This window comes from Nelumbo lutea, chromosome 2, assembly GCF_056320005.1.
Source record: "Nelumbo lutea isolate HS-2025 chromosome 2, American lotus-T2T, whole genome shotgun sequence".
NCBI classification, from domain to species: domain Eukaryota; kingdom Viridiplantae; phylum Streptophyta; class Magnoliopsida; order Proteales; family Nelumbonaceae; genus Nelumbo; species Nelumbo lutea.
The window spans coordinates 54,549,527-54,693,705 of NC_142685.1; the positions used below are offsets into that span (position 1 = coordinate 54,549,527).

General features: G+C 40.0%; 6 protein-coding genes, 1 long non-coding RNA gene and 1 pseudogene across 11 annotated transcripts; 2 read left to right on the top strand and 6 right to left on the bottom strand.

Annotated features, from left to right (window-relative positions):
- Positions 1 to 15,909: 15,909 nt before the first annotated feature.
- On the top strand, positions 15,910 to 17,935 carry LOC148870786 (zinc finger (C2H2 type) family protein). Its single transcript, XM_088972520.1, has one exon. It carries the CDS (start codon positions 16,503 to 16,505, stop codon positions 17,637 to 17,639), a length of 1,137 nt encoding a protein of 378 aa, XP_088828646.1. The 5' UTR covers positions 15,910 to 16,502; the 3' UTR covers positions 17,640 to 17,935.
- Positions 17,936 to 33,996: 16,061 nt separating this feature from the next.
- LOC148870787 (glycerol-3-phosphate 2-O-acyltransferase 6-like) lies at positions 33,997 to 37,843 on the bottom strand. Its single transcript, XM_088968676.1, has 2 exons — positions 37,183 to 37,843; positions 33,997 to 34,957 (listed from the first exon to the last, which is right to left on the bottom strand). Exon 2 carries the CDS (start codon positions 34,946 to 34,948, stop codon positions 34,073 to 34,075), a length of 876 nt encoding a protein of 291 aa, XP_088824802.1. The 5' UTR covers positions 34,949 to 34,957; positions 37,183 to 37,843; the 3' UTR covers positions 33,997 to 34,072.
- A 16,393-nt stretch (positions 37,844 to 54,236) lies between these two features.
- On the bottom strand, positions 54,237 to 56,353 carry LOC148870788 (aquaporin PIP1-2). Its single transcript, XM_088972521.1, has 4 exons — positions 55,751 to 56,353; positions 55,379 to 55,674; positions 54,938 to 55,078; positions 54,237 to 54,810 (listed from the first exon to the last, which is right to left on the bottom strand). The coding sequence occupies exons 1-4, from the start codon at positions 56,079 to 56,081 to the stop codon at positions 54,718 to 54,720; spliced, it is 861 nt and encodes a 286-aa protein (XP_088828647.1). The 5' UTR covers positions 56,082 to 56,353; the 3' UTR covers positions 54,237 to 54,717.
- An 8,387-nt stretch (positions 56,354 to 64,740) lies between these two features.
- Positions 64,741 to 72,127, bottom strand: LOC148870789 (myosin heavy chain-like protein). 5 transcript variants are annotated; one of them, XM_088972526.1, is made up of 6 exons: positions 71,948 to 72,127; positions 71,614 to 71,788; positions 70,223 to 70,560; positions 69,020 to 69,338; positions 65,039 to 65,097; positions 64,741 to 64,945 (listed from the first exon to the last, which is right to left on the bottom strand). In XM_088972526.1, the coding sequence occupies exons 3-6, from the start codon at positions 70,449 to 70,451 to the stop codon at positions 64,914 to 64,916; spliced, it is 639 nt and encodes a 212-aa protein (XP_088828652.1). In that variant the 5' UTR covers positions 70,452 to 70,560; positions 71,614 to 71,788; positions 71,948 to 72,127; the 3' UTR covers positions 64,741 to 64,913. The 5 variants fall into 5 exon arrangements, with proteins under 5 accessions (XP_088828652.1, XP_088828650.1, XP_088828649.1 ...); XM_088972524.1 differs by having other exon boundaries at positions 70,223 to 70,674; positions 71,966 to 72,124; XM_088972523.1 differs by having other exon boundaries at positions 70,223 to 70,674; positions 71,948 to 72,087.
- A 4,366-nt stretch (positions 72,128 to 76,493) lies between these two features.
- On the bottom strand, positions 76,494 to 76,918 carry LOC148870790 (protein translation factor SUI1 homolog pseudogene; annotated as a pseudogene).
- Positions 76,919 to 79,042: 2,124 nt separating this feature from the next.
- Positions 79,043 to 81,746, bottom strand: LOC148870791 (transcription factor MYB64-like). Its single transcript, XM_088969991.1, has 3 exons — positions 81,334 to 81,746; positions 81,098 to 81,224; positions 79,043 to 80,021 (listed from the first exon to the last, which is right to left on the bottom strand). The coding sequence occupies exons 1-3, from the start codon at positions 81,744 to 81,746 to the stop codon at positions 79,188 to 79,190; spliced, it is 1,374 nt and encodes a 457-aa protein (XP_088826117.1). The 3' UTR covers positions 79,043 to 79,187.
- Positions 81,747 to 122,422: 40,676 nt separating this feature from the next.
- On the bottom strand, positions 122,423 to 125,969 carry LOC148870792 (uncharacterized). The gene is made up of 3 exons (XM_088970205.1): positions 125,538 to 125,969; positions 123,227 to 125,095; positions 122,423 to 122,927 (listed from the first exon to the last, which is right to left on the bottom strand). The coding sequence occupies exons 2-3, from the start codon at positions 124,822 to 124,824 to the stop codon at positions 122,663 to 122,665; spliced, it is 1,863 nt and encodes a 620-aa protein (XP_088826331.1). The 5' UTR covers positions 124,825 to 125,095; positions 125,538 to 125,969; the 3' UTR covers positions 122,423 to 122,662.
- A 2,421-nt stretch (positions 125,970 to 128,390) lies between these two features.
- On the top strand, positions 128,391 to 129,682 carry LOC148870793 (uncharacterized). The gene is made up of 2 exons (XR_016107632.1): positions 128,391 to 128,847; positions 129,325 to 129,682. It is a non-coding gene; the product is annotated as an uncharacterized LOC148870793 (long non-coding RNA).
- The last annotated feature ends 14,497 nt before the right edge of the window (positions 129,683 to 144,179 follow it).

Sequence of the window (144,179 nt, forward strand, 5' to 3'; positions counted from 1 at the left end):
TGCCTTGCTTGCAAAGCTTAGTGATGATGAGCATAGCGAGGAGGAGAAGGAATCAGGGGAGACAAGAATGGGGGCTCTACGAAGACTCAATGCAATGAAGAAGAAGATGAGCTCGCAAGGAGCATCGAAGTTCAAGCCGAAGGGATTGATGTATGTAGACATTCGCTTGAATGGCAAGCCCACAAGAGCCATGGTGGATACAGGTGCTACCCACAACTTTATCTCTATGGAGGAGGCATCCCAAGTAGAACTTGCACCTACCAAGGAAGTCAGATGGTTGAAAGCTGTGAACTCTAATGCCAAACCCATACAAGGTGTAGCTCATGGGGTGGTCTTGCAACTTGGTGATTGGGAAGGGACGATAGACCTCTCAGTCGTGCCCATGGATGATTTTTAGGTTGTTCTCGGCATGGACTTCTTAACTCAAGTAAACGCGATGCCCATGCCTTTCCTCAACAAAGTGTGCATATTCGAAGATGCTCTCATAGACCTCTCAGTCGTGCCCATGGATGATTTTTTCCTTGCATGGTTCCAGTTGTGCCAGAGACCACGTCCACCCCCAAGATGCTCTCAGCATTGCAACTCAAGGATGGAGTGCGGAAAGGACATGCCACTTACCTAGCCACATTGGTGGACTCCGACCTGCCTGACCCACCAACCGGGCATATCCCGCCAGCGATTGCTATGGCACTAGAAGAATTTCAGGATGTCATGCCTCCCACAATGCCGAAGAAGCTTCCCCCAAGGACAGAAGTTGATCACAAGATTGAGTTAGAGCCTGGAACCAAACCACCGGCCTGCCCGCCATACAGAATGTCTCCTCCTGAGCTGGCCAAGCTACGAAAGCAATTGAATGAGTTGTTGGATGTTGGATTGATTCGGCCTTCTAAGGCCCCTTTTGGAGCACCAGTCTTGTTTCAAAAGAAGCATGATGGATCTCTTCGGCTCTGTATTGACTACCGAGCTCTCAACAAGCTCACCATCAAGAAAAAATATCCCATACCTTTGGTGGCCGACCTCTTTGACCAGCTCAGCAGGGCCAAGTACTTCACTAAGCTAGACCTGAGGTCGGGGTACTATCAAGTGCGCATAGCTGAAGGAGATGAACACAAAACAGCTTGTGTTACACGATATGGGTCCTTCGAATTTCGGGTCATGCCCTTTGGGCTCACCAATGCTCCAGCCACCTTTTGTACATTGATGAACAGAATATTTCATCCCTACCTAGACCAATTTGTGGTTGTGTATATTGATGACATTGTAATTTACAGTAGAAACTTGGAGGAACATGTTGACCACCTCCGTACTGTTTTCCAGGTCTTACGGGACAACAATCTATTTGTTAAGAAGGAGAAATGTTCTTTTGCCACAGAAGAGGTGGCCTTCCTCGGACATATAATCCGAGCAGGCACAATCAACATGGATCCAACCAAAGTCAAGGCCATTCAAGATTGGGCACCGCCCACCAGGGTTACCGAACTTCGCTCCTTCCTTGGCCTCGTGAACTACTATCGAAGATTCATCTCTGGATTCTCAGCACGAGCCACTGCCCTCACCAACTTGCCTGATCCAAGCAAGCCGTATGAGCTACACACAAATGCTTCTGATTTTGCCATTGGTGGGGTCTTGATGCAAGAAGGACATCCCATCGCCTTTGAAAGCCGCCAATTGAATGATACAGAGAGGAGGTACACTGTGCAAGAGAAGGAGATGATAGCCATTGTCCACTGCCTCCGCACATGGCGACACTACCTGTTTGGCTCCAAGTTTGTGGTCAAGACTGACAACATAGCTACTTAGTTATTTTCAGTCACAGAAGAAGCTAAGTCCTAAGCAAACTCGATGACAAGATTTCTTAGCGGAGTTTGATATGACTCTAGAGTACAAGCCAGGGCCGATGAACAGGGTTGCTGATGCACTTAGCAGGAAGGCCGAGCTTGTAGCACTATCCACAGGTGAAGGTCCCTCGCAAAGCCAGATCAGACTAGACATCATTAAGAGCATCAAGGAAGGACTCCAGAAGGACCCCATCACTCAGAGCCTATTGACAGTGGTTCGTGAAGGGAAGACTAGGCGGTTTTGGGTTGAAGAAGGCCTTCTTTTGACAAAGGGAAGGCGGATATTTGTACCGAGAGTTGAAGACTTGAGGAAGACTCTTCTACGTGAATGTCATGACAGCTTATGGGCAGGACACCCTGGGTAGCAGCGTACCTTGGCACTTCTACAACATGTCTACTATTGGCCTCATATGGAGCAAGACATTCGAGAATATACAAGAACATGCCTGATTTGCCAGCAAGACAAGCCTGAGCGTGCCAAGCCTCTTAGACTCCTGCAACCTCTTCCAACTCCCTCACAACCTTGGGAGAGTGTTTCCATGGACTTCATCAGCGCTCTTCCTAAAGTGGGAGACTATGCATCCATCATTGTTGTCGTTGATAGATTTTCCAAGTATGCCACTTTCACCCCAGCACCAAGGCACCTTTCAGTTGAAGACACGACCTACCTTTTCTTCAAGCACGTGGTGAAATATTGGGGAGTCCCATAGAACATTGTTAGTGATCGAGATCCCACAGAACTTGGTTCGAACTTGAACGTCTCCAGCAGCAGCCACTCAGAGTCAGATGGGTAGATAGAGAGAATGAACTCCCTCCTTGAAGAGTACCTCCGCCATTTTGTATCAGCTACACAGAAGAATTGGGTTCGATTGTTGGACATTGCACAATTCTCCATCAACTCACAAAAGAGCTCCTCCACCAATCAAAGTCCTTTTGAAGTCATCACCGGCTAGCTACCAAGATGTCCGCACAACATCGCCAACGACCATCAAGGAAGAAGCCCTCGAGCCTTCACTTTCACCAGGGAATGGAAACAATGCCTTGACATCACTCGAGCCTCTCTAGAGAAAGCCTCCAGAAGAATGAAGAAATGGGCCGATTTGGGTAGACGACCCGAGAACTTCCAAATAGGTGACTTGGCCTTAGTAAAACTCCATACCCATTGCCTTAGGTTCTTTCGAAGAGTACACCCCGGGCTGGTGAGAAAATATGAGGGACCTTGCAAAATAATAGCCAAAGTAGGAGCTTTAGCCTATAGGCCAAATTACCCCTGGCTAAAAGTACACCCTGTCTTTCATGTAAGCCAACTTAAACCCTACCATACCGACAACCAAGATACTTCCCGAAACCAAAGTCAACGCCCACACCCATCCTACCAACCACCCAAGAACCGATCCCTCGACTCCATCATCGACCATAGGTTGTCCCAATCCTCCCAAACATCAGAATGGGAGTACCTGCTGAAGTGGAAGGGACCTGCAGAAGAAGACACCTGGGAGCTAGCAGAAGACCTCCTTCCGTTCGCGGAGAAGCTGGACGAGTACTTGAGGAAGAATCTTCGAGGACGAAGATTGAATTGAGTGCGGTAGACTGTGACGGTTCAGCCACCATCAGCGCCATCAGCACGCTATCCAAGTGTTTTGGGTTGGGTCCTTGTACTCTTTTTGTAAGGGGGGTATGCCAATGGCAATTATGTAAATAATAGTATGCATGTACAGTATTTTGATGTATTATTCTGTCACTCCCCCAAAAGCTTAACGTACTCTTTGAGGGGAGGTAGGTAGTCGAGTGAACTCATAAGCGTGTAAAGGTTAAGCACGAGATCCCTTCGACACTGTACTGTGTGCTTGTGCTTACCACTGATTAATACAATACAAGTGGCTTTTGTCTAATTTGTGTGCACTCCTGTTTCCTTTTGTGTGTTGTTGCTTGCTTTTGTAGATTTTCTCGACCCCAATCGAGCGCCGCACGGGCCCCGTCGACTAGCCCCGTGACAACATGGTCAAATAAATGAACACGTTAGCATTCACAAGCACAAGTGGGCTGGGCAGCATCACTTTACGTAACTTCTTAGTACTACTGAACTGATCACTTCACGAGAAAACTACGTTATCTTAATACTATGCACCACTCTCTCCAAAGCCACTGTACAAGACATCGATCCGAACGTAACCACAACAAAAGATTTAAGAAGCATCTTTTTAATTTGTTTTTGGCCGCCTGCGATATAACGAGAGGAAACCGAAGAACAATGGAAACAACTGCAAATCTGCAAAGCAAAGACCTTGTATAACATAGAACAGCAAGGATCACGAGACGAGACTGTCATCAACCTTTTCACTTCTTTCTAGCTGAGATAGCCAACACGCTAATGCATGCACAGAAAAGATTACAAGTTAGAACTACAGCAACATTCTGCGCCACTCGCTATATATCTTTTTATTTTTTATTTTTTTATTTTAAGAATGGGAATCAAGTGCTGCAGCAAAACATGCCTTTTTTCTGCAGGAAGGGTCATAGTCACACCGGCCCAAACCAAAAGACCTTACCGGTTTGAATGTGAAACTCTGAGAAACTTAAGACCTTTTCAATCAAATAGTACTACTGTCCTCATCAGCCTCAGGTACGACTGTGAGAGGGACATTGCATGATTAAGCTAGCAAGTCTGAGGAAGTTGCACCACTGCCAGTCTCTGCCACCATTCGATGGCACTGACGAACTGCATTGCAGCAGTCATCCTCGTCGAATATTCAAGCACAATTAATCATTTTGTTTTGCTGAGCCATGTACGACCATATATGTACACTGTAAGTTGCTTTCTTCTTCACTTCTGCGTTCTGCCCACAAGAAGACAATCCTCCCGGCCGGCCTTCTCTCGCTAGTGTCTAACAAAAGTGCCTCCGGCATCGTGCAATGACTGTGCAGCTTCCCTATAATCCTAGCGACTGTGGTGTTTTTTTATTATTTAGATAAAAGAAAAGAGAAAGTAGCTGCTTAAAGCCAACAGAAATTAAAGCAAAAGGGAACTGCCTACTGTACTATTTAACTATTTTTTTTCAGCTTATTAGTATGCGTTCAAGAGTAATGTATGACGAATAAAAAAAATAAAGGTAAGAAGAAATTGCATGATCTAAGCCACTAATATGCTAATTTCAAGATACCCACCAAGGATCAAGATATATTAAATTACTCAGTAAGAGAAACAGGGATAAAAGTTAAAGAGTACACCTTTGTTTTGATTCTTTTGAATTGGTTTCTGATTTAGTTCAGGAATTTTTCCAATCCAACCCCATTAATTAACTTGATCAGTTGTCACCTAATCACGCCTACCAATGTATATGATCCCAACTTTTGGTTAATTAAAACTAAAAATAATGGCCATTACGTCCCAGCTGCTATCTGGGGTCTTGGGAGAGGTCGACTGGATATGGTGGCCCTAATATCTTTCACGCAAAGTGACCGCCCTCAAACTCTAACCTGCATTCTCAAGCTTTCCAGCCTGAGATTTGCCATTGCACCAAGTAAAGTAATGACTAATGATCCTTAATTAAAACTAAGTTCTTAATTCTAGGCTGGGGTCTGTCTTTTATTTTCAACCTAAATAAAAGTAGAGCTTAAGGTACACTGTTTTTTTTTCCATAATCCATATCATGTAACCATAATTCCTGGTTATATCCACCTATCATAAGACAATAACCCATTCAGAATTAATGATGTGATGTGACTATGCCAACTTTTCTTTTTTAGCTTCAAATGTGACTATGTCAACTTAGTTAAATTATATAAACTATTAGTCATTTTTTTTCTTATCAGGACCATTGATTATTTTTTAGGGCAACCCTAGTAAAAACCACAAGCCTCATCCCTGTATTGTCAATCAGGCATACCTAACACACCAAGCCCTAAACTCAAGTAGTAGATGGTTAGCTTGTGATGATTTGATGGATACAGCCTTGAAAGACTTACGAACTATACCTGAGACATCCCACCAACTGCTTATAAAAAGGCACATGTGCTCTTCACACGTAGACATGTAAAGCAAAGGTTGATTGCATAGCAAACTATATAGCATTTCCTGTTTCTGTAAGCCAGACTCCATGCATGCTGGAAGGAAAAAGTTGAATGATCAATAATGAAAGCCAGTTCCCAATCCCTATCATATATTTATCGAATGACATTGCTAAAAGTATTTGTGGGAATTAACAAGGTCGTTTATGCAAGATTTCTCAGCCGTCTGATCTGCTTTACTGTTAGTAATCATGGAAATATGTATGGCATGGTCAAACCTGATACAGTATTTTATGTCCTTAAAGCTCATTATCTATATATGGTCAGCAGATTTGCATTTTCAACAAAACACATCCTTATTCTTTGGTGTAGTCTACACCAAAGAATTAATGGTGTAGCCTACATCGTGTATATACATCACAATTAAGTTGGAACCATTAATTCAATATAATAGTGTACTAGCAGTAGTAGTAGTAGAAGTGGTGATCTGAAAACAGAATGGCTCCGGACCAAGAACCACTCAGCCATGACTCATCTAATGAGCTTCAAGTCTTTCAGGATTTAATTGTGATGGTAGAAATTAAAGAAAGATGCCTACAACTTTGGTGAGAGAAAACGCCAAGGTTAGGTCCAATGATCCATGTCCAGCAAACCCCACCCAAGACCCAGATGGTCGGTTGGGACCAACATTGGATGATTGCCCTGAAAAAGCTCTTTTACCCACATTGAAACTCAAAGCTTAAAGAATATATTTGTTTGCAGTGAAAATCTGAACCAGATGCAAATTTTTCACCTTGCATTTTTTTTGTTTGTTTGTAACTCACAAACAAATTAGATAAAGTTAAACATGAAGCAAAAATGCACCAGCATTTCTCTCAGTGTCAGCACCTTATTTTTGCTTAGTCCTTTGTCTGAACCCCTATCTCACCCTCGAACATCGATTAAATCATTCCAACCTTACTGAAACTCAATAAATCCAAAGAACCTAAATCTCAACCCCCAAATCCCTAAAGTCCATTGTCGAACCCCACCTCATACCCTAACTTCCCAAAATACCCTTGACCAAATTACCAAAATTACCTTTCTTCCAAACTACCAAAATACCCCTTGACCAAATGCCTAAAATACCCTTGAACAAATTACTAAAATACCCTTCACCAAATTCCCAAAATAACCATTTAGACCAATTACCAAAATACCGCTCCTTCCAAATTCCCAAAATGCCCTTGAACCAATTATCCATTACCATTTGTGAATCCAAATTACCCAAATATGACCCTAAATGTGCCCTTTCAAACCCTAATTGCCGAGTTAACCTAAAAGAACCCCATGCACCTTGAAGATTTTTGAAAGTTCCCTCCCTCCTATTATAAACAGGAGGCACCCATCCCAAGGAGGAGGAGGTCGGATGAGAAAGGGGTCAGGTGAGAGAAGCTTGAAGGGGGGGGGGGCTTGTTGGTTCTTTTTGAAGGAAGAAAGAGAATTCGGTAGGGTTAGAGTAGATAGAGTTTGAGAAAGAGAGAGAGAGAGAGAGAGAGAGAGAGAGAGAGGCAAGAGAGAGTTTCAAGGGAGAGAGAGGAAGAGAGAGTTTCAAGGGAGAGAGAGGAAGAGAGAGACTTATCGAGAGAGGAAAAGTAGTGGGAGATGGTAGAAGCTTCTTCCAGGAGAAAATAGAAGAGATGAACTGAGGCGTGTGGAAGGAAGAAGAAGCATCGGTTGGTGTCCCACTGATGGAAAAGTTCGCTAAGAGGAAGAATCCTTTTCCTCTTTATTTCTATTATGAAATATATCTTGCTGTTGGGGGTTCTACCATCACTGGTCTTTTGTTTGAAGCTGTTGAAAACCCTCACGCCCTTGCTCTCAACCTACTCCCACTGCCACTTCTGCTTGGGGTTTTCATAACAACAATCTCAAAGATTCATTTCATCAAAATCGTCCAAACCAAAGCACTCGAGTTCGTTCATTCAACAAATCCCAATAGCAATATCGTTGATCCTTTCAAAGGCCACAAGAGGTGAAATCGGATTGCCTCATAGTTCCTATTTGGTTTAATGGCTTGATTATTGTTTTTGTGTTTTTCTTTTTTTTTTAGGTTGATAGTTCATTCATTCTTTTTTGTTGTGTGTTTAAATTCGTTAGCTACTATTAGTGTTCTTTGGCATTTGAGAGGCTTGGGCTTCTTCTCTATCATCAGACTAGCTAGTTGAGTCCGAAGGTGGGGGTTTTGATAGAAAAGGGGTGGCAACATTATCTCACCCTTTTGCTCAGTCCCCCTTGCGTCCAAAAGAGGCTAGGTTAAGAAGAGGAGAAAGAAGCATGGTTAGTGTCCTTCTCATTGCCAGAAAACATTGTCTTTCAATTTGAATATGAAAACCTTCATTGTAAAAGAAATAAATAAAATTAATTAGAAAAATGGATTTGGCATTCACATTGACCAAAGAGGGGTGCCTAACCCCTTCCCTCTCTCATGCAGTATGGAAACGAAACACATTGAAAAAAGCTTCAAAGAAAAGAGCAGAAGTTGAATTTTAGGAAGAAGAATTCTTCACTAAACAATTAAGAGAAAATTGATAACAAGAGAACTGCTTTAGCCTTCCCCTAGCTATTCTTTATATAGGCATACACCCTTATGTCTCATAATCATAATCTGAAAACACTCCATAATAGAATCATACTAAAACTCCTTAAAAAGTAAAATCCTAATATAAGAAAACACTCTAAAATAGAATGCTACTAAAATCCTTCAAAAGGAAAGTCCTAATTGAATATAAATTCGAAAATAATGCTATCTTAGTAAAAACGAACTAAGATGGAAACTTTGAGATGGCACCAACTTGGTAAAAACATACTAAGATAGAATTCTTGTGGTGATGCTATATCGGTAAATATTTACTAAGATGGGCCGGTGGCGTCATTTTTGCTTCTTATGTGTCTTGGAATGGTCCAACTTGCATAGAACTTATCGGCCTTCTCCTGTATTGCAACATCTTCCCTGGGTTGGGGAGAATCCATCATCGGATTCAAATTATCATCTAACCGATCGCCAACATAAGGTACCAAGTGTTTAACATTGAAAACAACATGGGTACATATATGGTTGGGTAGCTTTAGTTTATAAGTATTTTCTTTGATGACTTCGACTATGTCGCATGGTCCAACATTCCTTAGTGCCAATTTTTCATGTTACCCAACTAGTAGGTGTTCCTTTGTTAAAATGGCCCAAACATAGTCTCCCATATCAAATACTACTTTTCTCCTTTTTTCATCAGCATATTGTTTGTACTTAGCATTAGCTACCTCCAGCTTGTTGTGGACTTCTTCTTGGAGGTTCTTAAGCTTCTGTACCATAGCATAGAATTTCATATCATAAGTTGAGAAGTTGAGGCATGATCCATTCAATTTCTCACTATAGTAGGCTATGGGCCGGACACCTTGGTTGAGAACAACACCGATTCCAACCTTAGAGGCATCACAATCAACCTTAAAGGGTTGTTCGAAGTTGAGAAGGGCTAGCATGGGTGTAACTGTCAACTGTGCCTTAGTCTCAATGAAGGCTCTATTTTCTTCAGTGGTGAACACAAAATTGATTGCAACCTTCATACAACTTGTATATGGTGACATAACAGTGCTGAAGTTGCTAATGATTTGCTAGTAGAGGCTTGCAAGACCATGAAAACTTCGTGCTCCAGTAAGTGTTTTGGGGGTGGGCCACTCAACAATGGCAAGAACCTTCTTTGGGTCTACAGAAACTCCTTCCTTTGAGATGATATACCCAAGGAATAAGACCCGATCTGTGGCAATAATACACTTCTTCATGGTTGCATAAAGTTGCTCCCTACGTAAATTCATAAGTATATATTGAAGATGCAACAAATGGGAGTTCATATTAGTGCTATATATGAGAATATCATCAAAGTATACTACAACACACTGACCAATAAAAGGCTTGGACCAACCGAATGGCATCACTAGCCATTCATACAAATCATCCCGTGTCTTGAATGTTGTTTTCCACTCATCATCGGGATGAATTCTGTAATGGGCCTTGTTGGGGAGACTAGCAACCAAAATTAAATCTATGCACTATTGGGTATCCCTTAATGGTGGTATTCCTGCCGGTAAGTCCTGAGGAAACATAGCACTAAATTCATCAAGCAAAGGCCTCACCTCCTTTGGACCCTCCACACCTTTTAGGTCAAGCCCCTTGTTAATTGAAGCATACACAACACCGATTTCTTTTAGGGTACTGGTGAATTCAGTAATGGCAAAAGGGATAGAACCCTTCCCGGGTTTTAGTTTAGTCTCTTGTGATGTACATAAGGTCAGCCTTTTCCCTTTAAACTCAAGAGAATAGGTGTTCTTTTTTCCGTTATGGATTATATGGCGGTCAAATTGGCAAGGGTGCCAAAGTAGCAAATGACAGGCATCCATGCATACAACATCACACCACACACGATCACTATAATTGTTGCCAATAGAAAAGCTCACTAGACACCGTTGTGTGATTGAAACCTCATTCTTTTTTTTTTAGCCATGCAAGCTTGTAGGGTTGAGGGTCTTGTTGAGTTTTTAGGTTCAGCTTGCAGATGACTACTTCCGATATAACATTCTCACAACTCCCGCTATCAATTACAAGGCTTGCAACTTTCCCACCCATAGTACACGTGGTGTGGAAAATATTATTTCTTAGCCAATCTGATGATTTATTCCTAGGATTTAGGAATGGTTGCTGCATCACCAAGGCCTCTCCCACATCCCCATACACCACTTCTCCCTCTAAGGTTTCGTCATTATAAGAGTCAAACATAGGAGGGGCTGAACTATCAAATGCTTCTAATTGGGTTTCACTCTCATCTTCTACAAACATTGCCCCTTTTCTTTTATCACTCCTCACACATTCAACAGATTTATGGCTTGGTTCACCACATTTAAAACATTCCAGTCCAAGTGGACCCACCTAGCTTAGATTAGGTCCTTGTCCTTGGTTTTGATTCAGCCCACAGGGCTGCGGCTGATTTGAAGGCGGGTTAGGATTATTACATGGGGGTGGTCTGGCCACATTAATTTGGGTTCGACTGAATTGGTTAGGTCGACTGCTTTGTTTTTTTATGGTTAGAGCATGTTGATGTGCCATGAAAACATCATAACAGTCAAATAGGTCTAATATATCCTGAATATTTGTTTCAACCCACCAACCACCAATTGTTCTTCGGTTTCATCTAACTTATTCCGGGCCACTAATAGATGCAACTTCTTTGTATATTTATCTACTGTATCAGTTCCTTGCTTTAGATTTACAATTCTTGATAAAGTAAATGAATATAATTATGGGGTAGAAATTCTGACTAATCTTTTCCTTAAGTTTCTCCCATGTCTTAATCTTTTCCTTGCCTCTTCTTTGTCGCATAACCTTTAATTGATGTCACCATGCTGCTGCTCGTCCTCTAAACCGAGTGGTTATTAAGGACACGATCTTATTTTCTGAAACTTCATTGAATTCAAGGCTTTCTTATACCACGAAGAACCAATCCGTGAATTCTTCTAGAGTCATGCCTCATTGAAATTCTGGGATTTCAACCTTGAGACCTGCTTCCCACCGTCTTTGACCACCACCCGCAAGTATAGCCGATCTGTTTGCTTGCCTTGATGATGAAAGGGAACGTGTGGAGATATTTGCGTTGGAGTCAATGTCCCCTGTTTCTGACCGAGAACGTAGCGACTTCACCTCCTTAGAAAGTGCCTCAACTCGTCTTCTCAGCTTTGCAATTTCCTCTTGTGTTTTGTTGTTGAGTTCCTGCTCCATGATGTGTGCTACTAGTTTCTTCTTAGGAGCCATAATTCGAAGAATGATCAACTTGAGCTCTGATACCAATTGACGTAGTACAAAAATGAAACACGTTGAAAAAAGCTTCAAAGAAAAGAACAGAAGTCAAATTTTAGGAAGAAGAATTCTTCACTAAACAATTAAGAGAAAATTGATAACAACAGAACTGCCTTAGCCTTCCCCTAGCTATTCTTTATATAGGCATACACCCGTATGCCTCTTAATCCTATATGAAAATACTCCATAATAGAATCTTACTGAAACTCTTTAAAAGATAAAATCATAATCTAAAAAAATACTCCAAAATAGAATCCTACTAAAATCCTTCAAAAGGAAAATCCTAATTGAATATAAATTCGAAAACAATGCTATCTTGCTAAACACGAACTACAATGGAAACTTTGACATGACGCCAACTTGGTAAAAATGTACTAAGATAGAATTCCTGTGGTGATGCTATATCAGTAAGTATTTACTAAGATGGGCCGGTGGTATCATTTCTACTTCTTATGTGTTTTGGAATGATCCCAACTTGTATAGAACTTATTGGTCTTTTTCTACACTACATCTCTCTCTCTCTCTCTCTCAAATTATCGAGATTAGCCTTGTCCTGACTGAGTGGTATGGAATCGTTGTTAATTCCAAACTATTTGTAAAATTTAAATTCGGAAAACCCATCACTCCCATTATTAATTTCTGATGAATGGCGAATCCGTCTAATCAGCCATGAAGTGAACAGCCGGATTTCATACGACCTATTTGCACTTCCATGCATTTACACTAGTGCAAATAAAATCCAAATTGTAAACAATAAGTAAAAACCATTTACTAGGGATGGAGCTTCCTAAACTATATAAGTTTACAAAATGTGCAACGTAATCCAGAGAGCGAAGGAACAGGCCTTGCTGTAGTCCAAAAGCAAGACACGACCCATAAATTATAATGCACCAAAAGTAGTTGGGATTACAGACAGGGAGGAAACACCATGATTTCGATTGGGCCGAGATCAGATAGAGCAGGGCCCCCACATTTGCCACAAAGAAAAATTACTATCATGCCAGCCAGACGATATGCAGCTTCAGTTGTACATATATAGCGATACATTATAGACGGGGTGGGGGTGAAGACAAAAAGATAAATAAATGACGGAGACCGGAGAAATAGTAAATCGCCTTGAGCAGGTAAATGTAACATGTGATTGCTCTGTGACATCCTTAAAAAATGACAACTCTCACCGGAAGAAGCCTAGGGGAGGGGGAGGACTCTATCGCCTATGAAAAAGCTGTTAAGGTGTTGCCAAAGTTATTTTTTACTTATACTTTTCATGATATATTCAGTTAATTTAAATATTTTATTTATAATTAGTTTGTTAATGATTTATATAGCAGAAGTGCAGAACCCCACCCAAACCCATCTCAATTTCAAAGATAAAATTTGATTAATTTAAATCAGAAAATTAATAAGAGATCTAATTCTGATCTATCGATATATTATGCCAATTTCATACAAGGTTATTGAGCTTGGAAGTTTGAATGGCTGGCTCAAGGATATATAATGCTACTTGCAAGTATCAAATAGTTTCAATAAAAAAATAGAAAATATATTTTTGGAGGGTGTCTGATTTTGCTGATGTGGCAACTATTTTTGTTTCAAAAAATAAATTCGTACGTGTTGGTGAACAACCTTAGGTGTTGTTTGTAAAAGTGAAAAGAAAACATGTCGAACTTTTGGTTTAAAAAACATATTTTACTAATTTACTTTGGTGGTTTGTCATTGTGTTTAAAGAAGCATTGAAGATGGAATTTCCGATTTAATTGAATGATATTAGTTCACCCTTCTTATTTTCATTTGTATTTATCTCTCAAACCCAAGTCTATTTGTATGTGGGTTGATAAAATCCAAATAAGTTGCAAAATTGTGTTCTTTTAAAGAAAAAAAAAATTATCAATAATCATGAAAATATTCTAGGAGGTGGTCAGGAAACCTGACCCCTCAATATATAACTATACAAACAAAAAAAAAAAAAAAATTCTAACTTAGTTCCAGAGCCACAAAAAGACTCACGAAAAGAATAATGAGGGTGATTATCTTTGTTTGGGTTGGATCTGCATCATTTTAGATTGATTTCCGGGCATTGTTTTGTTGTTCCTCCTCGGGCTTGTATTTTTTTTTTCTTTTTCTCCATGGTTACTCATTCTTAATTAGGATTATCTTTTTCCCTGTCTGACCTCTTTCCATTGTGATTGGCTTGATCCTAATAGGAATGGTTCATATGTTTGGTTTATGTATCTTATCAGCCTCTTGTGAGTGAAAACAATGTTTTGATTTTACTTCTTTTTCTGGTTCAGAATGTTAGTTTCTGAACCAAACTAAAAATGTTTGTACTGTTGGGGGTGTTCATTTTTTTTTAGAGTTTGAAAAGGGAAATTTTATTGACCAAGAAATTGATGTTCTTTTTTTAGATTTCTACGAGAAATAGGAAAGATTTATTTTCTTGGGTGAACAACTTTTCCATCTGGGGGGAAGTTGCCAATACTTAAATGAGACAAAAATATCTGTTTTAATAATGGATTTTTATGGATAAAATGGTTATTGTCTTATTTACCTGTGAAATAAAAGAACATGGGTAAATGCACCTACCTGAATAAAAAACACTTACCCATATAATTAATTTACTGAAAAACGAACATAACCTTTGTTTAAAAAAAACACTCTCCAAGAATGTGTGTCGTTTATTAAGAAAAATGAAAGCATAAGGTCAATTTATAGAAAAATGTGTGAAAGAAAGGATGAAACGAAGAGGATATCAACGGAGACAACCAGGTAAACTTAAGAAATTAAGATGAGCAAAAGGGATTTTGATTCTCTAGTAAAGATTCCGACTATTGTGAGGGAAGAAAAATTAGAAGGATCTATTATTGCTACTTCTCTTTTTCGGTCGGGCCAGTCCTCTTTCATTGTCTTCAGATTAAAATAATCGTATGCATAAATATTACCTGGTCCGTTTTCTTCATGATGCCTGAACCCATGCTTAAAAACTTACCCAAAATAATCAATAGAGAAGGAAAGGGTTCAGTGGGTACTAAGAAAGTTGGAGAGTGGCAGTGGCCCCAGCAAAAGGAAAGAATGATAATAGCAACTCCAGAAATAACAAAAGAAAAATGATAAAAGAAAAATAAGAAAATACCCAGCTTTTCAATAAACAAATACATATACAAAATAAGAGTGGTCGACATATATTATTGTTTTTCGAGACAAAAGAATTGGTGTTGATTTGGAGACCATTCATTGTGGTGAAGGTACCCTTTTTAGGGTGGTAAATGAGACTAACCATTCAAGCTTGCACAAGACAAGCCTGATTATCAATTCGAGTTGGTTAGGGTAGATTATTTATATTAAGGCAAGGGGACCTTACCCAGTACATGAAATTTCATAAAAAACGCTATTAATTACATGTTTTAGCTACCATTACCATTCATGCAAGCGAATGTTAGTTGTTGGACATTAAATATTGCGACTTAGATTAGGCTCAATTAAGGGTCTAGTTGGGATCTTTCCTTTAAACTAAAGAAACGAGAGAGAGAGAGAGATTGGGCGTATCGTGATTGGCATAGTAACCTAACCTAAACCTATAGTTTCTGATAAGGGGAGTCGGAGTAATCGACCCAACCCAATCCTGGTTATGGTTTGTCTGCATCAATAAGCTGTAGGTTGGAATTTGGAAAACATCCAAGCATGGGTTTGGATTCAACCTTTGTGACAAAACACAACCCAAACTGAACCCAATGTTTTAAAACCGAACCATTGTGTGTTTGGACCAATAAATTTATCGGTTCAACTACCTGGATCAACATATGAGAACCGATCAATGATAGAATAAACCCAACCATCCCTACGCGGAACCTGCTTATACAAATGTTTTATGATATCCCTCTCACAAGGCAACAGGCCAAGCCATGCAGCCAACAGCTCAACCTCAAAAAACAGCCAAGCAACAATTTGGGTTATTTGGGTCTCGCAATCAAACACGGCCCTGCTGTGAATGATCGTGATCATGCAGATGAAGTCACGCCCAGTAAATTAAACTCGTCCTCATCACTTCATCATTCAATTTTTCAGCCAATGAATGATGAACACAGTGGGTCTCGCACGATTTACTCAGTGTGCCCACTCACCCAGTATCATTTCTCATTTCCCCACACAAGAATCTTACAGCCATATTATTCTCAAGTTAAGCCCCAAGAAGAAATGGATTTGTAGTATGGGAATCAAACAAAGAGCAAGACACATTCATATGGTTGAATCAGGCAAAGGGAACCGTTGAGTGCTTGGTATTTGGGTCCCATACATGTACGGGCCTAAATGTCAAAAATACCCCATTCTTGATACATACACAATACAGCTATGTCCATGGTAGTATTGCCTATTTCCATGATGTCAACAGAAATGTTCCGATCCAACGGTTTCAGGTTCAAGTGGAGCCATTAAGAATCGTCGATGCACCGTGCACGTGACGCTGTAACTTGGATGGTAGGTTGCCCTCGTCGAGATGAAATCTCGGTAGACGATAAAACCAGCAACAGCTAGCCTCAGCAGAAAGAGAGAGAGAGAGAGATGGGTGAACTGTTAAGTGTGAAGTTTGCGTTCCACCGACTCCTCAACTTTATTCTTCTTCCATGTCCCCACCAACGTCGGCTTTACATTCTTCCTTCGTTGGACTCCTTTTCTTCTTCCATCATTCAACCCTTCTTCTCCCAACTGAGCTTTTCTTCAACTACGACTCATTGATGGCCTTCTCGCAGCTCAAATTCAGGCTCACATAGTAATTATTAATGGCGACCACCACCGTTGGTTCCCTCTTCAACGGTTTCATCGCTCTGCTTCTCCTTCTTCTCCATCTGGGTTGCTTTGTCTTCAGTACTACCGCGGATGGTCCTTCCACGAAGAAACGAAAGGTATCTCCTCAAACTTCCACGTCTCCTTCTCCGCCGCCTCGCCTGAAGTTTAACTCACACAAGGCTCTTTCCTCCTCTTGGTCCTATATCAAACGGATCTTCTCCTTCAACCACCCAAACAAAGGTGTGGACACCCACCCCACAACACCAACTTTGTCATCCGCCAGATCCTCGCAGCAATTAACGCCTGAACCGATTGTGTCGGCTCCTCCGCGCAAGAAACCCACTCTGTCCCAGAAAGAGACCGATATTTCGGTCGATCATTCTTCCTTTCCTCTCCGGAACGATATATTCCCATGCCCAATATGCGGGGAGATTTTCCACAAGACCCAACTTCTCGAACAACACCAGTCACTCAAGCACGCCGTTTCAGAGCTCTTGGACGGCGACTCTGGAAAAAATATCGTTCAAATCATCTTCAAAACGGGTTGGGATGACAGACAGAAGAAGAACCCCACAATTCACCGGATCCTCAAAATCCACAACAGCCCCAAAATACTAGCGAGGTTCGAAGAGCACAGAGAGTACGTGAAACTGAAAGCTGCACGCAGCGGGGTCAGGAAACGGGACGAGAGGTGCATCGCAGATGGGAACGAGCTCTTGAGGTTCCACTGTTCGACCTTTGTATGTGATCTGGGGCAGAATGGAAACTCCAGCCTCTGTACCCAGCAGTACTGCAGCATCTGCGGGATCATCAGGTCGGGGTTCTCGACCAAGATGGATGGCACGTCGACATTGTCCAGCAGCTGGAGGGCACACATGGCGCTGCCTGATGAGATCGAGGAGGATTTCGCGTTCATGAACGTGAAGCGAGCCATGCTGGTGTGCCGAGTTGTGGCGGGTCGTGTCGGAATAATCGGACGTGATGAGGATATCGTTGACAAAGACGAGTTGGGGTTTGACTCAGTCGTCGGGAGTGGTGGCGGGGTCCACTCCAGGATGGATGAAGATGAGCTTTTCGTCTTCAATCCAAGGGCCGTGCTTCCTTGCTTTGTTATTGTATACAGCGTATGAGCGGTGAGTGTCAGAGTGATTTTCTGCAACCGACCCCGCTTTCTTCTTTGTAGAGTATTTTCCTTGTTTTCTCAAAAAAGAGAAAAAGGAAGGGGTGGGGGGAAAGGAATGCTTAGGTGGCGTTGTGGATGGCATGACTAAATGTACTATGAAAGTGTCGGCACTTCTTTTAGGGTTATGTGTCGTGTTTCTCAACTGACTTGAGGTTTGATCTGATGCAGCAGTGCTTATGTGTTTCATGCTTCTGGTAGGTTCCTTATGAAGAAAATAAATCTGCTCTTTACGTGATCTAAATTGTCTGATCATCGAATCATGTTCTTGGTTCAGACTTAAGCGGATGGATGGGCCAGTTAAGTTGGTAGATCCATTAGAGGTCTGGTATATGGGCCTTAAATCCATCTTGTGGAATTTATATTTATACCTGTATGAAACGTAAAAGCAAGTGCATAAGTGATAAGTATAATAGTGGATTGAAGTACACGTGCTACAGGGACAGAAGAGGATGTAATGTATGGATGTTGGGTGGGTCACATGGCCCATGGGTGGTCTTTAATCTTTATCACGTATGGTAGCCAATGACAATGGGCCATTTTTCTGTGTTGTGCTTCTTTTATGGGACCCATAATTAGGGTCCATGTCCAGCATGATTTGATGCTTTTTAATTTCAATTAGGCAAAAGTAATTGAGGGGGAGCCCACACAAAGGAGTTTCTGGCTGAGACCTAATTATGGTTGTTGAGTTGGATTTCACATGAGATTATGATATATGTGGCAGAATTAAAAGAGGAATTTGAGTGGGGGCAGTCACTAATGAAGAGTAGAGTAAAAATCCAGTTCACTGGTGGTAGATTTGGAGTTAATCCCCATTTACAGAGCAGCAGATCATATTAGTACCTGGAAGTGCGAAACTACCTTCACATAATTGAAAATTCTTCTCAGGTTACCCTATCTAAATTATATAATGGACCTTATAATGTCTAAAATACCCTTGTATGGATGCAAGTGATCAAGGATTAAAATTCCATAGCGTATGCAGCTGTTTTGAGATTTGATCTGTTTTAAGGGGTAGACAGGTCTTAAACCCATCTCCTGAACACACCAATACGCCCTATCCAACTATCGGTCTATATCAGTGATACTGTGATAAAAATCCTGAGTACTTGACCCTAGTGAGTGTGATGTTGAGACAAGGTGGGAAATTCACCAATTCAGAACTTTTAACATAGATGTGTACATTCGAAGAGCCATTAATGTGGTCGGTGTTGCAAGAAACGCCAAATCGTACCCATTACCATGCTGTACACACCCTTTCATCAATTTTGCAAGGCTACAGCCGATACTGCACTGACGCATTAGATAAAAAAATATCTCTCGCAGATTTACTTTTAACCTATATATCTATAATAAAATCCACCTGATTGATTACTACTTTTATCATGCTGGTTGATTAATTATAAGTTCTTCTGGTATTATATTTTTTGGCATCATAGTTCTATCCCCTTTTTTTCGGTTTCATATGTTTAAATATATTATTGGAGAAATTTTGGTTTATTTTATGTAGTTAAAAGTTGATCCTGACAAGCATGGTTTTAAAAATAGTATTAAAATAATAAAACCATTTTAGCCATCGGTTCCCTTTCAAACAGTCTTACTCTCTCGTGCAGCCCCAGGTGGAAAGTTTTGGGGTCTAAAATGGGATCCAGAGCCATGACCTGTTCTCCTAAGTCAACCAGTCCGATCATCCAATCCAATCCAATTTCTGAAATCATGGTGGCAAAATGATATAATCATATGTGTCTTGATGGAGGATGATTTGACCTGACCTACTGAGATGATGACACATGGACTTGACTCAGCATGAGAAATAGCTCAATAGCCTGGCTTGACCGTGACCAAGTAACGAGTCTGTAGAATAGCTCGCGACGTCATAGCTCTCCATAGGGGGAGCTCGCTATAACGCGAGCTCCAAATCCCCCGAGCTACTGAGAAGGGAATGCTCCAAGATTACTTCAGCTCGCGAGTTAGGGAAACCAGCTCGCTCCAGCACCTGGGTAGAAGAATTGCCCCAAAGACCAACCGTGAATAGGGTTGCCTCGAAGTACCCTTAAGAACTTGCTACAAAGTAGTTCGTGGCAAGGAAAGCCCGCTACAAAGTAACTCGCGATTGTGGTGCGACGCTCTCAGGAAGCTTCCATTTGACAATGTTGTACTCGTCAGACTGTGCCACGTCTCTCGATCGACGGTCTACACCACGTCACTCGATAGATGGTGACATGCCTGTGCCTTCCAATACGTATCACTTAGCCAAGCGGGTAGTACATTGTAACGATCACCTGCACAGCCCTAGCAAGTAACGGCTGTGATAGGAGCCCAGTGGTAGTTACGCCCGATTTGACAAGAATGCCCCTATAAAAGCCCTTTAAGCGGTGAGACAAGCTCTCCCCTGATTTAGATCTGAACTTGCACGCTTACTTGCTCTCGAGCAAATCTTGAGACATAGTGATCCAGCGCGATCTATACTCTTAGCCTTTTATACTCTCTCTTCTTCCTCCCCAGCGTTCTAACTTAAGCTTCGGAGTATTCCCACCGGGCAAATCCCTGAGAATCCTTCTTCTTCATCTTCTCAGGTGCCATTCGTTGCCAACAAGGAGGCAATCAACAGCCAGGTAGGAGTGACCAGATTGTGCTGCATCATTTTGGCGCCGTCTGTGGGAAACACTTCTAAAAGCCTTACTCCAAGCTTTTACAGCACCTTTTTCCGAAAACTTAGCATTCTTCATGGCTCCTTCTAGCAATGTTGGATGTGGCAACAGCCAGAACGCTTCTAGGGAGCAGCCCCAGCTTCCTACTGTCTACATCGGACAGTTTGCCGTCCCTGTCTCCGTGGACGGATTCCCTAGTTTGAATGTGCCTCTTACAGTGGCACCCGTAGTTGCTCCACTCCCTTCTACAATAGGAGCATCCTTTGCTGAACTGTCGGTTGTGCCCCCGACAGCCAACCCAAACCAATTGGAGGACTTGGTGCAATGCATGCGGGCCATGTAGGCTCAAATGCAGTAGTTTCAACAATTCCAACTCTACCAACAACAAGTGCTGCACCAGGATTCCCAGTACCAGTACCAGTAGCAGTTTCCCTCTCTGCCTTAGGCCCAACCGTCGCTTCCTCCTCGACACCCGGCCACGAAGCAGGCCAATCCAACCCGCCAGAGTGAGCGGCCTCGCCGGGGAAAAACTTCCCAGGTCCAGGATCCGGCCAAGAGCCACGCCTCTTCCTGTAGCAAGAAGGAGAGGTCGGCTACCCTCTTGACACCCGCCTCGTAGCCTGTGGGCGGGTCAAGGGCCTCTCAGCCAGTAAAGCCCGTGTCACCGCAACCTTCGCAATTTGAGCTCCCATTAGTGGACAACCCATTCGATGTCCTGGCAGCGGGCTATAGACAGGGCCCTTCGGTCCAGAGTCATCACCAGCAATTCGAGCCTATCGAGCTCGGCAACACCGAAGTGTTGAGCACCAACGCCGAACCAGCAAAGCAGCAGCAAAGACATCGGCGAGCTCGTCGAATTGCTTCTAGAGCCTCTCCCGAGCTCAAAGGAAAAGAGGAGGTATGCTTAGCTGAAGTGAAAACTACCCCCCTCCTCTCGGTTTCTTCCCCGCTATCTCCAGAAGTGCTTGCTGTCCCCATGCCAAAGGATTTCAAGCTCTCCCCTCTAGGCAAGTATGATAGGTCTTTTGATCCAAATGACCATGTGGACACCTTCCAGTCCCAGATGCACCTGGCATGAGCCAGTGAGTCTTGCATGTGTGTGGCCTTTTCCACTACCTTCAAAGGAGTGGCCCGCACCTGGTACCGAAACCTCATGCCCGGCTTGAAAAGAAGTTGGGCGCAATTCGTGCAAGTTTTCACCTCCCACTTCGTCACCAGCAAGAGATGCCCGCGAACTCAAGAGAGCCTCCTCGGCATAGTGCAAAAGGAAGGGGAGTCCATCTGGAGCTACATCAAGCGGTTCAATGACACTTGTTTGCAGATAGCTGACCTGGATCCCGCAGTTTGCCTCACAACAGCCAAGTGAGTTATCACTCATAAGGAGTTCAAGTGGCATATAGTTGTCAACCAACCCAAAACCGTAACCGAGTTTCTTAAGCTCGCGGATCGGTTTATTGGGACTGAGGAGGAGATCAACTAGAAAGGCGAGTAGGCCCCAAAAAATTGAAAGAGGGAGCCAGAATTCCCATCTCAAGGTGACAACAGGAAGAAGAAGGACATAGCTCGGGGAGCGAGACCAGTTCAGCCCTCCCGAGCTCCAGCAACAGAAAGGGACTACAGGCCCCCAACACAAAATGGGTTGAGATCCTCATGGCGATAAAGGACGCTCCATATGTGAAATGGCCACCTCGGCTGAAGGCCGACCCTAGCACCTGGAATAAAAATTTGTATTATAGTTTTCGTAAAAATCACGGTCATAGTACCGAGAGTTGTAAAAACCTCCACGATGAGATAGAAGAGTTCATCCGTTGCGGACATTTATGAAATTTTGTACAAATTAGTAATAATAATAAAGCAGGTCGACAAGGGGAGCAAAGTAGAGACGCTCCCGAGTTCAGTAGGCAAGCGGAACAACTGTAGAAGCAGCCCCTCGAGGAGAGACCAGTTCAGGGGATCATCCATGTTATAGTCGGAGGCTCGATCGTGGCGAGCTGCACCTCAGCAGCAACTCATGAAACCGGAAGGGAAGGGCAAGACCCTCCAAAGCGACCAAGGACAGAAGACCTCATCTTCTTTACAGAGGACGATGCACGCGGGGTCCACTACCCCCATGATGACACACTCGTCATAAAGGTGAAGATCAATGACTTTGAAGACAAGCGAGTCCTCGTCGATTCAGGCAACTCGGCAGACATCCTCTTCAAAGCGGCCTTCAATAAACTTCAGCTTCAAGAGAGTGACTTAAAGCCCGCGAACAATCCCCTGGTGGGCTTCAGCGGAGAGGAAGTTCGGCCCCTAGGAAGGGTGAAAGTATCTGTGGAAGTCGGCACCTGGCCTAGCATTGTGAGGTTCAACCATGACTTCTTGGTGGTCGCAACCCCCTCCCCGTACAATGCCATAGTAGGTCGGCCGATTACCCATGCTTTACGAGCTGTGGTGTCCACCTATTACTTGACCATGAAGTTCCCCACGGCTTTGGCATCGGGGTAGCGCGAGGTGACTAGCTTGAGTCTATCTCTATCCCAACCTCAAGGGAAAAGCCAAGGTGGCCGACAACCTTGAACTGGAGCAACCTACGGAGCAGAGTGAGGAGCAAGTCGCGCCTACAGAGGAGACTATCTCTATCCCAACCTTGGTAGAGGACCCTACCCGAACACTTCAGATCGGTGCTTCCATTGAGAAGCCCCTATGATCTGAACTGGTAGCTTTTTACTTAAGAATTTAGATGTTTTTGCTTGGTCCACGGTGGAAATGCCCGGCATAGACCCCAACATCATAACTCATAAGCTTAATATTGATCCTGTAGTTAGGCCCGTTAGACAAATAAAATGCAACCTAGTCCCAGAGCGGTGGAGGGCAATTGACGAGGAGGTCGGGAAGCTCCTTGCAACCAAGTCCATTACTCGAGCTAGGTGGCCAACCCTGTTCTAGTAAAAAAGACTAATGGTAAATGGTGCATATGCGTTGACTACACCGACTTGAACCGAGCTTGCCCAAAGGACTGCTTCTCACTCCCCAGGATTGATCGCCTAGTGGACGCAACCTCGGGGCATGAGTTACTGAGCTTTCTAGACGCCTACTCGGGCTACAATCAGATCAGAATGGACCCAACCGATGAAGAGAAAACTGCCTTCGTAACTGAGCTCAGCCTGTACTGTTACAAGGTCATGCCCTTCGGGTTAAAAAATGCTGGGGCAACCTTTGAAAGACTTGTTAAAACCCAACGCTCTTGCGACTTAGTACAAGATTTGAACTTAGTTTTTGAAATTCTGCGTAAATTCAATATGAAGTTAAACCCGAATAAGTGTGCCTTTGGGGTCACCTCAGGTGAATTCTTGGGATACATTGTGAACCGGTGCGGCATTAGGCCAACCCGGACAAAATAAAGGCCATCTTAGACATGCAACCACCCCAAAAAATGAAGGAGGTTCAGAGGTTGAATGGGCGAATAGCCGCCCTGAGCCGCTTCATGTCCAAGTTGGAAAATTGCTGCCTAACTTTCTTTAAAGCGATGAAAAGAAAAGGGTTTGAATGGACCCAAGACTGTCAGCTTGCATTTGATGAGCTCAAAAAATACCTCGCTAGTATAGCGGTCTTAATCCGGCCCGAAGAGGGCGATGTTTTAGAGTTATACCTCTCGGTCAGCGACGAAGTGATCAGCTCAGTACTAATAAAAGAAGTAGATCGGGTCCAATGACCTCTCTACTATGTTAGTAAAGTGCTGCAGGGAGCAGGGATAAGATACTTGGAGATAGAAAAACTGGCCTACGCACTAGTTATTGTAGCCCGAATGCTCCGCCTGTACTTCCATGCTCACATTGTTATCGTCCTCACCGACAAACCTCTGTGGCAAGTCTTACTCTAGCCCGAGCTCTCTGGTCAACTGACGAAGTGGCCCATTGAGCTCAGTGAGTACGATCTCTAATATAAGCCGTGGACTGCTATTAAAGCCCAAGCCTTAGCAGATTTCATTGTAGAATGCACTTTCAGCTCTGAAGTCCCTAGGCCGGTTGAGCACGAGGCCCCTAGTTTGGGCAAGCCTGAAGCTCCCAGGACGGTTGAGTCTGAGCACAGTGAGGTTGCAACCAGTGTGACATCTCTCCTAGTTACGCCAAGCACGAATTGGGATGAGGAGCCCTGGATCCTTCATGTAGATGGCTCCTCGAACCAGTAGGGCAACAAAGCCGAAATAGTCCTGCACGTTCCAAGTGGCACAAAACTGGAGTACGCACTATGCTTCAAGTTCGCGGCATCCAACAATGAAGCCGAGTATGAAGCGTTGATAGTCGGGCTAGCTCTAGCCAAAGAAATGAAAGCCAAACACATTATCATCGGCAACGACTCCCAGCTCGTGGTCAATCAAGTCACAGGAGAATATGAAGCTCGCGAACTGACTATGATTGCCTACTTAGACAAAGTACAGGAGGCCCTGCTCAACTTCCAGTCATACTTCATCAGGTAAATCCCAAGGTCGAAGAACACTGAGGCCGACGCCCTGTCCCGGTTAGCCAGCACCAGTGATAATACCATGAGAACCGTGTACATAGAGAACTTGCATCGGCCTAGCATTCTCGCGGGGGGGGGGGGTAGAGGAGGTCGCTCCTATTGTTCAAGTAGAGTCGATCTGGATCGACCCGCTCACGAGCTTCCTACTACACGGGACCTTCCTTGTGGACCGCAACGCCGACAGGAGGGTAGAGCGTTAGGCAACCAAATATGTCATGATAGATGAACAGTTGTACCGAAGATCCTACACGCTCCCCTACCTACGCTGCTTGTGACCTACTGAAGCCGAGCTCGTACTCCGCGACACTCATGAGGGTTTGTGCGGCGGACACTTGGGGGGTAGGGCCCTCACCCAAAAGGCACTATGACATGGATACTACTGTCCGACAATGAAAGCAGACGCCATTGAACTCGTCAGAAAATGTGACAAGTGCCAGAAGCACGCCAACATCCACCATCAGCCTGCCGCCGACCTCAAGTACCTCACCAGCCCATCGCCTTTCGCATAATGGGGTATCGACATACTTGGGCCATTTCCACCAGCGACATGCCAAAGGAAGTTCTTAGTGGTAGCAGTGGATTATTTCACCAAGTGGGTAGAAGCCGAACCTCTCGTAACAATCATAGCCCGAAACGTTTAGAACTTCTTTTGGAAAAACATCGTATGTCGCTTCGGGCTACCTCGGGTGTTAATTTCTGACAATGGCAAGTAGTTCGATGACATCAAATTCCAGAATTGGTGGCAAGACATGGGGATCCAACAGAACTTCACTTCGGTCGCACATCCTCAAGCAAACGATCAAGCAGAGGTCATGAACAGAGCTAAAGGACTGTGGGCAGACGAGCTACCTAGTGTTCTATGGGCTTTCCGAACCACAGAGAAGACCACCACAGGAGAAACTCCCTTCAACCTCACCTACGGCACCAAAGACGAGCTACGTACCAACCTCGATCTACTCGACGAAGTAAGGGACCTTGCATATATCAGGACTACAGCTTATCAACAAAGAGTAGCTCGGTACTATAATGCCAGGGTCAAAAAGCGGAACCTCCGCGTTGGTGACCTGGTCCTTCAAAAAATTATGGTACCTGAGCCCATCGTTGGTAAGCTCGGACCAAATTGGGAAGGATCTTACCGAGTGAAACGAGCTCTCGGGGAAGGAACATACGATCTTGAAACCCTTGAGGGCAAACAATTACCTCGGGCATGGAATATTGTCAACTTAAGGCAAAATTACCTATAACTACTGAGTGGACCATGAGTCACTCCCAGAGCCTAAGGGCCAAAATGCTGAGCTAACAGGACCTCGACGCAATAAGACCCAGTCGCCTCTATGGCATAGGCGAACTACTAAGTAGAACATGAGTCACTACCAGAGCCTAAGGGCCAAAATGCCGAGCTAACACGACCTCGGTGCAATAAGACCTAGTCGCCTCTATGGCATGGGCGAACTACTGGGTAGACCATGAGTCACTCTCGGAGCCTAAGGGCCAAAATGCCGAGCCAACACGATCTCGGAGAAACAAGACCCAGTTGCTTTCATGGCATGGGCAAACTTCAAGGGCAGACTATGTCACCCCCTCAGCCTAAGGGCTAAAACACTGAGCTAACAAAGACCTCGACATCAGGAAAGACTTAACTGCTTCAGTGGCGAAGGCAAAGTATGAAATATCAGAGGCGTAGGCAGCTCGGGTTTAAACCCCACGAAGCATGGCTCGTCTCGGCACATTGGGTGAACTAAGGTATAAGCAACAAACGTGTAGTTTGGGCATACATGGTAACCACTCCGCGGTATATTATAGGGATGCCTCAAATGTAACTGCCAAAAGGTCCTATTTCGGGTATGTAGCCCTAATAGCTCGAAGTGATGAGATCACTTTAGCAAAAATAAAAGAAGCACACCATAGTTAGAAGAAGAAAAGAAATTTCATTACTGTTTCAAAAAAAAAAACCGAGCAAAACAACTCAGGGAAGTTTAGTAGAAGGCAAAAAGGGCACAATTGCCCAACAATGATCTTTTCAAGACCGGGTTTATGGCACCCAAGAGCCACTAGAAATCAAAGCGGAAAATCGACGCTGCCAGGCTTAGGGGTCCACCTCCTCCACCTCGTCCTTGTCCTCCGGGGAGTTAGGCTCTTCTTCCTCCACCTGGTCCGCCGTCTCGGGAGACAGGCCATTCATAGTGATGTCATCAAGGTTGAGCCCATAAAGTTTCTTTCGGACCAACTAGTGGCAAAGCTTGAATCCGGAGCGGTACGATCTCGAGCCATACTCCACCTGGAGATCATGGAATTCCTGAGTCCTTGAAGTCCCAGACCGCTCTCTCCTGCTCGGCCTCCACCATGTTGTCGAAGTTCCGAGTTCGGTCTAGAAGAGTGGACTCCAAGTCCCAAACCTATTGGCGAAGGAGCTCCCTCTCCGCTGCCACCCTCGACGGCTCCTCCCTGTAGCACGCGCTCTCTTCAGAAAGCCTAGAAATCTGCACCTCCTGGTCTTGGATGAGCAGCTCCTGGGGCTCGCTCCCCTTGCGAGTGTGAAGGAGCTCACCCCGAGTCCAATCGAGCTCGCCTTGGAGCTTTTGAATGTTGACCTTCTGGTTATGAGCGTTGTAGGAGTGCATGTGCATCTGGAGGACCATGGCATGTATGGCGATGTTCACTTGCCAACAAGTGACTGGAGTCAAAGGACAGCAAAAGGAAGCGAAAGACGAAGGAGAAGAGAAGGACCACTTACCACCATACAGTGAGAGGCGGCGAGCGTGGCAAGATCCCTAGGCTCCATTGCCCCCCACATAGCGACCTCTTCGTTGCAGATCACTCTTCGGCTCCTCTGATGAGCCACAACGAAGTCATTCACACCCTCCCAGTTCCCCACTGGGAACCGCGGGTAGGGAAACGACTGAGAATGACCTGGAGGGACCACCCCTTGCTACGGGAGCTCACCCTCCTCGAGGCTGGCCCCACCAGCACCTCCTTTAGATGGAGGTGGCGAAACTTCGGGCGACGGAGAGGTGAAGTCTGGCTCAGCAGTCCCGAACTCAGTACCCCCACAGGGGGAGTTTGGTCGAGTCACAGCCTCTTCACTTTGTGCTTCTGGTTACTCGAAAGGAGGCAGCGCGAATCAACACCAGACATAATGGCTGCCAAAAAAGAAACCACAAAATATCAGTTTGGTAAAGAACAGAGCAAATGTATATACAAAATATTACTACAAGACACTACGCGACCTAAAAAGATGACCTACCCGGACTCAGGCCGGCCTGCACGAGTTTCTCCTCGGTCAAGTAGTTTGAACAGAGGAAGCCTACCGATGCCCAAGACAGCATCATTTTCTAAGTTTCGGGGTCCTGGATGGCACCCCTCCAAGAAGTTGGGAAGGGCCACCCCTCGGGGTTACAGACCACAAAATAATCCCACTTCCAGGTGGGAATCTTATTCGGTAGCTCGTACAAGAGCTTGTAGCCATGGTGGAGAGAGAGGTAGTAAAAGCGCCTCTCCAGTGGAACCCCAGGAGTGGCATTTTTTATACAAAGAATAGAGGCAAAGATGTTAAGGTTCAAAGGAAAGACAATACTCATAACACAGATATAGTCCCAACCATGTTCCGAATAGCGTTGGGATGAAGCTGATCGATGGTGACGTTAAAATAGTTAAGCATCTCCACTATTAAGGAGTGCAGAGGGAGACGCAGGCCAACCTCGAGCTGTTCCTAGAAGATAACTATTTTGTTGGGACCATGCTTCCAAGGGAAGTTGCCAGTGGGGAGGCTGTAGACCAGGTCCCTAGGGAGGTGAAAATAGTGGATTAGAGACTTGAGTCTCTCTGCCGTCATGGAGGAAGGGCCGAAAGTGTCAGGCTCCCTCCCCCGGGAAGTAGATGCTACATCGCCGGAGGTTTCTCGAGCCTCCGGGACCTGCTTCTAAGCTCCCCCCGTGCTTGAGGGAGCATCGTCGTCCTGGTTGTCGCCCCGATAGTAGGTATGGTATGGGTACCCAGACATGGTTGACAGTGATTGGGATTCACCAGAAAAGGCGAAACAAAATAAACTGAGGAACTCAGTTAGACTAGATGAATGCGCGACCTCAGAATCCGAAGGCAGCAAGATGGCGTGAAAGGAAAATGAGGCCCAAGGGGTCCTACTATTTATAGTCACCATACCCTTGAATCAACAGTCCAGATCGGAGCAGATCTAATGGTTCACTATCAAACTGACCGCACGCCTTCTAAACCGAAACATGATTGGTTGCACGTATCCCATGATTGGGGTAATGATGACTGCACGACAGCCGGAGTTAAGAGCCGCTTCAGCATGTTTTTGGTATTTAAAAAAAAAATCCCTTGATTCCCGTGCAGGCATTTAATATGCGCAGTCAATCAAGTTTGAATTTCGGTCAAATCAATCTATCACACTCCATGAACTCCTCACGCTAAGGAAACACTCTTAGCTCGAGGAGTGGGGGGCAATGGATGGAGGATGATTTGACCCGATCTACTGAGATGATGACGCATGAACCTGACTCAGCACGAGCAACAACTCAGCAACCTGGCTTGACCGCGATCAAGTAACGAGTCTGTAGAACAGCTCACTATGTCATAGCTCTCTATAGGGGGAGCTCGCTGTAACGCGAGCTCCAGATCCCCCGAGTTACTGAGAAGGAAATACTCCAAGATTACTTCAGCTCACGAGCTAGTTGGGTGGGGAGGGACTGATCAGGGAGCTGTGTAATAGGTTTCAGTTGCTCATGGACCTTGATAAGGGATTCATCACTTTTGACAGTTTGAAGAGAAAAATGAGCTACAAAACATGTTGAAGGAAAGGGATGTCGACGGCGATGGGACTCTTAATCAGATGGAGTTCTGTGTACTCTCGTTCATATTGAGTCATAATCTAACGAAAGTCCGCCGCCACTGCAACAGCTACCACCGCTGTTGTTCATGACGTTGGATAAGATGAACAGTAATTCTTCTAATTAATAGTTATTACAAGGGTAGTATGGGAATTAAAAAAAATTGCAACGGCAAATTTTAACAAAAAACTAACAGAAAGAGGTCTTTGTCTCACGGCCGTAGTACAGGGGGGTTTTGTTGCAAAACAAAATACGGGGAGGCCTTTGTAATTTACCCAAATAAAAAATAAAGAAAACAATTAACAGCGGTGGATAATAGTGTAGAAAGAATAATGGTGTTCGAAAGGGAAGATAGCTACTTGTGAATGGCAAGTGATGATAAACAATCACCATGATGTATGAGTAGAGGAGATGGTGTGGAGTCTAGGGCTTGAAACCACTATAAAAATGGGAAAAAGCAATGACCAGCCATGGATAACAGTATATGAAGAAAAATGGTGAAAAGTAGAAGAAACATACCTGTTTAATGGTTGGTGATCGACGATGAACAGTGGCATCGAGAGCAAGGGTGCATAAAACGGCCTTAGTTTAGGGTTCTATGTCACTGCACAAACCAACTAGGGTTGGGCTCCCACATGGGGCGAAGATGCAAGTCTTGCGTTGTCCATTACTTTCTCACTTTAAAATAGTCTTCTTACTTTAATCCGACAAATTGCATGTCCCCACAAATCATTCAAACAAATATAATCTAAAGCCCAAGAGAGATTACAAAAATTAAGGGAAACACAACCACTGGAAGAAGAGCGAACCTCACTTGCAAGCCAATCCGTCACTCGGTTAGCTTCTTGTAACATGTGCTTATATCCAATACCTTTTCCATGCTTCTCTTTCAGCTGCAAGTAATCCACTCCTTAGAGTCCATGGAGAGAAAGTTTGACCTTTGAGACGAGAAATGACGAGTTTTGAGTCCCCTTCTATAATGATAAAATTACAAAATTTGATGCCAAATTCTGAGCTTTTCCAAATTGCCCAAGCTTCTGCCACGTTGATAGATGATATTCTTAACGAGTAAAATTTGTAGTCTAGGATCTTACTTAGGTGGTTTCTCGCAATAGAAACTAGCCTTAGTACAATTTCCATTACTAGTGCGAGGCGTATTAAAGTTGATTTTGATAGTGCCCTGATTTGGAGGAGTCCAAGAAACAAATTTCCAATTTCGCACCTCCCTAGTAGCTCTCCAATTCTCTCTTAATTCACAATATTCTAAATAGCTATTTGATGCTTGTTCTAACACTAAAAGAGGGGGGGGGGTCAATATTATTAAATGATTTGTTATTTTTGTTTTTCTAGATGTACCATCAAATATACCCACGGGTTCATTTCAAAAGGATTGTTTCTTTTAAGTCAATCTTATGAATATCCGCCCACCAATCTAGAATATGGGTTTTTATAATTCAGTCCACCCTTAGGGTGAAGTTAGGATTTCTAGGGGCGGACTGAATTATGCTCGTGGATTGATGCCAAATTTACGGGTAGGATGTGGTTTATAGGGGGGGCTACTAATAAACTAAGAGGGGCCTGTAATCTCAGATTTCTGAGGTGGATTGTAGTCCACTTATCCCTCTAGAATATTATTACTATCACCATTGTTACTATCAAGATTCTAAATCATCACATTCCAAATTTGCCTAGTAGTGATGCAAATTTTAAAGATATGAACAATGCCTTCATTCTTTCCACATATACGGATATACTACAACTTCCACCAATATTCATCATTCTCTTTCTTAGGAGCTCTTTTGATGAAAGACTTCTGGAACAGGAAAACTTTTAACTTTGGAGGGCATTTAAGTTTCCACACAAGCGAGCTCCAATTGACATAACCTCCTCTACAATCAACAATGTCACAATTTAACTTATAAGCTGTTTTCAAAGAGAAAACACCACTTGTGTTTAATTTGGGTTTTGACTAGATGTTTTCGCAAACTTCATCAAAATATCCTTAACTCTCAAACACTTTTATTGTAGGTTAAAAAAAAAATAATAATACCATTATTTGTGAATTGAAGGATTGGGATAATTGGACTATCCCTTTTGTAACTCTACAACCAATCTAATTGCCTGAAATTAAGGCTTCTTTTTCAAGATCTTGTAAGAGCTTCAACACAACACAAAGATATAAGGGGATAGAGGGTCTTCTTGTCTTGCTCTTCTTGAGGAAGTGAATTCTTTAGAAGGGGTGCCATTAATCAAAATCTAGAAAGAGAAAGTTTTAGTGCATTCCATAACTCAGCCGATCCATTTTTTATGGAACCAAAATTTTCTCAAAACTTTTTCAATGAAATCCCATTCAAGTCTACTGTAGGCCTTTTCCATGTCAATTTTGCAAGTCATGATTCTTTTATTGTTTTCATTTTTTCTTTTTCATGGAGTGAATCATTTCATGGGAAATTAAAATATTATCATTTATTTACCTATTAGGGACAAAGGCACTTCGAAAAGAAAAGATTAAATTCTTTAAAAAAGGCTTGACTCTATTAATTAGAGTTTTAGTGATCACCTTGTAAATTACATTATAAGCTGATAGGTCTGTAATTGTTAACTGTTTCTGGATGCTCAACTTTTGGGATTATAGCAATAAAAGTCTTGTTCAGTATAGGGCATAGTTTATCAGTATGAAAAAAGGTTTTGATTGTCCTATAAAATTCATCTTTAACAGTACTCCAAAGGCATTTATCTCATTTGCTCATCTATGACACCTTTGTCAATATCCTGAATGAATATATCCACTCCACTTGTTCCTTCAGTTTTAAATGTCCTTTAGAATTCATCACAAAAATAATTCGAAATCTTCCTTGGGTCTTCAAGTCTAGTTCCCTCCTCATTTTTAATAAGGGCAATTTTGTTTTTAGCTTTTCTTATAGTTGTTGCTAAATGAAAAAAATCTATTATTCCTGTCACCAAGATTAATTCAATCCACCCTAGATTTATGGGCCCAATAAACTTCCTCTCTCATCAATAATTTAGTTACTTCTGTAAAGCAGTTCCCAAGTTGATTAAAGCCTTGTCATTCCCATGTTCTGCCAATTGATTTTGAACATTTTCTATTGAATTCGGGGAGAGTGTATGAAAGAGCTGTAAGGAAAAAAGATGGAGAAACATGATCTTTGGGAACTTTGTTAAGCAGGCTACCAAGTTTCCTAAGCATGACGATACCCACGGGTTCATTTCTAAATTCCAATTTGAATATGTTTCCAATTAGAATCGATGCTTAGCTTGACACTTCCCTCTCTTGCCACGTGGTCTATCGAGAGGCTTGGATAAAGGAAGGGAAGGAGAGAGGGGGAGAACTAGAAAGGGCTGAGGGAGAAAGAAGAGACGTTTAAAGAGAGAAGAAAAATGGGGAATGGGAAATTAAAGCGAGGTTTAAGGAGACCCTACAAAGCTATCAAAAATCAAAATCAAGCCATTTGACGTCAAAGAAAATGTTAAATTCATCACTCACACCATTACCAAGCTTCCATTATGCATATAATAACACGCAATTATATATCATCACATACAATATAAAACATTAAATTAAACTCTAATATATCTATCTAAATTTCAGCTTAAAGTAATTTCTTTTCAAACAAAACTGATGATGAAGGGTGATTTGGTACGACCTAGCAAGAAGGGGACATGTAGGCACGATCTGATCGAGGGGGCATAATTCAGCCAAGCGAACCTAATTTGCAACATTCAGAGCTCGGGTATTCAGTCACCTCGGCCCAAAAAACCACCTAGGTGTAGAGGCACTTCGACACCCAATCTAGTTCGGGGCTAAAGAATTAAAGTGGCAGTTCGGGGCTAGAGAGCTGAAACCTCACATGATCGACTTCAAATGCCTCATCAACGGGCCCTGAATTTCTTGGGATCACGATAAGACTCGTCCTAGCTCCGCCTAAATCAGAGGTAAAACAATAAACCTTATCAATATATTGCTCTCCTTAAAAAACGGAACAAACCTTATCTGCACGGCCCGAAGATCTCAGAGATCTTTCATAAGGCCCATGACTACTTTAGTATATAAAGACATGAAACCTCAAGGCAAAGGTACGCGTGATTATTCTACTCACTAGCACTCAAGTTCTCAATCATTCAGCTTGCATTCACAGCATAAGTACTGATTTAAGCATTGGAGTGACCTTCCCAGGTTAGCTACCCCGGATTCTTTGATCCACTGTTTTGTAGAACGGTCCAACTTGCCACCCAATTGAAATTCGGATCGCCTTCTAGCTACGAATAGTCAGATCACGCACCATAAAAAACCAACTTAATCTATTAAAAAAAAGGTTCCAATTAATATTAAATAATATAGATCTCCTGCATTTCTTAATTTAATCATGTAAGGCTTTGTGGTCTTTCTCTTTCTTGGACGGGACACGGCCATCATTTCCGGCCAGCATCTCGTACTTGTCCTTCCTTGTGAAGCCTGTGCACTCGAAACCTAAGGTCCCAGATAGCACCCTTTGGATATAGTTAGCAACTTCGATTGCAGACTTATTGCATGTAAGCTCTGTAGGCAGTTGGTTTAAGAAGGTTATCTCATAAGTTGGCCTGGGGTTCATGAACACGAAATAAGGGTCCATAAGCTTGAACCCCCGTGCCGTGGTTCCATAGAACATGCTTTGCTTGGTATTGATGGCCACTGGAACGATCCTGTCGGTAAGCTCTGCGAAAAGTGCACTGAACCTCAATAGGAATGGTTCTCTGCAAGTGGTTCCCTCCGGGCAGATCACCAAGTCCCCTTCTTCCAGCAATCGCTTGATGTTGGCTGCATCTTTCTCTCGTTCCCTTGACAAGGCCACAGCTTTAATTGGGGAGATGAGTTCCGTGAATTTGCTTATACTGTATGTGACACAGCTTATCTTTCTGCCCAAGGCCACAGCAGTGACAACGGGGTCAAGCACAGTCCTGTGATTGCAGACAAACAGGACCCCTCTCTGGCCTTTTGTGCGTGGTGGAGGAGGTTTACCCTTCACAATTAGCTTGATTCCCAGGATTGCGTACATATATCGAGCATACCTTTCCGGCAAGGGAAGATTCAGGTAGACCCTGAGGATGGAGTGTATAAAGCCAATTGGCATCCATAAGAAGGTCAGGAGGGCAACCAGAGGGGTCGGCCTCTGAACAAATCGCCCCTCGTGAAAAATGACTGGGCTTAGAAGTTTGTTTCTGGGCAATGGATTAATGCACTTGGTCCTTGGTACCATGTACCCTTCCTGCATGGCCTCACAAAAACATCCAGGGATGGATTAGCTAGGGTTCTGACTTCTGAGCATATATTTGAATGAAACTTTCATCTTTATTGCCTTACAAAATTTTATATAAGTTATTAATATTAAAGAAGTTTGCTCATGAAAAAAAATAGTTTAGAAAAAACTAAAGAACTCAACGGGATTTAGACAATTGATAAGGATCTGTTCTATCAAATCCAAGGGATAAAGATTGGGGGAGTTATATTGGCAGGGTATGGCTCTAATATTTTTAGGTAGGGGTGTCAATTGGACCGTTCCAATCCGATCCAGTCCAACATGAGTCCATTACAGATGGACCAGGTCCAATCCAATCCAATGAGTACTTCGGACTAATTTGGACTGGTCCAATTTAATGTTTGGACTGTTCAATCTGTCTAAATTGGTTTTAATTTAAATTGGTTTCAATTCAAACTTGATCTATTCATACTTGTATTTTTATCTTCTATCAATAGATCAGATATTAGTTCAATTCAATCCAATCTAACATAATTAACCCATTACAGAGACAGACCAGATCCAATCCAATATGGTTAAATACTTTGGGCTATCAAGTTTGGACTGGTCCAATTCAATATGTCTTATTAGTCCATCCAAAATGAGTTGATTATTATTTGAACGGATCCAATCCAAAAGTGATCCATTTTTGACACCCCTATTTTCATATAAACTGATCATATAAATTTGTTGTCAAGCATCATTATTAAAATGAAATTTTCAATTGGCAATATCAAAATATAAGAATTGATATGCATTGTGTCAATTGCTTTTGTATCGGTAAAAAGTGTAGCAATTAAGATGTAACCACATAACAAAACTCTACATGACTAGAGCTCTTAACAAGTGGAGCAAGTGAAACGCCTGCAACTAAAAAGGATGTCATCTTTTTTTTTTTTTTTTTTCTGGTGTGACATTTCTCTTATATCAGTGCCATTAAAAAAAAGGATGTTGAGAAGACAAGAAGTAGGAATAGAATGAAAAGGGACTCGAGATATAACGAGTTAAAAGAAGCAAGACAATCACAGGGTGGTCGCACTAACTCACATTTACCCCTTTTGAACCCAAAGTCATTTTCTCCATGCATGAAAGAAGTTCTGTGCTGATATATATGTCCAGACAATTAAAGAGAAAGAAATAGTAAAATTCAATTGGGAGGCTTTAGAAGGAATAGCTGGTGAGCCAGAGCCATGGCTAATTACCAACTCCGCCACATGAAGAGACATGGAGAGGGTGAGAGATGGAATTAAGACCATCCTCAAATAGACAATACCAATTTGGAGTCGGATCTCTTTCTCATACGGTGCTCCTCACACCAATTTCACAGTATGTCCTGATTGTACATGGTTGTACATGGAACATCTCCTGTACTTATATCTATTATTGATGGGGAGATGTTTTCATTAGATGGTGGGATGCTGTAAGGTCAATGTAAGGAGCGGATCCCAATTCATCAACTCCATTTGATTTAGACAGTTGTCCCCTTAAATGGTCATTATTTCTCCAGTCAATCCGAGACAAGTGTCAAATGTGCAGGTCTCCCTTCCTAATTTCCTGGTACTGGTAGGAATAGGATGCAATAAAGTATAAATTAAAACAAAGAAATTAGGGTCCCTTTGGTTCATAGCTAATCGAAATTGGAATCAAAATCAAAATCGCAATCCCTCCACATGAAAATGATCTATTCCCACAATCTGTTTGGATCAGGCAAGAATTAGAATTAACTAGAAGGGAATACATTCCAGGGGAGGGGAAGGGAATGTTCATTCCCAAAATGGAGGTGGAGTCGGAATAGTATTCTGATTCCACCCAACCAAAGAGTTGAATCAGAATGGCTCATTCCAATTCTGATTCAGGACTACCCCTATTCCCACAAACCAAATGTATCTTTAATCTTTAATTATAAAAGGTAGTCACTGAATCGGGGCTCACGAGAGAGAAGCCTGGACAAAAGAAAAGCAACTTCTACGGTAACAACCTCTACGTGATCAATAGGAATTAAAGTCATACAAAAACGGAGTGCATTCAATTCGGTTAGAGAGAGAGAGAGTAAACTATGCTCATGACATGAAAGAGAACAAATGATTAATCTACGAAAACTGTGAACAGATGATGAGCTGGGTATCGGAAGAATTGTTAGAACAATGGTTCAAATGCAGATGAGAAACGTACGTAATAGAGTAGTGAGATCAAACCTTGCATACGGACAAGAAATCGTGGTCGGATTCTCTGTCGCCCAAGCCGACATCCGGGAAATTCTTGCCGAATTCTTGTTCAACGGCAGCTCTCTTGTGTTGTGCAAGAAGAACACCTGGTTTCTTGACGAACCCAGTTGCCCTTCCAGACTTGGAGACCTGGAGCTCTGTCCCTAGAACCTTGTCAGCTCCTAGATAGGCCTTTGCAAATGGCTCTACCGTAATTCTTGGATTCGCAGTTACGATGTATCGTTTGCCAAAGGAACTAAACACTCTTCAACTCTCTGGATTGACATCCTCAGCGTAAAACTTTGGCAGCACAGACCTCGACACCAGTTCGATGTCTCATAACTTCAACCCCGCGAATGTGATGAAGAAAATGATCTGGGAGGCCAATGATTCAGATAAGAAAAGGTATTTCAAGCATAAAAATGGGGCTGAAGCCAAAAGAACAAGTCCCCTCAGAAGGCTGCCAGCTTCTAAGGTCACAAGCATGAAGTAAGGGAAAGAGTTTTGAGACACGAGAAGGGTGCCATCAAGATCTGCGGCCACCGTTTGGTCGGAGCGCCCCTCGGAGGTGCAACTGGAGATTGGTTTGAAATGATGAAGAGCACCCATGAGAAAGAGATTTTTGTTTGTGGTATGAAATGTGATTGAGCTGGGTTTTATTATGGGGAGAGGGGAGGATTTAAAGAGAGAGGATCAGAGAGGAAGGACAAACTAGATGGTCAAATTCCATTTGTTATTAGAATTTAGAAATAAACTAATAATATATAATTAATTGGAGCTGATTAGTAAATATATTAAGAGTTTAAGATGAGTGTGTTTGGTTTGGGAGAAAAAGTCAAGTAAACCCATATAATGTTTGTACAGATTTTCTTTCCTTTTATTCCTACGTTTTCTTTTAAACCAACCAAAGGGGGACTGGCGTTTAAATCAGCACGGGTACAAGGAGGGGACCAGATATAATAGTAGGCACAACAAAGTAAGTATATTTTGGTCATCTGCTAAGGCTCCGTTTGGGAAGACTACTTCTGCCTTTGGGTTGAGCTGTTACTGCGAAACTCTTTTGTTGAGGATCCATGTTTGGGAATTGGGATAAATTACTAAAAGCAGGTTCATGATTTAATTGCTCAACTTTGTAAGGGCTTTCTGAAGTTTCACCAAAGAAAACTTATGGGCTTTTCATATGGGGCCTGCCTTATAAAGCCAGAAGCCCCTGCCCAAAATCCCTAGTTCGCAAACTGACACTAAATTATAAAGAGTGCAGTTATAATTCACTGGCTTTTTTATTCTTACATTTGCTTTAATTTCGTTATACATTGGCGTGTTCACACTTTTTTGTAAATCGAACCAATGGTATTAGTTTTTCTAATTCTCCAAACCGAAACTGAACTGGTACCATCGGTTAATAGGCCTATCAGTTTCGGTTTTTGACCAATTCGTTTCTTCAGTTTTTCAGTTTTTTATATTTATGATATATATTATACAAATATATATAATATTATATTATAAATAATAAATGATATATAATATAATATAATATAAGTATTTGAAAAATATATAATATATCTATAAATAGATCATTATAAATATAATAAAAGTATATATTTTTATATATAATAAATATATATTTATATATAATACATAAAAAATATGTAACATATATTAAAAATATATATAACATATACATAAAAATATATATACCGGTTGATTTGATTAACCGTCGGTTTTTTTGTAGATTAACCGAAAATCAAACCAATCTTTTGATTTTTTAAAAATTTCAAACCAAAATCAAACCGATCAATTTAATTAACCGCATGGATTCGATTTTCTCAATTCAATTCGATTTTTCAAATTTTCATGGACACCCGAAACTATATTTAGATCGGCAAAGGACGGACGTTATGGGCTGACTTGCCGAGTAACGCAAGCTCATAGATAAATGCACCTAATTAAATTATTGTACAAACTTGTTAATTTGCTGTTTGCCTAATGATTGTTAATTTGATTCTCTCTATTCATAATGGGTGGCTGATGATTTGTAAGCACGTGCAAACGAGGAAGAGAGAGATATATTTAATTCAGATATGCTCCTCACAGCATATATCAGCCGTGGATTGGGAGCATCTCCAATAAAAGGTTATAATTATGGAGATGTTTGAGATGCACGGCTGAAACGTGCTGCGAAATTGGTGTGAGGCATTCTCTGCGAGGAATAAAATTTTTTGAAATTAATGGGGTGAGAGGAAAAAAAAATGTACATAATTTTTTTTTGGAATGGTCGTCTAGACGTGAAGCCAAGTTATTTAAGCGTTTGTTTGGCATAGATGTCGTTGCTCCAGAAATCAGCGACACATCAGCACTATATCGAAAAAAATGGTGCTCCAAGAAATTCATGTTTATTTGGAATTGTTTTTTCATAAAAAATAGTGTTATAAACATGTTTTTAAAATCGGACCGAATTGGATGGTTGGACCGGAAAAACTGGGAACTAATTAGGTGACCGGTTCCAATTTTCCCCAAAATCAGATTTTCCATAAAAATCGTTGATTTTGGTCAGCAAACCGCTGACCTAGGTAGTTAACCGTTCGAACAGTTTTCATTTTATTTTATTTTTGTCAGAACGGATCGACCATTCGGAACAAACAGTCAAATCGTTCCTCAATAATCGGACCCCTGACCAGTTCAGTCTCCGAATTGGTTTTAAAAACCATGGCTTCAAGCCACGCCTTAGAAATCGGGAAGGTGTGGCTTGGAGCTATAGCTCGTTGCTACCAATAGGGACATGAGGTGGCAATGATAGGGATATGACATGGCACTGGATAATAGGTACCAGTATTGAAAATGTTTCCTAGAGCATAGGCACCAAACAAAGAAGGTTGTTATTGCTCCAGAAAACGTCCTATCTGGCAGTAACATTTCCAAACAAAAAAAGACACCATTTTCCTTCCAACCCACACATCAACAATATATCTTAGCATTGATGCCAAACATATACTAAGTATCAGCACTATGTAGTAGATATAATGTAAATTGGAACTATTGAGTTTTCTAATTGATGAGGACAGATTTGACCCTCCGCTGACCTAGCAACACGTGGCATGACAGGAACGTTGCATGACACCTCAACGCCACATGAATAGCAGCGGATCCGACAAAGTCAAGGAGGTACACCTCAGAACCAATCCGAGCACCTCATACACAACTTGGGCACAACGATAGGGTGGCTAGCAGCACCTCATCCAAGGCTGACCTGTGGTACCTTGTCGTTACTGGTCCAATGGACCTCGGTGTGAGGAGTGACCTCCTTGAGGACTTGACGACCTGTGGTACCTCGTTAGTACCGGTCGAACAAACCTTGCCATGAAGAATGACCTCTCTCGAGGACTTATTGACCTGACTAAGGTCCAGGTGGCAACCTGCGAGACGTGCTCGCCGACCTCCTTTGTATGCATCCTGTCACTCACAGGTCTTTCAAAAGTTGGCTCCCGCATTGAATGTTCTAGAGGAAACCAAATAAGACACAAAGCCGGGTCTATGTGTGCGACTACCTCTGAGGACTTTGGATTGGTCTTTCTGGAGATCTCGGATGCGGTGCGTGATGCCCACACCAAACAACGGCTATATAAAGGCCTCATCTCCTCATTGACAGAAAAAGGTATGCATGATTTATCTCTCAAATACTATCAATTTTGCTTTCATCTCTCTCTAAAACCTCCAATTCGTTAACTTGAGCATTTGAGTGCCCACACCGGGTAAAGCACCCCGGACACTCTGACCTTTCTTCTTCCAGCTCAACCAGGTGACCTCACTAGCTTGACGTCCAAGTTGTCCTCCAGCAGGGAGCACCAAATTGCGCACCATCACTAACCAATCCATCTTACCCATAAAAGGGGAAGAACAATGGAGGTGATCTTAATTAAAAATAGGTGAACGCTTTCCATAAAAGCCTATGCCATATAAAACTGAGGGCCTGCTTGGTTTGTAGTTGGAATTAAAATTAGAACCGAAATCCTTTAGAATTTGAATGGTCCATTCCCATAGTCTGTTTGATTCCTACAGGAATGGGAATAGGATTTCATTCTCAAGAGAGAGATAAAGAATGGCCATTCCCTCAAATGGAAAAATGTCATTCCAACAAAAATGAGAATGGGACTCTAATTCTATCTAACCAAACAGTTGTATTCGAAATAGTGCATTCTGATTTCAATTCCATACCCCTATTCCCACGAAACAAACGGGGCTTGAGCTTTTCATGGACCACATAACTTAAGTGACATACTGGTGCAATGTGAAGGGTAGCCCATGTTAAACTCATCAACATACAAACACACATAATTGGTGATAGGGGGCCGTTAATTAATTAGCTAGAAGCTTCAAGGGTCCGGTCTTAAAGTCGATTAGGAAGTTGAAGTAGCAGCTTAATGAAAGCTTGCTAACTTTATTTATTTGTTTATTAATTCTAGATGTTTCAACCTCAATCTTGTAAGAAAAAACATAATCCTTTCTTTAATTACCTTTTATGCTGGGGTTGTATTAGTTTTATGTGGAAGACTTTGGCTAGCACTGTAGCGTTGTTCTTCTATCAAAATCAACTACTCTCCACACCTCCATTTCTTCGCTTTTCCTTTTCCTATTTCTGAAGAAAATTTTTTCTTAAAAGCAACAGAAACCACATGTCTTGACCAAGTTTAATTTTTGGATTTTAATTAGTAATCCAGGAGCACCGACTGTTGGAGAATAAAAATCTATTGAGGGACCTCACCTAACACTATACTTACAATAATTAAATTCGATCTGCTCTCTTTGATTCCCGGTATTTTCACAATCAATTGCTTATCATTTTAGGCACAACCCTATCAACCTTCCCCTTAATCCTCTTACCCACATCATCCAATCTATAGTATACTCCAAGCAGAGAGCCGGAGACCATGTAATTGAATTGCCTTGAACTGAAGCATCAAGAGCCAACTTTGATTCTCACCATGCATCGATCTTCAAACCAGAATAAAACCCTCACTTTCCAAGGTCGTCTCTCCAAGACCAAGACTATCTCACATTAATATCATGTTCAAAGAATGATTCAACCGTAAAATTAATATCCCAAACTTAATTTGGGAATTAAATACTGTTGTTGGATGGATAGAACATTAATTTACCAAAGATTTTGCCCAGCATACATGTCACCCACTTAGTACGATCAGTCCTTGTTGGATGGATAGAAATAGAACATTAATTCACCAAAGATTTAGCAAGCAAACATGTCTCCCCACTTAGTCCGATCAGTCTCTCTAATTCATCTCTTCCCAAAACTTTGAAATTTACCATCTGCCAATCCATCAGCATGACCCCCCACTAGTCTGTTGCCATATCACCCACCCCGGCCCACACCTCCTAATTAATTAATTAATTACTGTTTAAGCTTTAGATTGAATGGTTCTTTGAAATGGTACGAAAGTATATCTGACCAAGTAATAATCTAATGTACAATTCTTGTGGCGTTCGTTATAATTAATTAGCTTTCAGCATAAGGTCTGAGGGGGCTTCATCTTATTCACACTTCAAATCCGCCGGGTTTTCGCATAAAAGGATATATTAAAAAATAAAAATCTATTTAGGGACTTCACCTAACAATTTAAGCATTTAAATTGAACAGAAGAACTCATTAATTCTGTGGCATCTAGGGCATAATTGGTTTTTACTCCAATGAGAGAAAAAAATTGAATGGTCGATAATTCAATGCCAAGCCCCATCAGAACAAAATAGACTAATGAAGTATTTTTTAATCACTTGTCTAGGACAGGATTTTAGACAAGGGATTTAAATAAGCCCTGATTTAATGCATTATGTTACTAATATGCATGGTATGTATGTAATTTATCGTCAGTAGGACATTAAAAAAACAAAAGAAAAGAAAAACTATTATTCTATCTCTTCTCTTCAACTTTGAGAGCCATAAGGGACATAAAATTGTCAATGACTAGCTAACGAATTCATCGACCCTGCTAGGATTGGATGGGAAGAAATGAAACTCTAGGGGAAATGCTAGGTCTGTTATCAACTGTAGTTGATAATTGACAGTGCATGTACATGCACTGCCCCAACGGCCCAACCCTTTCATGTATCATTGTATCAGTACTTAACTACTTAAATTTCATTATCTACACTTGGAGATCATTTACATATACATTAAGCAATCTTTGATCTTATGGCTAGACAGAGAGAGATGAGTCATGAATATTAATTGTAGCTTGTAGGCCTACTATGGCCACTGAAGAGGTGGTCCAGGGGAGCCTAATTGATCTCTCACTGTCATAGCTAGCAGTCTTTCATTGCAAACCCTCCATATGTAGTAATGACCCATCACCCATTTAGTTTGATGTTTGAATTCTTAAAGCAAAAGATATAATGGTTGGACCGACCTTCTGAAAATCTTAATTCCTACCAAACGTGTCAAGTATCAACAGTCAAGGATTTTTAGTTGGTTGGACAAAGGTGGATCTGATTTCTGTCTAATTAATCACATCTACACAGCTAATATTGGATTATTTTCCTCACTTCCATGCAAAGGAAGAGAAGAGAAACTTTGAAATGACCAACATGGTTTTCTAGTTTCTAGAAATAAGAGATTCATCCACAGTGTCTTCTCTTATTCCTGCACTCAAACTAAGTTGGTAGTAAGGGCACCCTATATTCTAAAAGATATGGCTTTAATTAATCAACAAATGAATCAAAGACAAGAAGGGAAAAGGTAGAAGAAGATACAGCGTTGTAACTTATTGCAACGGCTTTCTCATTGCAGCCAATATTTGAGAGAAAAGCATCTCCATTAGCAACTTTACCTTGTATAATTTTTGGTATTAGTAATACACGTTATGACATTTGGTCTCACCAAACATTTTACTTATTTCTCCTACTACAAGTGCTGTTGGCGAGAAAAACAAGAATAAAATTAATACCCACTTTGTTGTACGTATCAATATATGATCCATAAGAGTCGTACCTAATTAGTCACAACAAAATAAACACGTTAAATAAGTATTTTATAAATATTTTGACAACTATCAAAAGTGGGTATTCATTTTTTTAAGGGTAGGTTCCGTGTATTTTAAGAGCTTGGCTTCGGTCCAGGTACCCTCAGTCAAACAACCCGTTCGTGCAATTGGAGGACGCACCACACATCCTCCAATTCGTATAAATGGTTGAAGGAGGGATGCTTCACGTCGTTAGTTAGAGTATATTCACACCTCCGTCCCACGTGCTGCCCCACAACACCCCACAGCACATCCCCACCGTGTATTGAGAACATCTCTCGGTGATAGTACCAGAACTGATGATGTCATCATTGGGAGATGTTCCCAATACAATATGGGCATGTGCTATGGGGAGTTGTGGGGCGGAGATGTGAATTCCATACACCCATTTTTCGAGTACTCATTGTCTTATCCTCTCTCTCCCGCCATCCACCCGAAGGCGACTTAACATCCATTACCGTCGGTGACAAACAACCATCACCAATGGATGGATCAACCTCATGGAGAGGTTGTTGCTTGAAGCCTTGTTCCTAGGGGTGGCAATGAGCCGAGCTTTTCACGAGCTGCTCTCGAGCTCGGTTCGGCTCAATTTCAACCGAGCTTCAAGCCGAGCTCGAGCCTGATTTATAGGTTCGATTAATAAATGAGCCAAACTTGAATATATATATATATATATATATATATATATATTATAATTCTTAATTTTTAAATATCAAATAAAAAAATTATATATAATTTTTTATTTTTATAAAATATTTTTCCTTAAATCGAGTTCGAGTTGAACCAAGCTTGAGCTTATGAGTTTTTGACTCAAACCGAACTCGAGCTCGAACTCAAGCCTTATACAACCTTGGTGAGCCGAGCTCGAGCTTCATACTTATACACCCTACTGGTTCCCTCAAAACAACTCTCGCCATGGTCGCCAGCTCTTTCTTACTAAATCTGGTCTCGTGCTCCTTTAGCACCATCTGAACAGCATTACTTCTTCAATTTTTAATTCCCTAAGTTTCACCTTTGACTCTGGCTAATCGTGGATGTTTTTACGTTGAGTTACGTCCATGACAGTCTTATTGGACTAGCCTTGCTATTTCAAGATCCGCATAACTTATGGTTCTTGCTGAAGTTGCTGATCCGCGACATTACTTTGCTATTATATTAGTATTATCCCCTTACAATCAATAAACCTTACATTCAAATGTATAACAAATATTAAGCAAAGGGTCTAGCCTACTAAATTGATAATATGGTCTAATTGGATGGTGGGAAATAATTTATTACAACTCAAACCATACTATACTGAATAGTGAATCTGATGAACAGCCAAGAGTAATGTTCAAAATTCTGAAAAATAATTCTATCATGTGCATTCAAGTTGATTGGGTAGCTATGTAACTACATGTCATTACTTGGAGCCCTTTGATAGCGAATGAAGTGATTGAACTTGAACTGAATGGCTTATTACTTTCTCTTTAAGTAGATAAAATTACTAAATAATACTTTTTCATTTCAAAAGAGATTTTCATGACCGGGAAGTGGCAGATGTTGTAAATCTACTGAACTGCCTTAATGTTTTTTTCCTTCAGCCCCTTAAAGCTGACAAGTGGATCTGGATTTGGACTGTTGATGGAAAGTTCACGGAGAGATCTTTTGCTGAGAGTATAACTGTTAGAAGGGCAATTGATTTCCCATATAAATAAATCTCGAATCCTCAACCTCCGTCCAAAATCAACTTTTTGCTGTGGCTTGTGCACTAGAAAAATGTCAAATAAAAAACAATAGTCTGGCAAAAAGAGGTCTTAGTTTAGATGATCTTAGCTATGGAATCTGTGGTCTTGAAGAGGAATCCATTGACCACCTCTATATGCATTGCATGATTGCTCCGAGAATCTAGTCTCACTTCCTTAATGCTGATAGTATTGCATAAGTGTTGGTACTTTGCGGGCTTATCAAAGAAAGGAAAATACATTTGGAGTGCCACTCTAACTGCAGTTATCAACACTATATGGTTTGAGAGAAATGTGAAGGGATGGTGGATGGCTGAATCATACAATGTGGTTATGCGAAATTTCAAAAAATTTCTTTCTCTCATATGGGAATTATATTTCCTAATTTTAAAAACTACATTTTCAAGGTTCATTCTTAAAACAAAACCGAACCAAATCTGAAACCAAAAGAGGGAGTGGGATATATTTGATATAGAATAACAGTAACTCCCAATATAAGTGTTCACGCCCAAAGAGATCACCAAAACCTGCCTCCACTAAAGATGACAACTTATAGTGAGGCAGGATCAACAAGATGGTTCTTCAGCAAGAACCCTAATTCTTCAGCAAGAATCAAGCAAGGGGTTGGTGAGCACGACTTTAGATTGTTTCTTCTAGAAAGAAACGATATCAAGAATTATTCTTGATCAGAACAAAAAGAGGAGGTAGAACTAGGTAGGGGCGACAAGAACTGGAGGAGAATTCTGTAGATTATTGAGTGTCTGAAACTAGTGAATTCACCCCCTATTTATAGCCTTCTTTGTATCAGCCTCCTAATCCAATTAGGAAAGAGTTTCTTGATCCAAATCTGATTTTGGATCTGAACTCTTAAATGGATAAAACTTATCTTATCCTTCAGCTAATCCTAATCAGCTTATAAACCAGAATTCTCCCCCTTTTAATTAACTTACTTAAGCCCAGTTCGAAATGGGCTTTATGCCCATTTAGTCACATGGCTCACTTTTCCTTTAAATGCTGGCTAGCTTGACTCTCTTTGTATGGCGTGGAACCCTAGCATTGATCTACACATCAACCACATGAGTTCAGCCCAGCCTTTGTTATAAGGCCTGGCCGAATTCATTGCTGAATATAGTAAATCCATGAGTCCATCAGTATGGGCTCTTAATGGGCCCAACATTTACACTAAATGATCATTGAGTCCAGCCACCTTATGAAGGTCCAAGGACTATGGGTAGATACAAGATTAGCCCATTAAGTATAACCCTCAATGGTCTTACACTTAACCTCTCAACCCATAATGATCAAACACTGTCCGACAAGAGACGACATCTCCCTCGGCTGTAAGGTATAGTGTTGCACTTTCTACTCACATGGATCCTGGAAATTAAAACATTTTGCAAACATTTTGTGCAACCATAATACATATGTATATCTCTTTATAAATATGGTTTGCAAAACAAATCTCAACAATTTGAAATCAACTGCCGGCAGTTTATGTTTCCATTAGAGAGAGTGCAATCCCCGATCATTCACTTTGTCTGACAAGGGGCTGATCCTATCACTATGATCACCCACTCAGGTGAATTCTCAAATTTCCCCAACATACCCAGGTTTTGACCCGATCAAGGATCTCACTAATTGGCATATCAAAGACAGCTCAATCTGACACCTAGTGCAGTACCATAATTGAGCCTAGGGGTTTGGTGTAACATTCCAATTTTGCCCATCTATCTCAAATGTCCAAGGCTATACTAGAATTTGGTCCGGTTCAGGGTTTCAAGAAAACTCACACTGCATATGCTTTGGGTCTTACTCTAGCAATTGAGACAAGCCACCTCAATCTTTTTGGCATCACATTAGTGTTAGCCTTGACAGGATAAATCTCCCCAGATCTATCCAACGGCTATGAAGATTATAAACTAACACAAGTCTCATTAGTGTCCAATTTAAGGGTATTACACAGAAACACCAAAATAGCATGAATCAATTATGCACTTTATTCATTTACAATAAATGTTTAATAAGTATATCAATCTGATTGAAGCTAAGGGCATAACTGTCTAACAAAATGACAGAATTTTTAGAAAAGAAAAGAAAGAACTAGAGGTGTTGATCTAGTGTATTATATTCAGATTTTCCTCGGGGCTTTCTACCATCCCTATGTGTTTGTAATCAGAACTTGTTTGTGATGCTTAATTTTGTCAATCTGTGAGATCTATGATCAGATCCTTAAGGGGTGAATGATTCTTGGTTTTCTCCACCTTTTTATATGATTATCTTTATCATGAATAAAATTTACATTACCTTTTTTCAAAAAAAAAACTAAATAATACCGTAACCAATATTCCTACTTGGGCTTCGATCTAAGATATTAAGGAGCTCAAAAGAGGGTTGTCCATTCAAATTTTAACAAGCTACCTTGTGAGAAGACAAAAACGGTGTTACAACATATATATATATATATATATATATGCCACCGGTTTCGGGTTGACGATTTGATCATTTTGTTTGAATGAATAGTTCGTTCTGACAACAAAAATTATAAACAAAAAGTTATGGAACTGTTCTAGCCATCGATTTTTAGGTCAACGGCTCGATCATTCGGTTAGAACAAACGACCCGTTTTGATAACAAAAATTACAGGAAAAAAATTGAGTGTGAGGTCCATTAAGCAGTATCATACGTGTTATGTCATTCGAGTGCATGACTCATACGACCCGAAAATGAAACCATTCAGACCACCGGTTTTTGAGTCGACGGTCCGATCATTCAGTTTGAACGAATGACCCATTCTTACAACAAAAATTAAAATAAAAAATAAAAAAAAATGGCCCAAACCATTAAACGGGTCAACAAGTTGACCACTAGGGTCAATGGGTCATTGACCGATTCAACGGTTTTTGGCGAGGGACTGGGATTGGTGTAAACCGTAACCAGTTGCCTAGATGGTTCCCAATTAAAAAAAAAACTAAAAAAAAGGACAGTTCGAATGGACAGCCCATTCTAACAACAAAAATTATAGAAAAAAAAATTGAGTGTGTGAGGTCCATTAAGCAGTATCATACGTGTTATGTCATTCGAGCGTGTGACTCATATGACCCAAAAATGGAACCGTTCTGGCCACCGGTTTTCGGGTTGACAGTTCGATCGTTTGGTTTGAACAGATGGCCCATTCTGACAACAAAAATTTTAAAAATAAAAAAATAGCCAAAAACCATTGAATGGGTCAACAAGTTGATGGTTTGACCGCCATGTCAATAGGTTATTGACCGATTCAACAGTTTTTGGCCAGGGACCGGGACTGGGATAAAACGAAACCAGTTTCCTGGATGGTTCCTAATTAAAAATAAATAAAAAGTAGACAAAACCATTGAATGGGTCAGCGGGTCGATAGTTTGACCACCCGGGTCAATGGGTCATTGATCTATTCAACGGTTTTTGGCCAGGAACCGAGATTGGGATAAAACAGAACCAGTTGCCTGGATAGTTCCCAATTAAAAAAAAATAAAAAAATCTGTCAAAACCATTGAATGGGTCAACGGGTTGATTGTTCAACCGCCCGAGTTAATGGGTTGTTGATCAATTCAACGGTTTTTGGCCAGGGACCGGGATTGTGGTAAAATGGAACTAGTTGCCTAGACGGTTCCTGGGTCGAAATGTCCATCTGTCCGAGTCAATAGCGGTTTGAAAACCATGGTTTTTTATACTTTTAGATTTTTAGTATTCAAATATTTTTTCTATTGTTGGCTTTATTTGAATGTATGCAGTATGTTCATTTTTTTCATTTTCTGATTTTGTTTTGCTTTTTTTTTGTGTTTGTTTGGTCTTCTTCTTCAACAAAAATTATAGGCAAAAAATTAAGTGTGCGAAGTCCATTAAGCGACATCATACGTGTTATGTCATTTAAGTGTATGACCCATATGACTTGTAAACAGAATCATTCTAGCCACCGGTTTTTAGGTCAATGGTTCCACCATCCGGTTTGAACGGATGACCCATTCTAACAACAAAAATAAAAAAAAAAACGGCCAAAAACCATTGAACGGGTCAACGGGTCGAGGTTCGATCACATGGGTCAATGGGTCATTGATTGATTCAATGGTTTTTGGCCAGGGATCGGGATTGGGATAAAATGGAACCGGTTGCCTAGACGGTTCCCAATTAAAAAAATAAAAAAAAATGGTAAAAAACCATTGAATGAGTCAACGGGTTGATAGTTCGACCACCCGGATCAATGGGTCGTTGACCAATTCAACGGTTTTTGGCTAGGAAACAGGATTGGGGTAAAACGAAACCGGTTGCTTAGACGGTTCCTGGGCCAAAATGTCCGTCCGCCCGGGTCAATGGTGGTTCGAAAACCATAGTTTTTTATGTTTTTGGATTTTCACTATTCAGAGGTTTCTTCTACTGTTGGCTTTATTCGAGCGTGTACAATCTAGGGTTTACCACCATTTTATTTCTTCCCTTTTTGTTATTTCTTTGGGTTTTCTTATGCAATGTTGTTTTTTTATTCTTATAAGACGATATGCTTTGTCTCTTTCTTTGGTTGCATGTATGTTTAGCTCCGACTCAAAGAGGAACTTTGAACTCGATTTTCTAATTTTTTTCCTTGGCTTTTTCATTTTGGTGGATTTATCGCCAATTTTTTTATATGTATGTCACTTTAGATTTATCTTTCAAGGTTTTGGAACCTCTTGAAATGCCCACCCTTCTCATGATTATGATTACAAAGTTATTTCGTCTAATTATTGACATCTAGAAAAAACGACTCTGAAACGAAACAGTTCTGCACTGGTTTCCAGGTCGATGGTTCGATTGTACGGTTTGAACGGATGGCCCATTCCGACAACAAAAATTAAAAATAATAAAAATAATAAAAAAATGGACAAAAACCATTGAACGGGTCAACGGGTCGATGATTTGACCGCTCGGGTCAACGGGTCGTTGATTGATTCAACAATTTTTTACTAGGGACCAGGTTTGGAGTAAAACAAAACCGGTTGCTTGGAGCAATTGGGAGTTCTCGATGTAAAACAAAGGACAACTATAAAGTAGAACTCAGAACTATCACTATATCATCATATTCTTTTACATGAGATGCTTTATTGAAGCAATATTTAAAAAATGAGCACATGATGATCTCTTTTAAATCTTTATATGAGTTTCAAGAATTGACTATTTATAATTACAAGTTTCTTATTAAAAAACCATTGTCCTTTTTAATATAGAAAATAACAATGTTACAATTCCATTCCAGCCCTTACTAAGCAGGACCCTATGCTAATTCTTAAAAAAATTGACACCGCATTTGGCCCGAGCTTTTAGGCTGGGCCCATTCAAAGTTTAACAAATTCCCAACCTGGACTGCCCAAGTTGCATCCCTTTAATTGGGATGTCCTATCAACAAAGTACGTTTCACCCCAATCAACATAATTTATACATCTCATCATAAGACTTAGACCCACCATAAAAGTTGAACCCTGTCATACATGAGATGCGCGGTGTCAAATTATCTTGATAGGGTTTTAGAACGTATTCTATTGGCAGGTGATCCGAAAACGATCAGATATCGCTATTCCTTATGCAGGCAAACTAGAGTTTATATCCTCTACAGTTGTACTAATAATACTAGGTTAACTGTGATGCATTGTATCACACCAGCTCTACATACATGGGACCTACCCATCAGGATAATCAGGATAACGTGGCTGATAAAGATTGGAGAAGTATCCCCCGGTTCTGATAAAGGATTTCTGCGTGATATACTTAGAGGTGCGGCCCATGTTGGGTCCTCACTCCTCAGGTCCATATCCATACATTTGAAATATCCTGCTTATTAATCAAAATTCCACATTAGATTACACAGCTAATCTAATGAAGTATTTATTATAGAGGGTAAAGTCCAGAAACTATCAATTAATGTAGCCCAAGAATAATGATAACAATTCTTCATCAAACACAGCCGACACATTAGCTAAGGGGTGATGGATTAGTTTATGGATTTCCGGCATCAAGCCTGTAAACTTGGCCAGATTTTTACACTCAAGATTTCACAGATAGTATTAATGTCATCGTCATCATCCAAATAAGGTTTTCCGACATCGAGTCTGTAAAGTCTTTTCTCTACTTTATTATTCAACTTGGCCTGTTGGCCATTCATCTGTAAGGTTTTCCGGCATCAAGACTGTAAAGTTTTTTTCTGGCGTCAAGCTTGTAAAGCTTTTTCTGGCATCAAGCCTGTAAATTTCTTTAGAGGGCAGCATCTACAACTTTAGTAGTGCTATGCAGAATCCAAGTGAAGTTGTCGTCGTCTCCAAGTCTTCAGCCAAGAGGAAAGGCTCGGTAGTGAATCCGAGTCCGACTCGGAATGCATCTGGCATAGCAAATTTTGCATGTTAAACAGGTCACTAACATGCACTTGCCTATCTCAACAAGTGGTTCTTGAGTTCAACACGTGTTGCATTGCTACCTTGCTCCAATTTCCTTTTACACGTCTACTTGAAGAAGGAAAGAAATTACAATTCTTGCCACTTTAACTTCAAACTCATTTAGCAATTTCACTCTCTAATACAACCTACTCTCGACCTTTTTTTTTTTTTTTTCTTTATATTATCCTTGAATCTATATCATGAAATTTCTTGTGTGGAATTGTCGATGATGTAATAATCCTCAAACACAAAGCCAGTGGAGAAGGCTGTGCAACTCTGAAAATCCAGAATTAATATTCATTTCGTAAACAAAATTAACTTTTGATAAAAGCCAAAGACTAGCTAGAAAGTTAAGGTATCGTCACTTTGAATCAGTGTAAGCAATTGGCCAATCACATTATCCGTGTCCGTGTTCTAAATGCACCTTCACACTCTTCATGCGACCTACTTCTTGTTTATGGTTGCCCAAAAACAGTTCTGACACTCCATGGATATTAATGGGCGATCTGAATGACATAGTCTCTATTCAAGATTACAATAGTCAAGTTGCTCAGCGATGCCGACCATCAAAAGCGCTGCAAGCTTTCATCTCTACTTTTACTTTTGGGCTTAATAACTTTCCCCTTGACCCCTTTTGGATTCGATTGATTCCGTGTCAACCCTGAAACAAACCAACGAGCCAGTCCTCGGTTGGTATTTATTTGTGAAAAAAATAAAATTGACTGCAAATATTTTTTTACCCCCACACCAACACTAATGATAATGTATCCATGTGCAGAAAGCTCCTAACCAGCATGGGCTGTTATTTTTGTTATTATTTTGTTTTTTCAAACAACTAAAGGGAGAGAATACCAGTGGTAACAATCATGAATGTCTCCAACTATTTGACTAAACTAAACTAAATCAGACTACTTCCATTTCTAGTATTCGTATTCGATTTTTGTTTGTTTTCAAGAATCTCTGTTTCATGCTTTCAACGCTGCCAATATTGTGCAGAATATAGTTTGTAGTCAATCAAACATTAAAGCATAAATATGAATGTTAGAAATGGAAGTAGGCTTTTACTATCCGGAAGATTGGTCCAAACCAGCACCTTGATTTACGGTCCATCACACGTATACATTCTGAGTCCTGATCAAAATTGGTTTGGAAGGGATTGTCTAGCTTGTGATTCATTGGGAAGGGATGAATTCTGAAATGGGATTTGTTCTTAACAGCGCGTATAGCTCACACCAACCCCCCATCACAATACGTTGTAGCTATTGCAGCCATATATTAAGAATATTTCCCCATAAATAAAAATGTGAAAGATATTCCGCGACGTACAATTGCAAATAAAGCACACTCTGAGGAGCCAATCCGGATTCAGGTTTTTATGCGTTTAATATCACTGAAGCCTGGGCTAGGCCCTAGGCTATTGCAAAATCTGTCAGAAACAAAAACATCATAGTCGAGACTCGAGAGTGACTCAAAGTTGTAATTTGGTAATTGATCTTTTTTAATTGAAATACCATTTATATCATTAATGGATGCACTCCCCTGAGATTTGTATCAAATGGGGTTTGAATGTCCAATATTCCCATCTTGACTTGTTCACAGTGGAGCGCTATTACTTAAAAGGGGCTGATCGGTGGTTTGATTATTATGTTTGTATGTGTGATCTGTGCTGTGATGCTTGGGTTGGGGGATCCCGTATCCTATATTCCTATGTTATGTAGTGTGTAGCCCGCCTTTTTTGTTTTTTCTGATCCGGGCTGTAACTGTGTAAAGGTAAAGAAAGCTGTTGCGCCTCAACTCAAAAATCAAAATTATTTGGCCCAAGCCTGGGCATTCTTAACTGTTGTATCTGACTGAAAGAAAGCCCATGATCCAGAACAACAATAATAAATAACTTATTAGAAGAAGATAAAAGACAGTTTGGACCGCTGGACTTTCTAAAAGTCTTACACTGTACAATTTCTTCATAATCGCCATTCGCCAACAACTGACCACTCCCCCATCCCTCCACTTAAAACCTACTACACAAAACAAAAGGCACACTGGACGTCTGGACCGGACAAAGAGTGCGCAATCAACAACACACTTTGGGCCCCCCAACCCACTCCACTAGTCCACTTTCCATTGTACTCGATCGCTACTCCTACCACCATCTGTGTTCAACCCTTCAATCAAGGAAGAAGAAGACCCTGCGATTACTGACACTCGCTACTACTCTTTAATTCTTTATACATACACATCCAAACAACAAAAAAGAAACCTTCATACGTGCAAATGAAACCCCATTAACAAACAAAAACAGATAACAGACCACTCCATTTCAATCCTCTCTGAAGAATTAAAGCATCGTCACTTGGTCCTGAATGGAATTGCCCTGATCACGATCTGATGGTATAAGGCTGCAAGTGCCGCTCCAATGAAAGGTCCCACCCAGAAGATCCACTGCATCATTTATAACCCAAATTTTAATCAAACTAACGAAGAAAGAATCATGATTCACATGGCCACCATTACAGAAACAGAAACAACAAGATTTTTCAATTAATAAAGCAAGTAAGCAGCTTCTTACGTGGTCATGCCAAGCGTGGGCCTTGTCGTAGATGATAGCAGCACCCAGACTCCTAGCCGGGTTGATACCGGTTCCCGTGATTGGGATGGTCGCCAAGTGCACCAGGAACACTGCAAATCCAATCGGTAGCGGTGCCAATATCTGTTCCATTTCATACAATTCCACTTTCATTATTAACATCTATTCAATAGTCCCAACCATTCATCACAAATACTGATTAAATCGAATCCAATGGCTCCAGATAGCCGGCTCCTAGAAAAAACCGCATATGAACCGCTTAAATCCTGGCTCGTCGCTCTCTTATCGCGACTGAGGAGCTGAGGACTGAGGCTAATTCATTAGTCCGGTTATTTAAACCGTTAAAAAGCTCAGGAAACCGAGTCCACTCAACCCATCAGAACGATTTTTTTCTAGAGAGAGAGAGAGAGAGAGTAGGCTTACGGGGACATGGGAGTCTCTGGCGTTACGCTTGGCATCGGTGGCGGAGAAGACAGTATAGACAAGGACGAATGTACCAACGATCTCGGCTCCAAGGCCGTCGCCCTTAGTGTAGCCATGAGCCACGACGTTGGCACCACCACCTAGCATCTCGTACTGGGTCTTCTGGAATCCCTTGACGACACCGGCACCGCAGATGGCACCAAGGCACTGCATCACCATGTAGAACAGAGCCCTGGTCAACGACAGCTTCCTTGCCAGCAGTAGCCCAAACGTTACCGCCGGGTTTATGTGACCCCCTGCCAAATCATCGGTTAGATATGTATGCCGAGTTTAACGACCAGGCCAAATTGAACTTGGAGACACAAGTAGTACCTGAGATGCCAGCAGTGCAGTAGACGAGAGCGAAGATCATGCCACCAAAAGCCCAAGCGATGCCCTGAATTCCGACTGTAGCACACTTGTTAGACGACCTCGACACACCCATCACGGTCAAGATGGTGATGTACAAGAAGAGGAAAGTGGCCATGAACTCGGCGATGCCGGCCCTGTAAAACGACCATGATGAGAGCTCGCCGGGCTCGAACAAGGGTGCCGGTGGTGGCTCCTTGTAGTCCCTGTCGTCACTCTGAGCAGCCGTTCCGATAGGTTGCTTTTCAGAGTATTTATTGGCTCCAACTCGGACATCCTCTTCTTTGCCCTCCATCCCTCTTGTTTTCTTGGTTTCTCTGATCAGAATTCAGATACAGCTCCTCCTTTCTTCTACAAGCTTCCAGTGAGCGACAATTGAAAAGTAGGAGATGGTCTGGGTGAAGGAGAAGACCAGGTTGATTTATAGCAGAAAGCTGGGATAGACGAAACAGAGATCGGACCGGGCGGAAGGTGGGGACCAACAATCCTGCACTTATCCATCATGTTTTATTTAGCACATTTCCACGACCGACCATTTATTCAGCTCCTTTGGTTCTTCTCTGTTTTACTAATAATTAAATTGTTTATTAATGTTTTATTAATTATATATCGCATTTCAAACGAAACTTTGTCTCCTTCTTAAGTTAAGAGGAGATGCTCCTTTTAATGGTGGATACTAAGGCCATGTGTTGCCCAGAAATTTTGACTGGACGTGGCTATTTTGTCATGTCGCCGGTCATGATTTAAACGGATAGTAAGTGAGTTCACCGAAATGTCCCCATTTTTCCATTTTTTTTTATTGTAAACACAAAAAAGTCAAAAAATAGAAGGGTTGGATCTATATATATGTGGTTTAGAGGTGTTTAGTTGCCAAAAAATGACACATACAAATAGGGATAGGAGTGGGATACAAGTTCCGGGCAATAACAAGGGTGCGCCATGTGTTACGCTGATCACCACACAACATTCAAAATGTAAATGTTGGGTTAGGGCCCGCAATGGACGAATCAATCATGCCCATGGATGACCTTGTCGTATCTTTTATCTATCTATAACCTAACCTTCTTCCTTTTAGGTTAATAAAAGGGTAAAAGACTTAAACCTGAAACATCCTTTTTAAGTCAATTTTGTAGTCCCACCGCACAGGGGATGAATCCTACCGTGAATTGATGCCAAATTTATGTGTAGAGTGCGGTTTATAGGGGCTACTAGTAAAATATGGGAACTGTCATTCAGAATTTTGTATTGGGTTGGGAGAAGATTTGAGTGGGATGGGAAAATGTAAAAAATTTACCATTTCATTTTTTTTTTTTTTTTTTGTATATGGGAAAATAATAGGAAAAATATTGTAACGGGCTGGTTCTTTGCTGGAGTTTAAAAAGCAAATCTCCATGAGTTGCAGCAACGAGAGTTGAGAAAGCAGATCTGGTGATGACAGGAAGAATAGGAGTAGTGAGAAAGCAGATTGCCATTGCCGAGATTTGCAACAACGACCAAAGAAAGTGAGGAAAACGGGAAGAATAGGAAGAAGAAGATGATGAGGGAGAAGAGAGAAGATGAAGATTGAGGGAGAGACAATATCTAGCGAAGATCACCGTTGCCCCTCACAGAAAAGAGAAGAGAAAGGGATGAAGACGGGAAGAATAGGAAGAAGAAGAGGGTGAGGGAGAAGAGAGAAGAGGAAAATGGAGGGAGATTGCCGCATATCCCTCACAGATTGCCACTGCCCCTCACATTGGTTCCTTGCTAGCATCTGGTGAAGAAGGCCTGTAATAGTGGTTCTTTGCCGGTTCGATGGTAACAAAAATTTTTTAAGTTTTACCACTGGAGTCCTACAGTTTTGATGCGATTCCGATTCCATGATTTTGGGGCCTGACATCCCACATTTTTCTCATCCCATCCCTCTATTTCCCTCAAAACAAATGAGAGAAAAATGAATATTTTTGAAATATTCCCTTTTTCTTATCCCCATCCCACAAACCAAATGGAGCTTTAAGTTTTAAATCAGACTAAAACCTCCCTTATTGAGTGAAGTCACTGGATAAATACCTCTCCTCCATTAATACTCCATCCAGATTCGTTTGTACATCACATTATGTATTGATTAATTTTTTCAAAACTCAAGTTTACCCATCTCTAAACTTTATTCTGGCATAAAAAAAACCTTAAAAAATCAAAATAAATAAATACTTGAATTAGAATTATAGTTGGAGAATATGATAGTAGTAAATATGTAAAAACAAGCAAAGAAAATAATATGATGTTATTTCATCAAATTCGCCATGATTAAATCAGAAGGGCGAATAATGGACTAACATGCCTGGTTTTGAAGTAATAGAGGCCATGACATAGTTTATAATTCAAAAACGTTTATTTGATTTTAATCTCTCAAAACATATGGAAGCGTTGGTCGAGATAGATGATATTCTCATTGGATTTGTAAGCCTTATCCTTCTTTCTTATGTTCTGTATTTTTCCTTAGTTACAGTTGGTGGTTTTCTTTAAAACTTAAAGGGCAAAAATGTTATTTTATTGAATATGTTAAATATAACAGCATATCTTGTTGACAGAGGAGGTCTAGGTCCATTCTGAAACCATAAGGGGGTGGTATAAGTATTTATTTTAAACCTTAAGGGGGTTTAAGTCTTTTACTCTTATTAAGAGAGCTTTGGACCCTACACAAATAAAATACAAACAAAATGCTAGCCCTTCGGTAAAGGCATATGGCCATTTTTTGCTGAATTTTTTTAGGGTAGATTACAAATAGGTGGTATACATGGGATCGTAGTCATGGTTTTCAAAATCGGATTGGACCGGAAAAACCAGGAATCAATCAGGTGATTGGTTCCGGTTATCCCTAAAACCCGATTTTCCTTTAAAACCGTTGATTTTGGTCAGCAAACCGTTGATTCGGGCAGTTAATCGTTCAAACAGTTTAAATGGTTTTGACTGGGTTTTCATTTTTTAAATTTTTTAATTTTTTTTTATTTTTTATCAGAACGGGTTGATCATTTGGGTCGAACAATTGAACTATTTGGCCTGATAATCAGACTCATGACCAATTTGGTCTTCGGGTCGATTTTAAAAACCATGATCATGATAAATAAATACCTAAATTTTTATATGCAACATTTGAATACCCCAAACTACCAAAAATAAACATCTCGGTCCGTCATTAATATTCCACCAATTATCTGTAACATGTGAAGCTATGTACAATTTTAAACATTCCTAAACCCCAAAACTATCCTTGTTTATAAGTATTTGTGATAAACTTGTTGATTGATGATAATAAAATAGAGGCATTAATAATAAATCAAAGTTATAGCCAACTAATAGTGGCTCAATTGGTAGGATCTATGACTCCTTGGGATGGAGACCTGTGAGCTAATCCCACTACCACTAGGTTGTGGGATTAAAGGGAGGGTGATGTACTAATTGCAATGAGAAAGAGCTTAGACATGTGTTCAAAATTTGTATATGTATATTTTGGTAATTTTATCACACATTATAATGTGAGTGAATGACCCTCACATTATCAATTATTACCCTCAAAGTATAAGGTACCTATTTTTAATTTACCACTTTTTATAATTAAGTATTTCTTTTTTTTTGATATTTTTAATAATTAAGTGTTTCTTTGGCTCAGTTTGGAAGGAGTACAAATGCAAATAGGTAGAGTGCAAAACCTTGTATTTTGTATTAGTTTGTATGTATTTACATTCTACGTATTTGCATTATACTCCTTCCAAACTGAGCTTTTAGGACTACGAATTTTTAGGGGGTGCTCTTAAAAATCCGAAACAAAAAAAAAAAAAATCTGATTGATAATATATTATAAAATTCAAAAAAAAAAAACAAAAAACCAAAGAACCAAACGGTTCAACTGCTGATTGGTTTCGATTTTAGGTTATCCAAAAATCAAAAGACTAGTTTGGTTTATAAAAATGGCCTATGGTTTTGTTAGCCGAACCATATGAGCACCCTTATAAGCCTAATGGCTAGGGGTGGATACCAATCAAGCCAGTTTGAATTTGGACTCCAGTTAGCTTCGAGAATACGAGTCAAGCAAAATTCAATTAGGATTTGAGTTCGATTTGAATGAGAGATACTAATTCGAATTCGATTCCACTCAAAAAATTCACATATTAAAGCTTCATTTGGTTTGATCTTAATAGTAAGCCAAATTTTATATAAAAGCTAAATATTATATATATAGTTAAATATATGATATAAAAAATTTCGACTTACGAACTTACAAGTTGAGCATCATTTTATTTGAGATGTATTCAATTAGCAATTCACCTCATATATTGATCTCAAATAACATGATTGTGTCCACCCCTACTCATAACTAACACAAACAGAAGTGAGTTAATATTCTTTACCGAGAACAAAAAAAAAGGAAAAAAATAATAAATAAAATTGAATTCTTCCGAAAGCGGACCGGAATGGGCAGGCCTTTGGTGATTTGGATGTTGTGCCAATACCAAGTACAAATGAACAAGACGTTAACGGGGTATCGATCTCAATCATTCGGGAATATGTCAGCTGCTGCTGGTAGACAACTAACGTGTTCACGCTTCATTGGTTGTCGTAGCCGTCCATTGTCTTATTTGTGATATCCGGAGTCTGTTGGACCAAAAGTCCTCCTTTCCCGACAAACATATATGGGGCGGTGCTGAATAATACATCTCTCTCTCTCTCCATTTTTTTTTTTATTTTTTTTTTTTTACGTATGAATTTGTCTCTGGTCTTTTTTTTTTATAAATTTCCGCCATTATTACCATCTCAACAAACAAAAGAAAAAAAAATTAATAAGGCTGTTTGTCTGTGCTGCATGGCCTCCTCCAGGTCAGCTGAGCTATGGTGATAAGATAAATTCCATATTCTATTCTATTAAATAAACAAATTTGATTCAACAAATCTATTAAGTAGATAATCTAATTTAATAATTTTCCAAAACAAGAAAATATAGTTTATTAGTATAAAAAAACTGCTCCTACCCGAACTATAGTGGCCACACATAAATATTATGGAGAGAGCTTACAAAATTTTCTAATAGGTCGGTTCATCCATAACCATGAGATAAGAATATTTGACCAGGTATCCCTCTGAATTTGCCATTTTCATGCAACTCAATTTCTCATACTCAATGTTTAAAATATGGACAACCGGAACAATAATGATAATGTAATTTATTAATCATATTGCAATATATTTTGGATAGTAATGAATATGATGGGAGAATTTAGGATACACATAAATATATTAGGGAAATTCATAGAAGTTCCAAAAATTCATCAAGAACATTAAACCTTATGGAAGAATTAAAATGTTGTATATATTTAAAGAAATAATTATACATTTTATTAATATTTATAAAATACTGGTTTGATGAATGATTATTAATATAATTAGAGTTACCATTGTGGCTATCCACAAACTTGATCTCCGTTCTCATGTTTGTCGGTCCCAGATTTTACCATTACATCCAGGGTGTTAGACTGCTTTTGGGTTGGAGTTGGACCAATTTAGATGGATTGGACAGACCAATAAGACATTGTATTAGACCAATCCAGACTTCAGGGTCCAGAGTATTTATTTGATTGAATTGGACCTGGTTCATCTGCAATAGATTTATATTGAACTGGGTCGGATGATCCACTTATAGAAAATAAGAATACAGGTATCAATGGACCATGTAGATTTGGATTGGAACCATTCTAAACTAAAACCATCTTGAACAGATTGATTGGATGGTCCAGAAACCATCTTGAATAGATTGATTGGATGGTCCAGGCATTGAATTGGACAGATCCAAAATGGTTCTGAGTATTGATTGGATTGGATTTGACTTGTTCCATCTGTAATAGATTCATTGAACCCAATTAGACTGGATCAAATCTGGTCCAATGGATACCCTTAATTACACCAAGTAATGGCCCATAAAATCAATATCATGCCTGTAATTGCACAGAATGTCACAGAATGTTTTAAGTAAATGTTTATAATATCCTTGATGAACAAATGATTTAAAAATTAATTAATCAGGTTGGTACACTGTGTAGGAAATAATAATTGAGCATTGGCGTATTTATTTCAAGGCCGAGCTCAACACAACCAAATCCATTAAAATTTATATGAATAAATAATTTAGTCATGGTAAGACTGAAGAAGGAAGCATGTAATGATGTGTACTAATCTGTGGTAAGTGAAGGAATATATTATACTATTACTATTTATTATGTAGTGGAAAGGGCTTTGATTTGTCTTCTATGTCAACCAAATACCTCTCTCTCTCTGTGCTGGGAGTCTTCACTCTCCAGCAATCAGCAATGGGTGGACGACTTCAAGTTGATGACATGTACAGTTAGTTGTACACTGAATCGAAGCATTTATGGACCGACTTTCACCGTCCAAACCAAATTCTATTCACCTAGTGATGTATATGCTGATGAATACCCTTTTAAACTTCATCTCAAAATTCAAATTGATTTATTATTGGGTTGATGACGCAAGTTGAAGTTGATAATGGGTGGGCCATCAAACAGTGACCATACAACTCGTGGTAAGATGGGCGGCTGTTATGACTGTTGATATTGACTTTCCAGAAAACGGGAACTTTGGACTATGATCAACATATCTAAGGATGCAGCCCAAGGTGATCTAAGCCCATTGATCCATCGATCCTCTTTTTTAGTTAAAAAGAAAAAAAAAAAAAGAAGATAATGCTTAGAACCATTTGTAATATGCCCATACCTCGGATTTGCAAATTTGATCAGTTTATTTATTTTATTTTTATTTTAACTAACTAATAACCCTTCTTCAATGAGGCAATTATTCATATTTTATACACGTATATTTCATGTGATATCCAACTCTGAGCTTGCTGGGTTTTTTATTTTATATGGGCGACTAAATTAGGTCTGATTTGTGATTAAAAAAGAATCATCAATACTGCTGGTATACTTTTTATCTGAGAGTGGGGAAACTTAGTCATGTGTGATGTGTCTGCAACAGCCCACACTCAACTTTTATATAAATATATAAGCCAAGACACATTTTGTCATCCATCTTCAAAGTTCAAACTACTGCGTTTACTTTGCGGCATTTAGATTATCTTGAGTGGGACAAGTGGTGTGAAATAATGTGTTAGGTCTCGAATTTGGAATCCCCATCCTTGGTACGCCAAACCAGTCATGTTGATGGTTGAAGACTTGAAGGGCCTTTGCTTGATGAGTTTCTCATAACACCGGTGCAGACTGCAGAGACCATAGTCCATAGGTTTCTCCTCTCATCTAAGCCACACACAGCAAGGTTTAGCCCTTCTTGTGAAGGTAAGGGAACCCACCGGCCCAGATCCAGGGGTGTTCTGGGGAGGTAATCTCAGCTGCGGGAACCAAGCAAAGGTTCACAGTTCCACATGCTCATTTTCGAGATTCTTCAGCAAATACCAGGTACCCAACATGTAGTGTGTAAAACCTTTATTTTGTATGTATTTGTACTTCCCAGCCTTTTGGAAATGCCGTCTCTTGGTTTTTTCTTTTATATTTTATAAAACGCATGAGAGAGGAATGGGTTTTATTCCCAAACTTTAAGTAAAAATTATATTGCACTCGCAAAAATCTGAAATTACAACCCCCAGTCTCTCTGCCCGTAGATTTCGCATCAATTCACTATCAAGATTCATCCAACTTAACGGTCGATGGTATTAAGAATTCTGGAGTGGGCTGAACAGTCATTCTCCCAATTTTAATGTGTATCTATACCATCCATTTCGGAGTCCACCAATACACAGATACAATACGCCAATCAATATTTTAATCCTTGCTCACTAATGTGTGATACTCCATCAAATCGTCAACCACTCAACCCCCTATATTTATATTTTTATCAAATGTTTCCCATGCACGGCCATTCATCAGAACACTTTAAAAGGGAACAATCTTTAAACATTATTATCTTCTCAAAGGCTTATACAGTATTAGGATAGCATCCAGACAAGCCATGATTTTCTTTCCCTGTTTTTTGCTATGTCAGAAGAATGTTAATTTGATTCGTCTCAAAAATATTTGCAAAACGAACTATGCAAGTGAAAAAAACAAAAAAAGAAAACAACAAAGATGGGAAATGCCACCATATTTTGCTTGAAATTGAAAGATCAAAAGCAAAATAAATACTGAACTTGAAATAAATGAAAGTGTTCTCTCAAAAACAGAAAAAAAAAAAAAACAAAAAGAAAAAGAAGAAGAAAAAGTGGGAGCACAATACTACCAAAATTCCAAATGGGCATCCCTGGTGAATTTCTCTGCTTTTTTTTCTTTACGCAATAATAAGAGAACCTCCGTTCGCTGCAGATTTGTGTTTCTCTATCGATGAGAAACTGCTGTTCATAGCAAACCCAACAAACTCCAGCCCATTTTCGTGACTCTAAAGACCAAAACCATCTAATACAGTATGTGATTAGATACACATGCACTATGTTCCCCCTCCCATCATCCTCTAAGTATCATCCATCCAGCACCATCTCACTTATCTGAATTTAGCACATGTAAAAAGGTTTGTACTGGGATAAATAACTGAACTGACTATACATATAAACTGAGAAAACTCAGTTACCATGTCACCACTAGGTGATTATATTTAGATCATAACTCTCAGGTTCAGAATTTGACTCAATTCTGCATGATAAAGTCAGGCAGTCATCAGCACCCATTGGATTTGCCAGACTGATCAAATATTATTGCATCATGATCTATAGCTGCAGAGCATGGGGTATTTTGGAAAATCAACCACTTGTCTAGCAATTCTCATGGTCATAGGAGAATCGGATAGTTTTAAGGCTTTGAAACACTAAATTTTGAAGGTGGCTTTTAATAGTCACTTTGTTATTTCCACTTTAACATATAAAATTGATCTGAAACTGAAACTTAAGTTGCAAAACTTGCAAATACATGATAAGAAAAATATATTTGAGAGAGAATAAAATACATTATTCAATGATGATGACAATAGAAGCCGTGCACAATACACAGAGAATCAATTACCTTTACAAGGAACAAAACCAATCCATCCTACAATTCCATTCAATCTCAGTATGTAATGTTACAAGGAAAATAGCCATTTACTTCCGCACAATCCTCGTTTTCACACCTTCTGAAATTTAAAAATATCAAAAGCCTTAGGAACTAGGAAAAATAAACACTCAAAATCTATCTTCATGAATAAAGCATATCACGTAATACAAACCTTCAACTTCCTCAAATTGAACTTCCTTGACCAGTACAGAAGAAGTATTGTATTCAAATCTACAAATTAACATGAAAAATTAGGTAGCTAAACAAAATCATTTAGCAAAATGTCAAGGGAAAATAGGATAATAAGGAAATAGTAATGAAATCATTCTTTATCTTATCAAAAACAAAAAACAAAAAAAAAGATGCACAAAATAATGGAATTAATGAGCCAATTGACTTGGTTTATTTAATTCATTCATTTTTTACGAAAAGTAGGGAAATTTATTGATAGAAGAAAACATAGTACAAGTCTTACTCTACTAATGGCCTCATATTGAAAGTATGCACAAATAACTTGATTTATTACTGCTGAAAAGTATCATTTGATTGTCATTCAACAAATCCAAGATCATGCCAATTAAGAAATATGTAGCCAAATTATGGATACGTTACAAATTGATGAACCATATTTTTCTAAGTTATTTCATTTTTTAAATTGATACTTATCTAAATAAGGAGTTATTTAAATTGTTTCTATTTTCTAATTGAGACACCATTTTTTAAAGTGGTCTTGAAGAATCTAAGTTAGCTTCTGAAATTATGACACCCTTGTTTTTATTGACAGATCCCCTCTCGTCTTTAAACAATGGTATTACGTATGTAATTGACATATGTAAGAAGCTTTTAGTTGATGAACATGGTATTATGTACCAATTTCTATGTATAATTCTTGATGCTGAATATTAATGAAAAAGACAACATTCTTGTAGCTATTTCTTATCCAACATTAGAGGGCAGATAATGGGAGAGAAGAATTGAAGAAAAACAATAAACCCGGTGTTCCAACAAATGGGTAGTATAATTTTTTAGCTTTTCATTGACTAACATAGAGCACTATTTTACTCACCAATTAAATGTAGGCCACTTCAAAAACCAGAGTGGGATTTCATTTCTCCTGAAACAAATGGTTTCTACAGAGAAGAACATAGTGTATATTCCTAAGAGGTTGTGATTATTTAACCATGTCACTCGTGAAGTGTCTACATCTTTTGATTTGTTTGGAAGGTTACCCAGGGCTATAGTGGAGGAAGATAAATGGCCTTGGAGTAAGATGCTACTGCTGCTTTAAGTTGTTGGATAGCAGACCAATCCCCTGGGACCTAATAAAATGGTATTCTTGATGTGGTGTGCTTCCTCGAACAAAAATACATAGGTTCAGTACCAACAACCAATAAGATGATCATCAATAGCTGCATCTTATGTTTTGAAAGGGCAGAAACCACAGATCATCTATTATATATGACCTTTAGATTATATCATCTGAAACCAGTATTTTCATAATTCAAGAAACCATTCAATGATACCAAGAAGTTATACGAGCTGACCTTGATTTGATAGAGCTGAAGGTTAGCCTTGAAAGAAAAATTATATGGTGCCTATTACCATTGTCAATTAATGTGATATTTTGCATTTTCTATAAAATACAAATATACATGTTTAGAGATCACATGTAAGTTGGATGTCCCCCTTCATGGTAATACAACATTTTACTAAAAGAACAAATGAACATGGCACTAGCAATTGATATTAACTCTTGAACATCATTATGTTTAGATATGCTAGAAAGTATCTATAATTAAGTTTTGTAAGATTAATTAAAAATTTGACAAGCATCCCTGAGATGATTGCCATTTCACTTTTTATGCAGGGAGAGATGGTGTTCTGACTGGCCACTGTGTGAAGATTTCCCATCACTTTATGGCATTGCTACTAACAAGGGAGGCACCAGTTAAGGACTATATTGACTTATGTAACTCTAAGCTGGTGTGGTGTCATAATTTTAGAATACATTTGAATGATTGGGAATTGGAGATGCTTGAGGAACTCTTGAAAAGACTGAATGGAGTTCATATGAATGTCCATTTTTCCGAGGCTATTGAAAACAGGTCTCATCTTCACTAAATCTTGTTACAGAGCTCTAAGTGGTTTCTCCCCTACAATCCCTTGGGCTTGGATTTGGAAGGTTCAAGTCCCTTTGAAGACAATCTTTTTTGTGTGGTCTGCTGGGTGGTATGTGGGAAAAGATTTAGACTGTTAACACTTGGCAGAAAAGGGGCATGGAACTGGAGAATGTTTGCTGCTTGTCCGTAGAGGTGCCAGAATCATCCAACCATCTGCTCATACATTGTCCTGTATCTCATATGATTTGGTGCCAGTTTCTTCGGTTGTTCCACAGACAGTGGGTCTTTCCTTTTTCTATGGCTGATCTGCTGTCTTGTTGGAGGGTGGACAATTTTACCTTCCATCATTTGTTGGACCATTTGGAAAGAGAGAAACAGCAGAATGTTTAAAGCTAAGGCCTCTACCACAGAAGCTATTATCTGTAGAATTGAATGAATCTAGATGAGATGAGCCAAAGCACTGAATCAGTTCTCAGGAGTTACTCCTGTTTGCTTCTGGAATGAATGGAGTTCCATCATTTTTTGAACATACTGTATATGTCATGCAGATATCATAGTCACACTTTTTGTAAATTCTGAGGGTTTCACCCTTTTTACAGTAATACAATATTTTTTTGCTGCTTATAAAAAAAAAATCACTATCTTCTTACATTTTTTGATAGGCCACTATCTTTTTACGTTTTTTGATAGGCCCAAAGTTTTAAAATTGCAAGGCGCAAAAAAGGTGTAGGGGTCAATTTGCGCTTGAGGCACAAGGCACAAGGTGAGGCACATGCCTTTTAAGCAAGGCACAAAAAAATAAAAAATAAATAAAAAGCTAAAAAAATCAAAAAAAATAAAAAATATTAAACATAATATTGATAAAAATATAAACTTAAAATTTAAAATAAATGTTTTAAAAAACCTATTATCTAAAATTAAAATACATAAATATAGCATACAAAGCATATTCAAATGAGAATTTAAAAATAAAATCAAACATATAAAACCCACAATCTCTTTTTTCTCAATTGCATTACTTCAAGTAGTTAATGTGATGTAAAACATATTACATTCCTTATTCTACGAGCCTCCTTTGTGCCATGCCCCTCAAGGCAAGCCCAAACAAGTCCACGTTAGGTCTTAAATTCTTAATTCTCACATAAAAAAATAATGATTTTATAGTTTTAATTAGGATGAATCAATGAACAATATTACCAAATAAAGCAAAAAAGTGTCAATTTTTCAAAAGGCGCACGCCTGGGCTGAGGCACAAGGTGCACTAGGCCAGGCGTGTGCCTTTTGAAAGGGCTGCGCCTAGGACCTGGGCGAGGCGCCTACCCTAAAATGCGCCTTTTAAATCAATGGCCACTATTTTTTTTTAATCACAGTTTTCCCTGCCCCAAAATAAAATCTCTGTCCACTCCTTGCCGAAGCATCTATCAATCTGTTAACTGATCTATAAACCCAAGTTGCATATACAATTCTGTTTCTTTTGATCTCATTATCTCCCTCATAATGTTGCTATACTGCTAAGGTGTTCTTTCCTCATCCTGCATCCAGCCCATCACCAATTGGGTTCTCCCTTAATTTACAATTTTGTATAGTTTAAGTCATTTTCCAGCCTAAACCTTTGTAGCACTGCTAAAATCTCTGTCCCTGTTGAATCCCATGGCCTGCTGGTTCAGAATGAGGATCTATTCTACTTTGTATATGGATAAAGCATGTATGGACCCACAGTATAATCAATCAATTAGGCATATCTATGGAAGTTGTCCTGGTCAGATATTCTTTTACACGAGCCTGAACCATCTTCACAATTTTGCTTATTACCTAAAGAAATACAAAAGATGGGAGACTACATGGTGTAGGTATTTCCAAATCCACAATTAACAACTCACCTTTGGACAATTCAAAGGGGTTCCATGAAATAAATGGTAAAGGATCCAGTTAGCATGGCCATGCCACATATAGAAGGACAATTTTAGCCTAAAAATAAGGAACATTTTTATGGAAATATTAGGACGTGAAAAAACAACATGAGTATCAATTACCTATTGGAGAAAGCCACCTCCAGTTCATACTCTGATGTGCTCTTGGTAACTTCAACTAACATTGTTACAATCTCTGTTTTCCTTGTACTGGCCATGAGACAATCATACTCGCTTGGGATGATAATGGCAAAGAAGTTATCGTTTAATTCACTCAAACAAAGCTTTTCAACAGCTGCAAGTGCTATACGCCGCTTAAGTGAGCCAGTTTCTGGGTCAACAATGTAAATGGCAAAGTCGGTAATCAACAAAATACGCCGTCTCATCTTCCCTGATCCAGTGAACTTCAAAACCCTATCAGCAAAGACCACTTGGTTATCACCTGCAGAAATTGAAGATATCCCATTAGCATATACAAATATAGAGCGTGCATCTAATTTTGTTGTCCAGATACTACAGAATTGGTTTCATACCCATCAGAAAACTTCAATATTCAGTACAAGTTCTAATCCAAAACTCAATCCATGACATGACCACTCTGTGTATATAAGATAACCTAGAAGACTAGTAGCGGAAACTGATGTCGAGCAATCTGGCAAATTACCCCTCATCAGAAACTGTCCTGCTAGAACATATAAACTATCTGATTCGAGCTTCTCTGCAATGGTTAGTAAGAAACTACACTGAACCTACAAAAAAAAAAAGTTTCTTATCGAATGATTAGGGTGTTCTTGATAGGGTTTCTCCTCTTTTCTGTGTATAGGGTGCCAACATAATGCCAATAGTTATATACTTATATGCCAAAAAAAAAAAAAAGGAAAAAGAAAGAGGAAAACGATTTCTAACTAAGCAGTAAGCATGCATCCTACAAGTTGCATTGATGGGAGATGAGTACCACAATCAAATTATCATATTCCGATAGTCAAAAAGATACGAATCTAGAAGAGAAATCGCATCTTTTTACTGAAATGTAATATTCTAAGGCTTTTAGGGAAAAAAAAAAAAAAAAAAACATCAAATTGTAGATTTTGGAGCATGGAATCGTTATTAAAGTAGTGGAAACTCGAAATTTTCTAGAAATGGCACAACTTATATGGAAAAGCATAAACTTCGCAAATTTGAGCTAACGATTGGAACTTAGAAAAAAGATGGATAATACAACAGAAAAACGTTAGAATATCAAATCTCTAGCAAGGAATCGAATTTTCAGATATACTAAGAAAGAACTAAAGCAAATTTCAATGAAATATGCGCACAAGCATATACCTTGTTTCTCCAAGATCTTCATGAGGTAAGGTTGCGAAGGAACGTCTAGATAATCCCCTTTGTAGTCTCTGCGAAACGAAGCTCTTCTTCGGACTTTGACACCCATAAAAGGTTCTTGCTCTTCCGTAACGTTCTCTGAAGGCTTCAATCGAAGTCTTTCGTCTTGGGGAGCTAGGGTTTCTGAGGCATCAAACTGGATATGGATTCTTCGCGATCTCAATCGCTCCATGCTTCCTGCTTTCGGAAGCTTGATGAAATGGATCGTGTACCAGAGAGCTCCTAATAGAAGAATTGCAATTTGACGACGCGTCTCCTCGGAAAGGAAAGAAGCCTTTTAACTGTGGAATTGGTGTCAAAGGAATAATGTGAATGGATTCCAATCGAACGGTAGAATAAAAAAATATGACAAGATTGACTGGTGGGGCCCATGCCAAAAATCAATCCTATCCTACCTGCAAGGAAGAAAGAAATTTATTTGCAAAAAAACGGAAACGAGTCGAATAATAAATAAAAAAATTATATATAAAAATATTGTTTATTTGATATTTAAAAAATTAAAAATTATAATATTTTTATTATACATATATTATTTTTTATAATTTTATTATATATATTAAATATCAAATATATATATTTGAAGCAGTGAACCTCACGAGCTGAGTTTTAGTAGGTTTGAACTCGAGTTCCATTGAAATAAAGCCGAACTGAGTTTTTTACGAGCCAAACTCGAGCAGTTCATGAAAAATTCCGCTCTTTACCGCCCCTACCTACTCTAGAACCAATTCGTAGCATTGGTTTCAATTTTAATAAGTGTTCTTAAAAGAAATGCTGGGATCACACATTCACACACTTTATGCATCCATGCACTTCAATGACCAATTATGATATTTTTCAAAATACCTATTTTACCCCTGTATGAATTATCGTATACCTATTTTTACTAAAATACCCTTTACCCTCTCTTATTATCTTGGTTCCTCTTTTATTACACTAGTTTCATCCAGGTGGGACTCGAGGTGATTGGGTAGAAAACTCTGGTTCAAGCCACATAAGAGAATGAGAACTAGAGCTCAATCTACCTCTCCAACCTACTACTTTTGATGCAAATTTAAACTTTTTGCAATTACTTTCATGATGAATCGACAAGCTATGTAACATCAACATCCTGCAGCATGTAAAACAGAATGCTTGTGGCTGAATGGCTCTCTTCTACTTCCATTGATGATGGCGAAGAGAGAGAGAGAGACAGGGCAGAAAAACAATGGAGATCCCATCCTATCTTTGTGAAGTTGGAACGGATCTTCTTGTTTTTAAAGAGAAAAACTCAAATAGAGAAGCAAAAAAAAAAATTGAAAACATAAAAAGGCAATAGGGAGAAGGGGAGAGCTCACCGTGGTCGGAGATGAACACTGGAATGGAGGCGGGAAGCTCAGACCAGTTGTTGCTCAAAGAGATTGGGGCACGTTTCCGTCGAGAGCCCTCACAATTTTTGTTTCTTCTCTCTACGGTGACGATTTGTCTGTTGCAGATTGTGACGAGATGCTTCTTCAGATGCTTCTTCAAACCCTACAACCATTCAACTAGAACTTTTTAGTTGGAAAGATTGATCGAACAAATCGTTGAACAGTCAGGACTATTATAATTCCGATGAAGAATATTTCGAACACTACAACATCTACAAACTAAACGAAAGGGAAGTGAAATATTCCGGTGAAAAAAATGAACTTTAATGAAGAAACTGGCCAACAAAATGAAGTACGGTCGTCGTCCAGCGAAGAATCACCGCCAGAAGATGTACGAAATATTCCGGGAAGTGGAATATTCCAAGTATGGTTGCTTGCAACAGTTAGGGTTAGGGTTCGAGTGTTTTCTCAAGAGTACAGGGAGTGTAGTGAGTTGCTCAATAAGGGCAAAAATGATATTTTGCAAATAGTTCAGATGATGTCTAAGGATAAAAGTGTAATTTTATACGTTTTTCGTCTTGGTTATTGACGGGAGGTTTTTGTCGATTTTTATAAAAATAAAAAGGAGATTTTTGCTAAAATTAAACTATAGGAGAGGTTTTTCCAGGAGAAATTTTTATATTTTACCCTTTAAAAAAGCACTTAACAAAAAACAGGTTTAAGGTGGTTTTTTTTAAGTACTTATTGTCAAAAATTCTGGGGCGGTTCATCCCTAAAATGTTTTCTAATACCCAAACTACCCCGCGAATGGAAGAAACCCTTGTCTTCTCCATTCGCCCAGTTCGAACAGGGTAGTGGCAGCAAGAGTTTGGAGGGCGACTGGTGACGAATTTAGTGGCATGAAATCGACCGGTGGGTGGGTCGTTTTGCATTTCCAAACGTTCATCTTCGTTCAAAGCTTGTTTTTTCTTTGTTTTTTTGAAGTGTATTAACATTTGAGTTGTTGCTTGCGTGATTTCTCTCAGATCTGAAATTTTGGACAAAAACCCCACCTGAAACTCGCATGCGACCATAGTTAATGCTTCCTAATACTACTACTTTGGTCGTTTCAATGTTTTTACCTTTTTTTTTGTATATTTTAGTGAAAACCATTTTTTTTTTCAATTTTTCAGTAACATATGAACTCAAAAATGATGCAATGTTGTATATGTATTTGGTTTTATAATATTTTGTATGAACAACTACAATTTTTTTCTCGTGTTTGTTGAATATTACATTTATTTTTTATTATTAATATGAATAATATGATTAATAATTTATTTTTTGCATGAATACTAATAATAATTTATTATTTATTATTAATGTTTTCTTCTGTTTTTGCATGAACAGTAATAATTTATTAATATTAAACCAAAATTCCATTTTATTTTTTATTATTAATTATATGAACAACATTACGTGATTGTAACAAGTGTAGACATAGGTTGCCATGTGTTTACCATGAGCCTCTGAATTTTGAGTAGACATAGGTCGACGTGGACGTTTGAAGTAAACATATGGCAGATCAAGTGTATTGGTAGATGGCATGTGGCAAAAATAACAAGGTAATGCTAATGATGCCTCACTTATCATAAGTTTTTTTATTGGTTACTCGCCTTTACCCCTGGCCGTAATTGAATTCTCCTTGGATAGTACAATACTTTTTTTACCAACATTAACAATGCTTCACAAAGGTGGTGAGAGCTGCTATACACTTGGACTCAACGAATACTTTGTTAAAGAGACCAGACTAAATTCGATTTAATATCCTATGGATGTGTAAAATATGGATTCAAATTCAATTTGTTTAATATTCAAATATCTGCAAATTTCTATAAAATCGACATAAGTTTATTAGGCTTCAAAAAATGCATAAATAAAATATATATTAAAAATAAAGAAATCTAATCTACTATATGTATCAAAGTTGGATGGGCCTTCGTTAAGGCGGCATGGCCTTCTCTTCCCGCAAGAAAATATATTCATCATACTAAAATTGTTTTTTTTTTTCATCCAAAAATAGCAGGATGGGCCTTCCATATGAAAAAACCGAATAATCTGATATAATAAGACAAATCGGATAATCTGATATAATAAGACAAAAAACCTATTTTGGAATACCACCGATGAAACCAGAGCCCACAAAAGAAGTGTAAATGACTCTCAAAAGACTATGAGAGGAACAGAAAATGGAAACCATTGACCATTGATCGCAAGTAGTATTGGCGTCACATTGCTTAGAAGATTTTGCTTCACCCATTTATTCTTAACATCAACTGTTCACTTGGAAGAGAGAAGGGTTAAAGAGGACAAAAATAGAATCATGGATGTTGTAAAACCCATACTTCAAAGAGAGAAGACAGAAAAATGAAAAGCAGAACAGGACAAGTGGATATTGTGAAAAGCTACCAAAATTCTGTTATTACCAAATGATTTTCTTTTGCATGTTTAAGCTGGTTGGATTATATGTTATTTTTATTTCATTTATACAAGGTTTATTTTACAGATGTCCTAATAATCTCAATAAGGTTTTAAAAATCTACCACATGCATGCTATAGATAATGAATATTAGTGTAGAGATACTTTCTTATAAAAATGTAAGGAGAGGTTTCTCGTTTGTGTGTTCAGGTATGTTGGTTTTTCTTTACAAACTAATTTTGTTTATTACTTTATTTGTTCATGTTGTTTTTAATTTCTTGATATTAAATTTAGGTTGATGTCTTTGTTTTGAAAAATTCAATGTTATTCATGTAGGACATAAATCAAACCCGAATTCCTATTACCCATTGTGAATTCATTGGATTTTTTTGCTACTTTGGAGGGCAGAGATGGTAACGAAGATGGCGGGAAGAGGGAAGGAGCATGGGAAAAGTGTTCTAGTAGTGTTTTTGGAGGGGGTGGCTCTGTCGGAGGAGGTTGGTCGAGTAGTGGTGCTAGCGCTATAGGGAGAGTGCAGCGCAAGGGCGAGGAGAAAGGGGGCCCATATTCTAAAGGTGCTTTCAAATACATGTAATTGAATTCTATGGTTTTAAGTAGGGGTGATCATGGGCTAGGCCGGTCTTTGCACTTATGATAAGGGTTATAGCTTAGGTCCAAGTCCGACTTGGTCTAGGGTTCTGGGCCTAAAACATAAGCCCTAGCTCAGATCTATACGGGCTCGGGCTGGGTCGGGCCTGATTCCAGGCCAATGTCACTCATATATATAAACATTACATATCTATATATTAAATGACAACTTAAATATAAACATTACATATCTATATATTAAATGATTCCAGGCCGAGCTGAAATGATCACCCCTATTTTTAAGTACAACCAATACTCAGTTCAAGAAATTTTTTTGTTTGGAAAAACAGTCAAACAGGTCTTCTACGTTCTAATATGAACTATTTCTCATATGTGTTCTTTCCACTTGCTTCTTTCTAAGCTTGCACCATAGATTGTTTTTTTTTTTTTTTTTGATAGATATAACAGATTCGAACTCTAAAAGAAGTTTGGGTTTTAAAAACATGGGTTTGTCACTTCCTTTATTTTGGGCTCTTGGAGGATAGTGAGTGGGGAGCCTTTTAATTTGGGCTCTTGGGTTTTCATCATGAAATGATGGTCCGAATTGTTGAGAGCTTGGGCTCTATTTCATTTTCTTGAGAAAGAAGATGATGAACAACATGTCTTATTTCCAAGGGTAATTTTGATATTTTTCAAAAGTCTTAATCGCACATGAGGTCATGTGATATACATAACTAGCAGTCCATTAAGTGTAGGTACTAGATTGTTACATTTTGGAAGTTCGAGTACTGGATTGTTGCATTTTAAAGTTTGATTACTAAATTGGCACTTGGCCTAAAGTAAAGGGTACATATCTGGAATTTTTCCTTATTATTATTATCATTATTATTATTATTATTAAGGGTAAAATACAAAAACCTCCCTTGAAGTTTCTAACAATCATAAAAATCTTCCTTATAGTTTCACTTTAGTAAAAACATCCCCTAGATTTTTAAAGAATTTGGTAAAACCTTCCCTTCCATCAATGTCTAGGATAGAAAACACTAAACGGAAGAATCAGTTTTTCTAAATACCTAATTTACCCTTTTGCAAATTAGTTGCATCTATTTTTAGTTTTTTACTGAAATAATACCCTTGCTGACATATTATACTCTTTCCTCTCCCGCCGACCTCTTTACCCCTGAACTCCACCATTTGAAGAATAGGAAGACGACATTCATTTCACCAATCCAAACCCATTATTCAGCTCTCTTTTCTTCTCCTCCCTCCTCATTGTCCCTACATAACACACCGAATTGTCATCGGAAGCTCTCTGTGGGGGTGGTTCGGTGTTGTATTCCAACGCATGAAATTAATCCAACTCTCTCTTTTAAACCATGAGAACATGAAATTAATCCAGCGGTATTCCAAGTGAATAGAACATGGAATCTGATGAATCTTTGATTGCGATTTGAGGGACCATACACTACTATACTAGAAAAGCGGAGGTTGCAGGTTAGCCAGCATCTGTCCTGCAAACTGCAATGAAGATTGAAGAATGATCATAACTCATAACATAACATGACCTCTCTCTTTCTCTCTCTTCGTTTGACGTTTGAATCTGACCAATGATCATCACCATCGATCTGAGTGTAAACTTGATGGCCTGTCTTCTTCTTTAGATGACACTTGGTTGGGAATGGCGACCACCGTGCCTCCAACAGTGGTGTTATATTCGCCATGGAGATTCAGGCTGTGTGGAGGCGGTTCAAGGCTGTGTAGGGACAATGATGAGGGAGGAGAAGAAAAGAGAGAGATAAATAATGGGTTTGGATTGGTGAAATCAATGTTGTGTCCCTCCTCTTCGGACAGTGGAGTTCTTTGCTGACATGCATAAAGTATGGTAATGCAGGAACTGGTCTGTTGCTGCTAAAAAACTATGAATCTTGATATGTTCCTTCTTTACAATTCCGGCCTGAATGAGGAATGTCAAACATTTTTCTATTGATCACCTTGAACTTGAATAACTTGGCCTAGCTTTGGGTCCTGGACAATAGTACCATTGCAACAAAATTCCTTCTTCATATCCTTGAGTATTTTGAAATAATTGAATTCCTCCCTCAAACCTTGCACTGTTAGGATGTTCCAACCATTTCTCTGCTATATACGCACATGCACATACTCCTTTGCCCTAGCACCTGAATCCTCAGCATTTGCCTCTGTAAAGGGATCGAAGGCTGTAGGAATCTGGATGTCGTATTCAGACATGAACCTTGGACGTTGAAAGTGGAGGACTACAAATGGAGTTTCAAATATATGGCCAGTTGAAGAAGAAAGAGATCGACGGGAGAGGAAAAGGGGATAACATGCTGATAGGGGTAAAATAGGTATTTAGAAAAAAAGATTAACTGATTTAACGTTTTTTGTCTTGGTCATTGACAGAAGGGAGGTTTTCATCAAATTCTTTAAAAATCCAAGGGAGGTTTTTTCTAAAGTGAAACTATAAGGGAGATTTTTATGGTTGTCAGAAACTTTAGGGGAGGTTTTTTATTTTACCCTTATTATTATTATTATTATTATTATTATTATTATTATTATCCATGTGGAACTCCATGTGTGGGCTTACATGAGCTCTCATGTGTTATGATGTGGTGATATGGCGATTTTTCATTGAAATGTATATTATAATTATATAGAAAGCATTGTTTATATGTATGAGTGAAGTGGGGGCTAAAAGTGTCATTCAACATAATCACTTGTGGGAAAAGTAGTTCACCAAACATCCCCACTTAATAAGTGCTTAAAAAACACAATAAATGATAACACAAGTGAATTGCCAAACACCCTTAACTGGTTATTAAAAGAAACATTTCTAAGAAGTACTTGTGCTTTTAATAACCTCTTATTCACCAAATATAGCCTAAGTCATGCCAAGTGTATAATCTTAGCTATTCTGATTAAAAAACAGGAAGAAAGAAACAAAAAAGTATATGTTTAACCATTCAAAGAGGATGGAAGCGGACAGCCCTTCAAATCATCAAATGACTCATTGACACCCAAATTTCGGCTCTCTGGATTTTTCACTAAAAATATATTATAAGTGGTCTATGTGGCAGAAGATAATTGGCTCCTATCCCAATTGGAGAACATGCATCCTATCAAAGGCATTTTATACAATAAATTTAAAGTTTAGGGTTACGGTTTAGGAGCGACTTAGAGATTTAAACTTTAGATTATAAGGTTTAAGGTTTAGGGTTTAATAGTTTAGGGCTAAGGTTTTTGGGTTTAATGTCAGGATTTAAATCTGAAAAATAAAGAGGCGGTAGCACTGTTGTTCAGCCCTCCCAAACGGGCACTCTAGTGGTTTCTCCAGAGCAGATCAATCAAAGCTTCACCCATTACTGAAGCATGAGAAGCAGTGATGATTCGACTTCATTCATGTCTATTTACGCTCTAGCATAGTTAATGAGTGGCCCATTAATTCCTGTCTGGAAGGTTAATTTGGTGCACCCACAGAGTTTCATGGGTTACCCACTCATTTACTTCTTGTAAGTTAATTCTTTTGATACCCCTTTTTTTGTTAAAAAAAAAAGAAGAAAATAAAAAAGAAATTGGTTAGAGAGGGAAGTTTTTCCGTTGTCTAATTAAGTTTAAAAAGAGATCAAAGATTGTCGTTGTGGACTCGTCATTTAATGGCAACCTATTAATAACAGAAACATGGGCTGTAAAAGATCAATTATGGATTTCCTGGGATGGAAGTATGGAACTACTACCAGTCTTTCTGAATTTCAGCTAATTCACGATGTGGACTCTGGTTTTGCTGTAATCGAGGCCTTCCATTAGCCATGTCTTAATGGGATAGACTGTTTAATTAAGTCGAGCCTTCTCACACTCAATTAAAGAAGCTTTTCATTGATACAGTACATACTGGTTGTTAGTCATTATTGATTTCTTGGGAGAAAGGTAGATACATGTAGCCATGTAGGGCTGTCAATGCATGGACCGGATCAGATATTGGTCCAATCCGATTCTACCATATATGGAACAACCTGCTCGACTTGCACCTCCTAGTTAAAATTGATTTTAATTTTTAATTTAGATTGGGTCGATTCTAAACCCGATTCATCGACATCGATCCGTACTTATAGTCTTATCTTATGTTAATAGACTGGATATTGGTTCAACCTGACCTATTCTAATATAAATCCATTACAAAGGGACCAGTTCCAATCCAAATTGATTTTGATTTGGACAGGGTCAAACCCAAAATCGGTCCATTTACACCCCTAACTCTAATTGACACCCCTAACTCTAGTGTAATCTGAACTCAGATGTTGCCACGTTGGACTCGGTAAAAATGTAAAATCAAGAAATGCACAGTAGAGTACACCAATTTTCTCTGTCAACCCTACCAAAAGAAACTTCTTTCCATTTCTTCAAATACCTGCCTAATTCAATCTATAAAACATTCTCAATAATTAACAAAATGTGGTAAGAAATCCTTATTTAGAAACACTGATACTGAGTGATCTAAACATCAAAAGCTACTGCTACTGCTCTGAGAGAACTGAGAAGATACCATCTCTATCAAATCCATCTCTTTCTTGCCATCTGAAGAAGATTGATTCCTCAGCAGGTCTATGTCTGGGTTTTCGAAATAGTAGTTCTGACTCATGGAGGATGAAGAAGTAGCTCCATTCAGGAGATAGGAGAGGTAAAGATCTGAGTACAGATGTAATGTCTTGGTGTCTTCTCCAGAGATGTTATCAACGTACGCGTTTGTGATCGGGGTCGTGGAAGAGTAGCCACTACGTTCATCCGCCTCGATAGATGTCTGAGAGTCAAAAGGGAGAGGATTTTGGAAAACCCAACCATGACCTGTATCTTCATTTGTAGACTCCACAATCGTACCATCGGATGACTGTTCATAGATGTTCTCAAAGAATTTTGTGATGAAATGCAATTCCTCGTCGTATGTCTGGACAATCAATGTCAGAAAATCCTCTGTGAGGGTGGATTCAGATGTTTCTGGGAGTGTAACACTGAACTGTTTTGATGGGGTCGTGGGGAGTGTGGAATCAGTGGCCTTCGTGTTAGTGGGAGTAGTCGGGGTTTTATTGGTGGAGTTATCCTTCAAAATCTTCTTCTCTATGTACTCTTGTAGTAGAGATGGCTTGGATTTTCCTCCTTGAATTGCTGCTTTTTTGAGCCTTCTCTTTGAATTTTGCCTTCTTTTCGTAGCATTCCAGTGGTTCTTTATCGCATTTTCAGTCCTTCCAGGGATTCGCTTTGCGATTTCTGCCCATTTGTTTCCAATCTTCTCATGGGCTTCAATCAACAATCTCTCTTCTTCTTCACTCCATGCATCCTTCTACAAAAGGTAACGAAAAGAAGATGAAAGAACAAACATAAATCATGAATGGCGTTTTCTAGGAAAGCCCTTCAATATCACATGAAAATGAAGACTAAACTGAAAATAAAAAAGGAATGTGAGTGAGAGATGCTAAACAAGAAATGAAGGCTGACCAGAGAATTGTCGGGTTTACTATGGAAAGTTTTAAAATGAGCACACAAATTTAGAGGGGTATGCTATGATTAATATTTTATAAATAAATAATATCTAATAAGAAAAAAAAAACTTGGTTACACAGTTTATAACGGTACTATTCTATCATATGAATCCTAGTAATGATTTTTTTTTAATCTGCATATATATTATTAGAAATTAGAATGTATTTTCTACATAAAGTTCTGCATATAACATATATGATGCATATGTATAAGAATTATAGGAAAAAAAAGAAAAGTTTCTAAACAATCCAATTATGTTGTGTTTGTTTTGTCTCCCGTTTTAAACTTGCTATTACTATAGTGCTTTGGAACTTGAAAGAGGTTATATTAGTGAATATAGTTCTATAAAGGAGAACAAAACTAACTTATCTTTCGTATTTGCCTTATAAAAGCTGTAAATGGAAATGTAATGTTTGCACAGAAAAAAAAAAACAATATTTTTACTACAGTTATTACAACTAGCTAATAGCCTCTACTAACTAATAAAATCTCTTTCAACCATAACTGTAGGGCCTATTCGTGGAAACATTTCAATATAACTGGATGACATCTCTTACAAAGTAATAGGGTTTTCTTTTATAATTGTATAACCTGTAAAAAATAATTATAACAAACTAACCAAAATGCATAACTTCTTGTACATAAGTATGTCAGTTGTTGCAGAAAATAAAAAACCCACATGTGAAAAGGAACCAGGATTTCATGAAGAACTTCAGAAACAAAGCCCAGATGAAAAAAAAAAAAGTTGTGATGGAAACCTTATTCAGATCTCATGATCAGTGCATACAGGAAAGAAAATACAAGGAAATAAAACGAACATGTATAGAAAAGAAACTAAATATGCCCACGAAAATAATGAAGACAAGCAGAAGAAACCTTGATATCAGGGCGGAGATGATTATGCCATCGTTCTCGACACTGCTTCCCAGCCCGACTAACCAACTTCTGAGCAATATGAGCCCATTTCTTCACACCATATTGCTTCACCAATCTAATCAATAATCTTCAGAACAAGAAAAAAAAAAACGTACAAATTAATATTAATCTTCAATTCAAAACAAACTTTTTAAGTTAAATGTGTATCAAATCTATATAACAGTTTTGAGCATCACCTGTCTTCTTCATCCGTCCACTGTCCTTTTATCAAATTAGCAGAAGATCCACCCTTGGTTCTCTTACCTAAACTCACTGCTTCCTTCTCTCCCAATGTCACCTTCTCTATTACACCCAACTTTTCGTGATTCCTGTTCTCACTCGTCCAGTTAAATGAATCTCCATCTACAAACAACCCATCTACGAAGCTCATATTTTGAAGATTAGGCAACGAAGCTCCAGTAGAGTAACCATCGGTTGCACCACTAGTAGTTGAAAGATCAACGAACCCATCTGAAGAAACGAGCATCTCTCCCTCAGTTACATTTAACTCGGTCGGTTTCTGTGATAAATCGCTTGGACTCCAAAGAAACCTCTCAATGGCTGTTAATGGAGTAGTACTAAGCCGAAACAAATGAGGGCCCTGTTTCATGACGGCAGCTTGAAGAAGATTAAAATTAGAAAAGAAAATTGCTTCTCAAATTACCTGCATCAGAACTGCATTCGATTTGGGCTGGCTTTTCCTTCTCTTCCAATCCATGTAAGAGAACACGGTTATACAAGACAGAACTCTTTATTCGCCATTTGATAAGCCACACTTGGGCTGGTTTTTAACAACCATCGATCTTGGGTGCATCCAACGGCTGAGGTTTGGCAGCGTCTGTAACGCCTCAGCTTCCTTTGGGACAAAAGCTGAAATTAGAGGTAGGGGGGTTAGTCATTAGTGGGTTCATTTTTCATTATATTAAGCACGTATTTGATTAATCTATTTTGAAATTACAAAAGATGAGGGAGAAATTGGAAACCCTTTTAGCTTTTATTAACTAATAAAGTTATAATTATGAGAAAAGAGTGAATTCAGGGAGCATTTCATGCTTCATCATTAATCATTGGATTAGTGCTGTATTAATTTCGACTGTGATATTACTGATATACCCCTAATAGTCATGCTGCTATATTTGGAAACTGTCCGAGTTTGAGTAAATCATGGATGATAACGAAGCCCAACTGGCGTAATTCATGAATCATGACTCAAGAAAGACAAACCACTAGTCATTGCTCTGAATTTTTTTCTTGAGAGCTTCTCATAAGTCGCATACTTTTAAGGTGGAACGATGAGTTCAAACAAGAATACCATTAGGCTATATTTGATTTGATAAGCAACAAACAGAGGGAGTTCAGGAAAAGTTTTTGAGTAATTTCACAAAATTTCTTAACAACATTTTCCTCAAAATTCTCTTTCTCTCTTATTTTCTACCAACCAAATACAGTATAATTGTCACATTGTCTAATTAATTAATAATTAATTAATGTTGAACCAGGATTATAACCCTAATCCACTCTACATGCTTAAAGAAAAGGAACGTTAGATTTTACAATTAAATTGGCGGGTAGACCAGCATTTATTACTTTTGAAAATAGAAAAAAGAGAAATAAATATTTCATAAAGGAGCATAATTAAACTGCACTATCGTTATTGCAGTAAGATAGATGACTGACTATTTTTTTTTTTTCTCCCTAACGACAATTAGCATTTAGCAGGTTCAATTTAGGTATCTTTGTAACCGATTTTGTACAAGCATAAATAAATACCATGCGCTTTAAAGATTTTGTATTAATTAGTAATTAGAATTTTGACTAGTTCGTCGGTCATCTTTCTTCTGCTTATGCCTTGTGGGAATTCCCAAGTGTCTTTGTTTAAAGCTTTAGATATTTTACCCCGCTACAGTTAGGGCTGTAACTTCGGGTGGACCCATCCCAATTCCCAACTAGGGGTGTCAATGGATTAGGCTTGTTTTGGATCCCATCCAGTCCAATTGGACCTGGTTCAGTCCATCTGTAATGGACTCATATTGGACCAGCTCGGGTTGGATCAATATCCGATCCTTTGACAGCCCTAATCCTAAATCCAACCCAATTCAGTCCTAGATTTTGCACGTTTTGGGCCTTTTTGGACTCTAGACTTGGCTAGAAAGTTTGAGAGCTTGACATAAACTTGGGTTGAGGGCCTCAAAAGCTAGATTCTTCCATATAACTTAACCCACCTAATTTGATGCCCATTCCCTTCAACAAAGAATAATCACGTTACATCCTCCTTTGATGAGGACATAATCATATTTGTTATATATTTTATGTTATACATAGACCTATACTAGCAGGGACCCGTGTAATGTACGGAAAAATTCATCATCCATGATGAATAAAGGATTAAAATGAAATATGAATTTTATATCATTTGCCTCACAAAATATATAAGTAAACAATAATGTAAGTCATAATAAATATTGCTATTAGAAAAAAATGAATTTGAAAAATCTCTATATCAAGTTACTATATTTGCATTATTATGTAAAAATAAATTAATAGAGTTTCAAAGATTAAAATAATGTTGAACCATCCTTACAATGTCATCACTGTTGTTGATTCTGCAACAAAATTTTTGTAATCATTAATATAATTTAGTTAAATAGATCAAAATTTATATGAATATAATTTTAATTCACTTAGCATGTTCAAAGATCGTATTCTTCTACAATGAAATGATTAAAATATAACTTTGTATTATTAATAGAAGTAAAAATAATTTGCCCTGTTCTTTCAATTCTGCAATAATTGTGCAATGTTCTTTCAATTCTGTCATATGTAAATCAATAACATCTGCGAGATGATTTCATAAAGTAAACTTTGTTGACACTAACCTGCTATATATAATAAAATATGTTAACATTAAATAAAATAAATATTATATATAGTATATATATGTACCCATGATCCAATAAGAGAATGTTTCTCTTTATTACATTTGAATACAATTTAGAAGTAATTCCCACATAAATAATTATTCTGATGACATCAATTATGTATAATAGGGTTAAGATAAATAATATTTAAAGAAACTCATTATATATACTATAAATAGAAATTATACATACCTACAAATATATTCTTATCGGCATATTCAAGCATTTTGTCAAAAGAGACAAAATTATACATACCTACAGTATAGCATTTCTGCTTATGGTATATTCAACATCAGCACAATGGATTTTCAGACGTGAAATACAATATATACATCCTTCATTAAGTAAATGCCCAAACTTCTCAATTTCCGTATTAAACAATTTAACTTTTACATCATCACCTTGTAATAGAATAAGGTAAAAATTGAGTATCTATAACATCTTGCATATTATTTAATATATTAAACATATTTCAATATACTTAGGAGTGTAAAATACCTGAGAATCAAAAATACCATTTTGCAAACCTTATAGATCATATCAGTTGACCTGCATGTATTGATATTCAATTTTTTATATGGAACCCAAAGATGCATCTTACAAATTGGCGTAGGATGGAATATCATGTTGTTAACACATTTAAATCATAATTAAAATAAAATTCTTTAATGAGTATAAAATTAAAACATTTACATAAGAAAATTTCTCAAAATATGAACAAAGTGAAATGTTTATAAGAAATATAAATTAAAACTAAACTCTGTCAATTTTTTAAAAAACGCTTTAAAAATCAATACAATATTTTCTAATTAAATTTTAAATTTCGTTCTTTTTTTTTTCACCAGTGACAATGCTCCATACAGTGTGACCTGAACAATTAAAAATTTAACTTATATTAGTTACAATCTAAGAAAATTAAAATTATTAATATGTTATGATAAAAAACATATACTTACTGATATTGGCAGTAGAGCATGTAATAATGATTCTGGGGTTTTGATTACAAGCCTGGAAATGGATTTGAGACTTACAAACTTTGCCAGCCCTATAAAAAGACGAAGGTAACAAAGAACCACATAGAGAGACAGTTGGAAATAGAAATGGAAGTGTCATTCAATCGACAATAAATGCATAGGAAGATCCCTAACAATACAAATCAAATTAAAACAGTATGAAATGGATTAAAAGTTCGAGTTTTTGAGCAAGCCAAAAACATAAATGGTGTTGAGATCCTAAAGAATGAACCGAGAGACAAACTGGAGTTGGGCATACCTAAAGATTCATCCAAAAAATGTAGTGGATGAATGGACCTGGGCTTAGCTTCTTTTCTTTATTACTTTATGGGCCTCGTACTAGACCCGGTGTGTTTTATTGGACCTTAACCAGTTATGTTAGTTTTGTAGCTGTTTGGTGGGCTTCCGGCTTAGAGCGCGTAGATGTTCAAGTTGAAGCTAATCAAAGAATTTGTGAGCCCGTACACTGGACTATTGTTTTCTGGCACTACTTAGAAGAAGTTTGCTGTTTATTTTTATTATATGTTTTGTCACTAAGAAAAAAAAAATGAAATAGGGTCTGTGTGGTTCACAGTTAAAATTGGAATCGGAATCGAAATGGTCGACTATTTGATTCAGACAGGAACCGTATTAGAATTGAAATTGGCTGGAATGGGATGTAATCCCCAAACATGGAGGAATACTATTCCCTAGGAATGAAAATGGGATTTCAATTCCACTCAACCAAATAATTAGAATTGAAATGGTCCAGTCCAATTCTCATTCCAAATTCCTATTCCCACAAACCAAATAAGTCCTACATATTCAAAATCAACATTAACATATTCAAAATAATTAGAATTGAAATGTTCTTGGCATTATTTTGGAGAGAGGCAAAGTGAAGATTCAAGTTGCAAAGCAGAAAGAATAAACTTTATTTCATGAAAACAAATGACTTGTTAAGGACGGGTGGAAACTGTGGAAAGGGTCCGGCGTTCAAATTTGGCCCCTTAACATAGAAGCCTCGGCCCATATTTTGAACTGTGCAGGAAACTTGAATTTTTGGGCCTAATGGTAACTAAAACTTCCAAAGTTTAAGTTTTGGTCCAAATCCAAGACCCAAAGCTTTAACAGATGAAGCCTTACCTCGCCTTTAACGCTAAACGAATTAATAATTGATTCTTACAAAATTTCAGATTACTTGTTAGTTTTTAACGAAAAAAATATCAGGTTCATTTGATTTGCAGTTGGAAACTTGGAATCAGAATCAACTAGGGGAATGGCATTCCATTAAGAATAGGAATTGGAATTGGATTCTGCATAACTAATTGATCGGAATCAGAATTCCGATTTTAGACCCTTGTTTCCAGAAACCAAAACAGACCCTCAGATTATCTTTTCTTTTTCTTTCTTTTTTTTCTTTTTTTTTTTTCTAAGGCAAAAACAAAGCATTCAATTTATTACTTGAAATATCATTTACAATGAGAGTGCAAGGAAATGTGAATCAGGAGACCATGTATGTATGAATGCTTTGAATTCTATAAACAAAGCTTCGCAATCCAGTGAGAATCACATACATGCATTCATTCATCATGGGCACAGAGAAATGATGAGGTACCCGAAAATAACCCAGGAATCTTCACTGAAAAACTTTGAATATCTAATATTAGCTGTAAAATCCATCAATACATGGATGATATGGATTGTGGGATTGAACACGTGACAAATCCAGCGGGCCAAAAAGGCAGAAATATGGAAAGCTCCTTAATTGATTTGATTTAGCTCATTCATGGACCATTTAAACTTATCCAGGATTAGGCCCAGGCTCCAAGTCCTTGGGTTGGGATGGGTTCAGATTGGTTCAAAATTGGTAAGCTAGCCTAGAAATAAAATTCTAATTTCTACAAACATAAATTATAGCATGTATATTTATTTAGTTAAAATTTATATAAATTAAAAGACAAAAAACACCCCCAACACCCATGTTTTGACTTTCGTCATAAAATAAAAGTGGTTTCCTTATCCTTTTACCAGGGATGAATCTGATTGATCGAAAATGGGATGTACCCAAATGAGCCTGCTTTCAGGAATGTTAACTTAATAGTTCACTTTTTGTCGTCTAACTTTCCAATTAAAACATGCATATTTTGCTGACACAACTATAAACAATATATTACCTTTCAATCTCATCATGCAACTAGCAATTACAATGGATGCATTTTGAATATGCCTAGCAATACAGACATATCTATATACCCGGTGGTGGCATATTCCACCTCATATTCCACGTAGGCAGTCCAGACTCCAGAGGGTAGCCCATCTCATCAGATGGATTTTCTACACGCTAGCTACACCTTTCAATCAATCAATTGGGTGAAACTAGATGGACGGTAATGTAGGAGATAACATTGAATATTGGAGGGAGATTATAATATATATAAGGGACAAATAGCTACCGAGACAATTACATCAACAGTTGTCCAATTATTCACACTAGGAGACAACATTGGACATGATCGATAGAGTCGACTTCTTGCTCTTGGCAACTGGGTCTGCTGCATCACAACGTTTCAGAAGAGGAAATAAAGAGAAGAATCCAGATCCATCATCCCTTTGTCTGTGATGGTTTGGTGCAACAGAATCATGCAATGTATGAGAAAGTTAACTAGGATCACTATTTAACCATTATGGTGATGGCCGAGGGGCCAGGTCTTTAGTTAATAAAACTCAAAAGGTGATGGCCAAAGAACGGGGTATAGCTTTTGAAATGACCATCTCTTGGCTTGTTTTGTGCGGCTTTTAGTGCTTTGTCTAAGTTCCAAAGCCCAATAGAAATAAAGCTAGCATAGCTAGACAAACAACATATGTTACACCGCGTTTGTTTGATTCATAAGATAATGACCAAATTAAGTCTTCCTCTGTTTAATTGTCTTCAACAAGTGATTAAATCTAAAGATTATGATATCAGGAGCCACTACAACCACCCATTCTAAACATTAACATCATATAATACGATTAGAATATTTTGATTTAATTTTTATGGTCTAAACATGAAGCCAAGGCAAGCATCAGCATTATGCAATCACCGAATCTGAAATCTGATTATATGATCTCAAGTGAATTGTGATCTGCTCCATACAAAACGCTCTTGGCACCAACTTCAGTCACATCCCACCATGTATTGAAAATATCTCCCATGAATAATAACATATAAGTATGGAATGTGAGGGGAAAATACAGAGTATTCCTCTTGGACTCAAATGTGTTATTTATTTAATGGGATTGGAGTGAAATACCATTAAAATTAAACCCTAAACTTTTAGTATATTGTAATTATTGTTTATAAACTATAAGGGTAAATGGGGGTAATCATGCAATGTAGTATTTCCCCATTTCCTACAAACATTTGATCTATCAAGACTAAACCCTGTCCCTAAATGTCCCACTCTCAACCCTAAGCCTTTCCCTCCAAAACCCTAGTTCTCAGCTCATGTCTTTGGGGAATGAACGATGAACCCGGGTTAACACCATTTTCATCTTCCATTCCAATGCATTGTACATAAGCAAGGTTTTAAAAATCAACTTGGAACTAGAATCATTCTAACCATCGGTTTCTAGGTCGACGATTTGATTGTCTGGTTTGAACAGACAGCCTGTTCCAATTTTAAAAATAATAATAATAATAAAGGAGCAAAACCATTAAAAGGATCGAATAGATCAATGGTTTGACTGCTTGGATCATCGGGTCACTAACCAAATCAATGGTTTGTACGCAAAAACTGGGTTAAAGGTGAAATAGAACCAATTGCTTAAATGATTCTAGGGCCAAATGATACGACCGCCGAATCAATTGCAGTTCGAAAACACTGGCTTGAAGCTTGCTCGGCTTCTTCATTCTTTCCTTCACGTAGGGGTCTGGTCGATGCTTGAGATTCTCCTCCACATGAAGCTCACCCACTATGACTTACATCTCGCCATGCCTATTTGCATGAACACAATCTACGCTAAAGCTAAGTCTCATCTCCTTGCTTCCATGCAACGAGAAGACAGACACTCACACAAAGTTGACATATATGTAGAAGAAGCTGTGCGATATATACCGAATCAGAGATAGTTTCTAGGATTTATCCTGATGCTGGATGGTTGGAGGTCGGAGCTTATTGGGAAGTAGCTAGCTAGCTCATTCGCCATTACTTACATCTCTCCTCACCTATCTACATTGACTTAACACAATCTGCTTTCGATCAAGTCTTATCTCCTTGTAAAGAGAAGACGCAAAGTCAACATATAGGTATAGAAGAAGCTTTGTGATATATATCGAAGAAAGCTTGTAAGATTTTCCCCGATGGTTGCTAGATGGCCAAATTAGAATTTAATATCCAATCTGATTTCAAATTTTATTTAAATTAAAACATTTCATTATCGAATGAAACTCAGATTTATATTCATTCGATCATCATATGCCAATCCAATTATAGCCTATGAGTACTAACTATTAATCTGTTTCTTTAATTTAGGCTCACTTTGGAAGAGTACACATTTGGAATTCTTCTAAACCTTATTGCACCGTAAATATTTGGATTGTTTATAGTCTTCCCAAACTGAGCCTTAGTGCCTTAAAATATTTAGAAAAAGATTCCGTGCATGATCAGTGACTGATGATCAGTTAAACTTCTAGCTGCTAGTTTCGACAAATTACACACATGCAAAATTAATTGAAGATGAAGTTTCTTGTTCATTAGGAAATGGGAAAACTAACCGATTCCTGCTATTTAATTCATGCAAGCCGATATTACGCTTTCTTTCTTTCTTTCCTTTTCCGAATGTTGGGAAGGAATACATTTATCTTAGTCTTACTAAAATTCAAAAAGAGAGAATATTTCCATTTCTTGATCGATCGGCTCTGCATCTGCAAAGCACGTGAACACACGTGGGTAGGTTCACAAATTAAATCACACGAAAACCTATCTGATTGGACCTCTCCTTCAATCCATTATCGTCTGAGAAAGACTGGGGATATATTGTAAGTGAAGAGATATGTCCAGATTTTCAGAAATATTCCAACTATTATACTACTACTACTACTACAGGTATAAGTGGTATCATAGTGTTGTTTACAATTTCTTTGATTTTCTAGCAATTTTTTTCTTCTTTTGAGTGTAACCTGATAACACAATACACACATACAAATTTTATAAATATAAAATTAAGCTGATAATCTATCACCGTTGGTTTTACTCTGTCTTTTTCTTGCAAATTGCTTAAAACCTAAACCTTCACATCTTTTCATGAAAAATGGAGAATCAGGCAAGATTTGTGACAATTACATGAACGGTTCCCTGAACTCTCAGACCAGTTTTGTGGATACACATGACGACAATGAATTTGATGGAGAGACCTTGGAGACTTGGTTTATTCTGCCAACTTCTGAACTCTGAAACCAGACAAAGAACCCCCTCCCTTGTCTGTGTCCATCAACTGGGTGTTTCCTTTGGGGTACTCCAATAACTTAAGCTTGTGTGTATCCATCTACAGGTCGCCTTCTTTTGGAAAATCATCTCAGCAATGATATTTACTTTCTGCACTAATTTAATGGCCGGATGAAGCTCTGTTTATGTGTCGAAGGAAAAAAATATTAATAAGAAAAGAGAAAACAAAACAAAAAGCTTCCAAACGGAGGGACTACTTACATGCAATACAGAGGATGAATTTCACAGAGATGGTTTTCATTGTGACTACAGTCGTTACGTGTGAGAGGACGTTAATTATATCTATCCTATTACTCGATATAGCATTCTTTGTAGTTAATATTTTTCCACCCTACGCCAAAATATCAGTACTCAAATAATTACATAAATGTTGGGTAGGCGCAAGACATGATTCTAGTAGACAATTCATGGCTACCACAAATTTTAATTTGCAAGGGTATATAGTAACCCAGATAAGATTCAATCAAATATGGGCAAGGTTCTGTCTCTGTGAACTGTAACTAATTAACTATTCCATTCATTGAAAGGATTTACCCTAGCTTTATAACACCCAACAAAAGTGAAAAGTTTTTATAAAACTTCAATTGCAAATTACTTGACAATTCATCCAATCAATATCTATCACATAAAACTCAAGTTTTCCCTAGTAAATGGTCTGCTCTATTGCTTAGAAAAGGTTTATTAATTTGGAGATAATTTTCAGTCTCAATTATCATTCCAATTCATTAGAATCTCATACTCGAGGATTAAATACAGTGGGTTCATTCAACTGATTTTTTATATATTTTATACATATTTAAAAGCTTAGAAAAGAATGCATAGAATTTATTATATAAAAAATATAACAAAAATTAAATTATAGCCCTTAAATCTAAAAACCATTTAAATTCAAAACGTCTTGACTCTTGAACACGAATACACGAATCAGTTAAATTCTAGAACCGCTGACAAGAGCATGAAAGGACTAGATTGTCAAAAAAAATGAATCGCGGGAAAATAACACGATATATGGCCAAATGACATTGCTAATGTGAAGAGAAAATTAATTAATGTAGTAGGCAAGTTAGGTAAGCATAATGAGTGAGTATGTAATCGTTGTGTGATACATGTATCAGTTAATGTGCCTTTTATTCAAACATTTTTATTCTGTTAGACAGAAATTATCCATTATTTTATTATTTTTGTCAAAATAATTAAAAATAAAAAACAATAAAAAAAGAAAAACGTAAATGAGTTCCAATTCCCAACACGTTTAGGTTTTCCTCTTTTGATAATCTATTTTGCAGCACATAGGTGGTCATTCTTCACTAATGCATACAAGTGCAAGAAAAGAAACAAGAATGCTTTATCCTTAAAACACTATTGGTTTATATCCCTCACTTAAAGATTTGACTATATTGTTTTGTTCTAGCGTTTAGATTTTAGGGAAAAACTACCATGTTAAGATTCTAACCATGTAAAGTTCTAAGTATTGGTAAGATGTGCCATTGTATCTTGGGGGTACCAATACCCATTTTTAAGGTACTTAAAAACCTATTTTTTAATAATTAAATAACATAAAACCAACCATGATTTTAATGCAAAATTTTGAAAAACAAATAAAAAAGATGTGCATGGTTCAAAGTGTCGGTATTCAATACACCCTTTTCGGCTCATTGGGGTGTATTGATACTAATTTTGTGTCATATATCAAACAAGCCATATAAGTTCTTAATTTAATGTTTTTCATATCTTTATTGTTTGTTTATGAATATATCCCGTGGCTTTCGCTCAAGGCTTACGCTTCAAAATGTCTCGAGGCTTATGCCTCACCGTTATGAGACCCAATTGTCTTGCCTCTGTCTTTAGTCTTTTAAAACCTTGGTCTAATACACCCAGCTATATCAATATTTTAAATCATTTCATGTTTTTTCGTTTTTAGTTTTTTTAATTTTCATTTTTAGATGTTTTTATATTATTTTATAAATAAAAGAAATGATTTTTTGAAAAGAACTTTAAACAGATGTATCAAAAACCTCATAATACGGTACGATACATCCAATACAGAACATTATTGTATTGATATTTAAACCTATAGGGCCGGTCAATTCAGGACCGATCTATCTTAACCTAGCCTATACCCAGTTCATTAACAGATGAAAACCCTATTAGCCTACATCCTATCTGTCTTGTTGTTTAACTACAAGTGAGGCAATTAAGATAAGAATACATTATTAAACTATTATTCAATCAGTTCATCAAAATAGATGGTGCGTACATCCGGAGACGGATTTCGCATAAAGCGATAACACTTATTTGGTTGTTTCTGAAGCAGGTGGGATGAGAGCTACTTCCGTCAATGTGGTGATGCAACCCACAGGTCACCTTGTGAAGCAGGTGGTTGCTTCTGAATCGTAGACGATAACCCACAGGTCGCCTCTTGCGCCGATCTAACACCTTCCAGGGCATTTGCAGGTTGGCCTACTGAGGTGGGATCGAATAGATCGAGATAGGCGCAATGTATCTGAAGTACTCTCGAAGATATTTATGACGGCTTACGAATGCCACGTGCCAAAACCACGTGTTGCGATATAATTGCAGGCCAAATTGGCACTCATAAAAAATGATCATGACTAAGTTTCGACTGCATTTTCTTTTTCTGCTTGGGATTTAACTACAGTAACTACAATAACCCTATATAATCATCAAATCATTCTTCAATACACCATATCTAATATATATATATATATTATCTTTAGGCCAAAGTACCCTACAATCAGACATGTGGTATACCTAAGTCCTTCCAAGAAGAGAGACCACCAACTTGCTGACTAACAAAGCCCAAAGTTAACTACTCTAAGCTAACTACCATGTAGACACATGGCCATCTCTAATTTTTTTTCTCTTACTGCTTTCACACACGTGTGATATTGTAATTCTTCAGACATGAGAAGTGGGAAGTTCCCACTCTCAATCTCTTCCTAAAAAAATAAGCATAATATGAAACAATTATCAATCTTCCCGCACATTCACTCTAACCGAGCTTTTTGCACATTCAACCGTCTCTACCAAACTCTCAAGGAATCTGCTTTGTGAACCTAGAACCTGAGAGGAGTGTGGAACTCAGAGAACTTTCAAGGTGTCTACCAAACTCTCTTCGTGTACTCTCCAACTTCAAATAATTCAGAGAACTCTCCAACTTCAGAAGTCTGCAACTCAAAGAATTCTACAACAACTCTGCTACTCAGAGATGTCTTAACTTCAGCATTGGTGTTGTATTGAAGGTGATGAAGGATGATTTGATCGGATCTATGAAACGGCGACACGTGGACACTGACCCGACGTAAGCGACAGCTCAGCATTGCAGCCCAGTACAGCTAAGTAACGGGCCTATAAAGCAGCTCGCCACATCATATCACGCAAAAGAAAGAGCTCGCCACGACCCAAGCTCCGAGTTCCCCGAGCTACCCCCAAAGGGATATTCCGAGGCAACTTTAGCTCACAAGCTAAGAAAACCAACTCGCCCGAGATCCCAAGCAGACAAGTCATCCCGAGGACTAATTCTACTAAGGGTACTCCTGAAATATTCCGAGCTCGCTTAGCCCTCGAGTTGTCGCACGAGCATTCCACAGGAAGCTTCTATCTGATAGGCCGTACCAATCAGACTGCGCCATATCCCTTACCGACGATGCAGTTCTTGTCCTTTCGACAGTCTGTGCCCATGTCTCTCAGTAGGCGGAGGCGTGCCTGTCACTTTGGGGACGTGTCACTCGCCCAGGTAAGGAGTACGTCACAACGGTCACCTGTGTAGCCCTAGCAGGTAATGGTTGTGATAGGGGGACCAGTGGCGGTTATGCCCGATCTCACAAAGAGTGCCCCTATAAAAGCCTTCAGGACAGAGGAGAAAGTTCTTCTTGAGAACTCCAATCTCTCGAGTATAGGAAAAAAGCGTGACCTCCACTCTTAGCCTTCATTTTTCCCTTTACTTCCCATACACAGTACTAACTTAAGCATCGGAGTATTCCCACCGGGTAAATCCCCAGGAATCTTTCCTTTTATCTTCTCAGGTGCCGTTCGTTGCCAACAAGGAGCCAATCAGCAGTCATCTAGGAGTGCCCGGATCGCGCTACATCATTTGGCGTCGTTTGTGGGAAACACTTCAAACGGCCTTTCTCTCTAAACTCTTTCAGTTCCTTCTTCCTTGAAACAATCCAACATTCATGGCTTCCTCTAGCAATGTCGGACGAAGCACGGAAATGGACAACTCCAGGGAACAACCCCAGCTTCCTACTGTCTGTATCGGACAGTTCACTGTCCCCCTCTCAGCAGACAAAATCCCCAGCTTGAACGCGCCTCTCACAATGGCATCTGTCATCGCCCCACTCCCTACTATAGTCAGAACGATGTTCACCGAACCTTCGGTCATGCCCCCAGTAGCCAGCCCGAACCAGTTGGAGGACCTGATGCAGTGCATGAGAGCCATGTAGGCCCGAATGAAACAGTTCCAACAACTTCAGCTCTATCAACAACATGTGATGCACCAGGCCTCCCAGTACCATTATCAGCAGTAGTTCCCCCAGCTGCCCCAACCTCAGCTTTAACAGCCACAGCTCCAGCCTCGGCACCTGGCCTCACCGCTAGAGCGAACACTCTGGCCGAGGAGAAGCCCCCCAAAATCTCCCAAAAAACCAAGCCTCCCCCCCCCCACAGCAGGCAGGAGAGACCGACTACTCCGATCTCGCCGCGGGCAGATAGGTCGAGAGGACCCCAACTCGGCAGGTCAGCGTCGCCTCGACAGTTGAAGTATGGAACACCGATTCTTGAGAACCAGTTTGAGATCCTAGCAACAGACTCCAAGTAGGCCCCTTCTGTCCATAGCCATCACCAGCAAACCAGGCTACCCCCAACGCAAACCGTTCTGGATAGCGTAGAGGTGAGCAGCACGAACGTCGAGCCCGTCAGGAAGCAGAGGCGCCGATGCCGAGCTCGCCGATCTGTCACCCGCGGTTTGCCCGAGCTCATGGGCAAAGAAGAGGTAGGCTCGCCGAAGCCGAAGCTCCCCTCCTCTTAGTTCTGTCCCCTCTGTCTTCCGAACTCCTGGCGGTCCCGATGCCCAAGGATTTCAAGCTCCCCCCTCTTGACAACTATGACAGGTTGTTCGACCCGAGTGATCATGTAGATGCCTTTCAGTCACAGATGCAGCCCGCACATGGTACTGGAACTTGGCACCCGGGTCGATAAGAAGTTGGGCGCAGTTCGCACAAGCCTTCACGTCCTACTTTGTCACCAGCAAGCGGTGCCCGCGAACTAAAGAAAGCATCTTCAACATAGCACAAAGGGAGGGAGAGTCCATCAGGAGCTATATCAAGCAGTTCAATGACACTTGTATGCAGATACCGTGCCTGGATCCCGTTGTATGCCTTGTAGCAGCCAAGAAGGGCGTAAAACACAAAGAGTTCAAGTGGCACATGGTCGTCAACCAACCCGCGACCATAACCGAGTTTCTGAAACTTGTGGATAAGTTCATAGCCACCGAAGAGGAGACCAACCAAAAGGGTGAGGGGGCACCCGAAAAAAGAAAGAGAGAAGGAGAACCTTCCAATCAAGAGGACACCCGAAGAAAAAATGAAACAGCTCGGGGTGCAAAGCCGGGCCAACTGTTCCGAGCTTCTACTCCGGACCGAGCTGATTACATTCCACTAAACGCGAAGCAGGCCAAAATTCTGATGGCGATCAAGGACACCCCGTACGTGAAGTGGCCACCCTGTCTGAGGGGGAATCCCAATGATAGAAATAAGAATATGTATTGTAGCTTTCACAAAGGAGCTCATCCGTCGTGGATATTTTAGAAACTTTGTACAAAATAATAATAATAATAATAGTAATAGAATAGGTCGGCAAGGGGAGCCCGGTAAAGACGCTCCCAAGTCCAACAGCAGGCCGATCGAACAATCGCAGAGGCAGCCTCCAGAGGAAGGGCCAGTTCGGGGGACCATCCACATGATAGTGAGAGGTTCAATCGTTGCGGGTTGCATTTTAGCAGCAGCTCGAACGTTGGTTCGTGAGGTCACCTAGGAGGAGTAGAACCCCCCAAAGCGGGCAATAACAGAAGAGTCAATTCTATTCATAGAAGACGATACGTGAGGGGTCCATTACCCCCACGACGACACGCTCGTGATAAAGCTGAGAATCAACGACTTCGAGGTCAGGCGCATACTCGTTGAAACAAGCAGCTCGGCCGACATATTTTTCAAAGCTTTGTTTGACTAGCTCCAGTTGCAGAGAAGCAACCTGAAGCCTGCAGACACTCCTTTGGTAGGCTTCAGCATAGAAGAAGTCTGGCCCCTTGGGAAAAGAATAGTACTTGTAGAGGTCGGCACGTGGCCTTGTGTGGTCAGATTTGACTATGAAGTTCCCAACAGACTTCGAGGTGGGAGTAGCGTATGGCGACCAGCTTGAGTCCTGCAAGTGCTATGTCGCCCTAAAGGGGTAAACCAAGGTAGCCGATGACCTTGAATTGGAGCGACCCACGGAGCAAGGCGAAGAGCGAGCCACGCCCACGAAAGAAATGGACGCGGTCCCGACCTCGACAGCAGACCTAGCTCGGATGCTCCAGATCAGCGCCTCCGTCCAAGAGCCCCTACGATCAGAACTGGTAAGTTTTTTACTTCAAAATTTAGATATTTTTGCTTGGTCCGTGACAGAAATGCCCAGTATAGACCCCGGACTCATAACTCACAAGATAAACACTGATCCTGTAGTTAGGCCCATTAGACAAAAGAAACGCAACCTAGCCCCGGAATGGTGGAAAGCGGTCGATGAGGAAATCGAGAAGCTCCTCGCAGCGGACTTCATAAGAGAAGTCCAATACCCGAGCTGGTTAACCAACCCCGTCCTGGTAAAGAAGGCCAATGGCAAGTGGTGCATGTGCGTCGACTACACCAACCTGAATCAGGCTTGCCCGAAAGACTGCTTTCCGCTCCCCCGAATCGACCGTCTGGTGGATGCGATCACAAGGCATGAGTTGCTAAGTTTCTTAGATGCCTATTCGGGCTATAATCAGATCAAGATGGACCCAGCAGACAAAGAAAAGACTGCCTTCATCACAGAGTTTGGCCTATACTGTTACAAGGTTATGCCCTTCGGGTTGAAAAATGCAAGGGCAACCTTTCAGAGGCTTGTAAATAAATTATTCGCATCGTTAATCGGCAGAAAAGTAGAATGTTATGTGGACGACATGGTCGTTAAAACTCAATTCTCACATGAATTAATACAAGACTTGCATTCTGTTTTTTAAAATTTGCGTAAGTTTAATATGAGATTGAATCCAAACAAGTGTGTGTTCGGTGTAACCTCGGGTAAGTTCCAAGGATACATCGTTAACCGGCGGCATTGAAGCCAAACCAGATAAGGATAAGGCCATCTTGGACATGAAACCACCCCAAAAGCTGATGGAAGTTCAGAGGTTGAATGGCCGCATAGCCGCCCTAAGCAGTTTTATGTCTAAATCGGCAGACCGCTATCTGCCGTTTTTTAAGGCAATAAAGAGCGAAGGGTTTGAATGGACCCAAGATTGCCAGCTCGCGTTCGACGAGCTCAAAGAATACCTTACTAGCGTGCCAACCTTAACCCGGCCCGATGAGGGCGATGTTTTAGAACTCTAGCTCTCGGTGCGCGACGAGGTGGTCAGTTTGATACTAATAAAGGAAGTAGATCAAGTCCAATGACCCATCTATTATGTTAGTAAAGTATTGCAGGGAGCAGAAACGAGATACCCAGAGATGGAAAAGCTAGCATACGCATTGATAATTGCAGCTCGAAAGCTCCGCCCGTACTTCCAAGCTCATACTATTATCGTCCTTACCGACAAACCTCTGAGGCAAGTATTGCTTAAGCTCGAGGTCTTCGGTCGGTTGACGAAGTGGGCCATTGAGCTCAGTGAGTACGACCTCTAGTACAAGCCGCGAACTACCATTAAGGCCCAAGCCTAAGCAGATTTCATAGCAAATACACATTCAGCTCCGAAGTTCCCAGTCTGGTTAAGCGCGAGGCTCCCACCTCGGGTGAGCCTGAAGCTCCCAGATCGGTCAAGTCTGAACCCTGTGAAGTAGTAGCCAATGTGGCACCACTCCAAGCTCAGCCAACCGTGAGCTGGGATGAGGAGCCCTGGATCCTTCACGTAGATGGCTCCTCGAACCAACAAGGCAGCGGTGCCAGAATAGTTCTGCACGGCCCAAGCGGCATGAAACTGGAGTACGCACTACGCTTCGAGTTTGAGGCATCTAACAATGAAGTAGAATACGAGGCGTTGATAGCTGGACTAGCCTTAGCCAAAGAAGTAAAAGCCAAGCACATCGTTATCTGCAGCGACTCCCAGCTCGTGATCAACCAGGTCACGGGCGAATATGAAGCTCGCGAGCCGACCATGGTCGCCTACTTAGCCAAAATTAGAGAGGCCCTGCTCAACTTCCAGTCACACTTCATCAGACAGATCCCTAGGTCAGAGAATGCCGAGGCCGATGCCTTATCCAAGTTAGCCAGCACTAGCGACATCACCATGAGAACCGTGTACATAGAGGACTTGTCTCGGCTTAGCATTCTCGGGGGGGGGGGGGGGCAGAGGATGTCACTCCCGTCATTCGAGCAGATCCAAACTGGATTGACCCACTCATGAGCTTCTTGTTACACGGGACCCTCCCTACAGATCGCAATGCAACCAGAAGGGTGCAACGCCAAACAGCTAAATACGTTATGATAGACGAGCAGTTATACAGGAGATCCTACACGCTCCCCTACCTGCGTTGCTTGCGACCTACCGAAGTCGAACTCGTACTCCGCGGCACTCATGAAGGTCTGTGCGATGGACACTTGGGGGTAGGGCCCTTGCCCAGAAAGCACTTCGGCAAGGGTATTATTGGTCAACAATAAAGACAGACGCCATTGAACTCGTTAGAAAATGTGACAAATGTCAGAGACATGCCAATATTTACCACCAACCCGCTGCCGACCTCAAGTATCTCACCAGCCCGTGGCCCTTTGCGCAGTGGGGCATCGATCTACTCGGGTCATTCCCGCTAGCAACGGGTGGAAGAAAGTTCTTAGTAGTGACGGTGGACTATTTTACCAAGTGGGTAGAAGTCAAGCCCCTCGTGACGATCACAGTCCGAAATGTCCAAAACTTCTTTAGGAAGAACATCATATGCCACTTCAGACTACCTCGGGTATTGATTTCCGTCAATGGCAAACAGTTCGAGGACATCAAATTTCAAGATTGGTGCCGAGACATGGGGATCCAACAGAACTTTACTTCAGTCGCGCACCCTCAATCAAACGGTCAGGCAAAAGTCACGAACAGAGCCATCATCCACGGACTAAAGGCACGGCTGGACCGAGCTAATGGACTATGGGCAGATGAACTACCCAATGTCCTATGGGCTTACCGAACCACGGAGAAGACCGCCACGGGAGAAACACCCTTCAATCTCACCTACGATACCGAAGCAGTGATTCCCGCAGAGATCGAAGTACCTACATTGCGCCTAGAAGCATACAGCGATCAAACTAACAAAGATGAGCTACGTACCAACCTCGACCTACTCGATGAAGTAAGGGACCTCGCATACATTAGGACCGCAGCCTACCAGTAGAGAGTAGCTCGGTACTATAACGCCAGGGTCAAGAGGCGAAACCTCCGTGTTAGCGACCTGGCCCTTCATAAAGTTATGGTGCCTGAGCCCAGTGCTGGCAAGCTTGGGTCCAACTGGGAAGGTCTTTACCGAGTGAAACGAGTGCTCGGGGAAGGAACATATGAGCTCGAGACCCTTGAAGAGAAACAAGTACCTCGAGCATGGAATATTGTCAACCTAAGGCAATATTATCTGTAAAAATCAAGCGAACTATGGGTCCCTTCCAAAGCCTAAGGGCCAGAAGACCGAGCTAACATGACCTCGGTGCAAGAAGACCCCAGCTGCCACTTCAGCTTGGGAGAAATCCAGGAGCGGACTATGGGTCCCTCCCAAAGCCTAAGGGCCAGAAGAACGAGCTAACATGACCTCGACACAAGAAGACCCCAGCTGCCACTTCGGCCTGGGAGAAATCCAGGAGCGTACTACGGGTCCCTCCCAAAGCCTAAGGGCCAAAATATCGGGCTAATATGACCTCGGCACAACAGGACCCAACCACCTCTATGGCATGGGCAAACTCTGTGAGTGGGCCACGAGCCACTCCTTCAGCCCAAGGGCCAAAACCCCGAGCTAACAAAGACATCGGCGTGAAAAAGACACTTCAGTGGCGAAGGCAAGGTATGAAATATCAAAAGCGTAAGCAGCTCGGGTTTAAACCCTGCGAAGCATAGCTCATTCCGATACGTTGGTCGAACTGAGGAATAGCCAACCAATGCTTAGCTCGGACATACGTTGTAATCACTCCGCGGTATACCACAGGAGCTTAAAATATGACAAATCGGGATAATGCCTACCGAAGAGCCCTACTTCAAGTATGTAACTTTAACAGCTCAAATGATGATATTGCTTTAGTAAAAATAAAAAGAGTTCATCATACTCAAAAGAAGGAATAAACTTTCATTATAAAAAAAAACGGTAAAGAAACCAACAAGTGCAATCACCGAGCTAAACAGCTCGGAAAAGGTTTGATCATCAAAGGGCATAACCGCCCAACTAAAAACTTGTGAAAGACCAGATTTACGGCACCCGGAAGACACGGAAGCCCAGAGAAACACCACCTCAAGGATCCGCCTCCTCATCCTCTGGAGAATCAGGCTCCTCTTCATCCGCTTGGTCCGCTGTCTCACGAGACAGACCCTTCATAGTAATGACATCAAGTTTGAGCCCGGAGAACTTCTTCCGAACCAGCCACTGGCAGAGCCTAAACCCTGAGTGGTACGAACCCGAACCATACTCCGCCTGGAGGTCATGAAATTCCTAGGAGTCTTTAAAATCCCAGACCGCTTTCTCTCGCTCAGCCTCTACCATCTGATCAAAGTTTCGGGTCCGATTCAGAATAGTGGACTCCAAGTCCCGCACCTACTGCCTGAAATGCTCCCTCTCCCTCGCCATCCTCGACGATTCCTCCCTATAGCATGCGCTCTCTTCAGTAAGCCAAGCGATTTGAGCCTTCTGGTCGTGGACGAGCAGCTCCTGATACTCGCTCCCCTTGCGGGTGTGATGGAGCTCGCCCCGGATCCGGTCGAGCTCGACCTGGGACTTCTGGATGGAAGCATGCTGGTCGAGGGCGTCGACACGATGGATGTACTTCTGGAGAGCCATGGCATGGATGGCAGAACTTACCTATCGGCGAAAAAGAAAGATCAGAAGACAGCGGAAAAGGGCAAAACAAGAAAGGAAGAGGGAAAAAGGTCACTTACCACCATGCAATGAGCAGAGGCGAATGCGGAGAGATCCCCGGGCTCCACGTTTCCCCACTGAGCGATTTCATCATTGTTGATTGCCTTCCAACTTTCTCTGGCGAGCTACCAGATAATCATTTACCCCTTCCCAGTTTACCACTGGTAATCGGGGGTAAGGACAGGGCAGAAGAGGGTTAAAGGGTACCTCCCCCGGTTGAGGGAGCTCGCTTCCCCCAAGGTTAGTCCCACTAGTCCCCTCAGGAGGGGGAATCGGAACCTCAGGTGAAGGAGAGGGCAGGACCGACTCGGCATACCTGAACTCAGTGCTTCCCGAAGGCAGGGTACGATCGGGAAGCGTCTTCTTCACCTGGCGTCTCTGGCTGCCCGAGAGAAGGCGGCACGAATCGGCACTAGACATGACGGCTGCCACAAGACCACAAGGTATTAGTCCAATAATAAACAAAATGCATGTGTACGCAAGTCATAGGGCACTACGCGACCTAAAAGACCGACCTACCCGGGCTCAAGCCTGCCTGCACGAGCTTCTCCTCGGCTAAGTAGTCTGAGCAATGGAAGCCTACTGACGCCCAGGAAAGCATCATTTTCCGAGTCTCAAGGTCCAGCTCGGCCCCGGGGTCCTAGATAGCGCCCCTCCAAGCAGTGGGAAAGGGCCACCCCTCGGGGTTACGGACCACAAAGTAGTCCCGCTTCCAGGCGGGAATCTTGTTCGGCATCTCGTATAAGAGCTTATAGCCACGACGGGGGGAGAGGTAATAAAAGCGCATCTCCGGAGGAACCCCAAGAGCAACATTCTTAATACAAAGGATAGAGGCAAAAATATCAAGGTCCAAAAGAAGGCAGTACTCGTGACATAGGGATATAGTCCCAACCATGTTCCGAACAGCATTGGGATGAAGCTGGTCAATAGTGACATTTAAATGATTCAGCACCTCCACTATCAAGGGGTGCAGGGGGAGACACAAGCCAACCTCGAGTTGTTCTTGAAAGATCACTATATCATTGGGACCATGCTCCCAGGGGAAGTTGCCAGTAGGGAGGCTGTAAACCAGGTCCCCAGGGAGGCGAAAGTAGCGGATCAAAGACCTGAGTCTCTCCGCTATCATTAAGGAAGGGCCAAAGGTATCAGGCTCCCTCCCCCTAGAAGTAGACGCCATGTCGCCAGAGGCTTCCCAAGCCTCTAGGATATCCTCCCAGGCTCCTCCCGAGCTCGAGGGAGCATCATCATCATGGCTATCGCCCCTGTGATAGGTATGGCGTGGGTACCCAGACATGGCTAACGGCGATTGGAACTCACCAGAGTAGACGAAACGGAGCAGACTGAGGAACTCGAGTAGGTTAGGAGAAGTACGCGACCTCAGAATCCAAAAGATGGCATGGAAGAAGATAGGGCTCGAGGGGGGCCCTATTTATAGCCCCCATCCTTTCAAACTGACGACCCATATCAAAGCAGATCCAACGGTCTGCAAACATCCTGACCGCACGCCTTTTGAAAATCGAAGGTGATTGGTGAAGCATCTTCCACAATTAAGGTAGTCACAGCCGCACGATGTTTGGAATTAAAGGCCACCTCAACACGTTTTCGGAATTCTAAAAGTCAGGGAAGTCAGAAGATCTCTTGATTCACGCAAATGCATTTAATGGGGGTAGTCAATCAAGTTTGAATTTCGGTTAAATCAATCCATCGTGCTTCATTAACTCCCCGCGCTAAGGCGATACTCTTAGCCCGAGGAGTGGGGGGCAATTGATGAAGGATGATTTGACCCGATCTATGAAACGGTGACACGTGGACACTGACCCAACGTAAGTGACAGCTCAGCATTGCGGCCCAGTACAACTAAGTAATGGGCCCATAAAGAAGCTCGCTACATCATATCGTGCAAAAGGAAGAGCTCGCCACGACACAAGCTCTGGGTTCCCCGAGCTACCCCCAAAGGGATATTCCGAGGCAACTTCAACTCGCAAGCTAAGAAAACCAGCTCGCCCGAGCTCCCAAGCAGGCAAGTCATTCTGAGGACTAATTCTACTAAGAGTACTCCTGAAATATTTCGAGCTCACTGCAAAGTAGCTCGCGAGTGGGCCACACGAGCATTCCACAGGAAGCTTCTATTTGACAGGCCGTACCAATCAGACTGTGCCATATCCCTTACTGACAGCCCAGTTCCTGTCCTTTCGACAGTCTGCGCCCACATCTCTCAATAGGCGGAGGCGTGCTTGTCACTTTGGGGACGTGTCACTCGCCCAGGTAAGGAGTACGTCATAATGGCCACCTGCGTAGCCCTGGCAGGTAACGGCTGTGATAGGGGGCCCAGTGGCGGTTATGCTCGATCTCACAAAGAGCGCCCCTATAAAATTCCTCAGGGCAGAGGAGAAAGTTCTTCTTGAGACCTTCAATCTCTCGAGTATAGGAAAAAAGCGCGACCTCCACTCTTAGCCTTCGTTTTTCCTTTACTTCCCATACACAGTACTAACTTAAGCATCGGAGTATTCCCATCGGGTAAATCCTGAGAATCTTTTCTTTCATCTTCTCAGGTGTCGTTCGTTGCCAACAAGGATCTAGTCAGCAGTCAGTTAGGAGTGCCCGGATCGCGCTACATCAGAAGGTCTCCGGATCAACTAACTTCCAATCAATTAGTCTATTATCTTGCTAGGTTTTTTTGTTAGTGTTTCTATAGTTATTTAATGCTCAATCTATTATCTTTGTTTCTTCATTGGTTTTGAGTTAGTAAATTCTTTGTTTTATATATATTTATAATTCTCTGTTATTTCAATCTTTGTTTTAATGATCACCAACCACCGGCAATCGTTTATGGCCAGCCGCAGTGTCGTGGTGTTAATAGGATAGATTTAGTTTATGCTCGATCGTCAGGTTACAAATCTATTGTGGCCATTTAACGCTTATTTCAATATGTGTTTTAATGATAACCAAACACCGGCAAACGTTTATGGCCAGTCGTGGCTTTCTGTTTATAGGATAGAGTTCATGCTCAGCCGACAGTTTACAGAGCAGGTTGTGGCCAGTCAACGATGTCTTCATGTCTTCAATTTTTCTGTATTTTTTCTTCTTTATTTCCTTTCTTTTCATTCTTGGTATGTTTAAGTTACTTATTTTTTGTTGAAATGGGTGATAAACCACCAATCTATTGCTGGTTGACTTACTGTTGAAGTTTTTAATTCGTCGTTGTATCGAGCGACTAATTACAATGTTTGGGTTAAAGAGGAAATGATTTTGCTAATCGGGTCGGGTAGGGTTGATCAAGATTACGACGTTATGGTTTAAATCATAAGCCTAACTAATCTGAACCGATTTTAGAACCTGGGTTCAATTAATTACTCAAATTTTAATCCTAACAATTAATTACTCAAATTTAATATCGAATTAATAATCATTATTTAATATTCTTAGTACTTAATTACAACTATTTAATTGTTTTGCTGACATTACTTACAGCTAATTATTTTATTACCGATAATTAATTACTGATATTTAACAGTGATAAATAATTAATGATAATATTTAATTATTTATTGCTTATTAACTACTGATAATATTACTTATTATTTCATTATCTAACAAATAATAATAATTATAATATTATCATCATTATTATTTTTATTATTGATTTTATATTTAATAATATCTTATTAATATATTAATGATAATTAATTTCTACTAATGTATATGGTCTTCTTCACGCTACAACCCCCCACCATTCAGACATGTGACTTTCTCATTTTTTTGGAAATCTAAACACACGGCATTTTTTGAGAAGTTGTTATTAAAGCCCACAACCCACTACCACCATTCAAACAATTGACCTTCTCATTTTCTAGAAAGTTAGACATGTGGCAATTTCTAGAAAAATCATAAAATATATTAGTTTTAATATTAATTTTTAGTAAAAATAATAATTAAGAAGTTTTATTTTCAAAAATTAATAAATTTATAACAATTAATATCCACTTATAAAGTTATTGCAAATTTATTTGACAAATATGACCCAAAATCAGTGCTTCCATTCCATTGGACTTAATGCCCAACCCATTTCGGGCCATATTAATCTTTCTAACTCAATTTACTAGTTCAAATAAAAAAGTCATTATCAAGGCGCTCTCTCTCTCTCATATTAATTAAATAAGAAACGTAAATAAAATTTCCACATAAGTATTAGTGAATCTCAAAACAATAAAATGGCCAGTTAGATAAAATGGTGTGGGGCCTATTCTTTTAGATAAAGTGGACTATTAATTACTTGACCGTACTAATTACAAAGTACGGTTGTCAAACAAAATAGATCAAATTAATGGCCCTAAACACGACTACTTATAAAGAAAAAGAAAAAGTATTCACCCCAAAATATGTAGGCCTATATATAATCTTTCTCATTTATTATTATTTTTTTTAATGAATAAAAACTCTCAAATGTATAGGTTCTATTTTTTTTGTCTGAAATAAATAGTCAATTACAAATTAAACATTAAATAATAAAATTAAATTAAATAATTCAAATAAAGGAAAATCTATGATGTGAAAAATATATGGTATGGGAAGAGTTTTGACCAATCAAAACCCACCCATGAATTTTGATAAATAACACCTGATTGACTACCAGGTTTGGGATTTCAATGGACTGATTAGAAGTTTTTCAGAAGTCATATCTTTTTCATATCATAGTCCAACCCTTCAAATAAATAATAAATTTTAAACAAAATTACACCCTATACTTAATACAGTGTATCAAACAAACTTTATCGAAATATAGGAATAAAACATATCAAAATACTAACTAGCCCCGTATTTAATACCGGGGGTCATTCTCTAATTTTTGTTTGAAATCAATCTCTCTCTCAACTTGTTTAAGTTAACATAACAACCCTCTAAGTCTCTAACCACGTAAAATAATGGGACGGAAAATCCAAAATTTCTTTACAAAAACACTGAAGAGATAGAGTCAAGACAAAAGTGTTCGATAACTACCGCCTGACGTGGCATGCATAAAACAAGATAAGAGAAAGGAGACTGAGAATTACTTAAAATACGAATAATTAAAATGATGGATGGCAAGAAATCTTTATTAAATTAAATGCGATCAATTAAAGTTGAAAGCAGACTTGAAAGTTACGTTGAAAACTCTCGGTTTCGAATAACGCCACGGATTCATCATCCAACCCTGAGTCCCGAAAAAATCGAGGCTTGATGCTGGAGATTATTTTATATTTTGGAAAAGAAAAGAAAATTAAATATTCCACCATGAACCTTTCAATTTGTTAATACCACCACCACCAAGTTGATCCTTGAATTTCAACAACCATTCCAACCATGTAGCCTCTAGATGATGTATAAGCGGCAGAGCTTATCTTGTACAGGGAAGATCACAGCTTTGTAGATGGACGTACCTCAAAAGGCGTAACCTGGTAGTTGTTGTTACGTTGCTTAAGAACCATGCATTGGATTATTGAATTCGAAAAGCTCAATTGGATTAATAAATGTCTTTCTCCTCTACCAAATCCAAATACTGGGAATATTTATATATTAGTATGGATTCGATATTGGAAGAGTCAAAGAGATGATTGTCATATTACCAGACAATTTCCAGAAGAACATGTTCTAGGTTGCTGATTTGGAAGACAGTAATGAGCATGTTTTGGGATGCGTGACCAGCGTCGGTGGCCGCTTAGAGAAGGCGGGTTCGGTATGTGATGGGATCTGCTCTTTGCATCGACACAGTCACATCCCATGGTGTATTAGGAACATCTATATATGAACACTTAAATCACATTTGTGCCTCATATATACATCTCAACATACATTTGAGAATATCTTTTGAAGTTATTAGTGGAAGATGTTCTTACACTTGCCAGCTGCCAAATACCCGCTACGTCAATCCCAATGGACTCTTCTTATGTGCTTTCCACATTGGTCGAGGTAATAAAACTTTGGCTGTACGTTCTACAGAGTTTACGTCCTGTGACAGCTTAAAGGATAGCGGGATCAGTTTCTCAAGTGTCCAAGAATGGAGGCTGAGCTTAAGAATTAAGAGTGCGAATGGATATGATAGTCCCATCCCTTCATTCACACACGATGTCATTGGGATGACAGCGTGCTTATACATTAAGGGGAAGTTTGGCAGATTTTTCCATATGGTCTTTTCGGCTTTTCAATGTTTGAAAACTCAAGATTTGATATTTTTTCATTTGGCAATGAAAGACAGAAAATTTAAGACGACCCATACTCCAAAAGGCTGGTGCAAGTCTAATATGGCTAAAAATAAAAAAGCATCAAATGAAGTTTCTCATCTTACCACCCCTAAAAACAAGAACTTGTCAAATAGTTACTAAAGCAGCCCGACTACTGTTGTGCCCCAGCAAGGCAGTTGTCCATCCAAAGCGGGAAAATCGGGAAAATGGCCCTTGCTACCATCCTCCACCTATACAAATACAAGGGCGATTGACACATATTTCTTTAGGCTGAGTTTGGAAGGAGTACAAATGTAAATGTGTAGAATACAAAACCTTATATCTTGTATTATTTTGTATGCATTTACGTTATAAACTGAGCTTTAGTGTTATTGGTGCTTCAACAAAAATATTGTGTGAAACAGACTTGTGCATGCCATATTGATTCTTGATTAACTAGCTTCAACATCTTTTAGCCGAACTATGTTCTCCGGTGGACATAGGGGTGTCAATGGATTGAGTTCGGGTCAAGACATGTCTAAATTAAAACTGATGAGGGGTAATTTGGCACGACCTAATAAATAAAGATCAAGCGGACGCGATCTGCCTGTAGGATGACAACTCATCAAGGATAGCTTAATCTGCAATGTGCGGAGTTTGGACGTTTGGCCACCTCAGCATAACGCCACCTTGGCACCTAATCGAGTTCGGGGCCCAGGAATCAAAGTGACACATAATCAATTTCAGTAGCTTCCTAGCAGACTCCAAATATTATGAGATCACACAACATAACGACAAGCCTTATCTTCTCCCGCCAGGATTGGGCAACAACAATAAGGTTCATTGACTGATATGTTACTCCCCGATTAAAGCGGAAACGGATCTCATCCATTCAGGTCGCAGATCTCAGAACTGTTTTGGGAAACCCACAATAGCTCAACTATATGAAGGCATCAATCCCTCCATGGTCCAAGTACATGCAGTACTTGCATCCAAGCTCTCTAACACTCAAATTCTAGCTCTCAACCACAACAAAATAATGACTTAGGCATCAGAGTGACCTCCCCGAGTCATATACCCCGGTCACTCTGATCTTTGTTTTGTAGTTTGTTCTAACTCATCACTTGAGTACATCCAGGAAACCCTCCAGCTAAGAGCTTCCAAATCGCACACCATCAATTGGCGCCATTTGTGGGAAACGATCAAAAGGTCATCCCAATTTTTTATAGTCTCAAACTCAATCTCAACCTCAATGGCATCATCCAGACACAACGGTAAGGGTGACATGAACATCACTAGGTGGTAGGAGCAGTAGACAGTCACTCCCCAAGGACCCTCGGTGACAATCGGCCAGTTCACCATTTCTTTGACTGCATACAGGGTCCCATCACTGTCCACGCCCCATACTACCCAACAGGTGAGTGTCCCACTCCCCCAGGTGAGCGCCACATTCTCGGAGCCTTTCATGATTCCCCCTGGGATCGGGCACACCCAGTTCAGCAACCTCGTCTAGTGCGTTCGGACAACGCAGATTCAAATGCAACAGATTCATCAATTCCAATAGTATTATTTTTATCAACAGTACCAGCAACATTACCCACCACTACAACCAAGCCAAGGCGAACAACCAGCACCAGAACACCCGCCAGTCTCCTCCCCGTAGGGAGAGAACTTCGCAGGTACCGGTCCCTCCTTCGGAATGAACCCCGCCGCAGGGTGTCATAGATGACCGACGTACACCCCCTACTTCCCGAAGAGAAAGCTCGAGAAATAGGCCCGAACCCAACCAGCTCGAGAGGCACAGCCGGTAGATTTGCCATGTGGAGCATCGACTCGAGGTCCGAGGTTCGGCTCCAAGGGAGACCCCTTGGTCCTCGCAAAAGCCAGCATCAAACTTACGACGAAGGGGAAGCAGCGAGGAGAATCTCTGAACCAGCTTGCCCTACTATTTGAAGTAAGATTGAAGTGCCTAACAACACAGAGACTAGTAGTACGAATGTCACACCACCAAAAAAGCAACAGCGACAACGTCGCAAGACACGTCGTTCATCAGCAAGGAATGATTCAGTAGCAAAGCCCAACCATCTAGCAGATCAAGGTCAGGAAAGAGAGGAGGTGAGCTCGGTGACCACAAGAACAACACCTACTCTTTGGATCTGGCCTTCCCCTTGTCACCCCAACTCCTAGCTGCCCCAATGCCAAAAGATTTCAAGGTCCCACCGCTAGACAAGTATGATGAGTCCTTTGATCCTAATGATCATGAGGACGTATGGCAGTCCCAGATGCACATCGCTGAGGCCGACGAGTCTTGTATTTGCATAGCTTTCTCCACCACGTTTAAAGGAATAGTTCATACCTGTTACATAAACTTAGTGTTGGGTTCCATAATAAGTTGGGCGCAGTTCACAGATATGTTTACGACCCACTTCATCACTAGTAAGAAGTGCCCAAAATCAAAGGAGAGCCTTCTGAACGTGGTAAAGGGGGAGGGAGAGTCAATCCGCAGTTATATCAAATGCTTCAACAAGACATGCCTGTAGATACCAGACCTTAACCCAGCAATACATCCCACCGCAGTGCGCAAAGGCATCGCCCACAAAGAGTTCAAGTGGCACGTCGCGGCCAACAAACCCATGAACATCACTGAGTTCCTCCCGTTGGCATATCAGTTTATTAGCACTAAAGAGGAGATAAACCAGAAAATTGACAACCAGCTAGGAGAAAAGAAGAAGAGAGCGGAAGAAGGGACGAACAACAAGAAAAGAAAAAAAGAGTAAGTCCCCAAAGCGAAGAAGCAAGTCCCCGAGCTTGAGGAGCAAATCCCCCTCGCGAAGTTACAGGTCGGGTCAAAGTTCCAGGACCCCTCTAGTGGAGAGGATGAACTATACTCCTTTGAACGCGAAGCGATGAGAGATCTTAATGGCAATCAAGGATTCCTCTATCGTTAGATGGCCACCCAAACTCTGTGGAGACCCAATGACCAGGAACCCGAACGTCTATTTCACTTTCATCAGGACCATGGTCACAACACAAAAAACTGTAGAAACCTCCGCGATGAAATTAAATAACTAATCCGTCATGGGTACTTGAAAAAGTACATTCTACATGAGGAAAAGGAACAGGGGAACTGGCAGGGAGATCAAGAAAAAGAGACCCCAGAGAGAAGTAGACAGAACGAGCAACCACCTCGCCCGCTACTAGAAGAAAGACCGACCCGTGATGTGATTAAAATGATCACCTGGGGATCTATTGTAGCAGGGTGCACAATAGCGGTTGGGAGAACATCATTCCGAGAACTAAAGCATGGAGTAGAGAACCTACCCAAGCGATCTCATATTGAAGAATCGATCTACTTTACCGGGTACGATACCCGTGGGACCTAGTATCCTCATGACGACACCCAAGTCATGAATATGGTCATCAATGACTTTGAAGTAAGACGGATCTTGGTGGACTCGGGTTGTTGGCCGATATCCTCTTCAAAGAAACCTTTGACAATGCAGTTACAACAGAGCGACCTAAAACCAGCAAATGCCCCACTAGTAGGGTTCAGCGGAGAGGAAGTTATGCCTATAGGTCGTGTCACAATGCCAAGGGAGGTGGGCATGTGGCCAAATATTTTCTGGTTCGAGCATACATACTTGGTGACCACTACTCCATCCCCATACAACGCAATCATAGGCCGGCCTATTAGGCATGTTTTACATGCAGTAGTATCGACTTACTATCTTGCGATGAAGTTCCCAATAGATTGCAAAGTGGGAGTAGTACGAGGCAACCAACTCGAGTCCCGGAGGTGTTATGTGGTTTCCCTTAAAGGAAAAACAAAGTTAGCAGAGGACACCGAACTAGAGCGACCGAAAGATTACAACGAGGAGCGAGCTGCCCCGATGGAAGAGACAGTCCACATACCGACGTCTGAGACCAAATTGGCTAAGACTCTCTAGATTGGTGCACTCGTAAGCGAACCTTTCCAAAATCAACTAGTAAGCTTTTTACTCAACAATTTAGACGTTTTTGCCTGGTCCGCGACAGAAATGCCCGAAATTGACCCTTGTATCATAACTCACAAACTAAATGTGGACCCTTTAGTTAGGTTAATCCAACAAAGAAAACGCAACCTCGCCTCGAAACGGTGGAGGATAGTCGATAAGGAGCTAAAAAAACTCCTCATTGCAGACTTCATCAGGGAGGTCCATTACCCGAGCTGGGTCGCAAACCCAGTATAAGTGAAGAAAGCCAATGGCAAGTGGCACATATGCGTCGACTACACTGACTTGAACAGAGCCTATGCAAAGGATTGCTTCCCCCTACCCAGAATTGACCGCCTATTAGATGCGACCTCAAGGCATGAGTTGCTGAGTTTCATGGATGTGTACTCCGGCTATAATCAGATTAGGATGGACATGACTGACCAAGATAAAGCTGCTTTTGTAACCAAACTAGGGCTCTACTGCTATAAAGTTATGCCCTTTGGTTTCAAAAATGCTGGAGCAACCGTCCAGTGACTTGTAAACAAAATTTTTGAGTCTTTGATTGGCAATAAAGTGGAGTGTTATGTTAACGATATGGTCGTGAAGACCCAATTCTCTAAATCTTTAATTAACAATTTAGACGTTGATTTTCAAAATTTGAGAAACTATAATATGAAATTAAAAATGAACAAGTGTGTCTTCGGAGTCACTTCGGAAAAATTTTTAGGCTACATAGTCAACCGACGTGGTATCGAAGCCAACCCAGAAAAGGTAAAGGCAATTATAGATATGAGACCAACTCAGAAAATAAAAGAAATCCAAAGGCTGACTGGCCGGGTAGCAGCCCTAAGCCGTTTCATGTCTAAGTCGACAGGGTGATGTCTTCCCTTCTTTAAAGCAATTAAAAAGAATGAGACTTTCGAATGGACTGAAGAATGCCAGCTCGCGTTTGACGAGCTCAAAAGGTATCTATGTACTGCCCCAGTTTTAACCCGACCTGGGGAAGGAGATGTTTTGAAACTATACCTCTGCAAGTGACGAGCTAGTCAGCTCGGTACTAATCAGGGAGGTAGACTGGGTTCAACGGCCCGTCTACTATGTAAGTAAGGTACTGTAGGATGCAAAGACCAGATACCCCAACATTGAGAAATTAGCATGCACGCTAGTGGTAGTAGTTCGAAAATTACGCCCATACTTCCAAGCCCATACCATCATCGTCCTTACGGATAGACCTCTGAGGCACATCCTACTTAAGCCCAAGGTGTCCGGGAGGTTGACGAAATGGTCTATCAAGCTTAGTGAGTATAACATTCGGTTCAAGCCACGACCAGCAATCAAAGTCCAAATCTTGGTGGACTTCATAACAGAATGCACATTCAGCGCACCGACCCCTAAACTGACTGAGCTCGCTCGCAGTCGTACCAACCTAGGACAAGGAGCCCTGGATCCTCCATGTCAATGGCTCGTCCAACCAGCGAGGAAGCGGTGCGAGACTAATACTGTATGGCCCAAGCGAGGTGAAGTTGGAGCATGCTCTCCGATTCGGATTCGAGGCATCAAATAATGAGGTTGAGTATAAGGTGCTAATTGTTGGGCTCAACTTAGCAAAGGAAATGGTGAATACGAAGTGACTCTCAATTGGTAGTTAACCAAGTCAATGGTGAATACGAAGCTTGTGACTTGACTATGGCAACCTACTTAACCAGAGACAGAGAGATCCTACCAAGCTTCAGCTCCTACTTCATCAAACAAATCCCGAGGTCCAAGAATGCCATGGCTGACGCTCTATAACGACTAGCAAGCACGAGTGACAACACTATGCGAACTGTGCACATAGAGGACCTACCATGGCCTAGCATTCTCAGGGGGAAAAAGAGGCCGCTCCCATGTTGCAAGCGGAACCGAGCTAGATTTACCCGCTCGTTGATTATCTGCTCCACGGAACCCTACCTATAGAATGCAATGCAGCTCGGAGGGTAGAGCGTCAATCAGCCAAGTACATCCTCATAGATGGACGACTGTATAGGAGATCATTCACGCTCCCTACCTACGTTACCGACAACCCATAGAAGTTGAGCTTGTACTTCACAATAACCATGAAGGTTTATACGAAGGACACCTGGGGGGGTAGGTCCCTTGCCCAAAAAGCATTAAGGGAAGGCTACTACTGGCACACAATGAAGGCGGACACATTCGAACTCATCAAGAAATGTGATAGATGTCAGAGGCATGCTAACATCCTCCATCAACCTATTGCTAATTTGAAGTATCTTACTAGCCCGTAGCCCTTCGCGCAGAGGGGAATCGACATCCCTGGTACATTTCCTCCAGCAACCGGATAGAGGAAGTTCTTAGTCGTGGTGGTAGACTACTTCATGGAGTGGGAGGAAGCCAAACCGCTAGTAAGCATTATAGTCCAAAACGTGCAAAATTTCTTTTGGAAAAACATCATGTGATGTTTCAAGCTGCCCAAAGTCTTAATTTCGGATAACGGAAAGCAATTTGAAGATATTAAATTCCAAAACTACTGCACTGAGATAGAGATTCAACAGAACTTCACTTTGGTAGAACATCCACAAGCAAACGGGCAGGCCGAAGTAACGAATAGAGCTATCCTCCGTGGGAAGAAATTTCATCTTGTACGAGCTAAAGGGTTGTGGGTGGACGAGATACCAAGCGCTCTTTGGGCCTACCGGACTACCATCAAGACAGCGATGGGCGGGACCCCCTTGAACCTCACATATGGTACAGAGGCAGTGATCCCGACAGAGGTCAAAGTGCCCACATTGTGACTTGAGGCTTAGGATGAGGAAGCAAATAATGACAGCATATAAGTAGAAAGTGGCTCAGTACTATAACGCTCGGTTCAAGAAGCGACAATTTCATGTCGGCGATCTAGTCTTACAAAAAGTATTGGTACCTGAGCCCGTCGTAGGAAAGCTCAAACCGAACTGGGAAGGTTCGTACCATATAATACGGGTGTACGGGGAAAACACATATGAGATCGAGACTTTGGAAGGGAAGCTGGTACCTCGAGCATGGAACATCAACAACTTAAGAAGATACTACATATGAGCCCACAACTCCAGGTATAAATTACCCATGAGATCACCGAACTGGTCAAAAATACGACAAGTTGTAGAGAGGACTATAAGTCACTCCAAGGAGCCTAAGGGCTATGGTGGTGAGCTGATAAGAGACCTCGGCATGATAAAATTCCTAGTTGCCTCTTTGGCTTAGGCAGCTTAAAACCTAGTCGCTTTGGCATGGACATGTCAAAGTAACCCCGACAAAGACAGGTCAGGTATGTACCCTACATTATCTGTTCACCCTAGCATACAATGAATATTAGATTATTCCTACTAGCGTCGAGCTTGCCAACTCGGGAAAAATCTATACTTAGAAAAAGCTTCACTTCTATTTGGTTTAGCTCGCCAGATTGGGAGTAATCCATACTAAAATTTTGCACACAAAGATTGCAAAATACTTATATTTCATTGATAAAGAACTCCGAGTACATAAAAAAAGCGAGCTCAAAGGCTCGGAACATCGAGCATTACAAAAGGGGGGGTCCAAGAAAAGAGGCGTCAGCTTGTTCGGGGATCCTCATCCTTAACGGAGACTTCAATAGGAGGATCTGTCTCCATATGGTCCTTGGTGGCACCGGTCTCCTCTCCCTCGTCATCATGTAGGTCATCATCGCTCTTTGCCTCAAAGTCTAGATCCTTGGCGGCTTCAACGGCCATCTCCTTGGTGATCTTCGACGTGGTGATGGCGCTGAGGTCGAGGTGGGGAAATTCACACCAGGTCAACCACCTATTGAGCTTGAACCCCTTGTGGTAGCACGCTGTCCCAACCTCGACCAACCTTTCCCGAAGCTCCACTGAAGACTTGTAATCCTCAAATGACTTAACTTTGGCCTCCACCATCGCCTGAAGTAGGATTTCAGTCCATTTTTTCACAAGAACCTCGAGGTTCTCGATCTCCCTCTTCAACGCCGCTTCACACTCTTTGAGCTCCTTCTTCTCTGTCATCAACAGAGTTAGCAGCTACTTCTTAGCTCGCGTATCGCTCTTCAGTTGGTTGATTTTGTTGCGAGCTAAGTTATGTTCGGTGTGGGCATTTCAGGAAGACTCCTCGGCTTCGAAAGCCCGCTTTAGGTTCACCTCAAACTAGTAGGCCAAGGTGTGGATAGAAGAGTTCACATGCCAAGAGAAGAAAACAAGCATCAGTATAAGCTCAAGAACACACCACCATACAATGTCTGGTCACTCGAACCTTGAGCTGAGCAACTGGCAAGTCTGCCCAACGAGCGACCTCCTCAGTAAACATTGTATCCTTGTTCTTAAGAAGGCCAAACTTCATAGTCAAAATGCTCCAGACTGGAGCATCGCTGCCCGAAGAGGTGGCGGTCATTGGAACAAGCTCTAAAGACGTAGTCTCCTTAGGTATGCGGAGTGGGGTGGCCTTGCCCGGGTCCTCCTCAACCAAATCGATTACAGGAGGCTGCTCGGCGATAGGTGGGTGTTCGGGCTCAGAAACAGCAACCTCAGTTTTGGTAGCTTCAGTCTCGACGCAAGCCTTCTTGGAGGCTCTCTTCTTCTTATTTTCCTTTTTCATGCTCCTGAAGAGCTCAGATATAATACGAAGTAAAGCGAATGGAAAAAGTACAACAAGTAGTAACCTACCAGGAGGACTTAGGTTGGCTTGCACGAGTTTCTCCTCAGTCATGAAGTTTTTGAACTTCAAGCAGAGCTTGGCCAAAGATCGGACCTCCTCCCTTGTCTTCAAGTCCAATTTAATGCTGGGGTCCTGAATGGCTGCCCTCGAGAGAGTTGGGAAAGGCCACCCATCAGTGTTGCAGACCACGAAGTAGCGCCTCTTTCAAATTGGGACCTTGTTAGGGAGCTCGTGTAATAGTTTGTACCCGGGACGAGGAGACAAGTAGTAAGGTCGTCTGTGTTTGGGCAGAACGCAGGATGAGTTCTTCTTAACGGAAAGGATCGAAGAGAAGACATCGAGGTCAAGGGAACGGTTCTAATCATGGAAAAGGGAAATAGTCCCTACGATATTACGGATGGAGTTCGGGTGTAGCTATTCTATGGTAATGTTAAAGAATTACCGATTTTGATTATAAGAGGGTGAAGTGGAAGACGCAGACCGACTATGAGCTGCTCCTTGAAGACCACGATCTCGTTGTGATCATGATCCCAAGGAAAGTTGCCTAAGGGGATGCTATACACAAAGTCGCCAGGGAGTCTGTACCGAGTTATTAAGGCTAGGATCCTATCCACCGTCATTGTTGACGGGCCAAAGTTGTTTTGAAACCGACCTCGGTGTGAGGTGGAAGCTGATTTGCCAGAAGCTTCTCACTCCTGCCGAGGTGAGTCTGCCTTGGGCGGACTGAGATCCACATCCTGTCCTGAAGTGACCACCTCGGCAGGATGAGGCTCCACGGTCTGAGCCGAGGTGCCCACCTCGGCCCTAGCGGACTCACCGCTCTCGTCTAAAAGACTATCTAAGCTAAGGCTAGACATATTAAACGAAAGGAAAAAGGAATAAAAAAAGCAAAGGAAGGTGGAGTCACCAAAAGGAAGACTAAAGAAAGAGAGACGACCTCAGACCCAAAAATAGCTGACACCAAACTGGAATACTTGAGCGTGACCTCAAAAATTGTGGACTTGCTGATTTGTGGCAAAGAAAACATGCCCTTTAGCCCCTATTTATATCTGGGAATCAACGGTCAAGATCAACACTATCAAACGACTCCTAGAAAAACCGGTTGCATGCCTCCCAAGGTTGAAATCAATTTAGCGTGTGTTATGACATTTGTGGAGTCTATAATCGGTTTTGATGTCCACGCATACCGGGTATGCGATCTAGGTCACTTCCTGGTTGAGCCGATCGGCCGAACAGGTCCGACCAATGACTCCCCCTCCACATCACCTAGACTTCATGCCAAATCCACCTAAGCTCGTCATGAACTCCCCGCACCGGTTTAGGACCCCTACCACGAGGAGTGGGGGACAAATGATGAGTGGTAATCTGGCACGACCTAATAAATAAAGGTCACGTGGATGTGATCTGCCTATAGGATGACAACTTAGTAAGGGGAGCTTAGTCAGTAGTATGTGGAGTTCGGACGTTTGGCCACCTCGGCAAAAAGTCACCTCGACACCTAATCGAGTTAGGGGACCAAGAACAGAAGTGACACGTAATCAATTCCAGTAGCTTCCCAGTAGACTCCGAATATTACGAGATCACACCGCATAACGACAAGCCTTATCTTCTCCTCGCCCAGATCAAGCTGCGAGAATAAGGTTCATTGACCGATACGTTACTCCCCGATTAAAGTGAAAATGGATCTCGTCCATTTAGGCCGCAGATCTCGGAACTATTTTGGGAAACCCATGATAATTCAACTATATAAAAGCATCAATCCCTTCATGGTCTAGGTACGCACGATTACTTATATCCAAGCTCTCTAACACTCAAATTCTATCTCGCAACCACAACAGAATACTGACTTAGGCACCGGAACGACCTCCCCAGGTCATCCACCCCAGTCACTCTGATCTTTATTTTGCAGTTTGTTCCAATTCATCACTTGAGTTCGTCCAAGCAATCTTCTAGCTAAGAGGTTGCAGATCGCACATCATCAAAAACCAATTTGAACAGGTTAGAATATGTCTGATCCATGTATAATGAATTTATATTAAACTGAATCGGGTTGAATCAATATCAAATCCATTGACTGAAGAGTTGGACACTATCCGACTTAAAACTAATTTAAACAGATTGGAGTATCAATAAGTTATTGAATTGGACCAATCCAAACCAGGTCAAAATATGTTAATCGGATTGTTGTGTACCTGGTCCATATGCATAGGCTCATATTGAAGATCGGGTTTCACCAATGTCCGGTCCATTTACTGCCCTACGTGGACCGCAACATTCTTTTTTTGCTCCAAAGAAAAAATCATGCGTAGTCTTTTCCTGGACATGAAGCAAGAAGTGTTGAATTTTTTATTTTTTTATTATTATTTTTGTTTTTGTATTTAAAGTGTAGAGTCGGACAATGTTTGGTTTATATATTTGTTTTAGTTGGAACGTTCGCTTGTTTGTTTCATGAAAAGGATATATAAAGTTGGGTTGGGTGCGCGGACTCCTTCCCAACCTATCAAGAAATATTAATTTAATAATAATATTTATCGTCTTTATGTACATAGGCACCCACTAGAATAGATCTTATAATGTAACAAATATGCCAGTAAATTTACCAAAGGGAGAGAGCGACCTACGGTGAATTAATTTAAAACAAGATTGCTTTTTCTTAATGTGTTTTACTTTACCTAGTGAGTGATTGAGTGATTTGCCACCCAAATATTCTCTCTCTGTCACAGCACCATCAAGAGGTGGACAAGCCTAAAATCGATTCCCTAAACCAATTTTGAAGAAACAAAAAATTGAACAACACCCAATATGCTTTTCATGCATATCGAGTGCATCAATACTTTTAACCTTTTATAGCATGACCAGGCTCAAGTTTATAATGGTTTCCACTTGCAAATAGAAACTGATAGGGGTAGAAGTGACCTCTAGTAAAATCCAGACATGTGACAGCTCTAGAGGCACTCATGCCTTTGCCAACGAGCATCCACCCCCACCTTGGGCAGCCGCTCACCTCGGGCAATTAGGGCTCGTCTCAAGCGACGAATTATTATCAGCCTCCCACAAGATTGTCCCCAACAACATTTTCCCACCATTTATTGAGATCATCATCGCTAGATGCTTTCAATACACGACGGAAATATGTTGTGGGACATTGTAGGAGGCTGATTTGATCTCAAGTGACCAAGGTTCACCTTGGACAATCAGGCCTTTACTATGGTTGAGCTGCCATGCCGCTAATGGTAAAGGGTAGCTCGGTTTATGAGCTGAGCCATTTACATACCATAACACACTTCATTGAGATGAATTGCACTAGAAGAAACACTCTTGTAGCGGAAAAAACCATACAGCCTCTAGGCCTATGCGGTTAGGATAAGCAATTTGTGTGCAAGGGTCGTGTGTTGACTCGTTGAATGGCTCCATCAAGGTCAGTGGCATTGAATCATGATCTCATGTGTGCATGGTTCTTTCCGATCCATGGGGAGGTGCCACTAATGTGCCAAAGGGCGATTGTGCGGATGATGTGTGTAAGGCAACCATGACCTTATGAACAAACCCACATGTTAGGACGATGGGATAGTTCAATTCGATAAGGCAGTTAAAGTGTAGGGGCATGCTTAGGCCAAGCTCATGTGGAAAGCCTCCATGTGCATTGTGCAATTCCTGTCCATGCATTGTCCTTTTGGACGATTGTGTGCTTCACGAAAAATCCTAATAGCCATTAATCAGGACTATCCTATAAGGAAAGTTGGTCTTCGAGAGTGACAATGGTAGGCAACCAAAAAGATTTACCACCCTTCTTCTTCACAAGGATGTTAAGATCTTAGAGGTTTGTGATTGTGAGAAGGTAACGTAATTGTTTTCGAAAAATCGTAAAAATAGAATTTACAATAATATCACTGGATACAGCCAACCAAGCATGTTAAACTAAGCATGTATAAGAAGTGTGAGTGTGTGACAATGTGATGTATTCCCATTGGTACAGGCTTGTTCTATCTATTCAAGGATTTCAACCTCAAGTCTTCCTATCATGCTTATACCGAAAAGGCAAAAGAAAGCTTAAAATCAAAATGGCTGAGTAAGAACATCCACTGTGTATTAGAAATGGGCGCCTCGTATGCACATCCACTGTGTATTAGAAACATTTTTCATTAATATATTTACTAATAAATTTGGGAGATGTTCCCAATGCATGGTAGGATGTAGATGTGAGGCGCCAGTTGTGAGAAACACACGTCACATTTCATAGATCTCGGATCTAATGCAACCAAAAAGCATTTTGAATACCCTGACTAGCGCATACTCGAAATATCTCCCGTATTTATGTTTTACATTTACGGAAAGATGTTCGAGATGTGTGGCTTGGATGCGTATTAGCACGCTTTTTTTTTTTTTTTTTATGTTTTGTTTGGAACATGCAAGATCCCTGTCTCCACCCTATTTCTTTTGTGAACAGTATAGAGCTAAATCAGCATAATAGCAGGCGAATACAAATCAAACAATTTCAGCTAGACTATTTTAATAATTTACTTAATTTTTGCATCAAATAATTCTATAAAATTAGGAATTAAAAAGAGAAAGGACACAAATTCAAAGAGGAGTGGAGGACCCCTAAGCAGGATGGCACAATTTTGACCTTAGTATTGCTGTCAAATTGCAGTACTTCTGACAGTACAGTACAGAGTCAGATAAGGGGCAAGAAGAATCCAAAATGGCAACAGCAAGCCCACCCTCTTCTCAAGTAATTGAGCTGAACATTTAGATTTAGGCACCTACAAATTCAAATTTGTTGATGTGGCGTGCAGGTGGGAGTTTTGTATGATTGTATGTGTAGAGGGACTGAGGGGATGAACCAATTTATTATTATTTTTTTTTTAAGAATGTTTGTATTTGTATTTGCAGCACCACTTGCAAGCCTTAGCACATGGCCACTACATCTTTGTTGACCACTACTACCGGCTAGAGAACCACAACGATTCTCACAGTCTCACTCACGACTATATAACTATTTGTGGTAAATTGGTAATTAGCATCAATATTCTTTCTTTGGTTTCGACAATGGTGAATGTACGGCGCTACAGGGCGATTCGTTGGTGGAAATGTTTAGTTACACGTCGCCTCTTTTTTTTTTTTTTTGTTAAGACGGAAAATAATCAATCAACACAGATCAGAATTTTATAACCCTAAAGTACAGGGTGAATGCATCCTGACCGTGAATTAATGTTAAATTCACGGGGCAGGATGTTAAATTAAGAATTCTACATCTGTGTATTCGTACTTGTCCGTAAGACTTAAGACTTTAACAGAGGCAACACTCTCTCTCTCTCAGTCCCTCTCACAAATCTCAACTTTCACCACGTCGTCGGTCATCGTAACTCGTAATTCGTAATAATATACAAGGATACAAGCCTCTTAAAAGAAGTGCCTCCACGAATCTGCCTCCCAAACTAATGATAAAACGCCAATGACACCAATATATTGCCATTTGTTTGCTGCTCCTACCTTCAAAGTTCAAACCACATGTGAATCCGTCGGCCTTATATCTCCTCTCTGGACATGCCACCGCCCTCGCTTGTTGCACTTCTCCCAACAGCAACAACCCAATAAATTAAAGAAAAGAGTGGGCGCCAACGTCATACAGTATATCCCCGCTATATATTGGGAATATCTCCCCACACCGTTAGACGTTGTGGGGCTCAGATCTGAACTCAAAAGGAAAAGTAATTATATATATTCATGAAGGAATCATAAGAAAACAAAAATATCAACAACATTTCTCATTGCTACTAATGTGATCTATTCTTTTCTCGTGTTTTCCATTTATTCTCGTTAATATTAACAAAGAAATAAAGAACAGAGAGAGATGGCGGCCTCAGCGTGTTACACCAACATGGGTGTATACTGTATAGGAATATCAGGCATCAGCCAGACTTCTGTCTATTTCTAGTCTTCGTAGTGGTCGTTGCTGTCGATGCCATCGGGGCCGTCGAGAGGAAAACATGTGTCCTCGCCACCAGTGTTCCACAGGAAATGAGCGTAATTGGCCGCGTAAGAACTGTTGCCTGGTTCGGCCGCTATGGCCTCCAAGTACGTCTCCTCCGCTGCGCATAGATCCTTCCGCACCAGCCACAAGAAGCTCGCGTACCGGCTCAACGACTCCGCGTCCCCTTGTTCTACCCGGACTGCTCGCTTGAAGTATTCCTCCGCTCTGTTTAACATCAATACAATTCATACAACAAATTAGTGGAGTGAATTACACACAAATGCCACCAAATACCCTTCATAATTAAACTCTAAAAACTCCACCAAATATTACTATTTCTTCTTTCTTTTCCCAACATTTTCGATTCCCTTTCCATTTTAATCAACAATACAAAATAACCTGACGTGTTTACTTCTGATTTGGTGTTTCTAGCGGATCCGGACTCTTGACAAAATAACCCTCACTCACTAAACAAGATTTTCATTTAATTTAAATTCTACTGAATTTGGTAGTTTGAAATTTACCTGTCGTACTCGTGCATGACAAGGTAGAGGAATTGAGCGTAATTGGCGAGGAGGAGAGGATTATTAGGCTCTTGAGACAATGCTTGCTGATACAGAAGCTCTGTCCTAAAGTAGTCCGTGTAGTCTTCCGGCTCAACCTCCACCTTAATCGGTGAAACCAATCGTCGCATCGTCTCCTTGTCCAGAGTCTCGTCCCCCATCACCGTTTGCATTCTCTCTGCCTCCTCCACGATCTCATTCCATAACTTTTTCTCTTCCTCCCCTCGTACTCCCCAGCTCTCCGATTCCAACACCGTTCCCGACTCGCTACCATCCTTCGACGCTGTCGGGTTCCCAAATGATGACATCTGTGATATCTCGTCTGGCAGAATGGTCTGATGCTGGTTCGACGACGATGAACCATCAAATCGTCCATCACCGTCGGTTCCACTGGCCACCGGCCGCACCTTATCACCACCACCACCACCATTGTTTCCCCCAACGAAGGCGGTTTTCCCGACCGAGGATGAAACAGAAAATGTCTTCATCGTCGAAGAATCGAACCTGGGCTGCTTTTGACTCCGCACGTCATCAGTCAACGATACGGTCTCAATGGTAGGGATTGAAGATTCCACAGCCGGAGATGCTGCTGCCATGGCAGTATTATGGCCCATAGAGTACACAGTGAAGTTCGCAAGCAGTATCATAACGTAAACCATAAGAGTCGGTGTGTGCGAAAACACCTGCTGAAAGAGCCAAACAAACGAGGCATGCATCTCTTTCTGCACTCGGGTCACAATCCCTTGCACATCTTCATAGAAAAGAATCTCCCGCATCTGCAAGGTATAATTGTGAAGCTCCCGGATGATGAACACCATCGAAGAGAAGGCTTTCTTCACGGAGCAGTACGCTGACTCCCCTGCTTCTCTGAATCCTTCATGCCATTGCCTTTTCTTCTTTATCATACGAAGAGACAGAGGGATGTCGACGCTGTTCGCCTTCCGCTCTATGTTGGCCGGGATAATTTCGTCTCTTTCCAGCCATCCTGGCGGTTCCGAACTGATTACCAGCCAAGGAGGCTCTACCGAATCAAGAAGCTCGAATGGGGGAAATATTCCGGGACTTTTTACAGGGTTTATGCTACTATGGATTCTGGAAAATTCCTCGTTTAATACACTATTACTACTGCTACTGGTGCTGCTTTCTCCTACTTTATCTCTGGAATTGGCTACTTCGTCTGATTCTGTTTTTGTAACGTTGTTAATTTCGCCGTCGCCATGTGCAAGGTGGAGCTTTAACGCTAATTCTTGAATCTGCTTGGCGAATTCTTCGTCAGAGAATGATCCATCTAAGCTAGCGCTGGAAGCTCTCCTCAAGGTTTGGCCTCTGGATCTCTTATACTCGCAAGACCTAGACCTCAAGAGCTTGGCCGATGACCCATCGAACAGAGACGAACGATCCTGTCGAGGAACAAATCGGCAATGAATAGCCCTATCGTTTCCACTTTGTCTTTTAGAAGGGGATAAGATTGCAGAGGCGTAGGTCTGAGAAGAGGAAGGGGAGTTAGGAACAACAGACTGCGACCAATGCAAACAGGTAGCAGCAACCTTTACCCCCATTCTTCACCCAACGAACCCGAATTCGCAACGCAGAAGAAGAAACCAAGGAAATGGAGATAACAGGAGAAGTCTGAAGACTTGAAAAAGATGTGGAAGAAAAGGAGAAGCTTCACAAAACAGAGGCCAGCAGAAAAAGGAGTCAAGGTCCCGGAAAGCTTGGGTAAAAGGGATCTTTCTTTTATTGAAACGGACTTTCTCGCTCCTCTTTCCGGTTCTTTTTCGATCGGATCCGGAGAAAACCTCAAAATGACTTTCTTCCACGCACTTCAACCTGCAATGAAAATTGCAACCATCATCAGTCAAACTTCTACAAGCTCTACTGGTAGAAATGCTATCTTCTTCTTAGCACCTAATCCTTTCTAGGAATTCTCTGGCTCAACATAAAAAACCTTATAAATTTTCTAATTTTCTTTCAAAAAAAACGAGAGGTTCTAAAGACAAAGGCTTCAGATTTCAAATCCAGTCACAGATTTAAAATTACACACAGAGATGATAATAGGAAGATTGGAGGATGAAACTAGTGGCCATTATCCCCCCAAACGGCCAAAAGAGAAGCTCGGATCGATATAGCGCAAACAGAGAACACCATGTAGACAGAGAAATTTATGAAGCGGGTAATTTGGAAGAAGCTAGTGACACAAACAAAAGTCAAGAAGGATTCAATATAGAAAGAGAAAGAGAAAGTTTTGAAGAACAGGAGCTCAGTAGCTTACTCGAACTTTCAACCGGGATCAAATGATTCTTACGATAAGTTCCGGTGAAGGTTTGAGGCGGCGATCGAGTAAGCGAACTACGACCGTAGCTTCACTTATCTGATGTCTCTTGAAGGGAACTTCGCTCTCTTATATACATGTGAGCAAGCTCGCTCTCTTTCTCCCTCTATCCCTCCTGCAGGAAAAATCTCCAAATAAGCGTATAACAAAACCTACTGTGTATTTGCTGCATGCCGTAAAAGAGGAAACTACGCTATCGCCGTATCAGATACGGTTTTCATGGCTCCAAATCCAAAAGGGATGATCTCATGACCATGGTTAATCGGTAATTTGCTCTTCGCAATCGCCAGGCATGAGCAGATATTTTTTTAGGCTGAGCCGCAGTGCCGCAGAGGGTTACACATTGAAGGTAGAGGCGGTTAGTCCAACCCCACGAGTCCACAACCCGATGAAAGAGGGATTGAATCAAGGACCACAACTACCGAGCTAACTGACATCTTCCGGTTTTACTTTTCTTTTGAATGTTCTATCAGCGATAACTACAAGAGATTTTTTTTTTTTTCCAGCGAGGCAGCAAACTGACGCTCACCTTTCAGTTTTTCACCATGGGAACAAAGAAGCCTTTCAGCGATTTTTTTGTTGTTTGGTTGGCCGATTATATCGATTTTTAGGAAATTAGCAAAATTCGATCCCTAAAATCGGCTTGGAAAGGGATCACCACTTTTGGTGATTCCCCGATTTTTGTTGGGTGAGGTGGCATCCTGTGTGCTTCAATGAAAAATAATCGCTTTTTAATAATCACCGATTTTTAAAAAGTTGGTTGACATGGAATAAATGATATCAAATAATAAAAAAAAGTGATTTTTAAAAAATCATTGATTTTAGTAATCACCGATTTTCACGAAATCAGGTTTGAGGAATCTCATCGATGCCAAACATCACCTTGGTAGAGATGACAATTTTTCCCATTGACGATGGATACCCAATTTCTTAGACTCGATGGGATTAGGGATGGGGATTGCTTTAGCAAGGCAGGGATAACGATTAATAGAGATCCCTGACCAAGGTCAAGGTTTAGGATGGGCAATGAGGTCCCTATCCTCAATGGGTACTTGACTTCCCTAACTCAATGGGGTCAGGAGTGGAAATTGCTTTGGTAGGGCAGGGATAGGGATTAATAGGGATCCCTGATTGAGGTCAAGGTTTAGGATGGGGAATGAAGTCCCCACACTCCTGATGGGTACCTAACTTCCCCTACTCAATGGGGTCAGGGATGGGATTGCTTTGGCAGGGTAGGATAGGGATTAATTGGAATCCTCGACTAAGGTGAGGGTTAGGGATGAGGAATGAGGTCTCTACCCTCATTTTAGGGATTTGGGTCCCCAATGGGGATCGGGGTTAGGATCAAGGTCAAGGATGAGGAATATAATCTCAGACTCGAACCCACTTGTCATTCCTAATCCTGCAACAATGGTAACATCAGCAAGAATTGTAATCTTGACTTTATGGGTTCCACCCCCACATGGCTGTCATTTTAAATGGTACATGGAAACACAAACCACCATTAAATAGTAGAAAAAAAATGTAAAATGAGCTAGCCAACAACTTGGTGGTATTGACACGTGTAAACTAATATTTAACTTGGGATGGTAATTTTCTCCCTAAAACTGGATTTGCCCTACCCCACTTAGAATGGGGCAGATTTTTTTTTTCTATCTTAAACAGGGAAAGAGTAGGGATAGGGCAAATATTATTGCTCCAAAGCTAAAACGAGACAAAGATGATTTTTACATATAATTCCCTCAACCTACCTTGAACTAATGGTAAAAGATTAAAATATTTTTAGATTTAATATTAATTTCTAAAATACCTCTAAATTCCTCTAAATTCTTAAAACCCTAAGATCCCATTACTCCATTTTTATAATACTCTAAATTATTATAATTTATTTTCTAAAGTGCTCTAAATTCTCATAATCTTATTTAGAAAATACCTTGAAATTAAATGCATTTTAAATATTAGATGATTGCTTTGGAATGTCTCTCCTCCTGCCCATTCCCATTGTCATTCCTAATTTTCAATATATAACTCTTTTTTTTGTGAATGTACGTCAACATTTAATTTAAAAACCCTCTTCACCGACCCGGTGAATGAGAAGAGGTGACAAATTGATAAAAGACCCAGGAGAGAGGAAAGGTGGACTGATTTATAATTTTGTACGTACATGAAACATTACCGCCTATGAAAAATAAAAAATAATAATAAAGCTGTCAAGTCCTCAGAACCAAAATTGTAAGGTAGTGCCCCAAGAGTTAGGGGAGGGGTGGGGGTGTCACAGAAATAATGAAGGTACGAAGGCCAATTTTCATCCATCTGTGCACTAAGAATCGTTGAGATTCCTCCCGGCCCTCTACCCAGAATGGCAATTTGAATAAAATTCTTTTGTTTGGCAAAGAGTTGGCATCACATTTAAGAGAATGGTTTACGCAGATTAAACATGTGACCCATTTTGGCTGCCACCCGCATATCAATTGCCATTATTAACGTAGATAGACTTTACGGTAATCTTTTTTTTTTTTAATTTGGAAACACTGAAAGGTAAAAGTTAAAGCTTAAATAAAAAAAGAAAGAAAAAAAAGAAAGCTTATTTATTGTTTTTATTAGTATTAACGAGAAAGAAGATTCAAGGAGGGGTCTTAACATATTTACATGTGCTTAAATTAAATTCAATATGTGTTTTATTAAAATATATAAATAATAAATTTCTACGGCGTTAAAAATATTCCATTTAATTAGGTGAGAGGAAAATGATAACGAAAAAAATATATAGGTGGGTAGAGAGACTCAAGAGGCATGGACGGCCCAAATACAAAGCCACACAGCAAAGTGGAGTGCACCAGTGGTGGAGCCAGGGATCACCAACTTGGCAACGTCTGCATCGGAGGAGGCAAGAACTGACAAGAAAGTCAGTCAACTTGATACTACAGCGAAGGCGATGGCCTAGTAACGGTGGAGGTTGGGATTCTTTCTGTGTGGTGTGATGTGGTGTGGCCCTTTTGCGCTCTACTCACTACTCTAGCTAGTAAGAGCCGTGTCTGATTTCCTTCCATCCTCCTTGTCTTTCTCTCAGTTCTCCGGTCTCCCAACTGACCCGGAGGACAGGGGTCCCCTAAATTAAAGATTCTTAGATCCATCAGCTGCAGTTGCGTAAATGCCAGGGTACGGTCCGATAATAATAGCCGTCCACGGCGGTCCTGTAGAGGAGAGCTACTTTGCACGACAGCGCGTTTTGCCATTTTGCAAGTTCAAGGTACACATCGTCTCTTCTCTCCGCGCATCCCCCAACTTTTTGCCAGTTTAGATCTACTCCCAATAAAACGCTCCCAACAGTCTCAACTGGCCAGTGCAGTCGCATATTAGGAACATCTTCCCATTAGTCGCAGTCACAAAGGGAGAGATGTTCTCGGCATGCGGTCGCAGTAGAGCGTTTGATTGGTAGAAGATCCCTATCAGTATTGAGTTTGGATCACCTTCGGCTGCCAACAAAAATCATTCCAACCACCTTTCAACATAATCTCACACCACACATGCGGATTCCACTTTTGTAGTGGTTTCAATGAGATGTGCGGTGTTAGATCAAATTGATAGGGGTTGGAATGTTTTTTGTTGACAGAAGTTTTCAATTCGCATCCTCGCATATTAATTCTTTTGTTTTTTTGGACAAAATATGCTCCTACTTATTTATTCATCAATTACCTCGTCATACGAGTATTATTATTCCTTTCAGCCAGCGGTCAAAAACAAAACAGAAAAAAAATCAGCAGACATATGACAGAAGAGCACAGCAATGGAGAGGGAGAATGAATAGAGACGAGAAATGGGTTATAATTCGGAACTGCGCGCAAATAGAGCCTTATTTGTTTTGTTGATTAACGGTGCTAACGGCAAAACTACTTATTATGGGTCATGGGATGTATAGTGTATACTGTATAGGTCTCAATTATCAGCAGTTTTGGCTGCAAGAAGCTTTGTGCAAGGATAGAGATGGAAGAAACCATGTGACTGCAACTCGATCCGAGTTAAGGACAGGAATTAGGTTGTACTTCTGTTGATTTTTCTAAAAACTCATTTTCCATATTTTAAAATCTCTGCGTAGAATATGACAATAACCAACCTTTTACAAATTATACAAGCTCAATTTGCAGAAAGTTTGATTTGACTCAATTTAAGCCAAACTTACAATCGAGATTGAGCCCAATGAAACTCCGCATACGAAGTTCCTAATTCTAATTGAGTTTACATTATATAATATTTTTAATTTTTATTTATATAATGTATTTTATTTTTCTTGGCTCACTGTCAAGTTCGAGTCTAGCCAAACTCAAATGTACGAGCTTTTGAGTTGAGTCAAATTTAAGCCCATGCTAAACTAAAAGGTACAAGTTTTTGAGATCGAACGATTTCTCTCAAGTTCCCAATTTCACCATCCCCCATAATCATATCCCCTAACCTTGGTGCAAATGGGATTCAATCCCAAATCATTATTATAATTGTATGGATTATGGTTGAGCTGGTTCCCAATGTTACCCAGCCGCCTTATTTTCTCGGCCACATTAGCGCTATATCACCTCCACAGTCTAGTTCGGCTTTGCAACCATGTCAATACTATGTCATCTTCGTGGTTCCACCTTATCCATTCAGTCACGACGAGATTATGTCATGAGGATAAGTACGACTAAGACAGGAGAGCGGATGAGGACAATTCCACTAGAGATTAGGTCTTATCCCAAAGACCTCGGCGATTAACCTCATCACGACAACCTCGGAAGCCTCATTTGATCAAGACACGGATCTCTGGCTATAAAAGATATCTCTCGCTCAAGGTAAAGGGACCATCTCTTAACTCCCCATACCGTTACTCAGTTTGGACCAACATTGCTCTTATTATTCGACCCGACTACCCACATGCTTTCTACTAATTTGAGCATCGAAATGCCTACCCGGAGACAACTCCTCGGACATCTGGCTTCTTTCTTGATTCTAGATTTCATTGTGCGACGTCATCCTTCCACCTTGGCTCTGCCCAGTTGACAAGGATTATTTGACTATGAACTCAATTCTTACACCACCTAGGATCGAGCAGCATCAACAACCAACAAGATATCGTTTTTTTTTCGATAATTAAGATCTCTTTAAAAATGAGGAAGCAAACTCTAGAGATGAAAGTAAACCCACATCCTAAGTCAGGGATAAAGCCTGCTTATGGCTTATGGGCCAAAGTATTACAATCTCTCTTGACATGAATGAAACGAACTACAAGACTAGAAGGGACAGAATATCATTCCAAATGATCACTAAAAGGGAGAACGTGAAGGATGAAAGCCTGTTTAGAAACTCTATCGCTTGGCTGGAGTCTGGTTCAATGATCGTCTGAGGATGACCCGAAGACATAAGCTCTGCACATGCTAGGCGAATCCCCAATGCTTCAACACAGAGGACGGATGAATACCTCAAACAAACGACTGCCTCAGCTCCAGAGAATCTCTCCTGAACAGGAATGAGCAATGCAATTAGCAAGTTAAGCAAACCTGGAGTCGGGGGTAAAACTGGCGTCACAATTTGATTTTAACCCAGCATGTTGGGGGGGAGTCCAACCAGTGTCAGCACTCAGCATCGCGCCCTGAAACAGTGGGGAGATTTGGGAACAAATTTGCTTGAATTAATAACCTCACGAGTTATCTCAGATAATGCTTTGGAAGCAGTGGTTGAGTGATAGATGGTTGGGCAGATCTTGCAACATGTGGAATGGCAAGCTCTCTCCTTTATGCTAGTGGGCCTCGCATGCACCCCACTATATTAATAAAACTAACATTCCAAGGTCTAAGCGAGATCGGCTTCTATGGGGTAAAGTTGTGCCCACACTGTTCTAACAGTCATTTTCACTCTTGCATTAGAAATATTTTCTTATAAAATAAAGCATACAAGTGCAAGATATTCTCAATGTAAAATAGTAAAGGATACTCGAACCAGCTTTGCCCTGACTGAAGCCAAACTCAGTCTAAGCACATGGTACAAAGCATTCTCACAACTACATAAATAAATAAACAATAGAAGAAATCAGTGGTGCCTCTAGACATGACATCTTAAGCTAATTCAGATTCTTATTTGTCTTTCTAAATTAGAAAAAAAGTAGGGATTTTTGGTCTGCAATCCCCTCATAAATTGAATTTGCAGCCCTTCCTAGTCTATTAATAACCCCCTCCTATAAACTACATCCTGCCCATGAATTTAACATCAATCTACGGGCAAGATTCAATCCACCCCTAGTCTAGTAGTGGCTCCACTTAACGTGGATTCAACAGTAAAAACCCTTAAAAAATATTTAGTGTAAATACTATTTTGCCACTCATTATGAGATGTCTGTCATTAATTATTCAAGGTCCCAAAACAGCGTAACTTTTTCCATACCAGAATAGCAATGAAGCCTGGTAGTTGGTTTGCTTCCCGATAAATAGTGTGTTCAACTTGGAAGTGCTTCCAGCTGCGTGCTGCCCCGTCGAATGTTGTCAATTATTAAAGCGATGCTACAAGGCGGTTTTATTCTCAGGCTGACAATGTTTCAGCTTATCTCTATGGATGGATGGACTTCAACCCCTATCGTTCTTGCAGCATTTCGTGCTAAAATAAGTCGTCCAATGCTTGTTTTTTTCTCTCTCTCTGCGTGAAACATCAAAGCTGACTTCAATCTCTGGTTAGGGGGTGTCTATTTGGTAAATCTGATTGAATTTTCCCAAAAATATTTTCATTTCTTTGGATCCAAAGGTTACCTTTCTCCACTAACTTAATTTTTGGTATTTTGGTGATTAGATATTCTGTTATTGTCAAGGTTCACGGTATAGGAAACGTTAAGAATATCTGAAAGGCAATTTTAAAAGACGTATCGAAATACGTCTTCGATACTCATGTATATCGGAGAAAAACTAAAATACGCATAGATACGCTTGAAAACACTATAAATACTTTAATAAATTATAAAAATACATCAATAACACTAAATATAAGACCTCGATGAGGTGTACATACATTAAATTAATATATTTTAATGGTTTTATGAAGAAACATATAGTAGTTAATTATAATTTCATTAAAGATCATATGCTTAACTACAATTTATGAATTATAATTCCTAAGTTTTAATGTTTTATGGATGAGAAAAACCCAACTCTCATATCCAACAATAAAACATGCATTGGCACAACTTCTAAGTGAAAATATAATATTTATTATTTATTATTTATTTCCAAAAATTATCAAAAAATAAATAAACATTATATAATATATTCAAAATTAGTTATTAAAGAAGAAATTTCAATTGCTTTGTGTATATGATAGATCATCTATAGAATTATAATATATTCAATCATTGTGATCAAATGATCAAATATAATTAATTATTCATTTATTTTTAATTCTAAAAATAAAAAATAAAAAATAATTATTAAATAAAAATTTTCAATTTCTTAATGGATATGATAGATCATCCATAGAATTATAATATATTCAATTTTTGTAAACAAATGATAAAATGTAATTAATTATTATTTATTTTTTAATTCTAAAAATATAAAAAACAAAAAAATTTTCAAAGAAGAAAATTTAATTCCTCTATGAATATGATAGATAAATCCATAGATCTAAAACGTATTTAGTCTTTATGGGTAGAGAAAAAATTACATTTTCAAATTTTTTGTTAATTTATAATTTTCCCAAATATCTTCATAAAATTTTCATAAATCTACTGATAATACAAAAAATTGTGATTTTGAATGTAAGAAATGTAGATCAACATAAATTTAAAAATTCAAGAAAAAAAATAAATCACATGATATTATAAAAAAATTGAAAAAATTTACCTATTTTGCCATATTTTTTCAAAATTTGAAAATTCTTCAAAAAAATTAATGATTCACACTAGTTTCTTGCAATTTTTTGCAAATATAGCACTCTAGGAATGATGTGTGGAGTTTTTAGAATCATTTGCAAATATAACACTCTACGCTACCTCATGAAGGAGGATTTGGCTCGACCTCTCTATTACGTGACACGTGGCAGAAACAACAGCTCGGCAAAAGGGGCCAAGCCTAGGCGGGAACAAGGGGACACAAGCGGGCTGAACTCCCTACCGGGGGCCCGAACTCACCCTTCGTAACAGCTCAGGATACACTTCGCCGAACTGACCCACCTTGTAACAGCTCGGGATACACCTCGCCGAACTGACCCACCTTATAACAGCTCGGGATACACCTCGCCGAACTGACCCACCTTGTAACAGCTCGGGATACACTTCGCCGAACTGACCCACCTTGTAACACCTTGGGATACACCTCGCCGAACTGACCCACCTTGTAACAGCTCGGGATACACTTCGCCGAACTGACCCACCTTGTAACAGCTCGGGATACACTTCGCCGAACTGACCCACCTTGTAACAGCTCGGGATACACTTCGCCGAACTGACCTGCCCTATAGGTACCTCCGAGCTCAAGACCGCCTCGCTCAGCACTTCGCATCGCTTGGCACCAAAACCAAACAAGTCCTACCACGCCTGACACTAAGGAAGTTCGTGCCCAAGGACGCCGCGCCTGACTGACTTGGGATCTGATGTTTGGCGACAGCACCCTAAACGGCCACCTGCCACCGCCACCTCCAGTTAGATGACGGTTAGGCAGTGACGGTTCTGTCTCAGCAGAAAGGACGACGACCAAATTGACAAGCACAAGGGTAATCATACCTGACCTGATAAGGGCCCCGGGACGAGTGCACAAACAGATTATAAGAGCCCCCTGCCCCCGACAACGGAGGTATGCAAACTTTGCGCTATCTGGTATTACCTTGCTTTTGAAGGATTCTAACTTGAACTTCGGAGCCTCTACACCGGGTTCCCCCCGGAACTTCCCCATCTCCTCCGTTTCAGGTTCCCTGCTACCCCATTCAGAAGCAAGGCTGCGGACAGCTAAGACCGGCCGGATCGCGCTCTATCACTACCTATATGCCCTAATACACCTCTGATACGTCCCGATAGGGTCCAATACGGGTCTGATACACATGAAAAAAAAAAAAGATAAAACTACTGTTTTCCATGCATATCCCATATCAAAGATACAATAGAAATTTTAAACCTTGGTTCTTGTGTGTTGCCAAGTTATTCTCGCCATCCTACATTGACCAAACAAATGTATATGCTGTTGAGCACCCCGGCTGCTTAATAGACTGAACAAATGTACATTGACTGAACCTTGGTTCTCACGTGTTTCATCATTTCTTCACACTCCTTGTTTGTTCCAAATTAATGCATCCAGATGGCTGCTTAATAGAGAAATGCGTATGTCCCCTTCACCTTACGTCCGTGTCTTCCAAAATGCGGATTTGAATCTTTTAATTTTTTTTTTCATTTATGTTAATAGTTAGAGGTCCTAGACTCCATCTAGGTGGCTGCTTAATTGTAATATCCATCGATATGTTTTTTTTTTTTTTTTCCCTTAGGCTGTGTGTAGTTGCAATGCAAATTTGCATTGCTGCAAAACTATGGCAGTGCAAATGATTTTAGTGTAAATTGTGACTTATTTTATTTCAAATTTTAGTTTATTTTGTTTGATTGAAATATAAATGAAGTAAATTAAGATATAGAGCAGAACAAAGTAAAACCCAAAACAAAATTAAATGAGAATTTTTTTTTTTTTCATTTACATTCCCATACATTTGTACTAGTGCAAATTTATTTGCACTGCAATCAAACACAGCCTTAAGTCTGTCTCATAATAAGTTTGATCCAAAGATATTTAGATCATTGTTTTAAAAGGCTCTTGAGTCTTGAGGCGAAGCCAAAGGATTAAGCCTCGAGGCGAGGCTAGGAAAAAAAAAAGGCCTGGCCTCCATAGCCTCGGACCCCACCAACAAGGCTTAGGCCTTGAGTTATTTGAGGCTTATGCCTTTGGGCCTTTGGTCTCAAAACATTCAAGGCTTAAGCCTCAACTATTTAGCATGTTAATGTGGAACATGATGGCTTAAATAAGGGCAAACATAAATTTAAGACAAATAATGAGCAAATAATTAAACATATAAATAACAAAAAAACTTGCATATAAAATGTGTAAGAAAATAAATAGCTTGCTTTATTACTCATTCTTTATTCTTACCCATTTGCCCATTTATCTTAAACTTGATAATTTATTTCTTCTAAGGCACGTGCATCATGTAAATGGACAATCTTCACTATTGCATTCCATTGAAAATAGGAATGCCTTGTTCTTAAAACAATGTTGGTTCATATCCTAAATTGATGAAAAGTTTGATTTTTATAGTTTCGTTCTTGCAAGAAAAAAAAATAGGGAAAAAATAACTCTTTTTAATAATTAAATAATATAAAACTAACCTTGAAAATAAAAAAGGTATTGAAAAAAAAAAGGTACACATGGTTCAAAGTGTTGATACTCAATACATCCCTTTTAGCATTGGTGTGTATGGATATTTTGAACCATGAATCCATGTCTAATATATCATACAAGCCAATCCATATAAGATCCTAATTTTATGTTTTAATGTCTTTATTATTTATGGATGATATCATTTTCTTTTTTTGCTCAAGGCTTATGCCTGGCTCCTATGAGACACAACCACATCACCTCCGCCTTTAGCCTTTTAAAACCTTGATTTAGATTTGATTGAAATATGCAAGGTATCTGACTGATAAACAAGACGGTACACATTTACCATCCCATTCCTCCACGTGGCAAGAAAAACCCTGTGAACTGCAACAGTGTCAAAGAATATATATACAAGAAGAAACCTATGCATTTTCCTACTACTTTACTCCATAATTTTAACTTTATTAGATATTGAATAAATTCATTGATTCAACCGAATATATACACATGTGGCATGGATCTCTTCCAGGTTTTCAAAGTGGGTGGATTAATTTCTAGAAGATATATACGTGCTTTATGCATCACCCTCTCCATATTTAGCAGTTTCTGCTCTATAAATCTTGGTATAAAGGTGCAATTTGGGTCGGGCTAACCTAACCTGACCAACCCCCTTCCCATGAAATGAATTGCTTTAGATTGGGTTGGTGTTACAATGTATAGCAATTTGATAATTGTATTTTCCTAATGTATGTTATATGTAATTATGTATTGATTAATTAAATGTAATTGTATGTATATGTGAGAGGGGAGGACAAATGAAGATTGTGAAGGATTTCTTTTCAATTTTTTTAATATAATGCATGCATTGTCATGTGCATATATAAATATATTTAATTGAAAAAGTATGTTAACATGAATTTCTGCACCTGTAAATTTGATGAAGTCCCAATCCAAACAGATCCCCATTTAGTGATTGGATTGGATTAGGATCCAAAAACCTTGGGCTGAACATCGGGTTGGGATTGAGGGTTTAAACTATGAGGTCGACAGCAGCCATTGGTGTCCATAGAAAATTAGTTTCGGTCTGTTTGGATAAGCTTCTGGCCTGTAGCACCTTGAAAAATGAGTAAAGATTGAGAAATGTGACGATAAGGCTATTGAACTAAGCAGAGTTAACTTGACAATGCAATCCTGTGCTGGGTAATGACGAAATACACTGCTTGTGGAAAATCATCTTCTCCACAAGAGATGACTATGTCCATAAAAATATAATTTTCTCATCCCCACTTGTTATTTAAATATTTAGATTAAAATGACCGATATATTTTAATTTAGGAAAAAAGCAGCTAACCGGGCAACAACATCATCCATATATCTCTCCAGACTCCAGACAACTCAGATCCCTGGATTGACCGATTTAGTGGAAAATTTTTCCGTTACTCAATCTCTGGATATTAAACACATCTTCACTTTCACTTCCAGCATTAAAAAACCTCTATTGCCTATAATTCTGTTTTTAAGTTAGAAAAAAAAAAATAAACAGCCATGAAGAATAGCTAAAACAACTAATAATTTGAATCCATGAACATTACAGTCGCAGCTCCATTTTATCGGATAAAAACAAGTACAAAATAGTATAAGGGTGATCTCTTTTTGATACAACCCCTATAGGAGTGTATCGGATCAGCCACTGGTTCAGAGGGTAACCGGGTCTTAAACCGGCTCCTCTGAACCAATTTAAAAAAAAAAAAAGTGAAATATAAAAAAAAAAAAAGCACCAACACAGGCTGATACACTGGAGTGTATTGACCCATGTTGATATTTAGAACCTTGGGTGACCCCTTGTCATGTACGGGTTTCTTCTATTAAAAAATGTATTTTTTTAAATAAAGTAATTGTAATTCACCAATGATTTTATATATTTCTATTTCTTTGTATGTAAAATAATAGAAAAAATAATTGTCTTTTTCTTTTTTTGTGTTGTTTTTTTTATGAATATTCTTTTTTTTTTTTGTTGTTGTTGAGCTTCAACTTTATTCCTTTTTATATAACTTATATAATATAAGGAAGGATAAGTACAAAAATCAATAGCTGACCATGATAACCAACTAATGGTGGATCAGTTGGTAGGTTCTTTGGTTAGATGTAGCAAAGATCTGGGATCAATTCCTTATGCCCCACGAACACTCAATCTCTCTCTTCCCTTGCATGGCTGATGTGGCCACGTGGGATTTATTAATGGTTACACAGTCATCAAGTTCAGCTAATCCTGCTTGAACCAGATTTCTAATGCTCAGTTTGGAGGGAGTATAAATATAAATGTGTACAGGAAAAATACAAACAAAATAATAAAAATACAAAATATTCTACTCTATAATTTATTATTTTTACTCTTTCCAAACTGAGCCTAATGAACCTCAAGTACATAGACCTGAGTTGGACCTACTTATGCTTGGGCTCAAAATTTGTGGACCCAGATCTTTGTAGTTAGAATCCAGGTATATATCCATCGTCACCCCGTTAACCGATTAATGCTTGCCAATGTTGGTATCACTAGGTAGATTTCTTCTGTATTCAAATCGTCAACTGTTTAGAAGGGGTTTGCTATCCTTGTTGATTTCTTTGATGAGATTTTTCAAATATCATTGATTTCTTGAGAATCATAGAGATTGGTTGTTTGATGTCAGATTTTTTGAATTTATGTGATACTGATTATTAGTAGTGATTTTTGTGTTTATCAAAAGTATATATTCTATCCATATCATATGTCATATCATCTACGAATAATAGGAATCGGCCTAAAAAAGAATCATCATCTTTTTGTGATTCCTCTTTTCAGCCCAATTTTAATATTGGATTTCTTACTGATTTATAAAAAATACCAAACAAACAGCAAAATAATCGACAATAAGATCAATGATGTGGCAGAGAGGTCGGCATCAATCTCAAATACCACCTTAATTTCTTATGCATGTAGATATAGTAAAGAAAATTTAGAATCAGTTTAAAAATAGTACACAAATGCAAATATGTATAATATAAATATATATAAAATATAAGGTTTTACATTCTACATATTTACATTTGTACTCCTTCCAAACTCAGCCTAAGAATAATAGCGATAATTAGCAAAAAGTAATATAAAATAAATTAAGAATGTCCGTCAATGTCGGCAATCAATTGTTAAGATACATGTATAGTATAGATCGTATTTTGAAAAACTTTTCAGCAACTAAAAGCCCGTGGTGGGTGCAAGCAGTTCCTAAATCATGATTGGTGTCTGGTAACAAAAAGATGGAATGACATCGAGAGAAGTCAGAGAAGCACTGTTAAGATCACGGACAAAAGCCGCTTTCCAAAAAGCCAAAACCCGAGACAGAGAATGGGGTTTTGGCTTTTCTAGTTGAACATCGCGTGAAGCAATGATGCAAGTCGAAGTCGAAACAACCCAGCAATTACCAAAAACTCGTATCATATACCCAAGTATGTTGTTATCAAACAAAAAGGTTTTAGATTTGCCACACCATGACCTCTTCATTAGCAGCCACGTGGATTCATCAATTCATTTTCTTCTAGGATTAACTTTCTGTGCCAGTCCAATATTGTTAAAACATCAAGCAATAAGAAAAGCCATTACGCTAGTACACAGCAGGTGTCTCCCTTGAAGCTTCAAAAAGTAATGGATGTGGATCGATGCAAGTGAAAGAGAGAAATTGGAACAATTCCTTCTCACATACGTAGACAGATGCATGACCCGATCAGAAAGAATCTTTAATTAAAAGCAAATTTTAATTATCATGAGAGTTTGACCTGTGTGATTCAATATTCCTGGTTGGAATCTGAACTAACCAAGTTGGTTCCGATTATTCGAGTGGTAGATCCGTTAACGTTTAGGGAATTGAATTCCAGAACAGACAACCCACTTAGTCTTAAGTCTTGACCATGCTCACTTGCTCAGCCCTCCCTCAAAAGCTAATTAATTACTTATAAACAAATACTTCGTTCAAGGTGGAAGGTGGGACGTAAAGTAATAAGCTTCACCCCTTTCAAATGAGAATTATGCGGTGGTAAAAAGAACCAGGTAGGTGAAGGTAGGATGAGCTCACAACTGATGGCCTGCTGCTGTGTTGTGGACGCAGCAGCATTTTCTGGTTATGTATAAAGCACAGACTACAAACACCTCTTCTTTTGCTTCAAATTCGGAATACTAAGTGAGAGTCTGAGTTGGTCAATGGCGTGTTTGTGTTAAATTAGGTATTCGCATGCATAGATGTAAACTCTAACTCGGTCAGGATTGGATTCTTAGTTAGTCTTGGTGATAGCTGTCAGCCTGTCACCTTCGATAACGCATTTGATCTTATCGGATATCTCATAGTACATATTTAGGTATGGGAGCGCTTTGTTTTTCAGTAAAAGAGGTCGGAACAATTAATCCGAACAATTTCCACGTGGCAAGTTAGTTTGGTGTTCAAAGGATTCCCCAATCGGAGTGCGAAATCATGCACACCAATATAGCAGGGGAAATCTGGGCCCAAATGGTGGTATTAGAAATTCTATAGGTGGTTTTTGCTTGGGTTTGTACAAATTTTGTGTGGCATCAAGACATATTTACAAGTGGAAACCCTTGCTATCTGGGATGGCTAGAGTTTATGTTCGGTAAATGGCATTAAATTATAGATTTGGAGGTAGACAGCAACAAGCCAACAACAAATCTTAAAATTGTGTTTGGTTTTTGATGGAAAAGGTAGGGAAACCTATAATCCCTTCCTTCCCTACATTTCACTTCAAACCAAATACAGTCTTAGTTTAGAGAAACCTCTAATACCTTCAATGCAGCAGGGACAGAACTAGGGGGAGCCATGACCCTCTATGATTTAGATTTAGAAAATTTCTACTGTAATATAGTTTTCTATCTAAATTTTTCCCTCCCCTCACTCACTATTTCAATGGTTGACCCCTTATTAATCCATCCATACTTCTTCATTTAGGTTTTGACCCCATTATAAAAATTTTCTGACTCCGCCCCTACTTCGATAGGAAGGAGCATTGAAAATTAGAGAGACTGGTCGGCTCCCTACTGTGCTGTAGGCTCATCAAATTTGAAGTGCAACAATATTCCTGACCTGGTCCAAAGAAAGCATTGTTTTAAAGTTGAAACGATATTGAAACAAAAATCAAATCTACCTGTCCGTGCACCAGACGAAAGAAATTCTTTGCATTGTTGGAAAATGCATGTCTACTGTCTTAACCCGCACAGGCAAAAGTCAATAGGTGTGTTCTGGGTCGGCTTACATCGTCCATACAAACCACCTTTACTATACCCATACCGGATTCAGATCTCCTGCACATTTTTTCTGTACATCCTATCATAATGTGCCAAGTCAATATTATATGTTTGAAGTTTTAGATGTATGTGTGAACCAGTTAATGAATGGATGTTAAGAAAATTTTCATTTTCTTAACAAAGACGAGGAAAAACCCTCTTCTTCATTAACAAAGATTTTCAGGAAAATTATCTGTTGCATTTGTAAACCCTTGCTATTTCCCTTCTTGAAAAAGAAATAGAGGAGCAAGAAATCTTCATGGAAGAAGAAGGGTTTTTTTATCATTTTTAATTCATTTTAATATTTAAAAAATAAGGAATTAAAAGTTACTAGTTCGCACATGCGAGAGTTAAACCGTACAATATTGACATAACACATTATGACAGGATGTGCAATAAAAATGTACAAATTGATTGTGCAGGAGATCTGGACTCACCAATACCCGCCTATACTTTTTGCTCAGCATCACGCTATTTTGTATTTATACATTACCCTCTATTGGGTTAGATTTTTTTTTGGAATATATATAGTTTCTCATTTAGTTTATGGGCATTGGTTTTGTGATTTTTCCTTTTTTTAATTCAAAGGCTTTAAAAGAAGAAGATCAGTTCAAGGCAGTGTTTTCAAACCGCCGTTGATTGGACGGTTGGACTGTTCAGCCCGAAAATTGTTCAAGAAATCGGTTCTATTTTTGGTCTATAGCCAATACTGTTGAATTGATAAATCATCCCTTGACCTAGGCAATTGAACCATCAATCCGTTTAACCTGTTCAATAATTTTTGGGTTTTTTTATTTTTTTTAATTAAAATTGGAATGGGTCATCCGTTCAAAGCAGACAGTCAAACTGCCTATCATCCCAGAAACAAGTGGCCAGAACAGTTCTAGTTCTAAATCGCTTGCTTATATAAGATCATTCATTCGAACCAAACGATCAAACCGCTCACCCAAAAACTGGCTGCCAATGCATTCGAGTACCAGGTCAGTTTTTAAAGCATTGCTTCTAACTCTAAAGTGGCACGCCAACCATTGGTATCTATCAATGGCCCATGTATGAAACTCCCAATTACTGTGAAAGGATCACAGGGATTATTCAGCACATGAAACCCAGGCCATTTCACCCTACCACCAATAGAAGCCCCACTTCCGTAGTTCATGTATTCTCCATAATAAACAAAATTCCTATGATCAATGAGTCCATCAGGATCCGTTTACAAGAACATAGTCCTAGAGTATTTCTTCCATGGTCAGCCTAAGTGTAGCTCTTTAAATGATCTCTTCATTCACTGCAATGAAATCTGTTACACGCCATCTATGAACTGAGATCCCAGTGTACCAGTGTTTTCTTTCACCTCTTCTCTTCCTTGGGCAATAATCATATTAAATTAAAAGAAAAAATACTTTTCTCTTTGGGTTATTGGGGAAGAGAGAATTTTGTAGAGTTCAATCCAGGTTAAATTAAAAGAAAATTACTTTTCTCTTTGGGTTTTTCGATCATTTTAAACCCAGGGTAATTAAAAGAAAATTACTAGATCCAAAATACAGGTACTTATTGAAAATTTTCCTTTAATTGAAATTGAAAGTTAATAAAACAAGTTGGAGAGGTAAGGGCAAAATGTCATTTTATTAATTAAGAAGTATTCACATCAGCCCCTCACACAGCCATCGAATGCAGCTTATAACCCACATTAGACTTCACATGTTATAACAAAGAATCCATCTCATCAGCAAGCCCTTGTGCTTATCATGTGTCATCTCCACCAGAGACCCTTTGAATATTATTGGTAGGGGTAATTTTATAATTTGAGAATTCAAAAATATCTATAAATGGGCATCTCACAACTGCATGCAAATGGTCGCTTTTCCATATCTTATTCTTTGGTGGGCCGTGGGCTGATGATGATGGAACCTTCAAGTCTCTCCAGAGTCCATAGCTAGCGTCCACACATGAAGACCTCTCATCCAATTAGATCAATGCAAATCAAAAGAGACAAATAAATTCATCTATTCACATTATTCTAAGACTTGAGAGAACAATTCACATATCCATTTGATTGGCTTACGATAATACATTATTTTTTCAATTTTCACTTAATAAAATTCTTTTATTTGGTTTAACAAAATTCGTGCATCGCACAGGTCCCAATAATGAATTGCTATAGTTGTGGATAAACTTATGGGACTGTGTACTGCAATGGAGCTTCCACGTGGAAACCACCTATAATAAGTGGATGTTTTTTAAAAGGATCCGTCACTCTTCTCTTATATACTAGCAAGTAGTACAATTTTGTTCTACATAGAGTTCATAAATAAAACCCATTTGTTTCTGTCTTTAATGTTGATTGGTTTGATTGCTGCATAAGAGCTTCAAGATTTTTTATTTTATTTTTTCCTTATTGATTCCTTTAATTTAGATAAAGCTAGAAGTTGACAAGGAATCAATAACAATAACAATAACAAACAGAGATATCAAGATCCAAACATATTTGAGTGGAAAGGCTCTTGCAATGTTTGGGCCTATCTTCTGAGGTTCCATTGTCAAGAGAAGTTAAAACAATTAAGCAAAATAAGGGATATTTTTATACTTTCTCCTGATCTAAAAGCTTGTATCCCTGTTTCTATTTGCTACAATTACAGCAACAATTTGAGAATTAAATCCAGTGGGGATGGATTGGTACTATCCTTCAATCTGACTGTAATTCTGAGAGGTTTTAATGAACGAATCGGGTTTGTTTGGTAAACTGCCAACACCCCCTTTTTTTCAAAAAAGAAAAAAAAAAAAAAAAAAAACAGACCAAGATATATACAAACCTTCAACAGTATATGAAGAAGATTTTTAAAAGGACAGCACATGCGTAATTGGGCTGGCTCTTTCTTGTTTAAAGCTTTTGATGGT

Bases quoted from the DNA above. Each gene is read 5' to 3' on its own strand.
- LOC148870786 (XM_088972520.1), top strand. From the start codon at position 16,503: ATGGCGACCACCACCGTTGGTTCCCTCTTCAACGGTTTCATCGCTCTG.
- LOC148870787 (XM_088968676.1), bottom strand. From the start codon at position 34,948: ATGGTACCAAGGACCAAGTGCATTAATCCATTGCCCAGAAACAAACTT.
- LOC148870788 (XM_088972521.1), bottom strand. From the start codon at position 56,081: ATGGAGGGCAAAGAAGAGGATGTCCGAGTTGGAGCCAATAAATACTCT. The intron at 55,675-55,750 runs GTACTACTTGTG...ATGATTTGGCAG, and splicing joins CTGCACTGCTGGCATCTCAG to GGGGTCACATAAACCCGGCG. The intron at 54,811-54,937 runs GTAAGAAGCTGC...TAAATGATGCAG, and splicing joins CCCACGCTTGGCATGACCAC to TGGATCTTCTGGGTGGGACC.
- LOC148870789 (XM_088972526.1), bottom strand. From the start codon at position 70,451: ATGGAGCGATTGAGATCGCGAAGAATCCATATCCAGTTTGATGCCTCA. The intron at 65,098-69,019 runs GTAATTGATACT...GTTAATTTGTAG, and splicing joins GAGGTGGCTTTCTCCAATAG to ATTTGAATACAATACTTCTT. The intron at 64,946-65,038 runs GTTTGTATTACG...TTTAAATTTCAG, and splicing joins TCAATTTGAGGAAGTTGAAG to AAGGTGTGAAAACGAGGATT.
- LOC148870791 (XM_088969991.1), bottom strand. From the start codon at position 81,746: ATGAAACAGGGCCCTCATTTGTTTCGGCTTAGTACTACTCCATTAACA. The intron at 81,225-81,333 runs GTGATGCTCAAA...CTTGTTCTGAAG, and splicing joins TGGACGGATGAAGAAGACAG to ATTATTGATTAGATTGGTGA. The intron at 80,022-81,097 runs GTTTCTTCTGCT...TACCTTTTGTAG, and splicing joins ATCTCCGCCCTGATATCAAG to AAGGATGCATGGAGTGAAGA.
- LOC148870792 (XM_088970205.1), bottom strand. From the start codon at position 124,824: ATGGGGGTAAAGGTTGCTGCTACCTGTTTGCATTGGTCGCAGTCTGTT. The intron at 122,928-123,226 runs GTAAATTTCAAA...GATGTTAAACAG, and splicing joins GTCATGCACGAGTACGACAG to AGCGGAGGAATACTTCAAGC.